The 144179-nt window shown below is 41.0% G+C and overlaps 2 protein-coding genes across 2 annotated transcripts; both read right to left on the bottom strand.

The window, feature by feature from the left end:
• Window positions 1-35599: 35599 nt before the first annotated feature.
• LOC132124767 (receptor-type tyrosine-protein phosphatase beta-like) lies at window positions 35600-87341 on the bottom strand. The gene is made up of 32 exons (XM_059535919.1): window positions 87166-87341; window positions 85598-85999; window positions 79408-80276; window positions 71070-71337; window positions 67681-68016; window positions 67204-67476; window positions 65198-65479; window positions 64854-65120; window positions 62907-63170; window positions 62541-62804; window positions 60894-61157; window positions 60519-60782; window positions 54635-54904; window positions 54282-54545; window positions 53255-53521; window positions 52786-53070; window positions 50083-50361; window positions 49856-49999; window positions 49490-49754; window positions 44029-44120; window positions 43841-43946; window positions 38216-38293; window positions 38103-38120; window positions 37899-37980; window positions 37723-37813; window positions 37551-37627; window positions 37049-37183; window positions 36843-36965; window positions 36601-36764; window positions 36162-36297; window positions 35945-36065; window positions 35600-35856 (listed from the first exon to the last, which is right to left on the bottom strand). Exons 1-32 carry the CDS (start codon window positions 87215-87217, stop codon window positions 35834-35836), a joined length of 6825 nt encoding a protein of 2274 aa, XP_059391902.1. The 5' UTR covers window positions 87218-87341; the 3' UTR covers window positions 35600-35833.
• A 30164-nt stretch (window positions 87342-117505) lies between these two features.
• Window positions 117506-125326, bottom strand: LOC132124764 (charged multivesicular body protein 1a-like). Its single transcript, XM_059535916.1, has 6 exons — window positions 125266-125326; window positions 124920-124939; window positions 124754-124831; window positions 117983-118129; window positions 117772-117900; window positions 117506-117700 (listed from the first exon to the last, which is right to left on the bottom strand). The coding sequence occupies exons 1-6, from the start codon at window positions 125324-125326 to the stop codon at window positions 117506-117508; spliced, it is 630 nt and encodes a 209-aa protein (XP_059391899.1).
• Window positions 125327-144179: the final 18853 nt, after the last annotated feature.

The following is a 144179-nucleotide window of genomic DNA, read 5'->3' as shown; positions in this document are numbered from 1 at the left end:
AGCGGAACAGGTGTCTGTTAGTGCTGACACTAGTGATGTTCTACCGAAGGATCCACCAGGAAATGTACAAATTGTGCAGGGAGAAAGTAATGAAGATAACAAACAGGAGAACGAAGTGTTGGAAAACACAGTGAGTAAAAAAAGAGAACAGCAAGCATGCAGTGATTTGAATGCAGATTTAAATGTGGGTGAAACTGCGACCGGAGTGGCGGAATCTGTGTTGTGTAACGATATTGATGCTATGATTGACAGGGAAGTTGGCAAAATGTCAACTAAAAGGAAAAACCTTTTAAACAAAGCAAATTTGCAACAAGTAACAACAAAAGTGTCAAAGCTAAATGTAATGGGTTCCTCTCAGTCTGAGGATGGTTTAATGGAAACGCAAGAAAGTGAATATGAGGGAAGTAGTGACACGCAGGTGGATATGGATTGTGTTTACCCTTTCTCTAAGATTCGTTCCTTTTTACAAAGCACAAAAGGAATGAGATCTGTTAAAGTTGAGGACTTTTTCCCTGATCTAAAGTTGTTTCTTGATTCTGTCAGACTGCTTATGAAAAACCCTGAACAAAGTGATCAATGCATTTTTACTGATCAAGATATTTACCGTCTAAAAAAATGCTTGTAAAAGTAAGAGCACAATTGAGTGATGCTAAAGAATGATGTTTAAGAGATTTATTTTTATTATTTTCCTTTTTGTTTATTTTCAAGTGTTATTTGAAAGCAGCTTTACTTTCAAAATGTGTGATTTCAAACTGGGCTCTTTAAACATTAATGGTGCTAGGGAGGATGCTAAGAGAGCGTCTCTTTTCAATCTGTTCAAGAGTAAGAGGCTAAATGTAATCTTTTTGCAAGAAACACATAGCACACAGGACAATGAAGCTGTTTGGAGGAAAGAATGGGATGGGGAAATTTTCCTCAGTCACAAGAGTAGTAACAGTGGTGGTGTTGGCATCTTGTTTTCTAGAGATTTTAGACCTATCTCTTGTGATATTGATGAAATAATTGAAGGCCGTTTGTTAAAAATACAAGCTGTGTTTGAAAATGTTAAAATAACTTTCTTCAATGTTTATGCTCCAACTTTAGGCATAGAAAGAGCTATTTTTTTCAACACTCTGAACACTGCTATTAATAACAGTAACAATGATGGTTACTTTTTTCTGGGTGGTGATTTTAATTGCACGGTCAATGCATCCTTAGATAGAAACCATCCAGAACCTCATGGACCTAGTAAGAGAGTTTTAACTAGTTTAATTGAAATGCATGATCTGAGTGATGTTTGGAGAGTTTTTCATCCTACTCAACATCAATATACTTGGACTCATGTCAAAGATAATGTCCTGTCTATGGCTAGGCTTGATAGATTTTATTGTTTCAAGCATCAAATTAATATTCTTAAAAGTTGCTCAATACATCCAGTGGGAATTTCTGATCATTTTCTTGTATAAGTCTCAATTTTCATCAAAGATGTGAAATGTAAGAGCGCTTATTGGCACTTTAATGTAACATTACTTTCTGATAAAGTTTTTAAAGAGGTCTTTAATTTTTTCTGGAACAATTATTCAAAGACAAAGTCTGAGTATACATCTTTACAACAATGGTGGGACATAGGAAAAAGTCAGATTAAACAGCTGTGTATACAGTACTCTCTAAATGTCACAAAGGATATGACTAAATCAATGGAAGCCCTGGAGAATGAAATAGTGATGCTGCAAGATTTGGCAGATTTCACAGGAAATGGAGAACATATTAAAGCTCTCAAAAAGAAAAAAATCAGCTCTGTCAAATCTGTTGTGTTTTTCTGCTAAAGGTGCCCTTGTACGTTCCCGCTTTCAAAACGTGATTAAAATGGATGCACCTTCCCATTTCTTTTTTGGCTTAGAACGCAAAAATGGACAGAAAAGACTTATACACTCTCTGCGGTCCAGCAATGGACAGCTGCTAAAGGAGTCTGAAGAAATCCGTAAGTGCGCAGTGACTTTTTATGAAGAGCTGTTTAAAAAAGAATATCAAGAAAATCCAGAGGTGGCACAGTGCTTTTACGAGAACCTGCCTAAGGTCACGGAGGAAGCCAACGCAGAGCTGAGGGCAAGGATCTCGGCTGAGGAGCTACATACTGCACTACAAAGCCTAGAAAATGGAAAGGCTCCAGGCCTCGATGGCCTTCCTGTGGACTTTTACAAAGTTTTTTGGCCTATCATAGGCAAGGATTTGTTGGTTGTTCTTAGAGACAGTTTAACCAAAGGACACTTACCACTCAGCTGCAGGAGAGGAATTCTTACACTCCTCCCTAAAAAAGGGGACTTACAAGAAATTAAGAACTGGCGACCCGTGGCTCTGCACCGATTACAAACTCTTGTCTAAGGTGTTGGCTATGAGACTTAAAAAAGTGATGGAAGATATTATTCATGTTGATCAAACCTATTGTATACCCAACAGATTGATATCTGATAATATTTTCCTAATTCGGGATATTTTGGACCTCTCCAGTTCATTAGGCTATGAAATTGGTCTGATTTCAATAGACCAAGAAAAGGCTTTCGATAGAGTCGAACACCAATATCTGTGGCAAACACTCAAAGCCTTTGGTTTCGACTCTAATCTTATAGCCATGATCAAGGTTTTATATTGTGACATTGAGAGCTTATTAAAGATCAACGGTGGTTTAAGTGCTCCTTTTAAGGTCCAAAGAGGGATCAGACAAGGTTGTTCACTTTCTGGAATGCTGTACTCTATTGCTATAGAGCCTTTTTTGCATAAATTAAGACAGTCCCTTTCTGGTGTTATTTTTCCTGGTTGTGAGTCTATTTTTAAACTATCGGCTTATGCTGATGATGTCATTTTCATTGTTAATCAACAAAATGATGTTAATTCCCTTAAAAAAGCTATTAATGACTGTTGGTGATAATGGTGTTTTGTCAATGTCAATGTCAATGTCACCTTTATTTATATAGCACTTTAAACAAAATACATTGCGTCAAAGCAACTGAACAACATTCATTAGGAAAACAGTGTCAATAATGCAAAAATGATAGTTAAAGGCAGTTCATCATTGGATTCAGTTATGTCATCTCTGTTCAGTTAAATAGTGTCTGTGCATTTATTTGCAATCAAGTCAACGATATCGCTGTAGATGAAGTGTCCCCAACTAAGCAAACCAGAGGCGACAGCGGCAAGGAACCGAAACTCCATCGGTGACAGAATGGAGAAAAAAACCTTGGGAGAAACCAGGCTCAGTTGGGGGGCCAGTTCTCCTCTGACCAGACGAAACCAGCAGTTCAATTCCAGACTGCAGCAAAGTCAGATTGTGCAGAAGAATCATCTGTTTCCTGTGGTCTTGTCCTGGTGCTCCTCTGAGACAAGGTCTTCACAGGGGATCTGTATCTGGGGCTCTAGTTGTCCTGGTCTCTGCTGTCTTTCAGGCGTGTAGAGGTCCTTTCTAGGTGCTGATCCAGCATCTGGTCTGGATACGTACTGGATCCGGGTGACTGCAGTGACCCTCTGATCTGGATACAGACTGGATCTGGTGGCCACGGTGACCTCTGAACAAGAGAGAAACAGACAAATATTAGCGTAGATGCCATTCTTCTAATGATGTAGCAAGTACATAGGTTGTTATGGGAAGTGTTTCCGGTTCCGGTTTACCTAATTAATGCAGCCTAAAAATCCTTTAACGGATTTGGATAATAAAAGCATATTAGTATGTTATGTGTATGCCAGGTTAAAGAGATGGGTTTTTAATCTAGATTTAAACTGCAAGAGTGTGTCTGCCTCCCGAACAATGTTAGGTAGGTTATTCCAGAGTTTGGGCGCCAAATAGGAAAAGGATCTGCCGCCTGCAGTTGATTTTGATATTCTAGGTATTATCAAATTGCCTGAGTTTTGAGAACGTAGCGGACGTAGAGGATTATAATGTAAAAGGAGCTCATTCAAATACTGAGGTGCTAAACCGTTCAGGGCTTTATAAGTAATAAGCAATATTTTAAAATCTATGCGATGCTTGATAGGGAGCCAGTGCAGTGTTGACAGGACCGGGCTATTATGGTCATACTTCCTGGTTCTAGTAAGAACTCTTGCTGCTGCATTTTGGACTAGCTGTAGTTTGTTTACTAAGCGTGCAGAACAACCACCCAATAAAGCATTACAATAATCTAACCTTGAGGTCATAAATGCATGGATTAACATTTCTGCATTTGACATTGAGAGCATAGGCCGTAATTTAGATATATTTTTGAGATGGAAAAATGCAGTTTTACAAATGCTAGAAACGTGGCTTTCTAAGGAAAGATTGCGATCAAGTAGCACACCTAGGTTCCTAACTGATGATGAAGAATTGACAGAGCAATCATCAAGTCTTAGACAGTGTTCTAGGTTATTACAAGCAGAGTTTTTAGGTCCTATAATTAACACCTCTGTTTTTTCAGAATTTAGCAGTAAGAAATTACTCGTCATCCAGTTTTTTATATCGACTATGCAATCCATTAGTTTTTCAAATTGGTGTGTTTCACCGGGCTGCGAAGAAATATAGAGCTGAGTATCATCAGCATAACAGTGAAAGCTAACAACATGTTTCCTGATGATATCTCCCAAGGGTAACATATAAAGCGTGAAGAGTAGCGGCCCTAGTACGTAGCCTTGAGGTACTCCATACTGCACTTGTGATCGATAGGATACATCTTCATTCACTGCTACGAACTGATGGCGGTCATATAAGTACGATTTAAACCATGCTAATGCACTTCCACTGATGCCAACAAAGTATTCAAGTCTATGCAAAAGAATGTTGTGGTCAATTGTGTCAAACGCAGCACTAAGATCCAATAAAACTAATAGAGAGATACACCCACGATCAGATGATAAGAGCAGATCATTTGTAACTCTAAGAAGAGCAGTCTCAGTACTATGATACGGTCTAAATCCTGACTGGAAATCCTCACATATACCATTTTTCTCTAAGAAGGAATATAATTGTGAGGATACCACCTTTTCTAGTATCTTGGACAGAAAAGGGAGATTCGAGATTGGTCTATAATTAACTAGTTCTTTGGGGTCAAGTTGTGGTTTTTTGATGAGAGGCTTAATAACAGCCAGTTTGAAGGTTTTGGGGACATGTCCTAATGACAATGAGGAATTAATAATAGTCAGAAGAGGATCTATGACTTCTGGAAGCACCTCTTTCAGGAGCTTAGATGGTATAGGGTCTAACATACATGTTGTTTGTCATCAGCAAAAATTAACTGGGGAAAAAGTGAAGCACTAGCCGTGGGTGATGAGCTGAGCAAAGAGCTTGTCTTACCTGGTGGGTTAGTGTGGAAAAAAGATGGTTTAAAATACCTTGGTGTCTATCTTGGTGATGACTCATTTGTATGTAAAAATTGGGAAAATGTATTTGAGAAAGTTGAAGGACGCTTAAGAAAATGGAAATGGCTTTTGCCACACATGTCCTTTAGAGGACGGACTTTAATCATCAACAACTTGGTGGCCTCTATGTTGTGGCACCGTCTGACTTGTGTGGAACCTCCAACACAACTGCTTAGTAAAATACAGTCAGTACTTGTAGACTTCTTCTGGGATCGTCTGCACTGGGTTCCTCAAAGTGTTCTTTTTCTGTCAAAGGAAGATGGAGGGCAAGGTCTTATTCATCTTGCAAGTAGAGGGGCTGCCTTTCGACTCCAGTTTATTCAAAGATTCCTTACTGGACCTGCACACCTTGTTTGGAGACCTTTGGCTCGGACAATACTGAGCCGAGGAGGAGATCTGGGTCTCGCTGAGTCTTTGTTTTTGATGGACTCAAATGCCTCGAAAATAAGAAATCTTCCTAAATTCTACCTTGGACTATTCACAGTGTGGGGGCTGTTTATTAAACAAAGAGCAGAAGACTGTACTTCCCTTTCGTGGCTGCTGAAAGAGCCTATTATATATAGATCCCGCTTTAATGTTGAGCATACAACAGGACATTCTGTGTTACAGCTTTTCCGTTCTGCTGGGGTAGTGACTCTGGGACATGTAGTTAACATATGTGGACCCAATTTAACTGATTCTGATGGTCTGGCTTCTCATGTGAGAGTTAGATCCACCAGGCTTTTGAATCAGATGCTTAAGGCTCTGAAGTGTGAACTCACAGAAACTGAACTCTCTTTATTAAAGAGTCCCTGTAATGATTTTTGTCAATCAAATGTTGAAGACTCTTTTCCTGTTTTGTCACTTTCTCCTGACTTTAAAAACTGTACTGGTCAACTGTTAGAGCTCAGTGAGACTCTCACTAATGAGTTGGATGTTATAGAGGGCAAAACAATGTATAACATACTTGTTAAAATTTTGAACAAAAACAAACTAAATGGTCGAGCTGATACTCCTTGGAGAGCTCATTTAAAGGTTAACAGTGAAATCAGACCTGTGTGGAGAATGATCTATAAACCACCGTTGACAAAAAAGATTGGAGATTTACAGTGGAAAGTACTGCATGGCTGTGTGGCTGTAAATGCTTTTGTTTCTGTTATCAACCCTAATGTTAATGATAATTGTCCCTTTTGCTTAAACAGAGAAACAGTCTTTCATTGCTTTTTGGAGTGTGTTAGATTGTCTTTTTTATTCGAACTGTTACAGCAAATGTTCCAATTGTTTGGAGAAGCTTTTTCAAAACAAGACTTCATTTTTGGCTTTAGGTACAATCAAAAGGGGAGAATGAAATGCCAATTGTTTAACTTTCTCTTTGGACATCAAATGTGGCCATTTACATTAGCCGAAGAAATAAGACAGAGGGGTCTTTAGACTCTGATGCAAACACAATTTTTGTGACAATGTTAAAAGCCAGATTGAAGATTGATTTTGATTTTTACAGCATCACAAATAATGTGGAGGAATTCCTGCACATTTGGGGTTACGAAAATGTCTTGTGCTCGGTGGTGGAAAATGTTTTGTGTTTTGGAAATCTATTGGTTTGAGTATTTTTTGTGTTGTGTATTTTTATATATATATATATATATATATTTATTTTATTTTTGTTTTTTTAGCCTGTGTGGTTTATAATTACCAATAATGGTATTCTTTTGATAAAATAAAGTGATTCAAAATCAAATCTCTGTCTCTCAATTCAATTTCAATTCAATTCAATTCAAATGAGCTTTATTAGCATGACTGTGAAACGCAATGTTGCCAAAGCATCAACATATTATATATAAATAATAAAACAAACAAACAGATCATGTCATATGTAGCATAGTAAATATAAATAAATAGATAAATCCAGTCGGTCTCTCTAGAGAATTAGCTGACTCTGGCGTTGTGAATAGCTAACACATATTTAGCCGCTAGTGCAGCTGTACTATCATCTTCTCCCAGTAAGAAGAACATTTTGTCAGTGTCGCTCAGTTCAGAGAATGATGGAATTAAGATTTCAAACCTGGGCAGAAAGGTTTCTCTTATACTGGTGTATTTAGAGCAGAAGAGCAGAAAGTGTTCCTCATCCTCGATGTGCTGTAGGTCACAGTGTCTACAGATCCTCTGCTCTCTCTCTGTCTTCCTCTCTCTATCTCATGCTCACTTCATCTGTATTTGGAGAGGATTTGTCTTTCTTTAAAATGTTTAATAAATAGATAACTGGCCAATTTAGTGGTTCTATTGAGGGCCGAGTAACATTGCAGTTTATTCTGGAGGGCAAAATGTGCTTTTAGTGCTTGATCATGAGTGACTTTTAGATGTTTGTGGATATGGTTAATAAAAGGTTTGGGGTTGATGGACGAGTTGAAGAGCGAGTGAGTTCAGAGGATGAGGTTCTGCTGAGCTTTCATTGGCGAGGAGGGCTTTATATTGCACTGACTCTGGGTCAGACTGATGGAGGTGATGCCAGAACTGAACACATCTCTTCTGGATCTCCATGTTCAGCGGGTACAGGCCCAGCTCAGCCCTGCAGGCCGCAGTGGACGTCTTTCTGTCAACCCCCAGAATATTTTTGCCAATTTCCAATTGTAATTTTTCTACTGATGTTTTATCCCAATTTTTAAAATTTAGTACTGGTCCCCAAATTTCACATCCATATAAAAGAATTGGTTTTATTATTGAATTATATAATTTTATCCAGGTTTTAATGGGTAATTTTAAGTGTCCACATGCACATGTTTGTGTCCCTGAGATCTGGCTTTCTTCTGGAACACCATGACTCTGGTTTTGTCCAGATTGACGGTCAGGGCCCAGTCGTGACAGTATTGTTCCAGCAGGGACAGGCTCTGCTGAAGGCCCTCAGGTGTGCGGGACAGCAGGACCAGGTCATCTGACCTCTGACCCCTGTAGAGTGAGGCCGGGCGCAGTAGAGCTCTCCAGCGCTGACGCCAGGTCATTGATGTAGATGTTGAATAGAGTTGGGCTCAGACTGCAGCCCTGCCTCACTCCACGGCCCTGCTGGAAGAACACGGTTCTGCGGTTACCCATCTTCACCGCACTTTTGCTGTTGGTTTACAGAGATTTAATAATGTCAAACGTTTTTCCGCCAATGCCAATTTGTAATTTGGCAATTTTGCCAAATTGAATCAAATGCTTTTTTAAAGTCTACAAAACATGCAAATATTTTCCTTTGTTTGTGGTTGATGTTCTTGTTGATTAGAGTGTGGAGAGAGTAGATGTGGTCGGATGTGCGATGTTTTGGTAAAAAGCCAATCTGTGCTTTATTTAAGATGTTGTGTGCTGAGATGTGTGAGACGATGCGTGTGTGTATGATACTGCAGAACAGTTTTCCCAACACACTGCCCACACTTATCCCGCGGTAGTTATTGGGGTCGAATCGATCGCCGCTCTTAAATATGGGGGTGATGAGTCCCTCAGACCAGATCTCAGGGAAGTGTCCGGACCAGAACACCAGATTAAATCATTTGCCTATTGTTTGAATAATGCTGGGACTGCTGAGTTTAAGCATTTCATTATTAATGTGATCTTGTCCACATGCTTTCTTTAATTTAAGATTTTTAATATGTTCTAATATTTCAGATATTGTTATTGATTTATCTAATGGATTTTGATAATTCTTAATAGTTTTTTCCATGTCTTCTAGTGTTTTCTTTATTTTACTCTGAGGTTGGTTGAGGTCGGCCGGTTCAATTTTTTGATACAGATTTTCAAAGTAAGATTTCCAAATTGTGCCATTCTGGAGTGATATCTCTAATTTGGGTTTTTCGAGTTTTTTATATAGGTTCCAGAAAGTGTTTTGATCTATTGAATCATCAATTTCTTCAATTTTAGTTTGAAAATATTTTTCTCTTTTTTTCCACAGAAGTGTTTTGTACTTTTGCAGACAGTCTGAGTAAGAAAGCCGTAATGTCTGGCTGGACGGATCTTTGTGCTTTTTGTTGTAAAGTCTCCAGAGTTCTTTTCTGAGACTGGCACATTCATCATCAAACCAGACATCCTTTTTCTTTCTCTGTCCATTGGATCGATTTGCTGTTTAATATTAGATAGAGTTATCAATGTTATGAATATGTTATTTAAGTTTTTGTTGCTAAATTTATTCCATTAATATCTAAGGTGAAATCAGTGGACATAAAGTCATCTAGCATTTTTAATATAGTCGGATTGTTCATATTTTCTTAGAATTGTTCTGAGTTGGATTGATTCCACTTGAGTTTATGTTTCAGAGGAAACAGTTTTTCAGCTTCAGGTGGAGCAGTTTTGGTTATTTGACATGGGGCTTTCAGATAAAGCACAGTTTGGCAGTGATCGGACATCGGGAGCTGAGGTCTGACTGTGAAGGCATTGATAAAACTTTGATCAATATCTGTTATTGAATAATCAACCACGCTGGCTCCTAATCTGGAGCAGTAAGTGAATCTACCTAATGTATCTCCACGAGTTCTGCCGTTAATGATGTATAATCCTAAACCTTTACAGAGTTTCAAAATTTGTTTTCCACTAATGTTCACTGAAGTATCATAGCTGTTTCTCGGTGTGATATTAGATGAGGGATGAAACGTGGTGTCATTGGGGATGTGGTCGTTATCTACAATATTTACATAATCAATTTCTCTCCCTGTTCTGGCATTTAAGTCTCCGCAGATGAGGATGTTTCCTCTGGACTGAAAGTGTAAGATGTCAGTCTGTAATGTTGGGAAGCTTTGCTCTTCGTAATAGGGAGAGTCATGAGGTGGAATATAGATTGCACCGAGATAAAGATTAGACTGATATATGACGGATTTCACTTCAAGCCAAATGGATGATTTTCCACTTTTAGCGACTTTAATCGAATGTTTTAAATCGTCTTTGTGCTATATAAGTATTCCACCTGAGTCTCGGCCACATTTAATTTGAGAATTTTTTGATGAAGGAACCATAATTTCCTTGTATCCTATTGGACAATGTAAGGTCTCATTACTACGACACCACGTCTCATGAAAGATACAGATGTCCATGTCTGTTACACTGCTGAGTAAGTCTTGGTCTGCAGTCTTATTACCAAAAGTAGAAAAGTGCAGACCTTGTATATTCTAACAACTGATTTTAAATGATTTCATGAATAGGTGTGTGTGTGTGTGTGTGTGTGTGTGTGTGTGCAGAGCTGACTGCTACCAACCACGTCCATCGGTGGCGGATAATGGACATTCCTTCAGATATGAAGGTAAGCTACGAAATAAGCTGGGGGCTCCGTGCGGGGGTCCCCAGACGAATAAGTAGTCGTGGACCAACAGCGGAGGTCTATCAGGTATGGAGGGACTAGTTGAGTGGCATCACTAGATCCGTTGCAAAAACTCCATTTATGCCAATGATATTTCTCGACATGGCGAGTACAGTCCGCCATTAACTAAGACTGCTGCCTCCACTGCTCTGTGGGTAGTCTTCCGTGAGCATTTCGTTTCCTCAAGACAAGGCCGCGTTGGGGACACGCGAGAGGCAGGCTCAACAGACAGAGACCTGGCAGCCCCCTGCAACTCCACCGTCCATCTGGTTGTCTAGAGTTTATCTCCTGCCACTAGATATTGGATTCTGGAGTGAAGCTGTGGAGATAGGGTTTGCGCACCTCTCTCTTCACATTAATCCACTCTCTGCATATGCTATCACTTCACCGTACAAGTCCTGTGACGGTAAATGTGACGGAGGCAGGTCTTGGATCAGACTGGCAGCCTTTAGCATGAGCCCTGCACGGAGGCGGCACAAGAGTGATGGTCGTTGTGTGGATGGGTTGGAACAGCGTCCACCTTCGGTAGCTTCTTGTGTGACTGAGCAGCCCTCTTCAGGGTCCGCACTGCTCACCCCCAATCGGGGGGAGGGTCTAGAAAAGGTGACCCAAACATTGCCTGTTCCCTACACTCCTGGGCGGCCCACCACTGTCGTCAAGGCATCCCATTACGCGGTCGAAATTATAAATCGAAACTATTAATTTTGGCTACATGGAACGTACGCACACTTCTTGATGTGCAGATTGGAACTGACCAACCACGCAAGCGCACTGCCCTGGTTGCGAGCGAGCTTAACAAATACAATATTGACATTGCAGCTTTGAGTGAGACCCGACTCGCAGGAGAGGACTCGCTAATAGAAGTCAGGCAAGGATACACCTTCTTTTGGAAGGGCCTTCCAGAAGATGCCCGCCGTCTATATGGAGTAGGTTTTGCCATTAAAAGCAGACTGCTACAGAACATCCCAGAGTCTCCTGTGGGAATCAGTGAGCGGCTGATGACTTGGCGCATTCCCCTTGCGAAGGGTCGCTATGCAACCTTGATAAGCACTTATGCACCAACTCTGGATGCTGAAGAAAGCATCAAAGATGGCTTTTACGAGTCTCTTGACAGAGCTCTTCACAAAGTTCCTCACACTGATAAACTTATGCTTTTGGGAGACTTCAATGCCAGAGTAGGCAGTTTCAATCGGGAAACATGGTTTAGGTAACATGAACAGGAATGGCCTGCGACTCCTCTCCCTCTGCTCTGAGCATAAACTGGTCATAACCAACACAACTTTCCAAATGAAAAATAAATACAAAGCATCATGGATGCACCCCAGATCAAAACACTGGCACCTACTGGACTACATTATAACCCGGCAACAAGATCTACATGAAATCTCCATCACCCGAGCAATGCGTGGGGCGGAGTGCTGGACAGACCATCGGCTGATCAGATCCAAGATACACCTAAAGGTCGGACCTCAACACGCCAGACAACAACCCTCAAGACGGCTCAACACTCGAGCTTTAAAATATCCTGACATCACTGCATCGTACCGTCGCTGCTTGGCTAGTAACCTTTCCTCCACTATCACTCATCCCCTACGCAATACAGCTGAAAGTGCATGGGCTAACCTTAGCTCAGCTATACAACAAGCCGCTTCCGATACAATTGGTTTCACCTCTAAACGTCACCAGGACTGGTTTGACGACAGCTCCCTTGAAATACTCAACCTCCTGGAGGAGAAGCGTAAAGCCCTCTCTGCCCACCTCTCCAATCCTATGCGGACACCAACACCTCTCAAGCTTTTTACGATGCAATAAAATCACTATATGGACCCCAAAAACGCAGAATCACGCCTATCAGATCTGCAGACGGCACAATTCTGTACAAGGACAAACAAGAAATTCTTGAGCGTTGGGCTGAACATTTTAACACCCTCCTTAACCAATACAATCCGACTGAACCCACTGTCCTGCAGCACCTTCCACAGCTCCCACCTGTGCATGAGCTAGATGACCCTCCCAGATTCTCAGAAGTCCTGGCAGCAGTACGAAGTCTCAAGGACAATAAGTCTGCTGGTCCTGATGGAATCCCTGCAGAGGCTCTAAAGAAAGGCGGGTATCTGCTCACCAAAAATCTCCACCAACTTATCCAGATAATATGGGCACAAAAAGCTGTTCCACAAGGCTGGAAAGACTCTCACATTGTTACTATCCACAAGAAAAAGGGGGACAAGTCCATCTGTGGAAACAGTCGTGGGATATCCCTGCTCTCTGTGGCAGGGAAAGTATTAACAAAGGTCATGCTGTTTCGTCTTACTAAGCACATCACAGAGAGAATCCTTCCTGAGTCACAGTGCGGCTTCAGAAAGGATCGGTCCACCTCCGACATGATCTTTGTTCCACGCCAATTGCAGGAGAAGGCTAGAGAACAGAATAAAGATCTGTTCATTGCCTTCATCGACCTGGCAAAGGCTTTTGACACCATTGACCGCCAAGTTCTTTGGGACATTCTGGAGACGTTTGAAGTGCCTCCAAGGTTTCTGGAAATCCTACAACAGTTTCATGATGGCATGCAGGCTTCTGTGATTGTGGGTACATCTCAATCCCCCTCCTTTCCTGTGCAGGTAGGAGTGAAACAGGGGTGTGTACTGGCTCCAGTGATATTCAATCTCTTCCTGGCAGCAGTCACCCTCCTCTCCCTCAATTCCCTCAGCCCCGACGATGGTGTTTGCCTACAGTTTCGTCTGGACGGGAACCTCTTTAACCTTCGCCGCCTGCAAGCCATCACCAAGACCACCACCACCACAATTCATAAACTGCAATACGCTGATGACTGTGCCCTCCTAGCCCATAGCCCTACTGCACTGCAGCACACACTGGATGTTGTATGCGCAGTCTACCAAGCTTGTGGCCTACGAGTCAACATCAAAAAGACTGAGATCATTGCACAGACCAAGGCCCCCATCCTTACACCTCCTGAATTCTACATCCATGGCATACCAGTAAAGGTTGTTCAGCACTTCTGTTACCTCGGAAGTATCCTAACACCCACCTGTCTCATAGACAATGAGATCCAGGCACGCATAAACCCCGCCTCCTCTGCCTTTGGTAGACTTCGATCTCGAGTCTTTGCTAATAAAGATCTCCGTACCTTCACCAAAGCGGCCGTCTACCAGGCAGTCTGTGTTTCCACCCTGCTGTTCAGTGCGGAAGCTTGGACTCCCTACCGCAGGCATATCCGGTGCTTTGAGGGCTTTCACATCAGATGCCTCCAGCTCATACTAGGTGTCACATGGAAAGACAAAATCCCCCATGCGGACATCCTACAGCGCACTAACTCCAGCAGCATGGAGGCAACCATTGCTAGGCGGCAACTGCGATGGGTTGGACACGTTATCCGCCTACCCCGACAGGTCCTCTATGGGCAGTTATACGCAGCCAACAGGAGACCTGGGGGTCAGAAACGTCGCTACAAGGACCACCTCAAGTCGACCCTGAAAAACTGCAGCATCAACCCTGGAGTCCTGGAAACAACTGCTGCCGACCGCCAGGCATGGAGCTCTGCATGTGGTCTGGGGGCCCAACTGATCGAATCACATCGTACCCAACACAGAACTGTGCTACGTCAGCGCAGACACCAACGCGCCCAGCCACAACTACACCCATCCTCAGATTCAGCATTTACATGCCCCGACTGCGGCAGGACATGTGGCTCTCGGATTGGGCTTTATAGCCACCTTCAATGGCACCGCCGACAGCAGCGGCTGCCTCAACACTCCAACAATGCATCCTAGAAGTGACGTCATCTTCGAAATCGATGGACTGCATAAGAAGAAGAAGAGTGTGCTATGCAGGTTATGTCCTCAGCCTGGAGCAGATGACGTTCAGCAGATGTCGGATCTGGTTGAGTTCAGCGGCTGCAGGGTTCTGTGGTTGTTGAGTGGCCGCTGCATAGCTCTTGTGTTGGGGTGGAGGTCCGGTGGTCCATGTGGGCTCTGCTGGAGGACGAGGGCTTCTCTGTGTTGTGTAGCTCTTGTGTTGGGATGGAGGTCCGGTGGTCCGTCTGGGCTCTGCTGGAGGACGAGGGCTTCCCTGTGTTGTGTAGCTCTTGTGTTGGGATGGAGGTCCGGTGGTCCATGTGGGCTCTGCTGGAGGACGAGGGCTTCTCTGTGTTGTGTAGCTCTTGTGTTGGGGTGGAGGTCCGGTGGTCCGTCTGGGCTCTGCTGGAGGACGAGAGCTTCTCTGTGTTGTGTAGCTCTTGTGTTGGGGTGGAGGTCCGGTGGTCCGTGTGGGCTCTGCTGAAGGACGAGGGCTTCTCTGTGTTGTGTAGCTCTTGTGTTGGGGTGGAGGGCCGGTGGTCCGTCTGGAGTCTGCTGGAGGACGAGGGCTTCCCTGTGTTGTGTAGCTCTTGTGTTGGGGTGGAGGTCCGGTGGTCCGTCTGGGCTCTGCTGGAGGACGAGGGCTTCTTTGTGTTGTGTAGCTCTTGTGTTGGGGTGGAGGTCCGGTGGTCCGTCTGGGCTCTGCTGGAGGACGAGGGCTTCTCTGTGTTGTGTAGCTCTTGTGTTGGGATGGAGGTCGGGTGGTCCGTCTGGGCTCTGCTGGAGGATTAGGGCTTCTCTGTGTTGTGTAGCTCTTGTGTTGGGGTGGAGGTCCGGTGGTCCGTCTGGGCTCTGCTGGAGGACGAGGGCTTCTCTGTGTTGTGTAGCTCTTGTGTTGGGATGGAGGTCCGGTGGTCCGTCTGGGCTCTGCTGGAGGATGAGGGCTTCTCTGTGTTGTGTAGCTCTTGTGTTGGGATGGAGGTCCGGTGGTCCATCTGGGATCTGCTGGAGGACGAGGGCTTCGCCTGTTATCGGAGTTTCTGTTGTTCCTTGCTGTGTTTCCAAGGGCTGGCAAAGACGTTCACTCCTTGCTTATTGAGATGTATGTGGTCATACATATGATGAGGCTGTATGTCTTTGTGATGGGCTAGATGAACATTAGGAATGAGTGCGCAGCTTCTGGAGAGTTCCACATTATTCCCGTGGATGACGTGGAAAGGCACATCGGTGCGTGGCAGCAGTGTGGACAGAGTTACTCTAGCCTCTGGGAAGCGTGTTGTGGCTCTGATCGCCACCTCTCTCATCATAGGAGCCACACGACCCTTCATGTCCCTTAAATCATTCGTCCCTGTGTGGATTACGATGTGCTTGTAGTTTTCATGTTTACTCTCAGACAGGATCTGAAAAGCACTTCTTGTGTTTGGGCACCAGATTTTCTTGGTTCTCATGTTTGGTAGCAGAAGTCTCTCATTGACATATTTCCCGTTAGAGTCCGTCAGGATAAGAGCATGTGTTTCTCCTGGGTCCTGTGCAGAGGAGCTGTGGATCTGGGGTGCAGGATCAGTCGAGCAGTGAGGCTCTTCTTCCACTGGCTGCTGTTCAGGTTGAGGGTTTTCCATGAGCATCTCTGGACGAGTCAAGGGTTTGGCAGAAGACTCTTTAGGTGCTGAAACAGAGTTGAGTCTTTCTTTCAGATCTGTGATGAGTTCATCTTTGGTGTGGAGTACTGACTTCAAGGCCAATAACTCCTCCTGCATTTCTTTTCTAACTTCCGTTAGTTTTCTTCCTAAAGTTGATTTTGCTTCCCTTAGTTCATCTTTGGTTTTCTGAAGTTCTTCTGTCATTTCTTCTCTGTGTCTCTGCAGAGATTCAACTTCTTGTTTTAAGTTCTTTATGTCAATTGTCACTTGTTCCATGTTGTTGTCTTTCAGGTGGGATAGTATTAATTCTTTTATCTCCACGACTTCTACTTCCAGAAGTGAAAAGTTGTCTTTCATTCTTGACATTGGAGATGGAATGGTAGTTGCTGAAGTCACTGTCGTCTTTAGAACTGATTTTTCAGGAGAGGGAACAATGTTCATATTCTTGTCCACTTCATCAGACAGTGCCAGCTTTTTTATTAATTCAAAATCTTCAATGAAGATCTTGAGAGCAGACTCTGATCCCTGGGCCATGACAGTGCCATTTTGATACAAGTTCAGGGTCAAAAATCTTGTTTCATCATTTTTTTCAGCATCTTCAAATGCTAAGATCTGTCTGCCTTTACAGATGCCTCTTTTCTTGGTAAAGGTGAGATGTTGACAGAAGGCAGTGTGCCATAAAGGGCTGTGTTCGGTGTAAAAGAGCAGGTTGTTCATGGTATTATGTTCTTGTAGATCCGCAAACAGTGTGTCGGGCGTCTCCTTCATCTGCTTGTGTCTGAGCATCAGCCTGGAGGTCTCAGAGCTCTTCTGAGCGTAGATGAAGGGGCGTGGCCAGGATGATGCGTTGGCCATCATTGATTTGGAATGTAAACAATCAACTGAAATAACTGCCACTGTTTTGAATTGTTTTTGTTTATCATCTCCCAGTGGAGATATACAACTGGTAAAAATGAGTAAATAAGCCAAAAATGGGGAAAATATGACTTTCACTGATTTCTTTAAAATTCCAGTTGTGTCCAAAATGTACAAGAATGTTTTTTTTGTGCTGTTCTTTCAAACAGGAATCAAGCAAAAGTCCAAAGAGAGATAAATAGCACTGTCTATTCAAAATGTTTTTACCTCTCTTATCCTCCAAGTTTTCTTATAGTGGCCGTTGTTGTTGTTGTTTTGCTTGATGTTATCCTTTTCCAACATGAGTATCCTCTTTTGCAGAGGTTATCCTGTGATCAGCTTCTCTTGAACTTTTCCTCAAATTCAGGTGTGACAGTGTAAAAAAAAAAAACTGTCCAGATTCAACAAAATCTTTGTTTAGATATTGTCTAGATGTTGAATCCTCTTCTTTCATTTACTTGTTAGCTTCTCTCTCTCTCTCTCTCTCTCTCTCTCTCTCTCTGTCTCTCTCTGTCTCTCTGTCTCTCTCTCTCTCTCTCTCTCTCTCTCTCCCTTTCACTTCCGGTGCGAGCGTGAGTGTGCAGAGCGTGTGGGTGAGAGTTCTTCGGTGAGTCTGAGTGAATCTAATTTTTTTTTCTGGTCTTTCGTTTGATTGTTGTTTTTGTGCGGTTTGGGGGGGTTGGTTGTAGTTGTTTTGGGCCGCGTGCCACCTTACCGGGAGCATGACGGCCCCACACGCACGGTGTTGTTTGGGTTCATTGACCCGGCGTCATGTTGTGAAAGTGGCGTCCGCGGTTAGTGTAGAGAAGTGCTGTCTTGCAGTGGGAGAGGTAGTTGGGGATGAAAACTAAATGTCTGCCTCCAGGATGAATAATGCCATTGTAGTATTTGGTATGGAAAACTTGTCTCTCCCATTAAAAAGATCTCTATCGGTGGTGGATCGTCTTTATTGAAGCATGTCGTTTCATTTAGGCGGTTCGTCTACATGGTAGTGAATGATGGATCTGTCTTTGCACTTTTGGGCGGATGATTATGATTACATCATTTACGTTACATCGGGAAACATGAGATGTTTTAGTTGTGGCCAAACTAATTCGTGATTGTCCCGGGAAAAATTCAACCAATGTGTCAGGTGGTGGTGACATCAGAAGCGATGTCATTAGTGCTGAAGCGGAGCCGGTTAACGAGGCACCGGGTGGGTCAGGGACAGGGTTACACGTCTCAGAGGATAGAAGTGATGTTGTTCCTGTGATCGCTGTAACTGAAGAATCTGCGCTTGAAAGTACAGTTTCTGGTGTTACATTAGTTGTGTCTAATATTCAGGCGGGGGGAGCTGTTATTGAGACGGAGAAGCATTTAAACGATGTCAAGTCAAGTCAAGTCACCTTTATTTATATAGCGCTTTAAACAAAATGCATTGCGTCAAAGCAACTGAACAACATTCATTAGGAAAACAGTGTGTCAATAATGCAAAATGATTATTGGGATGCTCTTGATGTTGAGCTGCAGCCTGCTGCTGAGAGCGTAGGTGACGCCATTCCAATGGAAACAGTGCAGGCAGATTTTAAAGTCCCGTTAAAGAGGAGGAAGCCTGGTAGAACTGGGATTGATAGACACGCGAAAAAATCTGATAAAAGTTAGTTGTATGATGACACGGAGAGTGATAGTACATCATCTGATTCAAGTGTTTGTCTTTCTCAGAGTGATTTTTCTGGTCATTATGAGGTTGATGATATTAAACTGTTTCTTAGAGCTACTAAGAATAAGAGGGGTGTGTGCATTGATGATTTTTTTCCTAACACAGAGCAGTTTGTTGAGAATACTAAGGCTTTTATGATGGAGGGATCCTTTACAAATAAAGAGGTCTACAGGTTATAAAAAATTGTGAGGTAACTTAACTCTTAACTCTGTGGACATTGTTTTTCTTTTTTTTCTTTTCATTAAGTATGTGTCACGTTAATGTTGCTACTCTGAATCTGAATGGTGCCAGAGATATGTATAAAAGAGCAGCATTATTTGAAATAATAAAAAATAATTCATCATTGATGTTATGCTGTTACAAGAGACACATACTGATGTCATTAATGCTGCTGATTGGGCAGTGGAATGGAATGGGATTGCTGTTTTAAGTCACAATACCACAATTAGTGGTGGAGTCGCTGTTCTCTTCGCTAAGGGTTTCAGCCCACACTCTTATCAGGTTGAAGAGGTTATTAAAGGTAGACTTTTAAAAGTAAGAGCCTCTTTTGAAAATGTTGTCTTTGTTTTTATTTGTGTGTATATACCAACTTCAGCTGTTGAGAGAAAGTACTTTGTATCTTCTATCTTACAAAATGTTGCTGTTGACGAGTATTTCATTTTGTGTGGTGATTTTAATTGCACAGAGTCTAATCTGGACAGAAATCATGTGGAACCTCATGTACCCTCACGTCAGCGTCTTGTTCAGTTAAAAAAAATGCATGAATTAATTGATATTTAGAGGCAGCTTAATGGAGAACAAAGGCAATACACTTGGTCTCATGTTAGTGGTAACACAATTTCTTTAGCAAGACTGGATAAGATTTATGTTTTTAAACATCATGGCAGTATTGTTTAGAGCTGTTTTATTATTCCATCGGAATCATAGTATGGTGCAGTGTGGTATCTGTTTAAATTCTATCAAGCCAAAGAGTGCCTATTGGCACTTAAATACCACTTTATTGGACGACAAGTGTTTTAGGGAAAGTTTCAAATATTTTTGGAGTATGTTTAAAACTACAAAGATTTCTTTTAGAACACTGCAGCTATGGTGGGACTGGGAAAGTCCAGATAAAGCAACTATGTCAACAATACTCTCAGAACGTCACTAGTCAAGTCAAGTCACCTTTATTTATATAGCGCTTTAAACAAAATACATTGCGTCAAAGCAACTGAACAACATTCATTTGGAAAACAGTGTGTCAATAATGCAAAATGATAGTTAAAGGCAGTTCATCATTGAATTCAGTGATGTCATCTCTGTTCAGTTAAATAGTGTCTGTGCATTTATTTGCAATCAAGTCAACGATATCGCTGTAGATGAAGTGACCCCAACTAAGCAAGCCAGAGGCGACAGCGGCAAGGAACCGAAACTCCATCGGTGACAGAATGGAGAAAAAAACCTTGGGAGAAACCAGGCTCAGTTGGGGGTCCAGTTCTCCTCTGACCAGACGAAACCAGTAGTTCAATTCCAGGCTACAGCAAAGTCAGATTGTGCAGAAGAATCATCTATTTCCTGTGGTCTTGTCCTGGTGGTCCTCTGAGACAAGGTCTTTACAGGGGATCTGTATCTGAGGCTCTAGTTGTCCTGGTCTCGGCTGTCTTTCAGGGCAGTAGAGGTCCTTTCTAGGTGCTGATCCACCATCTGGTCTGGATACGTATACTGGATACGTACGATACAGACTGGATCGGAATAAGAGAGAAACAGACAAATATTAGCGTAGATGCCCTTCTTCTAATGATGTAGCAAGTACATAGGGTGTTATGGGAAGTGTTCCCGGTTCCGGTTTACCTAATTAATGCAGCCTAAAAATCCTTTAATGGATTTGGATATTAAAAGCATATTAGTATGTTATGTGTAAGCCAGGTTAAAGAGATGGGTCTTTAATCTAGATTTAAACTGCAAGAGTGTGTCTGCCTCCCGAACAATGTTAGGTAGGTTATTCAAGAGTTTAGGCGCCATATAGGAAAAGGATCTGCCACCCGCAGTTGATTTTGATATTCTAGGTATTGTCAAATTGCCTGAGTTTTGAGAACATAGCTGACGTGGAGGATTATAATGTAAAAGGAGCTCATTCAAATACTGAGGTGCTAATCCATTCTGGGGCTTTTTAAGTAATAAGCAATATTTTAAAATCTATACGATGTTTGATAGGGAGCCAGTGCAGTGTTGACAGGACCGGGCTATTATGGTCATACTTCCTGGTTCTAGTAAGAACTCTTGCTGCTGCATTTTGGACTAGCTGTAGTTTGTTTACTAAGCGTGCAGAACAACCACCCAATAAAGCATTACAATAATCTAACCTTGAAGTCATAAATGCATGGATTAACATTTCTGCATTTGACATTGAGAGCATAGGCCGTAATTTAGATATATTTTTGAGATGGAAAAATGCAGTTTTACAAATGCCGCGAAGAAATATAGAGCTGAGTATCATCAGCATAACAGTGGAAGCTATCACCATGTTTCCTGATGATATCTCCCAAGGGTAACATATAAAGTGTGAAGAGTAGCAGCCCTAGTACTGAGCCTTGAGGTACTCCAAACTGCACTTGTGATCGATATGATACGTCTTCATTCACTGCCACGAACTGATGGCGGTCATATAAGTACGATTTAAACCATGCTAATGCACTTCCATTAATGCCAACAAAGTGTTCAAATCTATGCAAAAGAATGTTGTGGTCAATTGTGTCAAACGCAGCACTAAGATCTAATAAAACTAATAGAGAGATACACCCACGATCAGATGATAAGAGCAGATCATTTGTAACTCTAAGGAGAGCAGTCTCAGTACTATAATATGGTCTAAATCCTGACAGGAAATCCTCACATATACCATTTTTCTCTAAGAAGGAATATAATTCTGAGGATACCACCTTTTCTAGTATCTTGGACAGAAAAGGGAGATTCGAGATTGGTCTATAATTAACTAGTTCTTTGGGGTCATGTTGTGGTTTTTTGATGAGAGGCTTAATAACAGCCAGTTTGAAGGTTTTGGGGACATATCCTAATGACAATGAGGAATTGATAATAGTCAGAAGAGGATCTATGACTTCTGGAAGCACCTCTTTTAGGAGCTTAGATGGTATAGGGTCTAACATACATGTTGTTGGTTTAGATGATTTAACAAGTTTATACAATTCTTCCTCTCCTATAGTAGAGAATAAGAGGAACTGTTCCTCAGGGGATCTATAGTGCACTGTCTGATGCGATACTGTAGCTGACTGCTGAATGGTTGCAATTTTATCTCTAATAGCATCGATTTTAGAAGTAAAGTAGCTCATAAAGTCATTACTGCTGTGGTGTTGGGGAAATGTCAAAACTTGAGGCTTTATTTTTCGTTAATTTAGCCACTGTATTGAGTAAATACCTGGGGTTATGTTTGTTTTCTTCTAAAAGAGAAGAAAAGTAATCGGATCTAGCAGTTTTGAATGCTTTTCTGTAGGATAGGTTACCTTTCTGCCAAGCAATACGAAATACCTCTAGTTTTGTTTTCCTCCAGCTGCGCTCCATTTTTTCGGGCTGCTCTCTTTAGGGTGAGAGTATGCTCATTATACCATGGTGTCAAACTGTTTTCCTTAACCTTCAAGGAGCAACTGTATTTAAAAGAAAAGAGAGAGTCCATAGTTTTTGTTACTTCATCAAGTTGTTCTGAGGTTTTGGATATGCTAAGGAATTTGGATCAGGAAGATAACTTAAAAAGCAGTCTTTTGTGGTAGAAGTGATGGTTCTTCCATACTTGTAACAAGAAGTAGAATTGACAATTTTGGCTATATGAAGTTTGCACAAAACTAAATAATGATCTGAGATATCATCACTTGCCTGCATAATTTCAACACTATCAACATCAATTCCATGTGACAGTATTAAATCTAGAGTATGATTTTGACAATGAGTAGGTCCTGAAACGTGTTGTCTAAACCCAATAGAGTTCAGAATGTCTATAAATGCTGATCCCAATGCATCTTTTTCATTATCAACATGGATATTAAAATCACCAACTATTAAAACTTTATCTGCAGCCAGAACTAACTCAGATGTAAAATCACCAAACCCTTTATTAAAGTCTGTATGGTGCCCTGGTGGCCTGTATACAGTAGCCAGTACAAACATAACAGGGGATTTAGCATTAACATTTGTTTCTCTGGATAATGTTATATGAAAAGCAACATTACTTCAAACGAGTTATACTTGAAGCCTGCCCTCTGAGAAATCCTGAAAACGTTGTTATAAATTGAAGCAACACCTCCCCCTTTGCCTTTTAGACGCGGCTCATGTTTATAACAGTAATCTTGGGGGGTGGACTCATTTAAAACAATGTAATCATCAGGTTTTAGCCAGGTTTCTGTCAAACAGAGCACATCTATATTATGATCAGTGATCATATTATTTACAAAAAGTGTTTTCGTAGAAATCTATCTGATATTCAATAAGCCAAGATTTAGCATTTGTTTATCCATATTGCATCTGTTTTTTATTTGTTGAACCTCAATTAAATGGTTAATCTTAACTTGGTTTGGATGTTTTTTGTATTTTCTAGTTCGGGGAACAGACACAGTCTCTATAGTGTGATATCTAGGTGAAAGAGTCTCTATGTGCTGAGAATTAACTGACCTCTGTGACGGGAGGCAGCTAGCAGACGGTCGGTTTAGCCAGTCTGTCTGCTTCCTGACCTGGGCCCCAGTTAGTCAAGTATAAACACTAAGACTATTTGCCATATTTCTAGAGAGAAGAGTGGCGCCACCCCAGGAGGGATGAAGAACATCTCTTTTCAACAGGTCAGGTCTGCCCCAAAAGCTCGTCCAATTGTCTATGAAACCTATGTTATTCTGTGGGCACCACTTAGACATCCAGCCATTGAGTGATGACAATCTGCTATGCATCTCGTCACCACGGTAAGCAGGGAGGGGACCAGAGCATATTACAGTGTCTGACATCGTGCTTGCAAGTTCTCACACCTCTTTAGTGTTATTTTTAATGATCTCCGACTGGCGAAGTCCAACATCATTAGCGCCGGCATGAATAACAATCTAACTGTATTTACGTGTAGCATTAGCCAGCACTTTTAAATTTGCCAAGATGTCAGGTGCTCTGGCTCCCGGTAAACATTTGACGGTGGCTGGTGTCTCTACAGTATATTCACGTTCCGTACAATAGAATCACCAATAACTAGAGCACTTTCATCAGGTTTCTCAGTGGGTGCATCACTGAGTGTGGAGAACCTGTTTAATGTTTTGATCGGAACAGAAGAGCGGTGTTTTGACCCACGACTACGCTGCCTCAATGTCACCCAGTTGCCCTGCTGCAGGGGCTCTATTGCCGGAACCGAACAATGTACAGGAATCCCTGAACTAGACGCATCCAAAGCTGTATCTAGAGCCCTAACATTCTTACTGTCCTCAATTAAAGTTTGGATGCGTGTCTCTAATTCTGAAATCTTCTCTGTCAGCCTAACTATTTCCCTGCATTTATCACATGTGAATCCCTCATCTGCGACAGATATAGATAAACTGTACATGTGACAAGAGGTGCAAATAACAATAGCAGGAGAAGCCATTACTCACCGTGCTTGATGAAATATTCTTACTGCGGTTGTTTGATGAACTTGTGAAAAACTGGAGCGAGAGAGAGGAGAAAAGAAAACAGCGATAGGTTCGAATGAAAACGCTAATGACAAGCTTACGAGTGCTAACGCTTTGCAGGTGTACTGAACTCACGGATATATAATAAAAGTGAACAATCAAAGTTAATCTGATAAGATTGATCGATAATATCAGAAATATGGTGTGAATTAAGTTATATTTTATCACTTTAAAAAACAGAGAGTGATAGTAAGATAAAGATTCTAGAGAAAAAAATAAAATACTAAAAACAGCTACACGGAGCTACGATTAGCTGCAGAAGGCCAACAGGAAGTAGAGAAAACACTGTCCAACAGCGACACCCGCAGTCAGGGAGTGGAGTGAGTGAGTTACTAGAGAGGTAACCCTGAGTTTGAGCTCCTTAGAGACTGATATTTTAAAATTGCAAGAATTGGCTCACTTGCCTGAGGTGGAGTCTCTTATAAATAATAATTATAAAATAAGACAACTCCGTTATCTGACCTTTTAGGGCTTAAAACACAGGGTGCTTTGGTCAGGTCACGTTTTCTAAGCATAAATGAAATGGATGTACCATCAAGGTTTTTCTTTAGCTTGGAAAAGAAAAATGGGCAGAATAGAGTTATTCATGCCTTACGTTCTGAATCTGGAGCATTGCTGACTGACCCTAAGGATATCCGTAAGAGAGCAGCTAATTTTTATGAGTCTTTATTTAAAAATGAACTGAGTCCAGATTAAAGGTGTGACAGTGCTTTTTTTAAAATCTTCCTCAAGTGGCAGAGGAAGTCAACGGAAAGCTCTCAGGTGCTGTGACCATGGGGGAACTGGTTAAAGCCCTCCAAGGCATGGCGTTGGGAAAAGCACCAGGGATTGATGGTCTGCCTGTTGACTTTTATAAGTCCCTTTGGTCAGAGATTGGAGAGGATTTGCTAGAGGTACTGAATGAGAGTTTAGCCGGAGGGCTTCTGCCATTGAGTTGCCGCAGAGCGGTCCTGACTCTCCTACCCAAGAAGGGTGATCTGACATCCGGTCTCCCTCCTGTGCGGCGACTACAAGCTGCTCTCTAAGGTCTTAGCAAATCGATTGGCAGAGGTGATGGACCAGGTAATTCATCCTTACCAGACATACTGCGTCCCCAGGGGGTCAATTTTTTAAAATGTTTTTTCTGATTCGTGATCTTCTGGATGTCTCTAAGAGGCTAATGGTATGCTCTATTCTTTGGCCATATAGCCTTTATTACAGCAAATTAGGTTGAAACTTGAAGGTATTTCTTTGCCAACGTGTAATTGCAACTTTTCATTATCAGCGTATGCTGATGATTTAGTAGTAATTATTAGTAAGCAAAGTGATGTGCAGGTTTTATTCGAATTGCTTGGAGATTTTATTTCTGCTAATGTAAATTGGAATAAGAGTGAAGCTCTTCTGATAGGAAGCTGGGAAGGTGGAAAACCACAACTCCCTTTTGGTCCTCACAATTATATTCCTTCTTAGAGAAAAATGGTATATGTGAGGATTTCCAGTCAGGATTTAGACTGTATCATAGTACTGAGACTGCTCTTCTTAGAGTTACAAATGATCTGCTCTTATCATCTGATCGTGGGTGTATCTCTCTATTAGTTTTATTGGATCTTAGTGCTGCGTTTGACACAATTGACCACAACATTCTTTTGCATAGACTTGAATACTTTGTTGGCATCAGTGGAAGTGCATTAGCATGGTTTAAATCGTACTTATATGACCGCCATCAGTTCGTAGCAGTGAATGAAGATGTATCCTATCGATCACAAGTGCAGTATGGAGTACCTCAAGGCTCAGTACTAGGGCCGCTACTCTTCACGCTTTATATGTTACCCTTGGGAGATATCATCAAGAAACATGGTGTTAGCTTTCACTGTTATGCTGATGATACTCAGCTCTATATCTCTTCGCAGCCCGGTGAAACACACCAATTTGAAAAACTAATGGATTGCATAGTCGATATAAAAAACTGGATGACGAGTAATTTCTTACTGCTAAATTCTGAAAAATTCTGTGTTAATTATAGGACCTAAAAACTCTGCTTGTAATAACCTAGAACACTGTCTAAGACTTGATGGTTGCTCTGTCAATTCTTCGTCATCAGTTAGGAACCTAGGTGTGCTATTTGATCGCAATCTTTCCTTAGAAAGCCACGTTTCTAGCATTTGTAAAACTGCATTTTTCCATCTCAAAAATATATCTAAATTACGGCCTATGCTCTCAATGTCAAATGCAGAAATGTTAATCCATGCATTTATGACCTCAAGGTTAGATTATTTTAATGCTTTATTGGGTGGTTGTTCTGCACGCTTAGTAAACAAACTACAGCTAGTCCAAAATGCAGCAGCAAGAGTTCTTACTAGAACCAGGAAGTATGACCATATTAGCCCGGTCCTGTCAACACTGCACTGGCTCCCTATCAAGCATCGCATAGATTTTAAAATATTGCTTATTACTTATAAAGCCCTGAACGGTTTAGCACCTCAGTATTTGAATGAGCTCCTTTTACATTATAATCCTTTACGTCCGCTACGTTCTCAAAACTCAGGCAATTTGATAATACCTAGAATATCAAAATCAACTGCAGGCGGCAGATCCTTTTCCTATTTGGCGCCCAAACTCTGGAATAACCTACCTAACATTGTTCAGGAGGCAGACACACTCTTGCAGTTTAAATCTAGATTAAAGACCCATCTCTTTAACCTGACATACACATAACCAGTGTTGGGAAGGTTACTTTGGAAATGTAATAGGTTACAGATTACAAGTTACCCTATTTAAAATGTAATAGTAGTGTAACTTTTTTAATTACTTTAATAAAGTAATGTAACTAATTACTTTTGAGTACATTTTGATTACTTTTATAAATTTCTAATGAATGTTAATTTGCAACTGTAAATCATCTTCAACCATTTTACACCATGCAGGTTTAACCTTACAGTAGTGCTCAATACTGTCAGACTTTCACCATCCTTCATCACTTAAATTAAGACGATCACATTTGAACACATCCACCACACAATCAAACTTTACTTAGAGATTGATCTGAAGTTCAAAGCAGATTTAAAATCAAAATAAATAGTTTATTGATACTGTTTTTGAAACCAAATCTTTGCATAACTACAGGCATCTAACTGCATCTAACAATGGTTTGGGGAAAAATAGTTAATAAAAAAAATAAAAGCATATACATCAACTCAAATATGGTTATCTAATAAGCATGTGTCCTATTTTGTGTACTAAACTCCTGAAACATTGGTGTCTTTTTGAAACACTGCTGTCTCTTTGTATATGATATGATGATAGTTTCTCAAAATAAGTAAAAAATGCTCATGAAGTGACTATTCTAGAGATTAATTTCCATGAGGGGCGGACTGGGGGAAAAAATAGGCTGGGAAATCTCACACTCATACACCCACAACCCATTCTGAAACATGGACAACCCTATTTTTTTTTTGGACCTGACATCAAAAATATTTGAATCCTTAGGTTGGGGACATGCAACGTAATTAAGAGTTCTCTCCTGAACTGCACCTTCATTTCCATTATCCACCCATCTCTCTCATGACTTTAATACTGAAGATTTTTATTTGACTTTTACCATGTTTTGTAAGTGCAATTTTGTTTTTTTGGCAAATGAATTACCACTTGTATTTATTTTTACTACAAATTCCATAATTAAACCACGGTTAGTGCCATACCATAGGCTATATTAATTTTCCTAAGGGTTGTGTTTTTGTATCCACTAGCTCCCCCTAAACCTATGATAAAATATGATGATTTGTCTGCTAACTTACTACTGTAACATTACAAAAGATAATAATGACGTCGTTTATACAGTATTTTGAGTGATTTCGAGCAATGTGCTGCTGCTGCTTGACTAAGTAAACAAAGACAAAACTACATTAGCATATTTACAGATGAAACTGACCTGCACCTGAAACCCTGAACAGAAGAGTCGCTTCTCTGCTCCAGCTGTGCGCTACAGTTCACTCCGGTCTCTCTCTCTCGCATTGATTACTCGGAGTCTGATCCAAACCGCTCGGCGGAGGCGCGGAGAGCGCGCGAGCCCAACCATTGCCAGTCACGACTAACCGATTCATGATTTATTAGAAATTTAATTATCGAATGGCGGATTCGGAAATAATCGCTTTAGTATATTCGGCCTGCAATTATACAATAACAATATTAAAGTAGAAGGCCAAATCGTCTGCCAGGCCACCGGGAATAGTCCCGGTTCTCCCAATGTCCAGTCAGCGCCTGATTTCCACAGACACGCAGAACGTGTATGATTCATATTCAGTCTTTTTGCGGCTTAATATTCACAGACATCAGTCCATATCGGGCTTTGATTCAAGTGTACTGACCTACTTTTGATTTATTCGTCCAAAATGTGGCATATTGCGTCATTATAGGCTGAATTCCATTTTTATGACTGGATTCTACGAATGTGTTTTCCGCGTCTCGGAGATTATGGGCCATATGTCTTAGTGCAATTTGGGAAAGAAATAAGCTGTATGTGGATGTGTGTAAATATTCAAATGTAATCCTCTTTGTAATCGTTACAATTTTCATAAGTAACTGTAATTTAATTACTCATTTTTTCTTAGTAACTGTAACTGATTACTGTTACATTTATTTTGTAATTAAATTACGTAACGCCGTTACATGTAACTAGTTACTCCCCAACACTGCACATAACATACTAATATGCTTTTAATATCCAAATCCGTTAAAGGATTTTTAGGCTGCATTAATTAGGTAAACCGGAACCGGAAACACTTCCCATAACAACCTATGTACTTGCTACATCATTAGAAGAATGGCATCTACGCTAATATTTGTCTGTTTCTCTCTTGTTCCGAGGTCACCGTGGCCACCAGATCCAGTCTGTATCCAGATCAGAGGGTCACTGCAGTCACCCGGATCCAGTACGTATCCAGACCAGATGGTGGATCAGCACCTAGAAAGGACCTCTACATCCCTGAAAGACAGCGGAGACCAGGACAACTAGAGCCCCAGATACAGATCCCCTGTAAAGACCTTGTCTCAGAGGAGCACCAGGACAAGACCACAGGAAACAGATGATTCTTCTGCACAATCTGACTTTGCTGCAGCCTGGAATTGAACTACTGGTTTCGTCTGGTCAGAGGAGAACTGGCCCCCCAACTGAGCCTGGTTTCTCCCAAAGTTTTTTTCTCCATTCTGTCACCGATGGAGTTTCGGTTCCTTGCCGCTGTCGCCTCTGGCTTGCTTAGTTGGGGACACTTCATCTACAGCGATATCGTTGACTTGATTGCAAATAAATGCACAGACACTATTTAACTGAACAGAGATGACATAACTGAATCCAATGATGAACTGCCTTTAACTATCATTTTTGCATTATTGACACTGTTTTCCTAATGAATGTTGTTCAGTTGCTTTGACGCAATGTATTTTGTTTAAAGCGCTATATAAATAAAGGTGACATTGACATTGTCAGTGCCGGTGTTGCGATCCTTCTCAGCCTGAATATAAAGGGTTACCTGTAAGTGTTGTTGAATTAGTCCCGGGTCGAATGTTGCGGGTTGATGTTACTATTCACGGCTCTAACTTTTCACTTTTTAATATTTATGCTCCCAATAACGGTTCGGAACAAATTAATTTTTTCATAAAACTTATAGTTGCTCTTAGTGACGTTACTCAAGATAAGATGATTGTTTTGGCTGGGGATTTTAATTGTACCACAGATCACACATTAGATACGGACCGTGAGGAGCCCCACCGTCAGTCTGCAGATGTACTTAAAAATTTGATAAATTATCATCACCTTGTGGATACTTGGAGAGAAACTTTCCCCCAAACTTAACAGTATACTTGGGTTAAAGTTCATTCTAATAGGATATCTGGAGCCAGGCTTGATAGAATTTATGTGCAGAAAAATGGCAGAGCTAAATTTTTTAATGGTTGTATTTCTCCTGCTCCCTTATCTGATCACTTTTATATGTCTGTTGAGGTTGCCACTGCACAGAGCACTACTTAGCACTTTATTTGGAAATTTAGTTGCAAACTTTTACAAGATCACAATTTTGTGCACCCTTTTACACTTTTTTTGGGAGAGTTGGAGAGAGAGAAAATTGCAGTATAAGTCTTTAAGTCAGTGGTGGGACATTGGCAAGGTGCAAGTTAAACTTTTTTGTCAGAATTATACTGCCTTCAATAAAAGCATTCTGGGGAGTAAGATGAGACAGTTTGAACATGACTTTCTTCAAACTGATGCTGAGGAGGATCGTGCTGATGCCGCTGAAATGTTGGAACGGAACAAGTTTCTTTTAAGGAATCTTCTAGAAGAAAGGGCCCAAGAGGCCCAAGTTTCTATCTTTTAACAACATGGATGCTCCAACATCTTTATTTTTTAATCTGGAGAAGAAGATTGGAAATAGGAAGAATTTGTGTCATTTGAAACTGCCAGATGGGAGAGAAGTGACTGATGATTGTGGAATTATTTTTATGAAGTTTTAGGAATTATATTTTTATTTTTATCTTTTTCTCTTTCTCTTATTTTGACTCTTTACTTCAGGACTTACCTCGTCTTGCAGATGAGGAGAAACATATGCTTGATCAACCACTGACCTTTGATGAATTTACTGTAGCTGTTAATGAACTTTCTCCAGGCAAAGCTCCGGGACTAGATGGGCTAAGTGCAGAATTCTACAAGCAGTTTTGGCCAGTCATTGGAAAAGTTTTGTTTTTGGTCTTCTTGGAATGTTTGGAAAAGGGAACACTTCCGTTGAGCCTTTTCCTAGGGCTATGATAACCTTATTACCCAAGAAGGGTGACCTTGGAGACAAAAAACTGGCGTCCTGTGTCTTTACTCGGTGTTGACTATAAGATACTTTCTAAAGTTTTAACTAATAGAATTAAATGTTGTATAGCTTCAGTCATCCATGCAGATCAATCCTACTGTGTTCCTGGTTGGTCGATTTTTAATAATCTTTTTTTGATTCGAGATTTGATTTCTTATGCCAAAGTGCATAAAGTTGATTTCTCTGGATAAGGAAAAAGCCTTTGACCGGGTTGATCATGGTTTCCTTTTTAAGTGTTTTGAAGCTTTTGGTTTTGGTTGATCCTTTATTTCTTATGTAAAGTTGTTGTACACTGATGTGTACAGCATGCTGAAAATAAATGGAACACTTACAAGGCCTTTTGTAGCTGGCAGAGGCATAAGGCAAGGTTGTGGCCTTTCAGGTATTTTATATGCCATAGTTATTGAACCACAGCTGGTACATTTGAGAGACGACAGCTAAGTGGGATTTCAACAACTTGCCCTGTATCTAGTGGGGTGGTAACAGTCAGACTCAGTGTTTATGCTGATGATGTCACAGTGGTGATAAGGTCAGATGAAGATTCTAAAGAATTTAATATCATCCCTTGAGGTTTATTAGAAGGCTTCTTCCTCTAGAATAAACTGGCTGAGTGCAACTTTTTTGATGGGTAATTGGGAGGATGGAGGCCCTCCAAAACTTCCCCAGTACTGCTCTTGGAACTTTGAGGGGTTTAAAATGTTGGGATTGTTTCTGGGGGTGGATCATTACATGTTGAAAAATTGGGAAGGTCTATTTGATAAAGTTTCAGGTCGTTTACAGAGGTGGAGGTGGATTCTTCCAAAGCTGTCATACAGAGGAAGAGTGCTTGTAATTAATAACTTAGCTGCATCTATGTTATGGCACCGTTTTAATGTACTTGATCCACCAAACGATTTATTGCAGCAGTTACAAAAAGTTTTTATTGATTTTTTCTGGGATGGTTATCATTGGCTCCCTTCTGCAATACTTTATTTTCCAGTTAAAGAAGGAGGTCAAGGACTAATTGACCTCAAAGCTATAGTTAAATCAATGATATTAAAAGTCAGCTTGGGTTTAGATCAGTAAGGATAGTGGAGCATTTTTTTGATGAGATAAAGGTTGCATTCCCCTCACAGTTGCTCCAGTTGGTTGATTGTTTTCTGTCTGGTGGACCTATACAATGTTCTTTTCCTAAATTATTGGTGTCTCCTTGATTTTGTATTGAAGACGATCAAGAAGGGAAGATTCTGATATTTAAAGGGTTAAAGGAGCTTAATTTTGAGACTTTGGGAAAAAAAGAGTGTTATCAGATATGCATAAAGTCAGATTTTTATAATGATATTAAGCACAGGTGTGATACAAAATGGAGAGTATATCTTGAGATTCCTGATAATGTTGCTCCTTCTTGGAGGCTCTTATACAAGAGTCCCCTTTCAAAACGTTCTGGAGACTTACAGTGGTTTGCATTGTGTGCTGGCCACAAATAAGTTTGTTTCTAAGTTTAATGTGACTGTTTCACCTCTTTGTATGTTCTGCTCTGCATCAGAAACCGTTTTCCATGTTTTTACTTAATGTTCTAGATTAATACCACTGTTTGCTTTATTGGGAAGAGTTCTTGGAAATTTGGGGTTTCTCTTTAATAAGGTATTTTTTACTTATGGATGTAAGTATTCTAAAGAACACAGGGTGAAGTGTACCTGTGTAAGTCAAAGTCTCTCTCTGTCTCTCTCTCTCTCTGTCTGTCTCTCTCTCTCTCTCTCTCTCTGTCACTCTCTCTCTCTCTCTCTCTCTCTCTCTCTCTCTGCCGTTAGAAGCAGAGCGCGCAAACTCAGAGTTAATGCATGTGCACGCACGGTAATAAGTCAAGTCAAGTCTGCTTTATTGTCAATTCTTCCACATGTACAGTACATACATACAGAGAATCGAAATTGCGTTACTCTCAGACCCCCTGGTGCACACAGATAACATTAACATTAAAGCCTAAAAATCTAGATCAAATATACAACTATACAATAAGGGAATGTAAAAAAAAAACATATAATAAAATTAAAAATAAAGTTAAATAATGCTTGCAGACTTGACACACAAATATTTATTATATTTCAAATCAGCAACAAAATCTGAGGAGATGTTTTCTATGATACTCAAATTGCTTAAAAAGATAGCATGCATGTGCAGTCTTGAGCACGTGTCATGTTTCTATGGCAACCAGTGAGGGACAAACAGCGCTTTACATTGTCTCCCATTTTTATAATAATATAAATGAACTGTTTAATCTTAAAGTTTTATTGGTCAGATTCAGACTCGACGCAGAGCAGAGAGCACAGAGATGATAGCAAATAAATAACGTCAAGTCAAGTCACCTTTATTTATATAGCGCTTTAAACAAAATACATTGCGTCAAAGCAACTGAACAACATTCATTAGGAAAACAGTGTAACAATAATGCAAAATGATAGTTAAAGGCAGTTCATCATTGAATTCAGTGATGTCATCTCTGTTCAGTTTAAAGAGTGTGCATTTATCTACAATCAAGTCAACGATATCGCTGTAGATGAAGTGTCCCCAACTAAGCAAGCCAGAGGTGACAGCAGCAAGGAACCGAAACTCCATCGGTGACAGAATGGAGAAAAAAACCTTGGGAGAAACCAGGCTCAGTTGGGGGGCCAGTTCTCCTCTGACCAGACGAAACCAGTAGTTCAATTCCAGGCTGCAGCAAAGTCAGATTGTGCAGAAGAATCATCTGTTTCCTGTGGTCTTGTCCTGGTGCTCCTCTGAGACAAGGTCTTTACAGGGGATCTGTATCTGGGGCTCTAGTTGTCCTGGTCTCCGCTGTCTTTCAGGACTGTAGAGGTCCTTTCTAGGTGCTGATCCACCATCTGGTCTGGATATGTAATTTCTGCCCTGCATAGCCCGTACATGTCAAATGCTTTTTACAGAGTGTTTCCCAAACTAAAACACTGCAGGGTTCAAACAGATGATAGAAATGAATGAACATAGCCTACCTATGCTCTGAGACTTTCACTGTTATTACAACTCATTCGCGCCCGCACTTCAAAACATCCAACACGTTTCAAATCGCGAACTTAATTGCAATTCGAAAATCACACTTAGAATATTACAGTTTGTATTTAATGTTGGTAGGCTATATTGTGCAGCCCTAGTCTGATCATTGAAACGCAAATTTAGCTGCAGCCAAGGGACCATTCTGCCACCCCCAAGGGCACGACCCACAGTTTGATAACCCCTGACCTACACCACAGAGGAGGCCAAATGTCACTGCAGTTCCAGCCCTGTATAAAACCACAAGCACACTGTAACAAACAAGAAGAGGACAGCAATACTGCACAGATGACAAAAGTAAAATAAACAAAATAACACAAACAATGTTTCATACAATCCATGGAACTAGCAGAAATGCATCTAATGCTTCTTAAACATGGCAAGTGCTCGCTCGAGGACAAATACACATGAGTTTTTGGACTTGGCATACCACTTTGGAAAAGGTGGAGGAAGAGCCCACTGTGACCAAGGTTTCTCTTCTTTGGGGGGACCTATGCTGTTCAAGCTTGGGTCTCCGAAGCCAAAACCGGCCTGCATTTTCTCTTCCCATGCCCTTCCAGTAATGGCCATGTTCCTCCCGAGGCGGTGGCCCCCATTCCATTCCCCATTCTAGAGCACGCTCAAGTCCCAGAGTTCAGTCCTGTGTTGGTGCCAGCCCCTGAGCTCTTTGCTTGCCCTGTCCCAACCACAGAGGCCACCCTTGAGCTCCTTGCCTGTCCTGTCATGGCCATGGAGGTCGTCCCTGAACTCTCTGCCTGTCCTGCTACAGCCACAGGGGCTGTTTCTAAACTTTCTGTGCTGTCTGATCCAGTTCTTTCTGATCAACTGGTGGACCTGCACCTAGGAACAACCACGACACAGGCCTTCATGGTCAACAAAGATTTCAACGAGTCCTCAAGAGCCCTCAAGGTTTCAATTTCTGTTACCTGATGGAGTTCGGAGTGGAGTCTTTTATTGTTGGGATCTATGTAATTTGTGAATTGACGGACACTTGACAGACTGATGGATGTGAACAAAACCTGAACTTAATTATGCTGGATGACTGTAGAGCTGTAGAGTTGAATCACACTAATGAGATCCACTGAATCAGTAGCTAAAAAATGACATTGCTTTTTGTAGAACTGTCTATAACTGAACTGAACTCTTTCAGATTGATGGACTTCACAATGTTATTGATCTGAACTGAATGCAACACTGGCTTGTTTAATTGGTATAACTGATTCTGTTGTCTCGTGTTCATCTCTGTCAATCTACTTTGACACAGTCTTTATTGTATAAAGCTTTATAGAAATAAAGGTGGCTTGACTGTATGATGCATTCAGCTATATGGTAAAGGAAAACAGACAATCATTTTGTGATATTTTAATTAATATAAAATAAGCTGTGACATTTAATTGGTGATGCACATTACATTATGCAAGAATTAACATAAACTCTGAATTAATATTGAATGTATGTACATGATATAATTCTGTTACATCTAGGCATACCCATAGCATATTACCTTAAATTCATTTTCAAATAAATTTTTACATGTGTTTGACATTAAAGTGTTTGGTCTCTTTTTTTTTATCCACCTGCACATCAGCGTTTGGAGTAGACCACATCTATATGAAGAAATACAAAATATCAACTAGATATAAGATATTTATGAGACAGACATGCTCATCACACAGACATTAGCTGCACACTAACCTCTGTGGTAATCCAGATGCACATTTTCATAGATGGGATACAAGAGGTTTTCCTGTTCACTGCGCAGTTTTCTCGCACGGAGCACGTCTCGCACGCACTGATAGAGGTATGAGTACTGGCACTGGTGCAACACACATGACAAATAAATTTGATTTTGTGTGTGTGCATTCTCTCGGTTTTTTTTAAGCAGTGGTGTGTTTTACAGATGAGTGCTCACCTCCGTCTGCACCATGTGTGTGCGATGAAGCCTCAGATCAAACACAACACTGTAGATGTCCACCGTGTCTCTAGTGTCCAGCTGCTGAAGGACCCTGTCAAGAGCGATAAAGGTTCCTGTGCGCCCCACTCCAGCACTGTCAGAGATAAAATAGTGCACAGAGATAAACACTCCTCCTTCAGAGGAAGATCTATGTACTAGATTTGCTAAAATTGCTTTGCAGCAAGTGTACCAAATCTCAAGCAGAATGTTCCACTTTGCTTACTTTGAGTTATTTTTGTCAATTACTCTTAGAAAGACAGAAATTTTGCAAGCATTTGGAGAGACATTTCCTTTTGGGACAGTGCCTAAGTTGGGTTGGACTTCAGTCTTGGAGGGATTCACAGACAACACAAGAATATGATCAAAGTGATCTTGTAATAATGACTGGTCTGTCCACCTGCAGTGCACTACAGTGGCTCCAGAGAAGAGCGTCCGGTTGATGTAGTCTCTCACAGTCCGCACGAACTGAATGAGTGACTGCGTGATCTCTGGAACTCCGTGATCCGGCCACACAGTGTAATGAAACTGACGTACGACTCGGGAATAGCTCAGCTGTTCCTCCTGTACAGACATACCACACAGCTCATAAGTGTATTCCTATCAGAATTCACCGGTGAGGAACAGAGACATTATACCCACATTACAGATCTTGAATTCTCGGATTGTCCACTCGGGAAGCACAGACTCGGACTGCATCTGAACGACCAGATCCCCATAATACAGCGGCTCCTGATCAAATGGCCAGTAATGGTCACACTTTACCTGAATAAGAGTGTCAAATTCACTGAGTTGATGCCAAAAGAGCCTCATGACCAGAAGAATCATGTGTGATCATATGCACATACCCTTCCTTTTTCAACACACTGTGTCACCATAACTATGTTGTACACATTCTGCTCCCAGACCATCTTCCAGAAATCATCTTTAGTGCCAGGTAAAGCACCCTGAGTCGCTATATACTCCCGTCTGAAGTTATTACCCTAGAAAAGAAACCATGTGATATGTTTAGTTAAGTGACACTTGTTAGCCTTAGGAAAGAAACAAGTACTCACAGTATATTTTTTACCACTACTGCTCAGATATTTTACGTTCAGTACCATTAAAAATTTTTACACTATATTTGTTGCTATTTATACTGATTAAAAGATCTGTATCTAACACTATTTACCACATTTTTGATGAAATCATATGCCAAATGCTATTAACTGAAATATGTACTACTTAAATACACAACCATGCCTGGCAAACTATAGCCTCACAAAATGCATGCATATTATATTTATTTATTGGTCTGTAATTCAACATCGAATTTTATTATTAATGTATTTCCATGGCCAAAGATCTTACAGGAATATAGCTGGCATTAATATAATCTGAACAGGAGTCATCATCAACATAGGACAGCTTCACCCGTGTAGAATCATCTGTTCAAGGAACATGTAAAAAAAAATGTAGAAAAATTTTATTACAATAATATTACAAATTTGAACAAAGACTAGACTAGTATGACTAGACATACAAGGCAGTATATTGTTGTAGCGATTTTTGCCCCTGTTTTCAGGCAATAACGCCGCATCTTGAGGTTGGTTGCGACCAACATCCTTTAGGTCCTGAAAGTAGGACAAAGAATTAATGTGTTCATTCTGAAACATTTCAAATATCATATTATGGAATATGAAGGATACTGTATTTTACCTCGTATTCCTCAGAAAGGAGGTAGTTGGAGTCTGCTCGAAGTTTAGCTAAATGTGACTCAAAATGTGTGATGCTGATGGGACTGTAGTTGGAAAAGACAACACTATCTTACAATAGATAACAGAAAGAAATCAAGTTCATTCAAAGAACACAGTATACTGAAAAAAAAAAAAAAATATCCTGCTCTGGGATGTATTACAGCACCTTGAGACGCGACGGTTCCTAAAAAGGGGAGAAAATAACATTGTAATAAGAATTTATGCTACTGTTTAACTGCCATTATAGCCTAATGCTGATATAAATGCAGTCACTCTTACCCTCTAACAATGACGTGACTTCCCGAAAGTTGTCTTTCTCTTCTCAAACTCATTCTGACCACAGGCTCTTGTGCACTCCTGGAAAAGACAAAGACCTGCCATCACTAACTGCTTGAGACTTGTCATCCTCAGTAGCTAATTAGATATTGCTATGTTCCTCAGTTAACAAATCACTCTGGGTCACTCTGCTGACCCACGACTGCACACCATCACACAACTCCAACCTCTTTATTAAGTTTGTGGATGACACGACTCTGGTGGGTCTCATTAGCAGCAGAGATGAGACAAACTACAGGAGTGCAGTGCCATCAATCTCTCTCTGAACATGGAGAAGATGAAGGAGATTGTTGTTGACTTTAGCAGAGCACACACTCAGCACGTTCCTCTGACCATCAGTGGTGCGACTGTGGAGAGAGTAATATGTAATATGCTCTGGTCCCCTCCCTGCTTACCGTGGTGACGAGATGCATAGCAGATTGTCATCACTCAATGGCTGGATGTCTAAGTGGTGCCCACAGAATAACATAGGTTTCATAGACAATTGGACGAGCTTTTGGGGCAGACCTGACCTGTTGAAAAGAGATGGTCTTCATCCCTCCTGGGGTGGCGCCACTCTTCTCTCTAGAAATATGGCAAATAGTCTTAGTGTTTATACTTGACTAACTGGGGCCCAGGTCAGGAAGCAGACAGACTGGCTAAACCGACCGTCTGCTAGCTGCCTCCCGTCACAGAGGTCAGTTAATTCTCAGCACATAGAGACTCTTTCACCTAGATATCACACTATAGAGACTGTGTCTGTTCCCCAAACTAGAAAAAACAAAAAATGTCCAAACCAAGTTAAGATTAACAATTTAATTGAGGTTCAACAAACAAAAAACAGATGCAATATGGATAAACAAATGATTAAGCTTGGCTTATTGAATATCAGATCCCTTTCTACAAAAACACTTTTTGTAAATAATATGATCACTGATCCTAATCTAGATGTGCTCTGTTTGACAGAAACCTGGCTAAAACCTGATGATTACATTATTTTAAACGAGTCCACCCCCCAAGATTACTGTTATAAACATGAGCCACGTCTAAAAGGCAAAGGGGGAGGTGTTGCTTCAATTTAAAACAATGTTTTCAGGATTTCACAGAGGGTAGGCTACAAGTATAACTCGTTTGAAGTAATGGTGCTTCATATAACATTATCCAGAGAAACAAATGTTAATGATAAATCCCCTGTGATGTTTGTACTGGCTACTGTATACAGGCCACCAGGGCACCATACTTTATTAAAGAGTTTGGTGATTTTACATCCGAGTTAGTTCTGGCTGCAGATAAAGTTTTAATAGTTGGAGATTTTAATATCCATGTTGATAATGAATAAGATGCATTGGGATCAGCATTTATAGACATTCTGAACTCTATTTGGGTTAGACAACATGTCCCAGGACCTACTCATTGTCGAAATAATACTCTAGAGTTAATACTGTCACATGGAATTGATGTTGATAGTGTTGAAATTATGCAGCCAAGTGATGATATCTCAGATCATTATTTAGTTTTGTGCAAACTTCATATAGCCAAAATTGTAAATTCTACTTTTTGTTACAAGTATGGAAGAACCATCACTTCTAACACAAAAGACTGCTTTTTAAGTTATCTTCCTGATGTATCCAAATTCCTTAGCATATCCAAAACCTCAGAACAACTTGATGATGTAACAGAAACTATGGACTCGGGAAAGTAACCTATCCTACAGAAAAGCATTAAAAACTGCTTGATCCAATTACTTTTCTTCTCTTTTAGGAGAACACAAACATAACCCCAGGTATTTATTCAATACAGTGGCTAAATTAACGAAAAATAAAGCCTCAACAAGTGTTGACATTTACCAACATCACAGCAGTAATGACTTTATGAACTACTTTACTTCTAAAATCGATACTATTAGAGATAAAATTGTAACAATTCAGCCATCAGCTACAGTATCACATCAGACAGTGCACTATAGACCCCCTGAGGAATAGTTCCACTCATTCTCTACTATAGGAGAGGAAGAATTGTATAAACTTGTTAAATCATCTAAACCAACAACATGTATGTTAGACCCTATACCATCTAAGCTCCTAAAAGAGGTGCTTCCAGAAGTCATAGATCCTCTTCTGACTATTATTAATTCCTCATTGTCGTTAGGATATGTCCCCAAAACCTTCAAACTGGCTGTTATTAAGCCTCTCATCAAAAAACCACAACTTGACCCCAAAGAACTAGTTAATTATAGACCAATCTCGAATCTCCCTTTTCTGTCCAAGATACTAGAAAAGGTGGTATCCTCACAATTATATTCCTTCTTAGAGAATAATTGTATATGTGAGGGTTTCCAGTCAGGATTTAGACCGTATCATAGTACTGAGACTGCTTTCCTTAGAGTTACAAATGACCTGCTCTTATCATCTGATCGTGATTGTATCTGCCTATTAGTTCTATTGGATCTTAGTGCTGCGTTTGACACCTTTGACCACAACATTCTTTTGCATAGACTTGAACACTTTGTTGGCATTAATGGAAGTGCATTAGCATGGTTTAAATCGTACTTATATGACGGCCATCAGTTCGTAGCAGTGAATGAAGATGTATCATATCAATCACAAGTGCAGTATAGAGTACCTCTTCACGCTTTATATGTTACCCTTGGGAGATATCATCAGGAAACATGGTGTTAGCTTTCACTGTTATGCTGATGATACTCAGCTCTATATTTCTTCTAAAAACCTGGATGAGGAGTAATTTTGGTAACATTTGAAGCCCATATTTATACTACATTACAAGGATATTCTTAAGGCACTATAATGAATGCATAAAGCATTATAAAAACTTTATAATATGTTGTATCATCTCATGAATATTCATAAGAACAGTTTTAATGTATTATATTTACTTATGTGTGGTTATAGCTTTTAAGAGTGTGATGATTTATAACACTGAACACGTTGCATTTTACAACTTATCATACTTATCAGTGTTAATGTATTACAAGTTTCTTATCTTGCCATTTTTCAGATGCTACTTAAGTGGTTAAAGACCACTTATAAGTAGTAGTAGTAATAATAATAATAATAATAATAACTTTGTTTTCTCTCAAACAGCCATAAGATCAGATATCAGATCAGTTGAATGTGTTATATGAAACATTTGCCTTTAACTATTTTTATTGTAATATTAGTTTGATTATTTTTATGGTACCCTTTAGAAAGCTGCTGATAAGTAACTCTGAAACTTCATATCAACTAGGGGTCATTAGAGTATTAGTATGTCTGCTACTGTAAATATATGCTAACACTTAATTTTGATGGTCAACCAACAGATAGACTGACTATAAGTGTCTTTTCAAGAACGTCAGCTTATTCTACCATACTAGATTCTACCATTCTTAGCATACTAATACTCTAATGAGAGTAAGTTGGCATGTAGTTGCAAAATTGCTTATAGTCGATTGATTAAATGGACCATCAAAATAAAATGTAACCATATCCATCCATCCATCCATCCATCCATCTTCTTCTGCTTATCCGGGGCCGGGTCACATGGGCAGCAGTCTAAGCAGAGATGCCCACACTTCCCTCTCCCTAGACTCTTCTTCCAGCTCTTCCAGGGGGATACCGAGGCGTTCCCAGGCCAGCTAGAGACATAGTGTCCTCAGTTTTCCCCGGGGCCTCCTCCCGGTGGAACGTGCCCAGAACACCTTCCCAGGAAGGCGTCCAGGAGGCATCCGGAACAGATGCCTGAGCCACCTCAGCTGGCTCCTCTCGATGTAGAGGAGCAGCGGCTCTACTCTGAGCTCTTCCCGAGTGGCAGAGCTCCTCACCCTATCTCTAAGGGAGCGCCCAGTCACCCTGCGGAGAAAGCTCATTTCGGCCGCCTGTATCCGGGATCTTGTCCCACAGCTCATGACCATAGGTGAGAGTAGAAATGTAGATTGACTGGTAAATCAAGAGCTTCGCCTTGCAGCTCAGCTCCTTCTTTACCACGAAAAACAGGTACATTGACCGCATTACTGCAGAAGCTGCACCTATCCACTCGGACTCAATGTCTCCAGCCTCTGTCGGAATCCTGTCAAAGCTCTGCCGGAGGAGGGAATTGAAAATCTCTCTGACAGGGGGCTCAGCCAAACGTTCCCACCAGACCTTCACAATACGTTTGGGTCCACCAGGTCTTTCCAGCTTCCTCCCCCGCCATCAGATCCAACTCACCACCAGGTGGTGATCAGCTCCGCCCCTCTCTTTACCCGAGTGTCCAAGACATACTGCCGGAGGTCAGAGGAAATGACCACAAAGTCAATCAATGACCTCCTGCCTAGGGTGTCCTGGTGCACTGATGGACACCCTTATGCTTGAACATGGTGTTCGTTATGGACAAACTGACTTGTACAGAAGTCCAATAACAGAACACCACTCGGGTTCAGATCAAGGGGGCCATTCCTCCCAATCTCGTCCCTCCAGGTATCACTATCGCTGCCCACGTGAGCGTTGAATTTATATGGTTACATCTCCTCCTTGAACCGCATCCTTATTGTGGTGGAGGAGTCTGAGTACCCAAATGATCCTAGGAGCTATGTTGTCCAGCGCTATATGCCCCAGTAGGGTCTCCCAAGGCAAACAGGTCCTAGGTGACAGGTCAGACTAATAGTGGTTCAATAGCCCTTTATGAAAAATTTTAAAACAAGAACCGTGACGTCGCCCGGCATGGCGCAGATAGGCTTAGCCCGAGAAAGCAACATGGGGCCGACCTCCCGTGGACCCACCACCTGCGGGAGGAATCATAAGGGGCTGGTGCAATGTGGATCGGGCAGCGGTCGAAGGCAGGGGCCCCGACGACCTGATCTCTGGAAACGGAAACTGGCCTGAGGGACGTGGAATGTCACCTCACTGGCGGGGAAGAAGCCTGAGATTGTGCAGGAGGTTGAGAGGTACCAACTTGAGATAGTCGGGCTCACCTTCACGCACAGCTTGGGTTCTGGAACCACCCCCCTTGAGATAGGCTGGATTCTCTACTACTCTGGACCATATAAAACATTGAATTGTTTTTTCAGTTGGAGTATTAAGCTCACATCAGTTTATCAACATTAGCTCCACAGGAAACAAAATAAACCTGTATCAAACCTGTATCAACATATCTTTCAACATTAATCAGTCGCTATCAATTTTTCCTGGCTAACCTGTGATTACTACACCACCGTCAATGACTGTCACCACCACAAACTAGCAGGGTTGCAATATGCAAGATTTCTATAGATACTCTGAACACTGATATTGTAAATTCTCTTATTCAAGCCCTACCACAAATTGTTATCATCACTATTTATTTATCATCACTGCGTTATTGACACACTTTTTTCTAATGAATGTTGTTCAGTTGCTTTGACGCAATGTATTTTGTTTAAAGCGCTATATAAATAAAGGTGACTTGACTTGACTATCAATACCTATGTAGAAATTCATCATCAGCAACACCTCAACTCTTGCCGTTTGGTAAGGGGTCTATGATGTTTAGGACAGGACATGTATTTGAGTTTTAGGTTTGATGTTCTAAATATTGACTTTTGATGACTTTAGTAAATTGTAAAGCAGGACTCACATTTTGTGGACTTTCTGTCTGCAGATCAGCAGAACAATTAAACCCACCATGGTGGCGATGAGGAAGAGTCCAGCGCTGACCCCTGCAATGACTCCATTCAGTGGCTCTGAACACACACACAAATATGAACAATTAACCAGGCACATCTTACCAAATGGCCTTTAATATACTCAAGCCACGTGTGATACCTGCATCTGTCATGAAGGGCTTGGACAGGTATGTATCAGTATAGAGCGCAGAGAGATCCCCACTGAGTTTGGTAAAGGCTCGAATACTGAGTCTAAGAAACACAAGACAAACAGTTGAAGAGATCACCAACAATCACCTGACTGCTGACTTAAATATTAGTATACACTTTTTGTAAATAATATGATCACTGATCATAATATGGATGTTCTCTGTTTGACAGAAACCTGGCTAAAACCTGATGATTACATTATTTTAAATGAGTCCACCCCCCAAGATTACTGTTATAAACATGAGCCGCGTCTAAAAGGCAAAGGGGGAGGTGTTGCTTCAATTTATAACAAAGTTTTCAGGATAAAAGTAATGGTGCTTCATATAACATTATCCAGAGAAAAAAATGTTAATGATAAATCCCAGTTATGTTTGTACTGGCTACTGTATACAGGCCACCAGGGCACCATACAGACTTTATTAAAGAGTTTGGGTATTTTACATCCGAGTTAGTTCTGGCTGCAGATAAAGTTTTAATAGTTGGTGATTTTAATATCCATGTTGATAATGAAAAAGATGCATTGGGATCAGCATTTATAGACATTCTGAACTCTATTGGTGTTAGACAACACGTTTCAGGACCTACTCATTGTCGAAATCATACTCTAGATTTAATACTGTCACATGGAATTGATGTTGATAGTGTTGAAATTATGCAGCCAAGTGATGATATCTCAGATCATTATTTAGTTTTGTGCAAACTTCATATAGCCAAAATTGTAAATTCTACTTCTTGTTACAAGTATGGAAGAACCATCACTTCTACCAAAAAAGACTGCTTTTTAAGTTATCTTCCTGATGTATCCAAATTCCTTAGCATATCCAAAACCTCAGAACAACTTGATGATGTAACAGAAACTATGGACACTCTCTCTTTTCTAGCACTTTAAATACAGTTGCTCCTTTACACTTAAGGAAGGTTAAGGAAAACAGTTTGACACCATGGTATAATGAGCATACTCTCACCCTAAAGAGAGCAGCCCGAAAAATGGAGCGCAGCTGGAGGAAAACAAAACTAGAAGTATTTCGTATTGCTTGGCGGGAAAGTAACCTATCCTACAGAAAAACATTAAAAACTGCTAGATCCGATTACTTTTCTTCTCTTTTAGAAGAAAACAAACATAACCCCAGGTATTTATTCAATACAGTGGCTAAATTAATGAAAAATAAAGCCTCAACAAGTGTTGACATTTCCCAACACCACAGCAGTGATGACTTTATGAACTACTTTACTTCTAAAATTGATACTATTAGAGATAAAATTGCAACCATTCAGCCGTCAGCTACAGTATCACATCAGACAGTGCACTATAGACCCCCTGAGGAACAGTTCCACTCATTCTCTACTATAGGCGAGGAAGAACTGTATAAACTTGTTAAATCATCTAAACCAACAACATGTATGTTAGACCCTATACCATCTAAGCTCCTAAAAGAGGTGCTTCCAGAAGTCTGACTATTATTAATTCCTCATTGTCATTAGGATATGTCCCCAAAACCTTCAAACTGGTTGTTATTAAGCCTCTCATCAAAAAACCACAACTTGACCCCAAAGAACTAGTTAATTATAGACCAATCTCGAATCTCCCTTTTCTGTCCAAGATACTAGAAAAGGTGGTATCCTCACAATTATATTCCTTCTTAGAGAAAAATGGTATATGTGAGGATTTCTAGTCAGGATTTAGACCGTATCATAGTACTGAGACTGCTCTCCTTAGAGTTACAAATGATCTGCTCTTATCATCTGATCGTGGGTGTATTTCTCTATTAGTTTTATTGGATCTTAGCAAAGAGTATAGAAGCCCAAGAGGCGAAACTCTGTTGTGTTATGGGTAACAGTCTGTAGATGGCGCTGCGGAGGCGTGGCTGCCATTATGGACTGGAAGCTGCTGAAATCGTTAGCGCCAGTTTGAGTGTAGAGGTTTTGCTGTTCGTTTTTAGAAATCTATACAAAACTTGAACTGGCTAGTAGTACACTAGTTTCCGAAAGATGGTCAGAGTTCTTTTTTGTTCATGTGTGCATTTGCTAGATTATACACCTTTTTGACTAATGCTTCCATTCTATGTCAATGCCTCTTCTCTCACAAAAAGAAAAAAAATACAAACAAACTTATCATACACAAATACACACAATAGATGGTGGTGTCTGATTAATTACTGAGATCTTATGGCACCACTTCCATTTTAGTACTGTTTATAGTTCATATGTGCACTTGCTAGATTGCACATCTTTTTTTGTACCTTTCCGCCTGTAATAGGACATTCACCGATTGTTTTTGTTCTTGCCATTGAAACGTTCACTGTGTGCACTTTCACTGAAGATGTTGAAAAACAAGTTGTTAATATTTTTGTGATATTCTTGTTAAAGGTGACCTGTCTTTAGAAATGCCCATTTATAATTTTATTTATTTATTTATTTTTCCAAATCATATATATGGTGATGGTGATGTTCACTAATGTCAACATCAACATTTGAATAAATCTTATTACTGTGTGTCTGCCTATATATATTATTTCATGAATTTCTGTTATTCATATAACAAGGAAAATGCATAATAGAACATAAATATTGATAGATTAAAGGTTTGCAATAATTTTATAATTGTATCTTTGCAAACCGTAAGTGGTAGGCTAATGAAGCCGATTCGGTGGGGGACATACCCTTACAAAAAAGTGCTATAGGAATATTATATTATATAGGAATCAAAATATTATAGTAATCTTATAGGAATACTAGGCCTATAGTAATCTGGGACATACTACAGAAGTACAATAAGACTACTATAGAAATACTATAGCAGCTTCAAAATATTATATAGGTATTACAGAACATCACAGAAGTATGTTATGTTCTGTAATACCTCTATAATATCCTAGAGCCGCTATAGTATTTCTATAGTAGTCTTATAGTACTTCCATAGTAATATTTTGTCCCAAAATACTATTTTCCTAAGGGTAATTAGGCCATGCATAACCAACACATAGACGTATATTTTCTGTCATTTAACGTCATTTAACGTCGGTCATCCTCATTAATGTATTTTAAATTGTTTTAATATTTAGACATGATGACCAGAAAAAATTAAGTTCTGTTAAGTTTTTGTTATGTTAAGTTTTTCAGTGCCATAGACTCCCATTTTTTCTCGGCGTTTTCCTTCAGTTTTCAGTCCATAATGGCGGCTGCGCCATTACGTCATGGGGGCAACTGTTGCTATGGAGCGTTCTATTGAGTTTCGCCTCTTGGGCTTCTATACTCTTTGATCTTAGTGCTGTGTTTGACCCAACTGACCACAACATTCTTTTGCATAGACTTGAACACTTTGTTGGCATTAATGGAAGTGCATTAGCATGGTTTAAATCGTACTTATATGACCGCCATCAGTTCGTAGCAGTGAATGAAGATGTATCATATCGATCACAAGTGCAGTATGGAGTACCTCAAGGCTCAGTACTAGGGCTGCTACTCTTCACGCTTTATATGTTACCCTTGGGAGATATCATCAGGAAAACATGGTGTTAGCTTTCACTGTTATGCTGATGATACTCAGCTCTATATTTCTTCGCGGCCCGGTGAAACACACCAATTTGAAAAACTAATGGAATGCATAGTCGATATAAAAAACTGGATGACGAGTAATTTCTTACTGCTAAATTCTGAAAAAACAGGTGTTAATTATAGGACCTAAAAACTCTGCTTGTAATAACCTAGAACACTGTCTAAGACTTGATGGTTGCTCTGTCAATTCTTCGTCATCAGTTAGGAACCTAGGTGTGCTATTTGATCGCAATCTTTCCTTAGAAAGCCACGTTTCTAGCATTTGTAAAACTGCATTTTTCCATCTCAAAAATATATCTAAATTACGGCCTATGCTCTCAATGTCACATGCAGAAATGTTAATCCATGCATTTATGACTTCAAGGTTAGATTATTGTAATGCTTTATTGGGTGGTTGTTCTGCACGCTTAGTAAACAAACTACAGCTAGTCCAAAATGCAGCAGCAAGAGTTCTTACTAGAACCAGGAAGTATGACCATATTAGCCCGGTCCTGTCAACACTGCACTGGCTCCCTATCAAAGATCGTATAGATTTTAAAATATTGCTTAATAATTACTTATAAAGCCCTGAATGGTTTAGCACCACAGTATTTGAATGAGCTCCTTTTACATTATAATCCTCTACGTCCGCTACGTTCTCAAAACTAAATTTTTTAATAATTTGATAATACCTAGAATATCAAAATCAACTGCGGGCGGCAGATCCTTTTCCTATTTGGCGCCTAAACTCTGGAATAACCTACCTAACATTGTTCGGGAGGCAGACACACTCTTGCAGTTTAAATCTAGATTAAAGACACATGTCTTTAACCTGGCTTACACATAACATACTAATATGCTTTTAATATCCAAATCCGTTTAAGGATTTTTAGGCTGCATTAATTAGGTAAACCGGAACCGGAAACACTTCCCATAACACCCTATGTACTTGCTACATCATTAGAAGAATGGCATCTACGCTATTATTTGTCTGTTTCTCTCTTATTCCGAGGTCACCGTAGCCACCAGATCCAGTCTGTATCCAGATCAGAGGGTCACTGCAGTCACCCGGATCCAGTACGTATCCAGACCAGATGGTGGATCAGCACCTAGAAAGGACCTCTACATCCCTGAAAGACAGCGGAGACCAGGACAACTAGAGCCCCAGATACAGATCCCCTGTAAAGACCTTGTCTCAGATGACCACCAGGACAAGACCACAAGAAACAGATGATTCTTCTGCACAATCTGACTTTGCTGCAGTCTGGAATTGAACTACTGGTTTCGTCTGGTCAGAGGAGAACTGGCCCCCCAACTGAGCCTGGTTTCTCCCAAGGTTTTTTTCTCCATTCTGTCACCGATGGAGTTTCGGTTCCTTGCCGCTGTCGCCTCTGGTTTGCTTAGTTGGGGTCACTTCATCTAGAGCGATATCGTTGACTTGATTGCAAATAAATGCACAGACACTATTTAACTGAACAGAGATGACATAACTGAATCCAATGATGAACTGCCTTTAACTATCATTTTGCATTATTGACATACTGTTTTCCTAATGAATGTTGTTCAGTTACTTTGATGCAATGTATTTTGTTTAAAGCGCTATATAAATAAAGGTGACATGACATGACATGACATTAGGGACAGACAGCACACCATTTGACCTCCACATGTTTTTTAACAATGACATGGATGTGGATTTGAGCATCCTAGAAATGTGTCCAAGGGCTAAATGTGAGGTTAAGGATTTCACCCTTTAAACTAACATGATCCATTTACTGAGAGATTGGTTAAGTTTTGGACACACTGGTCATGTTGGAACACCCCATTAGCAACAAACAGCACAGGCTGTTGTCTGACTGTAGCATCAGATTCATCACCTGTATGCTGTCTTGGGTTTCAGTGGCCCATCACAGAAGATGGCCTGTTGTTGAGACGCATCAGCCGATGGTTTAGGATCACATCGTCCTCCCAGACACTCCATGCCCGACCCCAGGTAAATCTCAAACTCCTGCACTGTGTTCAGTCTCTTGTCGCAGTGGCTGGAGAAGTATTTGGTCTGATAAGCTTTAACCGAGCTGTTGGATCTGTAGACCAGGTATGAGGGAAGAGGATGTTTCTGGTATGGCTGCTGGTTTTCACTGTCTGAATCCAACCAAAGAAAGGGATCATTGCATTAATTTCATCTTGTAAGGAAAAAAGAGGATCACTGTGTAAAAAAGAAAGAGGAAATAATGTCTTCCAACCATCAGATTCAGTTACGATGATGCTGAAGTATTTCACAGCACCGTTGATGTCACTGAACCAGCTGCAGTTGAACTGGAAGAATATGGTTGACTTGGTAACCTGAACTGTATTCTCATCGATGTGAATTGAGGGCAGAGGTGGACCTGAGAAAGCATAAATCATCAGAAAACTTTTTGACAGTAACGTTTACTGAATAGTTTATATCAAACACAAAGCCCTAACTCACGGTCTATCATTGTGACCACATTTTCCATGACTGCCTCACTGGTCATGCTGTCAGAGATGACTTTTACAGAGACGATGTACTGCTTATGAGGCTCTAGATCTTTGATCAGATAGACGGTGTTCTCTTTGACTGTGCGCTGTGAGTATACCATTCTCTGAGAGCCCTTTCTCAAGCACTCAATGATGTACGAGTCAAAGTCAGCTTCGGGGGGACTCCAGGAACAGGAAATGGCTGTAGAGTTCTGAGGACGGCAGTGCAGACTCTGAACACGCTCAGGCTCTAAAGACAGGAAAAAACACACATTCCACTAGTGCTACACCTACAGATAATGCCATATGTTATTGCAGTTGAGTGGTTTATTGCTCTGCCATTAAGCAATAGAGCAGGGGGCTTATCTTATTAACTATATGTCTCAGTGTTACCGTCAGGGCAGAACTATTGTTCCAGCCACCCAAGACAGTTTCTCAAATAACTTGCCTGATTTATCTCAACTGATATGTGTACCCAAAAATACACATGAATTAGACAAAATGACTGGCAACATGGACACTATTTTCTCTAATACATTAGAAGCTGTTGCCCCCATCAAATTGAAAAAGGTTAGAGAAAAACTTACTGTGCCATGGTATAACAGTAATACTCACTCTCTCAAGAAAGTAACTCATTGTCTTGAACGCAAATGAAGAAAAACTAACTTGGAAGTTTTTAAAATTGCATGGAAAAACAGTATGTCCAGCTATAGACAGGCTCTAAAAACTGCTAGGGCAGAGCATATCCACAAACTCATTGAAAATAACCAATGATTACTGATTCAAATATTCCACCAACGTTAAATAGTAATGACTTTATGAATTTCTTCACTGATAAAATAGATAACATTAGAAATACAATAGCGAATGTAGATTCTACAGCGTCTAACACTTCAGTTTCATCCATCGCACCCAAAGATAAACTGCAGTGCTTTACAAATATAGGACAGGAAGAACTAAATAAACTTATCACTGTATCTAAACCAACAACATGTTTATTAGATCCTGTACCCACTAAATTACTAAAAGAGCTGTTACCTGTAGCCGAAGAACCGCTTCTCAATATCATTAACTCGTCGTTATCTTAAGGTCACGTCCCAAAACCATTCAAGCTGGCGGTTATCAAGCCTCTTATTAAGAAACCAAAACTAGATCCTAGTGAACTGGCAAATTATAGGTCTATTTCAAATTTATGTCTAAAATTTTAGTTGTGTCTTCTCAATTGAGCACCTTCCTGCACAAAAATGATCTGTATGAAGAATTAATAAGGTTTCAGGCCCCACCATAGCACAGAAACTGCACTTGTTAAAATTACAAATGACCTGCTTCTTGCGTCAGATCAAGGCTGCATCTCATTTCTAGTCTTACTTGATCTTAGTGCTGCGTTCGACACCATAGATCATGACATACTCATAGATCGATTACAAAACTATACAGGTATTCAAGGGCAGGCTGGTTGCGTTCCCTCAATTTAATATTGCGTTCCCTCATGGGAATGAATTAGTAAATCGTGTGCACAATTTATAAATCGAGTGAACGAAATAGTAAATCGAGGGAATGCAATAGTAATCGTGTGCACGTTTTAGTACAGTGAGGGAACGAATTAGTAAATCGTGCACACGATTTAGCCTACAATTTTTTCCTGCATGTCATGTGCGGGGCTCCGTAAAGGTGAACATCTTTTAGCTATATTTAGTGGAAACAGATAGGCCTATATTAATTGCAGGGTAAGTACAATGGTGTGAATTGATGCATCACCAACAAAGTATTTTAAAAAGGAAACATATAAATCTTACAGTTTTCCTTAAGTTGTATCCTTCAAATACAGTGGTATTTTTCATCATGTTTTGGAGATGTCTTCACATGACACCAACAGTATTATAATTGGACAGTGCCCGCCATAAGTGTACTTTATTGTTCTTGCTAAACATTTATATTTTCTTATAACCTGAGATCTGCAGTTTAGTTTAAAGATGTATTATAGTGCACCTATAGCAGTCCTTACTGTCATTAGAACAGCCACGGGAAAAGTGAGCAAGCTTATTCACTAGAAATGTGTCTAACTTCATATTATTTTTAACTTCTGTGAAATGACTATGTAATTTCAGTGCTTCTGAATCTCCATTAATGAAAGTGAATATGTATATCGAAATGAAAACAGAGTTGAAAATCCTTGTTTAATTCATTACTTTTCTCACTCCAGGAAAAAGATTACAGTACGGTGCACACATATTTAAGTTTTTTTTTTTTTTTTATAAATCCAGACACATTCATGGAAACATCGTACACACATTTCTACTGCCATTTTGTGCACGTGTAATTTTTATATTTGCTGCAGAGTTTAGCTCCCAAGATCTATCACACTTTAACAAGCTAATCTAGGTTTCAGGATCTTTACTAGAAAGTTATAAGCAGGTGAGTTCAATCAAGATTGGAATTAAACTCTGGAGGAAAGTCACGCCAGAGTTGAGAACCCCTGTAATACATACTCATACAAGTCTGTAGAGAGAGAGATGGCTGTAAAACTACTAAACTACGATCTTGCCCAAACTGAGATGATTCTGGTCACCAGTAGTCTCTCTGGTGAAATGATTAAAAAGCCTGGTTTGGACATACTGTTTCCTGCAGACTGATAAACTGATTGTTATACATGTGTGTCTGGTGCTCCACTGACTTGTCCTGATGCTCCTGTGGACCGAAGAGCTGTAGGTAGGGTTGTTGGTTCCAGCACCGCTGACTGTACGCAGGCTGATGTTGTACTGACGGCCAGGGTACATGCCTTTCAGAATACGGTTTCCAGATGTGGGGCTGTGGTAGGGGTTGAACACAGACAGATGGTCCCTGGGGCTCCACTGAAGGTCAAAGTCATCATAATCAGTGTTTTCTGGACTGCTCCAGGTGATCTCCAGTGAGGTGTTAGTGATTTCTCCGAAGGAAAACAAGACAGGCGGCCTAGGGACTACAATTCATCAAAACCATTAAGGAAAAGAGTCCAACATATAAAATCAGTACTGCAATTAAGTACTGATTCTAAAGTTAAACTCAAGGAAACTGTGAGCCATATTAAGGCTATTGAAATCAATTCAACACATCAAGCTCATGTTGTCATGTATTATTTCTTACGACTTACAGGACACACTTACCTGTCCTGCCGGTAGTGGTTGCCATGTTGGTCAGATCTCCACTGTGTGTAAGGACAACAGCCTGGTAAAGTCGTCCAGCCACCAGCCTTTGAAACGTGTAACTTCTGCTCTCCGGGCCCAAACTCTGCTCCGCATGTTGAGTCCCATCAGGATTGTAGATCAGGAGGGTGTAGCTGCTCACTTCACCCCCGGCCTGTTTCCAGCTCAACCACAGACTCTCAGAGCTTGTTCTACTCTCAGCATGCAAGAGCGTCACAGCTGCAGGAGCTACAGAAAACACATTTAACTAAAAAATTACTCTTATGATAATCCAGATATGGAAATTTTGGCCGATAATTTTTTATTTTTGAAAGATGATAACCAATGTGTTGGCCAATAAATCTAAATCCAAATTTTATATTTATATATTATATAATGGAAGAGCTGAATGGACACTGTTAAACTGAAGCACTGTTAATGGGTTAAACAGGTGATATAAATAAAAATATAAACATAATATTAAAACTATATAAAATATAAGCACAAAAAGATGCAAATTCTGTTGTCAAGACTCCTGTTGTGAATGCGCTCTTTGCTCTTCCGGTAACAATGCGCTAAAACACTGGTGCGCAAAGATTACAAAGACACAACATTATTTTACAGTGATGTTCTTAATATAATTTTATGTAGCTTTTGTGACAGACTTGCCCTGCACATTTTGCACTTCACTGTATTTTCCTTTTCAAAGTGATTCCAAACACATTTCAAGCAAGGCAAAGCCACCATGGTTTTAATATATTGCCCAAATTTATAAATTCACATTTATCGTCTAATACCGATATCGTGGCCAGTATATTGTACATCCCTAAATGTTTCACCCTTACCTCAGTGAACAAATGTGGCCAAAACAGTACAACTGTGATGAATATATGATCGTGTTTGCTGTTAAACTGCTTTGATTGGGCCTGACAATGAACTTTATCATAACAATCAAATGATACAATCAGAAAAGTACATTTTGGTTACTGACAAATTGGTGTTTGTTCACCTGTCCTGGCCCAGATGGACGTGTCATTGGTCTGATCCCCGCTGCGGGTCATAACGACCACCTTGTACTGAGTCCCAGGTTGAAGGTTTTGAAAAGAACAGTCTTGCATGTTCATCATTCCTGTTTTCTGATCTTGCAAGCTTTCATCTCCAGTAAACAGAGAAACATCAAATCCATCAAACTCCCCGTCTGGCAGATCCCAGTGGAACGACAGGCTTGTGGTTGTGTTGCTTAAGACAGACAGGTTATTAACAGTTGCTGGACCTAAAACACACATTTTTAGACACTGTAACAGTTCAGTTCATCTCCTGTATGATCAAGTTAAGACTGAGAAAAAGGCATCATCTACATACAGGTTCTGCCCTCAGCAAAGACAGCTTTGCTGCTGATTCCTCCGCTGATGGTTAGCATCACAACGCGATACTTTTTTCCTGGAGTGAGCTGTCTGAAGTACTGCTGGCTGGCTTCTGCGGTCTGAGAGCTGTTAGTCACCAGAGACCCTCGCTCATCCAGCAGCTGCAGCCGATAGCCGTCATACACCCCTCGACCTGCCTGCCATGACACCAGCAGACTGGATGTGCTGCGCTGGTCCTCCACCTGTAGAGCGCTCACGGAGGAGGGCACTGCAGAGGAAAGAAGCAATACAGCAACCCATGACTGGATCATGTCAATCTGAATAGGGATTAGTAGGTTAAATATTTAGATTGACAGAATAATTAAAACCACAGTACAGTATCTGTGCATCTTTTAACCCTCAAGCGTCCTTTAATTGGTCCTTAGTAGACAAATTTGGACACAGATGTCTCAGGTGTGGTCCCTTTTTTTTCTTCTTTTTTTATAAATGTCAAATCACTATCTTTGATAATATAAAAAATATTTATGTCATTTGTTTTGTGATTTTTGGTGTTTTGTATTTATTTACCACCAAAAGTGTCATATTTTTATGTAAAATATGCTTATTGTTATGTTATATTTACTTCTGTTAAAAAAAAAAAAGATCCAATAGGCTCAGACAGAGAGAGAAATAGCAGGAACCTTTGAGGTGACCAAATCAACAGTTTGGTACATTCTGAAAGAAAAAAAGAAATGCACTGGTGAGCTCAGAAACATAAGACCTGGACGTCAGCAGTGCTGGATCATCATAGGATCCTCTCCATGGTAAAGAAAAACCCTTTCACAACATCAGCCAAGAAAAGAACACTCTCCAGGAGGCAGATGTGTCTCTGTCAAAGTCTACAATCAAGAGAAGACTTCACCAGAGCAAACACAGAGGCTTCATCACAAGCTGCAAACAGGGCCAGTTTAGACTTTGCCAAAAAACATCTTAAAAATCACTTCTGGAAAAGAATTCTTTGGATGGATGAAATTACGATCAACCTGTAGCAGAATGACGACAAAAGTCGTCATCAGATTGGTTGAATTCTACAGGATTTCTGGGAGACGTGTGTGACATGTTCTTTAACGTTCAGCCTGGAAACAAAAATGCTGTGGCACAAAAACCCCTAACCCTAGGTTCGAATGAAAACGCTAATGACAAGCTAACGAGTGCTAACGCTTTGCAGGTGTACTGCACCCACGGATATAAAACAAAAGTGAACGATCAAAATTAATCTGATAAGATTGATCGATAATATCAGAAATATGGTGTGAATTAAGTTTTATATTATCACTTAAAAAAACAGAGAGTGATAGTAAGATAAAGATTCTAGAGAAAAAAATAAATAACAATAAAAACAGCTACACGGAGCTACGATTAGCTACAGAAGGCCAACAGGAAGTAGAGAAAACTGTCCGACAGCGACACCCGCAGTCAGGGAGTGGAAGAGAAGACAATGCTGAATAAAGTCGTAAGTTTCTAACTGGCCCTCTGATGTCACATGGACTACTTTGATGTATTTATTATCTTTCTGGACATGGACAGTATACCGTACACACAGCTTCAATGGAGGAACAGAAGTGATGTGACATTCAGCCAAGTATGGTGACCCATACTCAGAATTCGTGCTCTGCATTTAACCCATCCGAAGTACACACACACCGTGAACAAACACACAGATCAGAGGGCAGCCATTTATGCTGTGGCACCCGGGGAGCCATTGGGCTTCGATGCCTTGCTCTAACCAAAGTCATGGCTTTGCCGGCCCAAGATTTGAACCCACAACCCTAGGGTTAGGAGCCAAACTCTCTAACCACTAGGCCACGACTTCCCCAGGCTCTTGGACTATATCTAAAATATCTTAAACTGTGTTCTGAAGATGAACGGAGGTCTTAAGGGTTTGGAACGACATGAGGGTGAGTCATTAATGACATAATTTTTATATTTGGTTGAACTAACCCTTTAAGGCAACCATTGCCTGCCAAAGATTCTCAACAGAATATAAAAAATTAACATTTTATTCATGATTACATTTATTTGTCCCTGAAAATGGGGGTCTGTGAATGGTTGCAATTCCTCAGCATTTTATGTTGTGTTTTTGATCAACCCCTCCCATTAAAGCTTAAAGTCTGCACTTAAATTTAATCTTGATTGTTTTATTTTTAATTCTGTTCTGATGGCATACAGAGCTGAAATGATCAAAACTGTGTCAGTGTCCAAATATATATGGACCTGACTGTATTTAAAAAACATCACATTTCAATAGCTCAAACAGGTAAGAATTAACTAACCTACAGAGTTGCATAACTACAAAATATATCACAGGGCTACAGAACTATGGTAAACTACAGTACATAGCTACAGTGCAACTGAATGCTACATTACAGAGCTACAGAACTGTGGTAAACTACAGTACATAGCTACATAATTACAGTTAACTAATCTACAGAGTTACAAAACTACAGAACTTATACCACAGAGCTACAGAACTGTGGTAAACTACAGTACAGAGCTACAGAATTACAGTAAACTAATCTACAGAGTAACATAACTACAGAACTTATACCACAGAGCTACAGAACTGTGGTAAACTACAGTACATAGCTACATAATTACAGTTAACTAATCTACAGAGTTACATAACTACAGAACTTATACCACAGAGCTACAGAACTGTGGTAAACTACAGTACAGAGCTACAGAATTACAGTTAACTAATCTACAGAGTAACATAACTACAGAACTTATACCACAGAGCTACAGAACTGTGGTAAACTACAGTACAGAGCTACAGAATTACAGTTAACTAATCTACAGAGTTACAAAACTACAGAACTTATACCACAGAGCTACAGAACTGTGGTAAACTACAGTACAGAGCTACAGAATTACAGTAAACTAATCTACAGAGTAACATAACTACAGAACTTATACCACAGAGCTACAGAACTGTGGTAAACTACAGTACATAGCTACATAATTACAGTTAACTAATCTACAGAGTTACATAACTACAGAACTTATACCACAGAGCTACAGAACTGTGGTAAACTACAGTACAGAGCTACATAATTACAGTTAACTAACCTAAAGAGTTACAAAACTATGTCAAACTACAGAACAACAGAAAACTAAGAGCAACTGTGAACTCATCCACAGACCTAAAGAGCAAGAGGAGCTACAGTAAACCAAAATCACGGAGCCACAGAACAATACAACTCTGAACTACAGTGCAACAGAAACACATTAAATTATAAAGCCATATAATTGAAGCAAACTAAATCAGCAAGCTATACACTGTAGCAACTACAGAACTACAGTTAAATTAACAACAGAGCTCTCAAAATAAAACAGCCCAGGCATACTCACATGTCCTTCCATGAATTGAAACAGACCTGACTGTATTTAAAAAACATCACATTTCTATAACTCACAGGTAAGAATAAACAGTAAACCTAACAAGTAGCGTGGTTTAGTTTTTTGTTTAGAATCAACTCATTTGAAGTGTGTGTGTGTCTGTGTGGGTACTGTTGCTGATTGACATATTCTAAATAAAAAAATCAATCATTGGCTCATTTAAGTCTCGGTTTTAGTATGTTTGAGTGACTTTGATTGACTTTATGTGTTTTTATTCAACATAAAAAGCACTGTTATGGGCTCATTCAATGCTTTGTTTTCATGTGTGTGTGTGCGTGTGTGTGTGTCTGCCACATTAAGAATGTTTTATGGGCTCACCCCTTCATATGTGTGTAATGTATGACCTGCATTGTGTTGGATTTATCCATTTTTATTGGACAAATATAAATAATGCTCTGAATTTTATTATTTCCTATTCATTTCCTTTGGTTCCCTACTTAACTTTGTTGAATCAAGTCATTTTTGTGTATTCAGATGTCAAACTTAGGAAAAGTAGCCAAGTCTAGTACTGCTCAGATTAAAGAAACTAAAAGATTAAAAAAAAAAAAAGAATAAAAAAAAAAGATTTTGCCCAAATTTGAGATGCTTGAGAGTTAAGCGTGCCACCGCAGGCTGTGCAGTACACTGGTATGACCGTGATGTTTCAGGCATACAGGCATACAGGCCCCATCTTGACCAAATTATTAATCATAACAAAAACAACAGAAAAACACACACATATTATATATATATATATATATATATATATATATACAACCCGAATTCCGGAAAAGTTGGGACGTTTTTTAAATTGTAATAAAATGAAAACTAAAGGAATTTCAAATCACATGAGCCAATATTTTATTCACAATAGAACATAGATAACGTAGCAAATGTTTAAACTGAGAAATTTTACACTTTTATCCACTTAATTAGCTCATTTAAAATTTAATGCCTGCTACAGGTCTCAAAAAAGTTGGCACGGGGGCAACAAATGGCTAAAAAAGCAAGCAGTTTTGAAAAGATTCAGCTGGGAGAACATCTAGTGATTAATTAAGTTAATTGATATCAGGTCTGTAACATGATTAGCTATAAAAGCTTTGTCTTAGAGAAGCAGAGTCTCTCAGAAGTAAAGATGGGCAGAGGCTCTCCAATCTGTGAAAGACTGCGTAAAAAAATTGTGGAAAACTTTAAAAACAATGTTCCTCAACGTCAAATTGCAAAGGCTTTGCAAATCTCATCATCTACAGTGCATAACATCATCAAAAGATTCAGAGAAACTGGAGAAATCTCTGTGCGTAAGGGACAAGGCCGGAGACCTTTATTGGATGCCCGTGGTCTTCGGGCTCTCAGACGACACTGCATCACTCATCGGCATGATTGTGTCAATGACATTACTAAATGGGCCCAGGAATACTTTCAGAAACCACTGTCGGTAAACACAATCCGCCGTGCCATCAGCAGATGCCAACTAAAGCTCTATCATGCAAAAAGGAAGCCATATGTGAACATGGTCCAGAAGCGCCGTCGTGTCCTGTGGGCCAAGGCTCATTTAAAATGGACTATTTCAAAGTGGAATAGTGTTTTATGGTCAGACGAGTCCAAATTTGACATTCTTGTTGGAAATCACGGACGCCGTGTCCTCCGGGCTAAAGAGGAGGGAGACCTTCCAGCATGTTATCAGCGTTCAGTTCAAAAGCCAGCATCTCTGATGGTATGGGGGTGCATAAGTGCATACGGTATGGGCAGCTTGCATGTTTTGGAAGGCTCTGTGAATGCTGAAAGGTATATAAAGGTTTTAGAGCAACATATGCTTCCCTCCAAACAACGTCTATTTCAGGGAAGGCCTTGTTTATTTCAGCAGGACAATGCAAAACCACATACTGCAGCTATAACAACAGCATGGCTTCGTCGTAGAAGAGTCTGGGTGCTAACCTGGCCTGCCTGCAGTCCAGATCTTTCACCTATAGAGAACATTTGGCGCATCATTAAACGAAAAATACGTCAAAGACGACCACGAACTCTTCAGCAGCTGGAAATCTATATAAGGCAAGAATGGGACCAAATTCCAACAGCAAAACTCCAGCAACTCATAGCCTCAATGCCCAGACGTCTTCTAACTGTTTTGAAAAGAAAAGGAGATGCTACACCATGGTAAACATGCCCCGTCCCAACTATTTTGAGACCTGTAGCAGAAATCAAAATTGAAATGAGCTCATTTTGTGCATAAAATTGTAAACTTTCTCAGTTTAAACATTTGCTATGTTATCTATGTTCTATTGTGAATAAAATATTGGCTCATGTGATTTGAAAGTCTTTTAGTTTTCATTTTATTAAAATTTAAAAAACGTCCCAACTTTTCCGGAATTTGGGTTGTATATATATATATATATATATATATATATATATATATATATATATATATATATATATTTTTTTTTTTTTTTTTAAGTGTGTTACATTACCCGTTCGTCCTGTTGCAGTGCTGTTATTAATCAGAGATCCGCAGACTGATGTAACAGTTATCATGTACTGTTGTCCTGGCAGTAGACCCTGAAAACTGATCTCATTCACATGTTTCGGGACTGATCTCTCCTCAGCCTGTCTGCCCGTCTGGGACAGTGACACAGCGTAGCGGTCCACATCGCCCTGTCCCGGCGTCCAGTTCACTCTAAGACTGCTGCTCTGACCAGCATTACTGATATGAATGTTCTTCACTTTACTAGGAACTGAAATAAATCGAAAACACACAACCTTTAACAATCTGCAAGATAACTGCACTGAAAAATATGTTAAACCACTATATTTGTCAGATATCCACAGTCAACAGTAAGATGTACCTGTTCTGCCTTTGATAGACTGTGCACTTAGATTTGGCCCACTAAAGGTGGACACTACAATTTTATAGAGTCTTCCAGGAGTGAGTGACGAGAGCAGGTATCTGTTGGTGCTGCTGGTTAGTGTAATCGGAGGAAACACCTTCATGTCGTTAAAGAGCAGCTGAACCTCATAATGATCCACATCTCCAGGAGCAGAAATCCATGTCACCAGCAGGTCCTCTGTGCCGCTGTCAGCCAGCGTCAGGTTCTGCACTCCTGCTGGCACTGACAGAGAACAGGTTAATAGTCAACTACAAGACAGACAGAGCCATGCAAGCTAAAATAAATAAATACTCTAAACTAAACTACAGAGCCAAATAACTAAACCAAAATACACAATAACAGTAAGTGACGAATTATGTGGTTTAGTTTACTGTAGAACTGTTGTAAACAAAACTATAAAGCAACAGCATTAGAGTTAACTAACCTACAGAGTTACATAACTACAGAAACTATACCACAGAGCTACAGAACTGTGGTAAACTACAGTACAGAGCTACAGAATTACAGTTAACTAATCTACAGAGTAACATAACTACAGAACTTATACCACAGAGCTACAGAACTGTGGTAAACTACAGTACAGAGCTACAGAATTACAGTTAACTAATCTACAGAGTTACATAACTACAGAACTTATACCACAGAGCTACAGAACTGTGGTAAACTACAGTACAGAGCTACAGAATTACAGTTAACTAATCTACAGAGTAACATAACTACAGAACTTATACCACAGAGCTACAGAACTGTGGTAAACTACAGTACAGAGCTACAGAATTACAGTTAACTAATCTACAGAGTTACATAACTACAGAACTTATACCACAGAGCTACAGAACTGTGGTAAACTACAGTACAGAGCTACAGAATTACAGTTAACTAATCTACAGAGTTACATAACTACAGAACTTATACCACAGAGCTACAGAACTGTGGTAAACTACAGTACAGAGCTACAGAATTACAGTTAACTAATCTACAGAGTTACATAACTACAGAACTTATACCACAGAGCTACAGAACTGTGGTAAACTACAGTACAGAGCTACAGAATTACAGTTAACTAATCTACAGAGTAACATAACTACAGAACTTATACCACAGAGCTACAGAACTGTGGTAAACTACAGTACAGAGCTACAGAATTACAGTTAACTAATCTACAGAGTTACATAACTACAGAACTTATACCACAGAGCTACAGAACTGTGGTAAACTACAGTACAGAGCTACAGAATTACAGTTAACTAATCTACAGAGTTACATAACTACAGAACTTATACCACAGAGCTACAGAACTGTGGTAAACTACAGTACAGAGCTACAGAATTACAGTTAACTAATCTACAGAGTTACAAAACTATGTCAAACTACAGAACAACAGAAAACTAAGAGCAACTGTGAACTCATCCACAGACCTAAAGAGCAGGAAGAACTACAGTAAACCAAAATCACGGAGCCACAGAACAATACAACTCTGAACTACAGTGCAACAGAAACAGAATTGAAGCAAACTAAATCAGCAAGCTATACACTGTAGCAACTACAGAACTACAGTAAAATGAACAACAGAGCTCTGAAAGTAAAACAGGCAGGCATACTCACATGTCCTTCCATGAGTTGAGACGCTGGACTCATATTTCCCGCTCCACGTGCTGACGATCACAGTGTAGAGCCGGCCTGGCACCAGCTCACTGAACACACATTCATTCTGAGACTTGGGCACCGTCTTGTTCTGCTGGAAGATGTTGTTGTGTTTGATGGAGACATGATAGTAGTCAAAGTCTCCAGCGGCGTGGCGCCAGTACACCTTCAGACGGTCGTCACGAGCCATGTGTGTGGCTGTAGGGTTCAACGCTGTGGCAGGTTCTGGAGCAGAGAAGTACAGAATAATGTGAACAATCAGACCGTACACAGCAGCATCAACATCTCCATCACTGTATCATCAACACATCTGCTGAGTGATCTTACGTGTGCGCTCCTGAACCACGGTGTGGTTCTCATACTCTCCACTACGGGTGCTGATGGAGATGTTGTAGAGGCGTCCAGACACCAGAGACTTGAAGACACACTCGGTAGTGAGCCTGGATACAGTGAGGGTGTGAAGGGTTCTCTCCCGATCTCTCAGAGTGACGGAGTAACTGTCCACATCTCCTTCAGCTGCTCTCCAGGACACGCTCAGGAAGTCCATGCGGCCGTTGTTGCTCACCGTCACGTCTCTCACTGCGGCTGGGCCTGATCAACACACCACACAAGCCAAAAACACAGTACAGAGCTGCACACTGTTCAATAAAGACCAACAGAATCAGGATCAAACACATTATGGATCGCAAACTGCGTGATAATGCCGGGTGATGACCAACTTTTTCAGTCTTGCATTTTTAAGGCAATCATTACTGCAAAAATCATCAGTTATATACTTTAATAATGATTTAAACAATTTAATTAAATATAACATTACAATATATAAAATATTATTTGCCGTTCATTATTTATAACCATTATTATATATACATAGTATACAGTGGCAGGAATAAGCTTGTGAACCCTGACTTTCTGAATTGATTACTCATAAAATTTGGTCTGATCTTCGTCTTGGTCTGGTCTCGATTTAAAACAAATATAATCTTACTAAACTAATATCAGTTGTAAATTTTATCCCAGGTAATCAAACCCACAACCTTGCGTTGCCACTTGAGCCACAGGAACACTTGTTTTTAAAACCGTATTGAAGACATGAGTGATCATCGACAGAGCAGGCTGTGAAGTGAAACTGTGTGTTAAGAGTAAGTATAGTGTGTCTCTTGTTTGGCCATAATCAATGCTGCTTTGCTGCCTCTCGACCTGGACATTTCATTCTTTGATGGAACAATGAATTAAAAGGGTATCAAATGATTTTACAGGAGAATGTCAGTTCTTGACTTATGAATAATATTGAAATGTATTGTTCAGAATATGAGTGTCTAAATTTATGATGAAAGACTCTGAAGACAAACTGCTTGTTACTATGTTATTATGTTAACAATAATAAAATGTTGAGTTAAAGCATGATTGTTCGCGCAGACAAAGAACAACTTCCTGCCTCCACAACAACACTCCCTGCAGGAAGTCGCACAAATGACCTTGACATATTCAAGGCTTCCTGAAAATTCCAGGAGCATTCCTGCAGCTCCAGATAAGAGTGTGTGTGGGGTTCAGTGTACCTGTGTCAGCCTTCAAGATAATCTGAAGAAACCATTCTGATTAAACAGGTTACACAGACACCGTGGTTTACAGGTTTTAACATAACGTACCATCAATTCATGTCCTGTCTTGTGCAAGCAAAAAAGCCGAGTGTTTTAATACATTTGAGATGTTTTAACCTCAAACCGTTGCTTCTGGCTAAAATACATAATCCATGTGTCCATAATCCATAATAGTGCTTCCTTCAGTGAAAGAGTGGTCCGATCAGAATCAAGAGAGACATCTGCACAGATCAGGCACTGTTTACAAGCCAAAACAGCTCTAAACTAATATGAGGGTGATTTTGATGTGAGAGACAACAGGAGATGCACTTTTCCTCTGGAGGAAGTGTTATTATGGATTATAGACTCGTATTTTAGTTAAAAACATCTGAATGGATTTTGTCTTCTCCAGATGTTAACTGATGGACTGGAGTGCTGTGGCTTTTTGTGATGTTTTTATCAGCTGATTGGACTTTAAATCTGACGGCACCCATTCACAGCAGAGCATCCATTGATGAGACATTTCTCCAAATCTGATGAAGAAACAAACTCATCCTGATCTGGGATGGCCTGAGGGTGAACACATTTTCAGCAAATTTTTTCTTTAAGTGTGCAGACATGACACTCTTATTTAATAAGTAACCTGCATGTATTAGAATAACATGCACCAGGTGTTCTGCTGTTGGTGTATTACCTGTGCGCCCATCAGCCACCGTCTGGCGCGAGAGATCACCCTTGTGCACTGTGGTCAGCACGGTCCTGTACAGAGCACCAGATCTCAGGCCCTGGAAGTGGTAGGAGGTGATATTGGGCGGCACACTCTCGTTCTTCATGACCACGCTGTCGTGGATGAGGAGCAGGCGGTACAGATCCACCGCCCCGGCCGCCCCGTCCCAGCGCACCTGTAGAGTGTCTGAGCTGCCCTGATTACTGACCCGCAGCTGGGGGACCTGCGCAGGGACTGACCACACACAGCATTACTCAGTCAGATCAACTGAATGGACACTTAGCACTTCACTGGACATCTGCATGACCCACCGGTTCTTCCTGTGACGTGGGCCGAACTACTCCGATCTCCACTATTGGTCCTCACGGTGATCGTATAGGTGTGTGCAGGCATCAGCTTATGAAAACTGCACTCCTGCACACCATGGGCTAATGTCTGTGTGTCCACAGTGGCGTCTCGGTCCTTCAGCTGGACGGTGTAGTTGTCCCACTCGCCGACGGGACGGCTCCACACAACGCCCAGCGAGGTCTCGGTGCTGTGACGGACACTCAGCCTCTGAACGGACCCGGGAGCTGATGGACAGAGCAGAAAAACTGAGAACGGTGTCTATCAGGGTGCCCTTGTCCAGCTCCAGCCCTAGCTAAACCAGGCTGGGACTCAACTTTGATTTTAATTACACATGAATACAAAGAAATGTCGTCCAAGTGTGCTCTCTTTACGGTAAGTAATACTTAAAATGATGCCATGATTTACTCAACCTCAAGCCATCCTAAATGTATATGACGTCCTTCTTTCTGATGAATACAATCAGAGTTATAATTAAAAAAAAACAACAGGCTCTTCCAACCTTTATAATGGCAGTGAATGGCTGTTATATAAGTCCCAAAAGTTCAATAAAGTGCATCCATTCATAATAAAAAGTGCAACTACGCCTGGCATAGATGATGCTCATTCCCCCACAGTAACAGCTGAGACTGCAATGGCTACAGCTACTCATATAAAACTGAACGAGACATTATTACAAGTGAAGCCACCACACTGTGATTTCATCGAGTAAACATGTCCTAACAAGTCTGCACTTTTATATCTGAAGTCTCTCTGCACGTGCCCATGACAGATCTCTTCAAACAAACATAAAATTGAAGGCGACAGGTTAATTGAAATATAATAAATGTAGTACAATGCTTCTCTCTAGAGTTATTTTTTTCTAGCTGACAATCCAGTGATGACAATGAATGTCTTTCCTGAGGTAAATGTGACTTTATGTGTTTACTGACATCTTTCTGTGGCTGAAACCCCATATTTATAGTTTGTATTTTTTTATTAAATTGACAGATTTTGAAAGCTGATAATTTATTTCTGACTAAAAGTGACAAAGCACAAAACTTACTGCGATTATTGGATGGCAGGCATGCTACAAATAAAGAATGCAATTAAAGACGTGAAATATTGCCAAGCATTTATACTGTCCTTCCGAGCAAGATATCAAATGGTAGTTTCCTTTAATAATCCCAGATACATGCTGCATAGAGATAAATGATTTATCAGGTCACTTACTGTTGAGCATCACAATTGATTTCACTTATCCTCAGTGTTGGGGAAAGTTTCTTTTAAAAGTAATGTATTACAGTATTGCTTTACTCCCTAAAAAAGCAACTAATTATGTTACTTAGTTACTTTTTATTGTCATTACTTTTGCGTTAATTTTTAAATATGAGCAGGGCATGATTGTTTATAATTTAAGTTTTTTTTAAAGCAAATGTAAAAGCCCTTTCACACCAAAAAGTGTAATGAATAAACCTCAGGCTGAAGCAAAAGTAAATTCAGGTCTGTACAGTAGAACACAGGAGCAATAAAAAACAATCAAGCATAACTGATAGTTTATCGAAAGTCATTTTTGCTTATTAGTATGGTTGAACTAGATTTAGTAACTCATGTTACTTACACTTCACTGCTGGTCATATGATCTCCATATCACCATGTATGTGACAAATACAAATCTTGAATCTTGAATCTAACTTGTAATGTGTTACCCACCAACACTGCTTATCCTCCCCGAAAAGACCATAAACGTTACATTAAACTATAACTGCACCTGGATTCGTCTGAAAGTAGAAAGTCATACACATCCAGGATGGCTTGAGGGTGAGTAAATCATGGACTAATTAATAAATTAATAAATTAATGGTGTTATATATCTGCAAGCACAGTTAAATAACAAAAAGAAAAAGATTAGAAGTACACTAAAAGTGCACACACAATACAGTTAAGCAGACTTGTCTTCCCTTTGTGTGTTGAGTGCTGATCAGTAACACACCTATTCTCTGGTGGCAGTCGGCGGTCGAGCTCAGATATCCGCTCTCCACGCTCACCACAGCTCTGTACAGACGGCCTGGAATCAGAGTCCAGCCGCTGAAGCTGAAGCTGAACTCCAGCAGACTCCTGTCCACCGTCCGGTTCATCAGCACAGACGAGCCGTTGAACAGCAGCACACGGTAGAAATCCCAGTCTCCAGGAGGAGGAGACCAGGACAGCTGCAGGGTCCTCTCATCGAGAGCCTCCAGCCGGAGATGAGCCACCCATCCTGGAGCTGATGAGCAGCAGACACAACAAGAACTCACAAAGACATCTCACTCATTTCTATCCAGGCACTGGATCACTTCTTACTCATATGTCATAGTGTATATAGGGAAGTTTATAATGGCAACTGGTTATAAATGGTTTCTAGCTAACTGAAGCTCATTTTTGAATGATCTATTAAAGGTATCTATTAAAAAGGTACCAATACTGTATCAGGTAATAGCTGTTAAGGTACCATTTAGGGGTAAATAAGGTAGGAAGATGCCAGATGTGTCATAGTTCTTGCCTGTTCTCCCTGTGGTCCTGGTCTCAGCCGTTAGTTCCCCAATCTTTGTCTTCACCAACACTTGATAAGCTTTTCCAGGTGTCAAGCCACTAAAACCCCACTGGGTAGTGTTCGGAGGCAGAGTAAGGTCCTGTTGTGAAGAGGTGGAGGGCGACAGAGAGAGCTGGTAGGACTCCACGTGTCCGACAGCAGGAATCCAGGAGGCTTTGAGAGCGTCCTGACTGCCGTTGCTCTTGAGAGTCAGTGAAGTGACGGGAGCAGGAGCTGCAGGAACGACAAACATGTCTTTTAGTGCACTTCATCTTACAATAGATTAATTTTGTGTTTTGGACTTAATTTCATGTAGGTTTGAAATAACATAAGGGCGAGAAAATAATGACAGAAAGTATTCTCCATCATCTTCTCAGCATTAGTGTTTCCTGAAGAGTATGTGACAATACTTGTTTGTGTTTGTGTGTGTGTGTGTGTGTGTGCATCATGGGTTAAGGGCAGTAAAAGACAGGATATGTAGGCGGGTAGTCTGCTAAAGCAGGAAGGGAGGAGGCAAGCTGAAAATATCCTGGAAATAATGATAAAAAGCTGCTGGCCTTTGGTTAGGAGTCAAACCTGCGGCTGGTTAGAGGTGTTTCTGTGTCCTGTGGAACATGATGACTGAACCAGTGTAAAATCAGCTCATGAGTAAACCCATACTGTGACTCTCTGATTCAAAGCAGGACCTGATCACCATCCCCAGACATGTTTTCTGTCAGACAATACTGCTCTGATGGTTTAACCCAGACAAACAAACCACAACAACAACACACTTCATGTTAATGGCACATGACCCTGAAACACAACAACACTACATATTACACAATGAACATTGAAGCAACGACTATTTGGGGAACTGCTATTATTGTATGTTACAGTGTGTAAAATGAGAAAAAACATGGCTGCAGGATACAGGAAGGAGGCTCAGAACACAGCACTGTTTCATCAAGGTCCTGACCCTCATCTGAACCTATCTGAAACAGATACAGGAGCTCAGCATCTTTAAAATGAGAGGAAACCAAATTCACTTCAGGAAACTCAGTGTGTCACTGAGGGATCTGTGTGGATATCTGGCAGCAGTCAATGTGAATGTGCTCCAGTCAACCATTAGAAACTCCACAAATCTGGTCCAAGGAAGAAGCTTCTGGTAGCGGTTTGGCCACAGTTCCAAACACTACAGTGGTTGCTGGCATAAAGCCAACTGAGAACTCCATATTAAACAAAAACACATGAGCAGACAGTGAAGGCATCTGTTAAAAAGCTAAGGATGAACTAGCAGATCCATAAACAATTATTTAGAAGAAAGAGATGAAGGTCTCTGGAATGGCCAAGTCAAAGTCCAGTTGAAATGCTGTGGGACTGAAAGTGGAAAAAGTGAAAGTCGTGACATGTGCCAAGTATGGTAACCCATACTCAGAATTGGTGCTTAAATCACACACACAGCGTTGAGTAGGGAACACACACACACACCAGGAGTAGTGGGACGCTATAGATCCAGCGCTCTCGGAGTAACTGGGGGTTCAGTCTCTTGCTCAAGGGCACTTCAGTCATGGGTATTGAGGGAGGAAGAGGGCTCTGTTCATTCACTCTCTCCACCTACAACTCCTGCCAGCACTGAGACTCAAACCTGCAACCTTCGGGTTACAAGTCCAGTTCTCTAACCATCTGGCCCCTCTATGTACATGAAACCCCTCCAAAAACCACAGTTAAAGAAATTCTGCTCAGAGGAATGATCTTCGTCAATGTAAGACATTGACAGACAACTATAAGAAATGCCTACATGAAGAATTCTGAAATGCTGTCGAAAAACCAACAAATTTTGAGAATGGACCCATTATTAATTTACTTATACTATAATACACCATCATTTATTTGCAAGGAATTATGAGAACAATTTGATATCTATTCTTGTTTTATATGTTTTAAAGTACTGAGTATTGAAAACTGAGTTCAGAGGAGTTATAATAGCAATTAGGAACTGATTACTTTTTTGAGTAACTTAGACCAGAGGATCTCTAACTTCTCAGGCCCAGGAAACCCTTACATGGGAAACATTTCCCCAGGCCCCCTCATCATCTGAACTGTGATTAAGCACTTACTACCCTTTGTACTCTTGGATGCCATTGGAACTTCTGGATAACCATTCGTCTGGATTCTTTTTATTTGTTTGTGGATAGCTACTTTTTCCCATTTAAATGTTTTTGGACAAACAAATTAACAGCAGTTTATTAAATGTTTTTGGATCATATGAAATCTGTTTGTTTGTTTTTTTCTCAAATTTCCTCATAATGTTTTATTGTTCTGAAATGAAACATTTTCTGGATTCCATTATAATAGTTTAAAAATTTTAATAATCTATAAGCATGTCTGAATGAAAACTTTAACAACTCATTGTATTGTTAATGTATTAATTTGTTTTACAATATATAGGCATATAATTTTCTTAGTTTTTCAGAAATTCTGTGTTATCTGTTGTATTTGTTTCTGAATTTATAATTAGATATAAAATGTATATTATAAATGAATTATTAAAATGCTGGTAATCAAAAAAAGGTAGAAAGAAGTTTTTAAATCAAATCTAATCAAATGTAAATTTAAGAATTATTTTTTTTATTTTTGTGCTGTACAGTGGACCTTTACTGTAAAAATGAAAACACAGCGTGTGATTATTCCTTTTAAAATTAAAGTTTTAATATTATTATTAGTATTGCTGTTGTTATTATTACTTTGATCTACTGTACAATAGTGATATATTTCTGTCACAATTTCAAGTTAACCCGAACTCTTCTTTTGACAGGTTAAGGTTAGGTCATGAAGAGCATTGTGTTTTTGAAGCCAACACTTAACATTGACAAAGAACATAATAATATCTGTTGAATGACTCCACAAGTCTCACAGGAGAGAAAAAGGTTTGTTCATATTATCTGGTATTTGCAGCCCAAAGATGTGATGAAACGAGAGTTAGAGAGGGTCAGCGATGGCTCCTATGAACACACTGTTCAGCGCAGCTGCCAAGTCTTCCGTCAAAAACACTTACATATGGCACGTCTACAGCCGTTCACAATCACATCCTCTGGAATCTGTGTGAATGCAGGTGCTTTATCAAATCTGTCAGAACAATGTGTTGAGCAATAAAAAACAACCACAAATCACTGCATGCTATTGTGGAATCAGGTTTAAAGCACTTGAAACAGAGAACATGAGGACCCTCCTCTGGTTCATGACACTTCTGTCCACGGGTTCAGGTTCAGAAAACTAAAGCTATGACAGAATGTAAGAGGACTTACTGGTTTGAACTGTAATGTTGAAGTGTGCAGCATCTGTCTCAGAAATGATCGCAAACCGATAGGTATCGCCGGGAGTCAAACCCATCATCAGGCATGTGTGATGGCTGGGACGCTTCATGTCTTCAGAGCACCTTGTGAAGTGAGAAGCATCAGTCATGACGAAGCTGCAGGATTTTCCAGGTGTTGTGAAATTCAGCACACAATAATCCATATGAATACTGGCTGCAGTCATGTTCAGCAGACACCTGAGCGCCTCTGTCGTCACAAGCTACACACAAGACATGGAAACAATGGAAGGTTAAAGAGAGACAGATACTGACCAGTACTATTAAAAATCAACAGAAATCTGTTGTGCTCATAAACACACTGGACACTCTAATGATTTGCAACACCCCCAGTATTTGCAGGTACAGGTAATCTCAAGAAAATCTCAAGGGTTTCTACCGTCTGTTACTAATTACAAATTATATAATAAAAACTGTCTGTGATGTAATTAGATTACTCACTTTTGGATTACTTTTGATCTAACTTGTATATAGACTGAAATAGGATTATTGTTATAAGGCAAAAAAGAGAAAATAATCAAATTTTACCATTAACCTACATCAGAGAACATGAAAATGTGTTGTTAAATTATTTGAAAATTACATTGAAATCTCAGAGGTTTGACTGACAAAAAGTTGGGAAATTCCTGCATCACATGAACAATCATTAATAAACTCAAAAACATGGACAAAGTCTTGTTCGAGAGGTGCTTTTTGTCCCAAAATTCAGATGCATGGATCACAAAGGGGAAGTCGTGGCCTAATGGTTAGAGAGTCGGACTTGAAATCGAAGGGTTGTGAGTTCGAGTCCCGGGCCGGCAGGAATTGTGGGTGGGGTGAGTGCATTTACAGTTCTCTCTCCACCCTCAATACCACGACTGAGGTGCCCTTGAGCAAGGCACCGAACCCCCAACTGCTCCCTGGGCGCCGCAGCATAAATGATGCCCACTGGTGTGTGTGCAGAGCACAAATTCTGAGTATGGGTCACCATACTTGGCTGTATGTCACTTTCACTCACTTTTTAAATGAATACAGCCATATTGGGCCAGAACGCCCTTAACCCACCAGCTTACTGGTGGAGAGGAGACAGTGATGAAACCAATCAGTATATATGGGGATTGTTAGGAGGCCATGATGATCAGAGGCCAATGGGGGCTGAGGTCACATCTCTACTCTTTTCAAAGGACATCCTGGGATTTTTAATGACGAAGAAAGTCAAGACCTTGGTTTAACGTCTCAATTTAAGCTGATCTTCCAGATTCCAAACCTACCCGAAACCTTGTGTGGCAAGAAGTGGTCAGGTAGGGGAGGGGACCCACCAAAAATGGATATACACAGACTACGCCACGAATGTGGCGACCCGGAGGTGCATTGCAAAGGATAATTTGCCAACTACGCCACTCAGGGAGTTACACCCAGAGAATTTAGTGTCTCTAAAAGGACACGCAAGTTCGTTCATCAATAATCGCTCAGAGACATGGGTGAAACTCCCTGAGTGGCGTAGTTGGCAAATTATCCTTTGCAATGCACCTCCGGGTCGCCACATTCGTGGCGTAGTCGGTGTATATCCATTTTTGGTGGGTCCCCTCCCCTACCTGACCACTTCTTGCCACATTTGGCGTAGTCGGCAGGATTTCATCTTAATATTTTGGCAGAGACATGGGTACATTTTGAGGTTTGATCTAGTTTGTTCATAGTTTTTTTTAGTTGTCTGTGACTTTTTGCATTTGAACAGGGCAGTAGTGTTTCCGTGGGTGGGTTATCCTCCTTTGTAATATTCCTGTGAGATAGCTCTTGTCTTTGGTAAGTTCGTTTTATCTCTTTTGATAAGATGGAGGCCGAATTGCAGGAATTGAGAGAACTGGTGGCTCAACTGAAAGCTGATAATGTGAGGTTGCAGCAGGCTCAGGTGGCAGTTGAGCTGCCTGATGCTGCTGCTGCAGTACCACCAGTAATCCCTCAGTTATCTGTTGCCAGCACCTCTGCACCCGAAAGGTTTGTTTTCGTACCCCAAGACCGTAGATGTCCAAAATTTAACGGTAAAACCGGTATGGGTATTGACGAGTGGGTAGAGGAGGCAAAGGCCTGTATGAGGATACGCCATTTGTCTAATGCAGATCAAGCCTTTTTTTTATTTGACCATCTAGAGGGAGAGGCTCGTGAGGAAGTCTGTTATCGTCCTGAGATTGAGCGTGGGGACCCTGATAAAATTATTTTAGCCTTGCGTAAACTATATGGCTGCTCTCAGTCTTACGTGGCTTTACAGGAAGCCTTTTTCTCCAGAAGGCAACTCGAAGGGGAAACCCTATTAGAGTTTTCCCTTGCTTTGAGGGGCCTTCTGGAAAGGGTCAAAAGTCGCTCCCCTAATGTAATTTCCAATGGTGAGATTTTGTTGCGAGACCAATTTGTAGAATATGTGACTGATAGTTCATTGCGGCGTGAACTTAAACAGCTGGTCCGTCGTCAACCCACCGCTACATTGCTTGAAGTTAGAGGTGAGGCGATTAGGTGGGAACGAGAAGGAATGCCTGGCGGGGCGAGAGGGCGTAGTCATTCTATGCCATTAGCTTATGGCATTCAGTATGGTGTGCGGGGTGGGCCTGCTGCGGGGCCTGAGAGTTCACCACAGCAGTCAGAGCTGGGTGAGCTGCGGGATTTATTAAAACAACAACAGCGGCAGTTAGACCAGCTTACCCAAAGTTTCGCCCGTTTTCAGACCCCTTATGTACGGGGTCGATCTCCTCGTTCCGGTCCTGTGATCTGTAGACGTTGTCAACGACCCGGACATTTTGCAAGGGATTGTGATGGGGAACGACTTTCTCCGCGTCCTATGTCACCCGTCAACGGGCGCCAATACGACTGGAAATGGGCAGTCTCGTAATTTACAATTGTCGGGAAACTAGTCCCCGCCGGGCTGTCAAGTCACAACCCGGTTGGGAAGTAATTGGCTCAAGTAATTTAGCTTTTCCCCGCTCATTGTCTCATCTAATGCCATCTTGTCCACATCTTGTTGTTTGTATGGGAGGAGTATCAGTACCGTGTTTAGTGGATACCGGTTCCATGGTATCCACAATTACTGAAAGTTGCTTTTTGCAGCATTTCGAACCTTGGGGTCAGGATCGCCTTAAATCTTGTCAATGGTTACAGCTTAGGGCAGCTAATGGGCTTACGATCCCATACGTTGGTTACCTGGAGCTTGACGTCAAGCTTTGTGACCGGGTAGTTTCAGGATGTGGTGTGTTGGTTGTCCGAGACCCTCCCGGGGGTATGTGTAGAGATGTTCCTGGGGTGCTGGGGATGAACATACTAGGCCGTTGTTATCAGGATATGTTTGGACAGCATGGCATTTCCCTTTTTGAATTACCTATCGTTGTGCAGTCTCCGAGTGTTTTACAAGCATTACAACATTGTCAACGAGTGAGTACTAAGAGTTGTTCGGATCTTGCAGGAACTGTACGGGTACGGGGACGTCAGGCGTGTCGAATCCCTGGGGGCACCATGAAGTTAGTTACTGCCACCTGTTCTTCCCAGTATTCTGGCTCTACAGTCCTGTTTGAGCCCCTTGAGTCAGGCTTGCCGGCTGGGCTCTTGGCATCCCCTGCACTAGTCAGAGTGACCCATGGTACAGTTTGGGTTCCTATCGTAAATGTGGGCACTGTGAATGTGGTATTGTATCCAACAACTGTGATTGGTAGTTTGAGGGAGGCTTATGTCATCAGTTTACCTACAGGAGTTGTGGAAGTTGACCCGGTCGTTGCTACAGTTCAGTCTCTTTCTTTGGAGACAGCCTCTCCGCTGGCTCAGCAGATTGAGTCTGTTGATTGGTCTGTTTTGTCAAAAGAGGAGCAAGTGCAGGTAAGGGCGCTGCTTCAGAAATATCAAGTGGTATTTTCAGCTCACGAGGGAGATTTGGGCTGCACCAGTCTCATTTCTCACGATATCCCGTTACGGATACCGCCGTCAGATTATGAAGTGGTTAAGACCCACATTAATCAGCTCCTGGAGACACAGGTCATAAGAGAGAGTAGTAGCCCTTATGCATCCCCCATAGTGTTGGTTAAGAAGAAGGATGGTAGTCTACGCATGTGCGTAGACTACCATCACCTGAACGCAAAGACCAGAAAGGATGCATTTCCATTGCCGCGTATAGAGGAGTCCTTGGATTCATTGACGGGGGCTCGGTGGTTTTCAACATTAGATCTTGCCAGTGGGTATAATCAAGTCCCTGTCACGGAACAAGACAAGTCTAAAACTGCTTTCTGTACTCCATTTGGGTTATTTGAATGGAACAGGATGCCCTTTGGTCTTTGCAATGCGCCCAGCACGTTTCAGAGACTCATGGAGAGGATGTTTGGTGACCAACAGCGACAATCCTTGCTACTCTATCTCGATGACATAATTGTGTACTCTTCTTCAATAGCTCAACACTTGGAGCGATTGGAGGTGGTTCTGGGCCGCTTGAAACAGGAGGGCCTTAAAGCAAAACTTGAAAAGTGTGCGTTCTTCAGACAAAAAGTAAGATACTTGGGGCATGTCATCTCAGCTGAAGGGGTGGAAACTGACCCAAGTAAGATTGAGGCTGTGGCGCACTGGCGGTGCCCTACCAGTGTGTCTGAGTTACGGACGTTTTTGGGTTTTGCCAGTTACTACAGGCGCTTTGTGGAGGGGTTTGCTAAGTTGGCTTCCCCCCTGAATAAGTTGGTAGCTAAGGTGACTGGTGGTAAGTCAGGGAGAGGGAAGGGACAGAGTCTGGCTCAAATGTGGACTGATCAGTGTCAGGAAGCATTTGAGGGTTTGAAGGGCAGGTTAACCATGGCTCCAGTACTGGCTTATGCTGATTTTTCTCGGCCTTTTATACTGGAAGTGGATGCCAGTTACGGAGGTTTGGGAGCGGTGCTCTCTCAAGAACATCAAGGTCAAGTGCGTCCCATAGCATACGCCAGCCGCAGCCTAAGGCCCACTGAGCGCAATATGTCCAATTATAGCTCCATGAAATTGGAGTTTCTTGCACGCAAGTGGGCCATGGCTGAGAAATTTAGAGAGTACCTTCTTGGCCATAAGTGTCTGGTATACACTGACAACAATCCCCTCAGTCATTTGGCTACTGCCAAGCTAGGGGCCACAGAACAACGGTGGGCAACTGAATTGGCAGCATTTGACTTTGAGGTAAGGTACAGGTCAGGAAAGAGCAATCGTAATGCGGATGCTCTTTCCCGACAGGATCCGACTGGTGGGGGCATTCCAGAGGGTCTGGTGGGCGGTAGTGCTGTTCCAGCGTCATTGCATCAGGCCATTAGTATGGGGCGGGTAGCACAGGCAGTGGTGTCAACAGTGAGTGTTTTGCCTGGCTATTCTTTGCCAGATATATGTTCCCTGCAGGAAGCTGACCCAGTCATCGGAGTTGTGGGGCAGTTTTGGGAACAAGGAAAGCGTCTAGGGCCTGAGGAGCGTAAAAAATTTACCAAGCCAGTCTTGACCTTACTCCAACAGTGGGATCGCTTGGTACTGAAAGAGGGCGTACTATATCGCAGGATTTCTCGTCCTGATGGAGGTGAGGATATTTTCCAGATGATTTTACCGGATGTGCTCAGACGGGAAGTTCTGACGCAGTTGCACCAACAGCATGGACATCAGGGGATCGAGCGAACTGGTGAACTGATACGGCAGAGATGCTATTGGCCGGGTATGTCGGCTGACATTACTCGTTGGTGCCAAGAGTGTGACCGTTGTGAACTTGCGAAGGATACTCGATCAGCAGTTCGTGGCTTTATGGGCCACCTGCTGAGTTCTAGACCCAACGAAATCCTCGCGATTGATTTTACGGTGCTAGAACCTTCCTCTTCGGGACAGGAAAAAGTTTTGGTAATGACCGACGTATTTAGCAAGTTTACAATGGCTGTGCCAACGCGTGATCAGCGAGCTGAGACTGTTGCCCGGGTGTTGGTTGATGAGTGGTTCTATAAGTTTGGAATTCCGGGACGCATTCACTCGGACCAAGGCCGTAGTTTTGAGTCTGCTCTTATTCGCCAGTTGTGTGAGTTTTACCAGGTGAAGAAGTCGCGTACAACCCCCTATCACCCTGCCGGTAACGGTCAGTGCGAAAGATTTAATCGAACCCTGCATAACTTGTTGCGGACGTTGCCGAGATCTAGAAAGAGGGAGTGGACCGCTTGCCTGTTGCAAGTGATCTTTTGTTATAACACCACTCCCCACCAGGCAACTGGAGAATCCCCTTATTTTTTAATGTTTGGTCAAGAGCCTCGGCTACCTGTGGATTTCTTGCTCGGTAGGGTAACAGAGCCCTGTGCGGGTAATGTGCACAACTGGATTGTGGAACACCAGATGCGACTACAGGTCACTTTCGAGGGAGCGCGTGAACGTCTGAAAGCTGCTGCAGATTATCGCAAGTCAAAACATGACCAGCATGTCCGTGATTTTCCCCTAAAAGAGGGTCAGTTGGTCTACCTCCATGATCACAGTGTAAGAGGCCGCCACAAGATCCAGGATTTGTGGAGTCCCATAGTTTATCAGGTAGTGAGGGCACCAAAGGAGGGAGGCGTTGTTTACACAATTGCACCAGTTGAGGATTTGGGTAAGGTACGATGTGTTCACCGTTCACTGTTGAAGAACCGTATTCGGAGAGAATCCATGCAAGTGGATCAGTTCACGGGTCTAGTGAGTGGACCAGGGGTTTCCAGGCCGTCGCCATGGGGATATAAAGTGCGATAGACCTGTGCTTTAGGTCAACGTCATTTTTTGACGTCACCGACGCACCGCAAACACTTTACTGTGGCTGCTTCCGGCATCAGGTGTGGACAGTAGAGAGGTAGGAACGCTTGGTGACTTAATGAGATTGGTTTTAACTTTCTTGCACCTTAGTAAGTTCCTCATTGCCATTTCCTCTCGTAAAGTGCGAGTCAGCTGTTCCGTTTCTCGTGCAGACGCATTATTGCTGAGACTACCGTTGTTGGGTGTGTGTTTACTAATTATGCACGCACCATATTCATCATTGGTAGGTCTAACCGGCGTTTACTAAGTTCGGGTGAGGCTCTATAACAGTAATATTAAATGGTGATATTCTATTTCATTCCAGGTGCTCGCCCGGAAATGTTGGAGAGCGTAAGCTGATTGCTTGATTGCCATTCCCTCTCGTATGATTCATATCAATGGATTCGTTTCTCCTGCAGATCTTGCATTGCTGCTGCGACTGCTAGTTGGGCGCGTTTCACGTCCTGCCCAAGGATAATATTGCTGTTTTGTTTTGTGTTGATTTTTGTTTTACCTTTTCTATTTCTTTTTTTTATTTTTCTAGGTTGTATTTTTTTTTTGCCGCTTAGTTAATTATTGTAACTTGATTGAGATCGGTTTGGTTTATTTTTCTGTAAACTGTTAACATTGTCTTGCTTTTGCATCTCTTTAATCTTTTGTTTAATTTAGTAGTTTGATTTGTAATTTGGGGCAAATAGGCCTGGTACACTTCTTTTCCAATTTTGTTAAATCTTATTTTGGGTTTTGTGGTTTAATTTGAAGCAATATAGGGGAATTGAGCGCCTTAGTTATTCTGTGTGCCTTTTAGTGACTCGTAGTAAGATTTCTCTGTTCTTGTGTCACAGGATCTGGGTGCCAAAGGCAGGGAGGCCGGCTCTATTCCCTTCTAAGTGGTGGTGGTGTGTGGCTCACAGTGTGCCGTGTCCATCCGTGGAGTGTGGTGTGAGTGTGTGTGTTTGCGTGCACTGGTGAAAGGAATGATTTCTTTGGTATAGACAGCCTAATCTCTGATAGCCTGACCCTGCTGGTAAGCCCCAGTTAGCTAGTGTCTCTGTGACCCTTTTCAGTGCCAAACCCTTATGATGAGCTGTGATTGGCTGAGGCCGGATATATTTTAATGAGTGTTTTAAAGTGTGTAACTTAATAAAGTCAGCTGTTTTGTATCGTCACCCATGTCTCTGAGCGATTATTGATGAACGAACTTGCGTGTCCTTTTAGAGACACTAAATTCTCTGGGTGTAACTCCCTGAGTGGCGTAGTCGGCAAATTATCCTTTGCAATGCACCTCCAGGTCGCCACATTCGTGGCGTAGTCGGTGTATATCCATTTTTGGTCGGTCCCCTCCCCTACCTGACCACTTCTTGCCACACTTGCAATATCTGTACTTTTTGTCATCTAGTGAACACACCACTAGCTGTTGTATCTGCATGAATCCTTCAAGATTCAGATTCTTTACAGCAGAGATACCATAGCTACAGCAGAGATACCATAGCAAATCTTCTACCAGAGAGAATATGATTGCTGACCTGTGCTGTGGAAGCCGTGGTCGATGGTGGAGGTGAGGTTCCAGTGTTCAGAGCAGCAGTGCTGGGGATGGTGCTGGTGGTTCCTGTAGTTGTAACTGGAGCCACAGTAGTTGTGAATGTTGCTGATGTGAATGCGTCTGTGTCCGGGGCAGCTGTAGATGTGTACAGGGCTGCAGAGCTGGTTGTTGCAGGTGCTCTAGTTTCAGCAGAACTGGTATCTGTTTCGGGAGTAGCTCTAGTATCTGTACTGGGAAGATCTTCAGTAATGGCTCGGCTCGTTCTTGTTTTAAATGGCGACATGGTCTGAACATCTTTGATGATCTTTGCGTTTCTGATCATGGTATTTGTCCATGCCCCATCTGTGTTTGACACTGGGACACTTCTGGTTGAGCTCTCGGTCAGTGTAGGATCTGCATCAGTGCTGTGATCTTCAGGCGGTCCTGTATGAAAGTCAGACGAACCCGAAGGCTCTGCGTCTGTCGTGGAGATAGTTAACTCTGTCTGAGAAGTCAGAGGGTTGTAGGTCTGCTCCATAACGTCTGAGGTGGTCTCTGTCACGTCAGCTCCATTCTGGGTGAAGTTCTGAGGTGCACCAGGAGTTCTGGTGAGCATCAGAGCGGTGGAGGACACATCTGTAGCATCACTCGTCTCGTAGGATGAATCTGTCTCGGGCGTTTGAGTCTCGTTCTCCTGAAAGTCTGTTTTGGCAGTGAATGTCCTCGGATCAGCTAGACCAGTGGTAGCGGTGCGTTTGGTTCTGCTTCTGACTGTGTTACTGTGGTGGGTCACCGCTCTGCTCTGAGTAATGACAGGGACTGTCAGAGTGGTCAGTTCCCCTGTGGAGTGCATTGTTGAAACTGTGGATGGGCCTGTTGAAAAAAGACTGATGTTAGTTTTATGCAGCTTGATGTGTTTTCACTATAAGTGCATTTTTTAAGGAGATTATTTTTATCTCTCGCATATCAACTAGTGATGCAAAGTCTGATTCATTTCTGTGAACTGGTTATTTTCGGACAGATCGGCTCATTGAACCGGTTTAAAAAGCTGATTCATCAGTTCCTGACGTCAAGCAGTAACTTCTCTATGCATTTCTTTTCTAACGACTCAATGCCATGTTCTATCAATTAAAAATTCAAATAAGTCATTTGTGTCATTACATATCGTAAACATTGAAAAAATGAAGTTATTTGTGTAAAAGCATATTGCTTATAATTACCATATAATTGCATAAAGTTTATGGTGTTTGTGGCCATAGTTTCATTCGCGAATCCTTTGTATCAGATATGACTCACTGACCAATATTGATTAGCCTACAACCTGGATAAGATCCCTAATATTTTCACACCTACAGCACAAATTACAGACATTGATGCACAAATGCAGATTATGTTCTACATGTATACAGTACATATATAGTCTTATAAACAACTTGATTTCACTCAAAAATAATATGCATGCACAATAAACTATGGTAAAATGTATTTACATCACTCATTAGTCATGTAAAATGCAAAAGTAATGTAACTGATCACTTTTGATTTATTTTTGATTACTTTTCTAAATTTCTAATGAATATTTATTTGCAACTGTTAATCATTTATGCAGGGTTTTATGTCAATCCTTCATCAGCCTGAATTAAGATGAGTATAATTAAACCCACCCACCACAAAATCAGACTTTAGTACTGCCTTTTACTTTGAGATTGTTCTGAAGTTCTATGCAGATATAAAATCATAAGAAATTGTTTACTTATACTTCTTTTGAAACCAAATCATTGCATAACTACAGGAAACACTGCATCTAACAATAGTTTGAAAAAAAAAAATAAATAAGTAAAAGCATATACATCAAATCAAGTATGGTTATCAAGTCAAGTCACCTTTATATAGCACTTTAAACAAAATACATTGCGTCAAAGCAACTGAACAACATTCATTAGGAAAACAGTGTCAATAATGCAAAAATGATAGTTAAAGGCAGTTCATCATTGGATTCAGTTATGTCATCTCTGTTCAGTTAAATAGTGTCTGTGCATTTATTTGCAATCAAGTCAACAATATCGCTGTAGATGAAGTGGCCCCAACTAAGCAAGCCAGAGGCGACAGCGGCAAGGAACCGAAACTCCATCGGTGACAGAATGGAGAAAAAAACCTTGGGAGAAACCAGGCTCAGTTGGGGGGCCAGTTCTCCTCTGACCAGACGAAACCAGCAGTTCAATTCCAGACTGCAGCAAAGTCAGATTGTGCAGAAGAATCATCTGTTTCCTGTGGTCTTGTCCTGGTGCTCCTCTGAGACAAGGTCTTTACAGGGGATCTGTATCTGGGGCTCTAGTTGTCCTGGTCTCCGCTGTCTTTCAGGGATGTAGAGGTCCTTTCTAGGTGCTGATCCAGCATCTGGTCTGGATACGTACTGGATCCGGGTGACTGCAGTGACCCTCTGATCTGGACACAGACTGGATCTGGTGGCCACGGTGACCTCGGAATAACAGAGAAGCCGACTAATATTAGCGTAGATGCCATTCTTCTAATGATGTAGCAAGTACATCGGGTGTTATAGGAAGTGTTCCCGGTTCCGGTTTACCTAATTAATGCAGCCTAAAAATCCTTTAACGGATTTGGATAATAAAAGCATATTAGTATGTTATGTGTATGCCAGGTTAAAGAGATGGGTCTTTAATCTAGATTTAAACTGCAAGAGTGTGTCTGCCTCCCGAACAATGTTAGGTAGGTTATTCCAGAGTTTGGGCGCCAAATAGGAAAAGGATCTGCCGCCTGCAGTTGATTTTGATATTCTAGGTATTATCAAATTGCCTGAGTTTTGAGAACGTAGCGGACGTAGAGGATTATAATGTAAAAGGAGCTCATTCAAATACTGAGGTGCTAAACCATTCAGGGCTTTATAAGTAATAAGCAATATTTTAAAATCTATACAATGTTTGACAGGGAGCCAGTGCAGTGTTGACCGGACCGGGCTAATATGGTCATACTTCCTGGTTCTTATCTAATATCCAATTCTTTGTACTAAACTCCTGAAAGCAGTTCTTTTTGAAACACTGCTGTCTCTTTGTATATATGATGATAGTTTTCTCAAAATAAGTCAAATGGTCATGAAGTGACTCAGTACTAGCAGTTCTAGAGATTATGTTTATGTGTTCATGTACTCATATATTGAGGTGGCAGAGGCTGAAAACACTGCAAACTTAAGTAGGTCTATGTGTAGTACAAACCCGATTCCAAAAGAGTTGGGACACTGTTCAAATTGTGAATAAAAACAGAATGCAATGATGTGGAAGTTTCAAATGTCAATATTTTATTCAGAATACAACATAGATGACATATCAAATGTTTAAACTGAGAAAATGTATCATTTTAAGGGAAAAATAAGTTGATTTTAAATTTCATGGCATCAACACATCTCAAAAAAGTTGGGACAAGGCCATGTTTCCCACTGTGTGGCTTCCCCTCTTCTTTTTATAACAGTCTGCAAATGTCTGGGGACTGAGGAGATTGAGGAGAGTGAACGATCTGGACTGCAGGCTGACCATTTCAGTACCCAGATCCTTCTTCTACTGAGCCATGATGCTGTAATTGATGCAGGTCTTCCCTGAAAGAGACGACGTCTGGATGGGAGCATATGTTGTTCTAGGACTTGAATATACCTTTCAGCATTGATGGTGTCTTTCCAGATGTGTAAGCTGCCCATGCCACACACACTCATGCAACCCCATACCATCAGAGATGCAGGCTTCTGAACTGAGCGCTGATAACAACTTGGGTTGTCTTTGTCCTCTTTAGTCCGGATAACATGGTGTCCCAGTTTTCCAAAACAGAACTTGTCTGACCACAGAACAGTTTTCCACTTTGCCACAGTCCATTTTAAATGAGCCTTGGCTCAGAGAAAATGCCTGCACTTCTTGTGCATGTTCTTGCACATGTTTAGATATGGCTTCTTTTTTAGTTTTAGTCGGTGACGGTGAATGGCACGGTGGATTGTGTTCACCGACAATGTTTTCTGGAAGTATTCCTGAGCCCATGTTGTGATCTCCATTACAGTATCATTCCTGTATGTAATGCACTGCGTCTAAGAGCTGAAGATCACAGGCATCCAGTATGGTTTTCCGGCCTTGACCCTTACACATATAGATTTTTCCAGATTCTCTGAATTTTTGGATGATATTATGCACGGTAGATGAGGATAACTTCAAACTATATGCAATTTTTCTCTGAGAAACTCCTTTCTGATATTGCTCCACTATTTTTCGCCGCAGCATTGGGGGAATTGGTGATCCTCTGCCCATCTTGACTTCTGAGAGACACTGCCACTCTGAGAGGCTCTTTTTATACCCAATCATGTTCCCAATTGACCTAATAAGTTGAAAATTGGTCCTCCAGCTGTTCCTTATATGTACATTTAACTTTTCCGGCCTCTTATTGCTACCTGTCCCAACTTTTTTGTAATGTGCAGCTCTCATGAAATCCAAAATGAGCCAATATTTGGCATGACATTTCAAAATGTCTCACTTTCAACATTTGATATGTTATCTATATTCTATTGTGAATAAAATATAAGTTTATGAGATTTGTAAATTATTCCATTTCTTTTTTACTCTTTTTTGGAATCGGGTTTGTAAATTAAATGTCTGCACCATTAATTTCATACACCCACAACACATTCTGAAACATGGACAACCCTATTTTTTTTTATATGGACCTGACATAAATCTTTAGGTTGGGGACATGCAAAATAATTAAACGTTCTCTCCTGAAGTGCACCAACACTTCCATTTTTATTTTCATTCTCATTATTTTGCCCTGATATCCATCTCTTTCATGACTTTAATACTCAAGATTTAACAAAACTATACTTTCTAAATTGCCTACAGTACATGTCAACATTAGTACATCACTACAATATCTTTATAGAAAAATCCTAATACTGAACATGAGTCATGTTTTTTCCTTACAGAAATTTTTGGGCAAATTCATTACCATTTGTATTTATTTTTACTACAAAATCCATGGTCAAACTATGAATTAAGATTTTTCTGCTAAATTACTACTGTAACATTACAATAGATAATAATGATCTCCTTTATACAGTATTTTGGGGGATGATGAGCAATGGGCTGCTGCTGCTTAACTAAGTAAACAAATATATATATATTAGAAGTATATATTAGAAGTGAAAAGAACAGAGCATCAATTTACATTTAGTAGACACTTTTTTCCAAAGCAACTTACATACAGTGCATTCAGGCTATAAATTTTTTTTTCTACCAGTATGTGTGTTCCTTGGGAATTGAACTCACAACCTGACTGGGAGACCTGGGTTCGAGACCCACCTCAGACACATCATGCCAGTCCAGCATGACAGATATAAATACATTCATGAAAGGATATTTTGAGAGTTCGGTTTTTCCTCTTTTTTCTCTGGGTACCAACTGGCCTAACATCAAGGAAGGAGATATAGTTCTATGAAGGAACCTCAAGTCAAGATAAATGACTGTCCAATAGCTCTTGTCACTAAGGTATTCACAGGCATTGATGATAAGGTCAGGCATATTGAAAACAAGGTTACAAAGGATGGAAATTGTAGAATGTATGTAAGGCCTGTGTCCTAAGTGATTCTACTTCTGTCACCAGGAGAACAGAAGGTTAAAACTCTTTCAGACATTACAATGTTACTTACTGTCAGTGTCGGGGAGTAACTAGTTACATGTAACAGAATTGTGCAATTTAATTATGAAATAAATGGGTAACACTTTATCTAAAGGTTTCTTTGTTGCAGTGTAATTATACATTTAAGTACTGAGTCATATTAATTGACAACATGTATTTACTATATGGTTAGGTTTAGGATTATAGTTTGGTTTAGGGTTACTTGCATATAATTATGCATATTCATTGTTATTATATCAGTAAGTACATGTAAAGAGTCACAAGGACACCTTGTTACCAATAAATGTAGTTACTGAGAAAAAAATATGTAGTTAAATTACAGTCAAAAAAGTTGACAGAGAAAGTTGACATGCTTTTCTACTAGTTTTTTTTTAAATCATGACAGATAACCCACAGTATAATAGTCTAATGTTACTTTACTGTATTGTACACACTGTAGCATTCCAATAGCAATTGAATCAACTCAAATGTTAATTGTGAAGACATGTGTGAGCAGATCTATGAGTGCTGACCTGTGGATGGACACAGAGAGGTGGACACCTGTCCCCCCTCAGAGTCCACCGTCATCATGGACCAGTTTGAGTACCTCTGCCCAAAGCGGACAACAACCCGCTCGCCCTGCTTCTTCAGGAACATGGGCGTTTCTGCCAGTCCAAAGACTCTCCGCTGGTCATAGCAGGTCCAGGCCGGGGCAGTGTGGCAGGTGCTGAGCTTGACCAGGCGAGCGTGAAGTGGGATGTCACTGCTCTGATCGGCCCACAGACATCTGGACACGAGCGTGTGTTGGAGTCTGCTGCCGCTGGTCCAGACCCACTGCTGAGACGGGCTGGTCCCGTCACACTTCCTCAGGACCACCACACTCCTGTGTGTGCTCAGACACAAGCCTGTGTCAGCGTGTGCCACCAGAAAACCACCTAGCGGAGAGAAACGCGTGTTTAGTGCTAGTCGTCTGATAACAGCACACAGATCAGAGAGTACAGTCAGGGTCACTGAAGAACAACACGGTGGGACTGGCACAGCTTCTCATGGACTTGTGCAGATAGTTTGGTAGTAATCATACCTGTATACTCAAACCAACATTTATTCAGACACTGTAACATTTCTTATACTATCACAGTTTATAGTTTAGAAAATGGTTACAAAATATGACAAGTTCTCAGAGTTAAAATGTGCCAAAACAAATTCATCTTGACAATGTCAGATAACTTTGATAGAAAGGTATGTAATGAAGTAGACTGAATAGCTAGCTGTTAAATTTAAGAACACAATTAGATAATGCCAATTTATCGCAACCTATTACCACGCAATGTTTCATTTGTTTCAGTGGTGTGAAAAGATCGCATAAGCAATTAAAGAAAAAACTATTAAGCAAAACTTTGTCAGGTCAAAATGTCTGCATCATTTTTGCTCCTAGATTTAACTGGGTTTTTGGGTATAATTTGTCACAGTTTCTTTTATTTTGCTATCCTCATAAAAAAGAATAATGATAAAGAAAGTCTTTTGTGATGATAATTTCACTGGACCTGAGCTGGAACTCATTGTTTCTGGAGTTTTCAGCATATTAACATTAGAAATGAATGTTATTACGGATGAACGAGATCTGTTTCACAAGCAGGAGAAGACAGAAAGTCTTCAGTTAGACCTCATCTTGAGGCTCTCTCACATTTACATGCCATTTTACTTTCTATTGCAAATGACAATTAGTGTTAGCTATTCGTATTAATCAGTGAAATCTGTTTTATAATCACTGCATAAAGGAAGCTTCTTTGTGTTGAAAGTTAAAGTTTAAAATAACCATTTATCCTACTCTACATAATGTAAATGGATTAGTAATGAGCACTAGATAATGAATATGAAAATATCCAAAAGAAAGAAATATGAATGTCACTATACATAACAAAAATGAATTAAATGCTGTTATAATTATGTCATTAATAAAAGGTACTGTAAATGGCGATGAACACACATTTGATCCATCTGCTATGTAGCTCAGTAACAGTTAATGTAACTCAGATTGTCACTAACCATCAATTCAACAAAGACAGCAAAGCCAGTGAATAATGCTAGTATAAATACTCACTCAATGCAGAAAAGCGCTCCAGGGTTATTAGGATGAGAAGCAGCGTTCCCATGCTTCTGCTTTGTGAGTGTCTGAGCTGGAATGAGAGTTTGAGCGCTCAGGAGGAAGCTCTGGTTCAGGGGAAGGAGAAGTCACTTCCTTCTATTCAGTCGTGTGAGGCGAGTGGTCAGTCTCAGACCACAGCTACAGGCCTTGACAGTGTTTCTTGAAATGACTGGTGTTCCTGTGAATTGTGGTGGTGTCCGTGTGTTGAGCATGTTTGAAACTCTACACAAGATAAAGGAAGTTCAGTACAATTCAGCAGGGGGTAACCTATGCTGTAATTTATAAATAAAAATATTTGAACTCTTTCCTTTAGCAGATCAAGGGCTTCATTGTTTTGATGTTTGCATGAAATGCTATGTATGACAGACGTGTGTGTGCTGTCTAGGATATTAACAAATGTCTAATAATAATGTTTCTATGATTGAGCCACGTCTAAAAGGCTGCTTCAATTTATAACAACGTTTTCAGGATTTCTCAGAGGGCAGGCTACAAGTATAACTCGTTTGAAGTAATGGTACTTCATATAACATTATCCAAAGAAACAAATGTTAATGATAAATACCCTGTTATGTTTGTACTGGCTACTGTATACAGGCCACCAGGGCACCATACAGACTTTATTAAAGAGTTTGGTGATTTTACATCTGAGTTAGTTCTGGCTGCAGATAAAGTTTTAAATAGTTGGTGATTTTAATATCCATGTTGATAAAGAAAACGATGCATTGGGATCAGCATTTATAGACATTCTGAACTCTATTGGTGTTAGACAACACGTTTCAGGACCTACTCATTGTCGAAATCATACTCTAGATTTAATACTGTCACATGGAATTGATGTTGATAGTGTTGAAATTATTCAGCCAAGTGATGATATCTCAGATCATTATTTAGTTTTGTGCAAACTTCATATAGCCAAAATTGTAAATTCTACTTCTTGTTACAAGTATGGAAGAACCATCACTTCTAACACAAAAGACTGCTTTTTAAGTTATCTTCCTGATGTAACCAAATTCCTTAGCATGTCCAAAACCTCAGAACAACTTGATGATGTAACAGAAACTATGGACTCTCTCTTTTCTAGCACTTTAAATAAAGTTGCTCCTTTACGCTTAAGGAAGGTTAAGGAAAACAGTTTGACACCATGGTATAATGAGCACACTCGCACCCTAAAGAGAGCAGCCCGAAAAATGGAGCGCAGCTGGAGGAAAACAAAACTAGGAGCGCAGCTGGAGGAAAACAAAACTAGAGGTATTTCGTATTGCTTGGCGGGAAAGTAACATATCCTACAGAAAAGCATTAAAAACTGCTAGATCCGATAACTTTTCTTCTCTTTTAGAAGAAAACAAACATAACCCCAGGTATTTATTCAATACAGTGGCTAAATTAACGAAAAATAAAGCCTCAACAAGTGTTGACATTTCCCAACACCACAGCAGTAATGACTTTATGAACTACTTTACTTCTAAAATCGATACTATTTGAGATAAAATTGCAACCATTCAGCCGTCAGCTACAGTATCACATCAGACAGTGCACTATAGACCCCCTGAGGAACAGTTCCACTCATTCTCTACCATAGGAGAGGAAGAATTGTATAAACTTGTTAAATCATCTAAACCAACAACATGTATGTTAGACCCTATACCATCTAAGCTCCTGAAAGAGGTGCTTCCAGAAGTCATAGATCCTCTTCTGACTATTATTAATTCCTCATTGTCATTAGGACATGTCCCCAAAACCTTCAAACTGGCTGTTATTAAGCCTCTCATCAAAAAACCACAACTTGACCCCAAAGAACTAGTTAATTATAGACCAATCTCGAATCTCCCTTTTCTGTCCAAGATACTAGAAAAGGTTGTATCCACACAATTATATTCCTTCTTAGAGAAAAATGGTATATGTGAGGATTTCCAGTCAGGATTTAGACCGTATCATAGTACTGAGACTGCTCTTCTTAGAGTTACAAATGATCTGCTCTTATCATCTGATCGTGGGTGTATCTCTCTATTAGTTTTATTGGATCTTAGTGCTGCGTTTGACACAATTGACCACAACATTCTTTTGCATAGACTTGAATACTTTGTTGGCATCAGTGGAAGTGCATTAGCATGGTTTAAATTGTACTTATATGACCGCCATCAGTTCGTAGCAGTGAATGAAGATGTATCCTATCGATCACAAGTGCAGTATGGAGTACCTCAAGGCTCAGTACTAGGGCCGCTACTCTTCACGCTTTATATGTTACCCTTGGGAGATATCATCAGGAAACATGTTGTTAGCTTTCACTGTTATGCTGATGATACTCAGCTCTATATTTCTTCGCAGCCCGGTGAAACACACCAATTTGAAAAACTAATGGATTGCATAGTCGATATAAAAAACTGGATGACGAGTAATTTCTTACTGCTAAATTCTGAAAAAACAGAGGTGTTAATTATAGGACCTAAAAACTCTGCTTGTAATAACCTAGAACACTGTCTAAGACTTGATGGTTGCTCTGTCAATTCTTCGTCATCAGTTAGGAACCTAGGTGTGCTATTTGATCGCAATCTTTCCTTAGAAAGCCACGTTTCTAGCATTTGTAAAACTGCATTTTTCCATCTCAAAAATACATCTAAATTATGACCTATGCTCTCAATGTCAAATGCAGAAATGTTAATCCATGCATTTATGACCTCAAGGTTAGATTATTGTAATGCTTTATTGGGTGGTTGTTCTGCACGCTTAGTAAACAAACTACAGCTAGTCCAAAATGCAGCAGCAAGAGTTCTTACTAGAACCAGGAAGTATGACCATATTAGCCCGGTCCTGTCAATACTGCACTGGCTCCCTATCAAGCATCGCATAGATTTTAAAATATTGCTTATTACTTATAAAGCCCTGAATGGTTTAGCACCTCAGTATTTGAATGAGCTCCTTTTACATTATAATCCTCTACGTCCGCTACGTTCTCAAAACTCAGGCAATTTGATAATACCTAGAATATCAAAATCAACTGCAGGCGGCAGATCCTTTTCCTATTTGGCGCCCAAACTCTGGAATAACCTACCTAACATTGTTCGGGAGGCAGACACACTCTTGCAGTTTAAATCTAGATTAAAGACCCATCTCTTTAACCTGGCATACACATAACATACTAATATGCTTTTATTATCCAAATCCGTTAAAGGATTTTTAGGCTGCATTAATTAGGTAAACCGGAACCGGAAACACTTCCCATAACAACCTATGTACTTGCTACATCATTAGAAGAATGGCATCTACGCTAATATTTGTCTGTTTCTCTCTTGTTCCGAGGTCACCGTGGCCACCAGATCCAGTCTGTATCCAGATCAGAGGGTCACTGCAGTCACCCGGATCCAGTACGTATCCAGACCAGATGCTGGATCAGCACCTAGAAAGGACCTCTACATCCCTGAAAGACAGCGGAGATCAGGACAACTAGAGCCCCAGATACAGATCCCCTGTAAAGACCTTGTCTCAGAGGAGCACCAGGACAAGACCACAGGAAACAGGTGATTCTTCTGCACAATCTGACTTTGCTGCAGCCTGGAATTGAACTACTGGTTTCGTCTGGTCAGAGGAGAACTGGCCCCCCAACTGAGCCTGGTTTCTCCCAAGGTTTTTTTCTCCATTCTGTCACCGATGGAGTTTCGGTTCCTTGCCGCTGTCGCCTCTGGCTTGCTTAGTTGGGGACACTTCATCTACAGCGATATCGTTGACTTGATTGCAAATAAATGCACAGACACTATTTAACTGAACAGAGATGACATAACTGAATCCAATGATGAACTGCCTTTAACTCTCATTTTTGCATTATTGACACTGTTTTCCTAATGAATGTTGTTCAGTTGCTTTGACGCAATGTATTTTGTTTAAAGCGCTATATAAATAAAGGTGACATTGATATTCCCATCCTCTGCAACATTGTTAAGGGGCATGTTATTCACAGAATTTCAAATAAAGATTGATTTTGAATAAAGAACACATCTACCAGATTCTTCAACATGGCTACCAAGTAAGCAGATCTTTGTTTCTCCTGTTAAAAAATATTCTGGTTTACTGGATAAAAATCAGTTATTATTACCGATATAGGTATGTTTCCACATTTAGAAAAAAACATTTGATTTAAAAGTTTCAATAAAAATATACTTTGATACAATTAGTATAAATGTGCTTGGACTCCTCATCAAGGCTCCTCATCCTCCACAACACAGTTCTCACTTATCGCTACAGTTGAACTTCTGTTGTGGTAATGAGAATTAAGCCATACAGACTATTTTTATTATATTTATTAGGAATAAATTATTTATATTTTATGAACTAACTGTTGATACATTTTGCTTGTTTCATTGTAGACAGTCAATGTGTGACAAAAAGAAAGCTTTAGCACAGGCCAGTCTGACAAAATTCAGTGAATACTCTTCCCAGAACTGCTGGAAGAGTACAGAAGAGAGAAATATCTGAGATTGTGCACATACTCACACACACACACACACACACACACACACACACAGACGGTGGCAGGGAAACTCATATAAGAAACAGGGCTGCTGTGGACATAAAACTAACAAATCTTCCTAGATGATTGTCATGAACACTTTACAATTCAACCAATTATTATTATTATTTTAGTTTTTTATGGGTTTTTTATAGCTAGGACAGTAGAGAGAGATGACAGGAAAGCACTGGGAGGAGAGAGGGAGCGGGGTTGTCAAAGGACCTCGAAGGAATCGATGTGAGAACAGCAGCACAGTAGATCCACACACTAACCACGAGGATACTGGCGCTGACCAGTTCAATCCATTTTGGACCAGCCAACAAAAAGACACAGATAAAGAAACATGCAAACACTGGCCTGAGGAAGATAAAGATGAACCAGATCGGGGTCACAGACACATCACCTCCATTAAACGCATTAAACAGTGGGAGGAGTGGCTCACCAAACCTGAAACAGATTAAACAGATGATTCCAGTAGGACTCTCAAACATCTGATGGAGATAGATCCTGGCCTGGTTTCTTCCTCTGAGCAGCTGCACCTCAAATCACCAGTGAGGCTCTTCACACAAATGTTGCTCTAGCTGAGCTTTGAGCATCATTACTATGTTTTTCTTAGCTGACCAAATCATGCCTTATCCACACCTGAGAGGCTGCCTGTGGATGCTTTAGTCCAAATCTGAGAAAGCCCCATCAGATATCAGATACCCAGATATTTCTCAGAAAACATGAGTTATAATAATGGAATGAAGGATAAATGATTTGCAGTCCTGGAAAAGTAACTTTTTCAATATACACAGTGTGACGAGTGAGGCGGGGCAGAGAGCCGTGAGAACGGGTCGAGGACGGTGGAGTAATTGGAAATGAGCGACACCTGCAGCACTCACCGGTCTTGAGTCCCATGGAGGAGCTCCGGAAGGATAAAAGAGGAGCTATGACAGTCAAGGACGAGAGAGGACCAGGCCTGGGTTTTATTTTGTGTTTTGGTTTTGTTTGTGCGCAGAATTTGTCCAAGAGAGGTTGTCACGCTGTTTTGTGTTTATTTTGTAATTAAAGTTTCATTTGAATGTTCGCCGGTTCCCGCCTCCTTCTTCCTGTGACTAAGGAGGATTTTTATTGCTACACACAGTAAAATAAGAGCTGAATTTGTCAGCTAGTGATCAGCATGCACTTTCATGTCAGAGATCAAATGCGTCACCCTAACTAAACATATATCTGGACTCCACTTTGAACAAACAAACTATCTCGTTTTATTCTGACCAAAGGATCATGGGAATAAATAGTCACACCAGAGAGTGAGAGAGTTAACTTTCCTGAAGAAAGATGTATAGGTTGCTAGTGATCCTCCTTGTGAGTGAGGATCGTTCCCTGATCCAAAAACCAGAGGGAAATGATGGTTTGATCAAATTTAATTATGAAAAATCTTTAATCGAAGCATTCTAAATTTGCAAAAAACATTCTTGAATTTGAATCAAAACCCTATGAATCATGAATTTAACCGATTGGACAAAGATTCACCACCCTACAAGAAAGCCTGTGAATAGATTCTCAGATGTGATTGGTCGACAGGATTGTTAATCATGACCCACTGAGCAAAGCATAAGAAGCGTGTGAGCTCTGTGAGGAGGCAAAAGCAGATTTGAAGTGTGGAGCTGTAACAACACTTCTGTGATGGAGGAAGCTACACCCAGCACAGGAGGAAGAGATGGAGCGTGACCTTCTGCCTGCACCCACAGCATGTGAAGACACAACTGTGACATGCTTATGTTTGTCAGGTCATTGGATGCAGTGCATGATGTTTAATGGCTATCGTGTATTCTGAAGTAGCCAATCCCATGAAATCAAATAGATTGCTGCTTACATAATTCTATTGTTCGGAGTCTGTGAAACATCTCCTCATGTCCTCAAACTCTCACTCGGATAGGAAACACTTCCTGCACCGCAATCAGTGATTTCCTGCAACTGAGAGACCTTGAGAGCTACAGGACATAATAACACTCAGTCTCTCGTAGTGTCTTACACCATCAAATGGTTAGATATGGAGTTATTTGCAGTAGTATGCATGCAACACAATACACATTCTGGGTAATTAACAGTTTTTGTTTGAGCTTTACCTCAAATGTACTCTGTATTTCAAGTCACGTGCCCTTTATATAGCGCTTTAAACAAAACAGATTGTGTCAAAGCAACTAAACAACATTTAATTAGGAAAACAGTGACAGTGCAAAATGACAGTTAAAGGCAGTTCATCATTGAATTCAGTGATGTCATCATTCAGCTCAGATCAGTTTAAATAGTATCTATGCAATCATTTGCAACCAAATCAACGATATTGATATCCACCTTACATTATAATCCTCTACATTATAATATAGCGCTTTAAACTAAATACATTGCGTCAAAGCATCTGAACAACATTCATTAGGAAAAAAGTGTGTCAATAATGCAAAATGATAGTTAAAGACAGTTCATCATTGAATTCAGTCATCTCTGTTCAGTTAAATAGTGTCTGTGCATTTATTTGCAATCAAGTCAACGATATCGCTGTAGATGAAGTGTCCCCAACTAAGCAAGCCAGAGGCGACAGCGGCAAGGAACCGAAACTCCATCGGTGACAGAATGGAGAAAAAACCCTTGGGAGAAACCAGGCTCAGTTGGGGGGCCAGTTCTCCTCTGACCAGACGAAACCAGTAGTTCAATTCCAGACTGCAGCAAAGTCAGATTGTGCAGAAGAATCATCTGTTTCCTGTGGTCTTGTCCTGGTGCTCCTCTGAGACAAGGTCTTTACAGGGGATCTGTATGTGGGGCTCTAGTTGTCCTGGTCTCCACTGTCTTTCAGGGATGTAGAGGTCCTTTCTAGGTGCTGATCCACCATCTGGTCTGGATACGTACTGGATCCGGGTGACTGCAGTGACCCTCTGATCTGGATACAGACTGGATCTGGTGGCTATGGTGACCTCGGAACAAGAGAGAAACAGACAAATATTAGCGTAGATGCCATTCTTCTAATGATGTAGCAAGTACATAGGGTGTTATGGGAAGTGTTCCAGGTTCCGGTTTACCTAATTAATGCATTTTAAAAAAACCTTTAACGGATTTGGATATTAAAAGCATATTAGTATGTTATGTGTATGCCAGGTTAAAGAGATGGGTCTTTAATCTAGATTTAAACTGCAAGAGTGTGTCTGCCTCCCGAACAATGTTAGGTAGGTTATTCCAGAGTTTGGGCGCCAAATAGGAAAAGGATCTGCCGCCTGCAGTTGATTTTGATATTCTAGGTATTATCAAATTGCCTGAGTTTTGAGAACGTAGCGGTTGTAGAGGATTATAATGTAAAAGGAGCTCATTCAAATACTGAGGTTCTAAACCATTCAGGGCTTTATAAGTAATAAGCAATATTTTAAAATCTATACGATGCAGGGAAATAGTTAGGCTGACAGAGAAGATTTCAGAATTAGAGACACGCATCCAAACTTTAATTGAGGACAGTAAGAATGTTAGGGCTCTAGATACGACTTTGGATACTAATTAGATACTAGCTCAGGGATTCCTGTACATTGTTCGGTTCCGGCAACAGAGCCCCTGCAGCAGGGCAACTGGGTGACAGTGAGGCAGCATAGTCGTGGGTCAAAACACCACTCTTCTGTTCCGATCAAAACATTAAACAGGTTCTCCCCACTCAGTGATGCACCCACTGAGAAACCTGATGAAAGTGCTCTAGTTATTGGTGATTCTATTGTACGGAACGTGAATATAGAGACACCAGCCACCATAGTCAAATGTTTACCGGGAGCCAGAGCGCCTGACATCTTGGCAAATTTAAAAGTGCTGGCTAATGCTAAACGTAAATACCGTAAGATTGTTACTCATGCCGGCGCTAATGATGTTCAACTTCGCCAGCCGGAGATCACAAAAAATAACATTAAAGAGGTGTGTGAACTTGAAAGCACGATGTCAGACACTGTAATATGCTCTGGTCCCCTCCCTGCTTACCGTGGTGACGAGATGCATAGCAGATTGTCATCACTCAATGGCTGGATGTCTAAGTGGTGCTCACAGAATAACATAGGTTTCATAGACAATTGGACGAGCTTTTGGGGCAGACCTGACCTGTTGAAAAGAGATGGTCTTCATCCCTCCTGGGGTTGAGCTACTCTTCTCTCTAGAAATATGGCAAATAGTCTTAGTGTTTATACTTGACTAACTGGGGCCCAGGTCAGGAAGCAGACAGACTGGCTAAACCGACCGTCTGCTAGCTGCCTCCCGTCACAGAGGTCAGTTAATTCTCAGCACATAGAGACTCTTTCACCTAGATATCACACTATAGAGACTGTGTCTGTTCCCCAAACTAGAAAATACAAAAAACCTCCAAACCAAGTTAAGATTAACAATTTAATTGAGGTTCAACAAATAAAAAACAGAAGCAATATGGATAAACAAATGATAAAGCTTGGCTTATTGAATATCAGATCCCTTTCTACGAAAACACTTTTTGTAAATAATATTATCACTGATCATAATATAGATGTACTCTGTTTGACATAAACCTTGCTAAAACCTGATGATTACATTATTTTAAATGAGTCCACCCCCCAAGATTACTGTTATATCATGAGCCGCATCTAAAAGGCAAAGGGGGAGGTGTTGCTTCAATTTATAACAACGTTTTCAGGATTTCCCAGAGGGCAGGCTACAAGTATAACTCGTTTGAAGTAATGGTGCTTCATATAACATTATCCAGAGAAACAAATGTTAATGATAAATCCCCTGTTATGTTTGTACTGGCTACTGTATACAGGCCACCAGGGCACCATACAGACTTTATTAAAGAGTTTGGTGATTTTACATCCGAGTTAGTTCTGGCTGCAGATAAAGTTTTAATAGTTGGAGATTTTAATATCCATGTTGATAATGAAAAAGATGCATTGGGATCAGCATTTATAGACATTCTGAACTCTATTGGGGTTAGACAACACATTTCAGGACCTACTCATTGTCTAAATCATACTCTAGATTTAATACTGTCACATGGAATTGATGTTGATAGTGTTGAAATTATTCAGCCAAGTGATGATATCTCAGATCATTATTTAGTTCTGTGCAAACTTCATTTAGCCAAAATTGTAAATTCTACTTCTTGTTACAAGTATGGAAGAACCATCACTTCTAACACAAAAGACTGCTTTTTAAGTTATCTTCCTGATGTATCCAAATTCCTTAGCATATCCAAAACCTCAGAACAACTTGATGATGTAACAGAAACTATGGATTCTCTCTTTTCTAGCACTTTAAATAAAGTTGTTCCTTTACGCTTAAGGAAGGTTAAGGAAAACAGTCTGACACCCTGGTATAATGAGCATACTCGCACCCTAAAGAGAGCAGTCCAAAAAATGAAAACAGAAAACAGAAAAGCATTCAAAACTGCTAGATCCGATTACTTTTCTTCTCTTTTATAAGAAAACAAACATAACCCCAGGTATTTATTCAATACAGTGGCTAAATTAACGAAAAATAAAGCCTCAACAAGTGTTGACATTTCCCAACACCACAGCAGTAATGACTTTATGAACTACTTTACTTCTAAAATCGATACTATTAGAGATAAAATTGCAACCATTCAGCCGTCAGCTACAGTATCACATCAGACAGTGCACTATAGACCCCCTGAGGAATAGTTCCACTCATTCTCTACCATAGGAGAGGAAGAATTATATAAACTTGTTAAATCATCTAAACCAACAACATGTATGTTAGACCCTATACCATCTAAGCTCCTAAAAGAGGTGCTTCCAGAAGTCATAGATCCTCTTCTGACTATTATTAATTCCTCATTGTCATTAGGATATGTCCCCAAAACCTTCAAACTGGCTGTTATTAAGCCTCTCATCAAAAAAACACAACTTGACCCCAAATAACTAGTTAATTATAGACCAATCTCGAATCTCCCTTTTCTGTCCAAGATACTAGAAAAGGTGGTATCCTCACAATTATATTCCTTCTTAGAGAAAAATGGTATATGTGAGGATTTCCAGTCAGGATTTAGACCGTATCATAGTACTGAGACTGCTCTCCTTAGAGTCACAAATGATCTGCTTTTATCATCTGATCGTGGGTGTATCTCTCTATTAGTTTTATTGGATCTTAGTGCTGCGTTTGACACAATTGACCACAACATTCTTTTGCATAGACTTGAACACTTTGTTGGCATCAGTGGAAGTGCATTAGCATGGTTTAAATCGTACTTATATGACCGCCATCAGTTCGTAGCATTGAATGGATCATATTGATCACAAGTGCAGTGTGGAGTACCTCAAGGCTCAGTACTAGGGCCACTACTCTTCACGCTTTATTTGTTACCCTTGGGAGATATCATCATCTGATGATACTCAGCTCTATATTTCTTCGCGGCCCGGTGAAACACACCAATTTGAAAAACTAATGGAATGCATAGTCGATATAAAAAACTGGATGACGAGTAATTTCTTACTGCTAAATTCTGAAAAAACAGAGGTGTTAATTATAGGACCTAAAAACTCTGCTTGTAATAACCTAGAACACTGTCTAAGACTTGATGGTTGCTCTGTCAATTCTTCGTCATCAGTTAGGAACCTAGGTGTGCTATTTGATCGCAATCTTTCCTTAGAAAGCCACGTTTCTAGCATTTGTAAAACTGCATTTTTCCATCTCAAAAATATATCTAAATTACGGCCTATGCTCTCAATGTCAAATGCAGAAATGTTAATCCATGCATTTATGACCTCAAGGTTAGATTATTTTAATGCTTTATTGTGAGGTTGTTTTGCACGCTTAGTAAACAAACTACAGCTAGTCCAAAATGCAGCAGCAAGAGTTCTTACTAGAACCAGGAAGTATGACCATATTAGCCCGGTCCTGTCAACACTGCACTGGCTCCCTATCAAACGTTGTATAGATTTTAAAATATTGCTTATTACTTATAAAGCCCTGTATGGTTTAGCACCTCAGTATTTGAATGAGCTCCTTTTACATTATAATCCTCTAAGTCCGCTATGTTCTCAAAACTCAGGCAATTTGATAATACCTAGAATATCAAAATCAACTGCGGGCGGCAGATCCTTTTCCTATTTGGCGCCTAAACTCTGGAATAACCTACCTAACATTGTTCGGGAGGCAGACACACTCTTGCAGTTTAAATCTAGATTAAAGACCCATCTCTTTAACCTGTCTTACACATAACATACTAATATGCTTTTAATATCCAAATCCGTTAAAGGATTTTTAGGCTGCATTAATTAGGTAAATCGGAACCGGAAACACTTCCCATAACACCCTATGTACTTGCTACATCATTAGAAGAATGGCATCTACGCTAATATTTGTCTGTTTCTCTCTTATTCCGAGGTCACCGTAGCCAGGGCACCATACAGACTTTATTAAAGAGTTTGGTGATTTTACATCCGAATTAGTTCTGGCTGCAGATAAAGTTTTAATAGTTGGTGATTTTAATATCCATGTTGATAGTGAAAAAGATGCATTGGGATCAGCATTTATAGACATTCTGAACTCTATTGGTGTTAGACAACACGTTTCAGGACCTACTCATTGTCTAAATCATACTCTAGATTTAATACTGTCACATGGAATTGATGTTGATAGTGTTGAAATTATTCAGCCAAGTGATGATATCTCAGATCATTATTTAGTTCTGTGCAAACTTCATATAGCCAAAATTGTTAATTCTACTTCTTGTTACAAGTATGGAAGAACCATCACTTCTACCACAAAATACTGCTTTTTTTTAGTTATCTTCCTGATGTATCCAAATTCCTTAGCATATCCAAAACCTCAGAACAACTTGATGATGCAACAAAAACTATGGACTCTCTCTTTTCTAGCACTTTAAATACAGTTGCTCCTTTACGCTTAAGGAAGGTTAAGGAAAACAGTTTGACACCATGGTATAATGAGCATACTCGCACCCTAAAGAGAGCAGCCCGAAAAATGGAGCGCGGCTGGAGGAAAACAAAACTAGAGGTATTTCGTATTGCTTGGCGGGAAAGTAACCTATCCTACAGAAAAGCATTAAAAACTGCTAGATCCGATTACTTTTCTTCTCTTTTATAAGAAAACAAACATAACCCCAGGTATTTATTCAATACAGTGGCTAAATTAACGAAAAATAAAGCCTCAACAAGTGTTGACATTTCCCAACACCACAGCAGTAATGACTTTATGAACTACTTTACTTCTAAAATCGATACTATTAGAGATAAAATTGTAACCATTCAGCCGTCAGCTACAGTTTCGCATCAGACAAGTGCACTATACAGACCCTCCAGGATTTCACAATGTTGCGATTTGCAACATCAAAGCAAATTCAACCAATCCGGGGCGGTGTTGCAATTTTAACCAATCATCGCAACCTTCCCGCAAATTTGACCAATCATTGGCGTCGTCTGGAGCTGACGTTGACAAATTACCTTCCGCGTTACTTCCGTGTTAAGAAAAGCAGCATGTGCGCGTCAAACGTTTCACACTTGCCGAGCAAAATAACAGCAATAGATCGCCAAAAGCAGTACCCTGGCATTCTGCATGAAAGCGGGGAGAAATTATTTTGCACTGCATGCAACATTGTGGTAGAACACAAAGAAAATCATCGATTGACAAGCATTTTGCCACCACAAAGCATAACATGAGATGTGCAGAAATGCAGGCAGGACGTCAGACGACGAGACAGATCACAATGACGCAGGCTGTTGCATCCAGGTCAATTGCAAGCTAATTCTGAAAGAATTAGGGTGAGTTATTTTAAATTTGCATGCATCGTTAATGTTAAAGTTGGTATATATTATCATGTAATTGCGCTGATGTGCTTTCTCGTTTGCATATCAATAGCCCTCTCCCTGCCTCTCCCCCTATCTTTAAAGAGAGAAAACTGAAAATTTTGTTCTATTATAAGCAGGACTAAACTAATGGAAATGATAGTCAGTATATTAATGGTTGTCTCTGTACAGTATGTGTTTGATTTATATATATATATATATATATATATATATATATATATATATATATGAGAGATAGAGAGATGGATGTAGATACATACATACACCTACAATACCATCCCAGAATGTGGCTGATGTATTGATGTTTTTATTATTTTCTGTTTAGATTTGTTAAGATTGGGTAGCCACATGTACAGCTGTAAATATTCCACTCTCAAAGAGTGACCACCCTGTTTTGAGGAAGTTCCTCAAAGAGAAGGTTGTCAATGGTGGAGCGATTCCTGGGAGCCACCAGCTCCAAGAGAAATACTTGGGTGATATCTACCTGCAGGAGAAAGAATCTCTCAAGACTAATTTAACCAAAAAGTCTGTTGCAGTCATTTGTGACGAAACTCCAGATGTAGAGGGCAGATGTGTACTGAACATCCTAATTGCACCACTAGAGAAGTGTGAAGTGAAGTGAAGTGAGTGAAAAGTGAAGTGACATTCAGCCAAGTATGGTGACCCATACTCAGAATTTGTGCTCTGCGTTTAACCCATCCGAAATGCACACACACAGAGCAGTGAACACACACACACACACACACTGTGAGCATACACCCGGAGCAGTGGGCAGCCATTTATGCTGCGGCGCCCGGGGAGCAGTTGGGGGTTCGATGCCTTGCTCAAGGGCACCTAAGTCGTGGTATTGAAGGTGGAGAGAGAACTGTACATGCACTGCCCCCACCCACAATTCCTGCCCGCCCGGGACTCGAACTCACAACCTTTCGATTGGGAGTCCGACTCTCTAACTATTAGGCCACGACTTCCCACGTCCTATAGAAGGATGAGTCTGGAAGAATTTTGGCGTATTCAATTCAATTCAGTTTTATTTATACAGCGCCATATTACAAAAAAAAAATGTCTCAATTGCGCCTTACAGGCAAATATACATTTCAGTTCCACCAAAGACATACATACAACACATACACAGAATAATACACAAACTGTCCAAAATGATGAATGAAATACTATGTGTTTTTGTGATTGATTGCCTGAACATAATTTTGACTTTTGACTTGATTTGTTTTTTTCTATTCAAAGACCTGTGGAAAAACCACACCCCAGTCAGTAAAGAGACTCCATGAAAAGCTCCAGGATCCAAATATGGCTGAAAGTCTACAGGTCCAGATCAGCATCATGGCAGATAAGTGCAGAGTGTTAATTGGACTTCTGGACATCTTCCAGAGCAGACGTCCTATAGTCACCAAAGCTTTTGACTACCTGGAGGGTCGCATATGAAGTTAGAGGCCAACAAATAGCTCAGCTATGAAACATGCACAGAATACTTTGAGGGACTTGATCTATCTTTTGCTATCAAAATGCAGATCCTGAACAAAGTGGAATAGGCATACATCAATGCAGAGGACAAATTGAGCAAGTACATTTCTGATGGGTTTCCTGAAAGAGGTCAGGGTCTTTGATCCTCGTCACATTGCATTTATGACTGATAGTGTGTCCAGCTACGAATCCAACCCAGGCTTCAGTCATGTGCCTAAAGATGAACTGAATGCCTACTTCACACGCCTTGGTCCAGCTGCAGTCCATGCTGCAGCATGTGGAGTTGTAGATCTAGATATATTCTGTGATTTAAATTACGGCCTATGCTCTCAATGTCAAATGCAGGAATGTTAATCCATGCTTTTATGACCTCAAGATTAGATTATTGTAATGCTTTATTGGGTGGTTGTTCTGCACGCTTAGTAAACAAACTACAGCTAGTCCAAAATGCAGCAGCAAGAGTTCTTACTAGAACCAGGAAGTATGACCATATTAGCCCGGTCCTGTCAACACTGCACTGGCTCCCTATTAGGGATGGGACGGTATGAAAATTTAATATCACGATTATAGTGACTAAAATTATCACGATTATCAATATTATCACGGTTTTGTTGAAACGAGATGAAAGTGTTCAAAAATAGTTGATGCTCACACTGAAAACATTTCAGCAAGTTTTATATTTAATAATCAACAAACAACTAATAAAACAAGCACTCTATGCACTTAATTTAAAGAAAGATTAAATTCTGTGGCATTTCCTTCCTTACAATGAAAAGTGTAGAAGCATAGAAAAGCATAGAAAAGTCACTGACTTTCGCCATTCCTTCTCGAAAAAAAACAAAAAAAACATTGTGCGCTGCGCTTGCGTCAGACTGTTGCTGGCTGGACATGATTTAATAGTGAGTTATTAAAACCGTGATAATCAAACACGGTTTTAATGATAATTCATTTTTAAACGATATTACTAACCTTCAGCACATTTTATCACGGTTATCAATAAAACCGGTTATCGTCCCATCCCTACTCCCTATCAAACATCGTATAGATTTTAAAATATTGCTTATTACTTATAAAGCCCTGAATGGTTTAGCACCTCAGTATTTGAATGAGCTCCTCTTACATTATAATCCTCTACGTCCGCTACGTTCTCAAAACTCAGGCAATTTGATAATACCTAGAATATCAAAATCAACTGCAGGCGGCAGATCCTTTTCCTATTTGGCACCCAAACTCTGGAATAACCTACCTAACATTGTTCGGGAGGCAGACACACTCTTGCAGTTTAAATCTAGATTAAAGACCCATCTCTTTAACCTGGCATACACATAACATACTAATATGCTTTTATTATCCAAATCCGTTAAAGGATTTTTAGGCTGCATTAATTAGGTAAACCGGAACCGGAAACACTTCCCATAACACCCGATGTACTTGCTACATCATTAGAAGAATGGCATCTACGCTAATATTAGTCTGTTTCTCTCTTATTCCGAGGTCACCGTAGCCACCAGATCCAGTCTGTGTCCAGATCAGAGGGTCACTGCAGTCACCCGGATCCAGTACGTATCCAGACCAGATGCTGGATCAGCACCTAGAAAGGACCTCTACATCCCTGAAAGACAGCGGAGACCAGGACAACTAGAGCCCCAGATACTTTGAGCACTGTTACAGCGTGCGTCGGTCTGCACGCTTGCTGCTACTTAGCCATGATGAGAAGAAACACCACCTAGTCTTGTCAAACTTTACTTCTGTTTTTTTACTTTAGTTTCTTTTCTTTTCCGTTAACTTTTCTGAGTTAAGTTTTGTAACGCCGTGTCTCCGAGTCTGACCTCGAGTGCCCGTTCAACTTCAACCAGCCACACAACTCCGCGTCTTCAGCCAACGCCCAACCACGAGCTTCCCAAGACGTCACTTCAGTGACTACTGAACTTCCAGCCATCAGCAACCTCGTGAAACCCCCTTATCATCAAAGACAAAGGGGACCCCCTTTACACAGGCAACTTGAGTAACATGCCTTCACTCTAACATCTGTACTGGTGTATCTAATATAATTTTAACCTCATTAAGGAAATCAATGCGATGGTTAATTAAGTGACCGATGGTTGTTCATGTCTATGCAGTTTCAGGTATTGGTGTAAACTTGGGATTCCACATTTTCATTCACTTAAACTCATCTTTCCCTAACTTTCGTTCTTCCTGCAACTTGTGTGAATGTGTGAGTGCGTGCGTTTATGTGTTAGATTAGTTTATATGTCTTAGATTTATCTAATAAAGCCTTATTCATATTGAAAAGAGAAGTATCTTGTGTTTTGTGCTTACAAGTTAATGTCTTAAACTGCTTTCACTATAGTTTGGATATTAATATCCAGCACAGATTTGATGTTAAACGGCTCGTTCAGTGAATCGCAGGGCGTCTCAGTGATCAGCCGTGAAACAGTGATTCTGTTCAAATTCCCTTTAAAATCTTAAATGATTCCCTTTGAGCTAAATTGACCTGTTTCCCATATACTTGCATAAATCTGGTATAACTGAGCCTGTGAATTTCATAATTTGTGTAGAATAGGATTTATGCACCTGCAATGAAGATTTTGAGAAGGTTTTGTTGTGTTTGTGAGAAAGAAACAAAATACAAGCTTGCAACTCCAAAAACATTTTCTTGATGATTTATTTAAATATTCTCTACAAATACAAATTCCAATGTCACAAGTGCTCAGTTTCGTTACAATAATGTAGAAAGTGTCTCGAATGTACAATAGATGTAATGTATGCAAATATAACAAAGGAACTTTAACAACTGAATATTCAGGGGATGCAAACTTATCACCTTTAAGTAAAAATTGTCACTTTGAATCCAAAAATAATTTTTATATGTTTTGTGTAGATCCAAAGAGTTTGTAAAGGTTCATTAGTTAAATAGCACAAGGCATTTTTTTACATTATTTATGTATTAAAAAGATAAGAATACTTGTTTTATATCAAATGTTGCCATATTATATGAAAATACACAAAAGATAATATTGAGACACAATAAAAAATTACCCCCCAACTGTCGAGAAATTTAATCATGGAGTGATAGGACATACAAAAAACAACTAAAAATGAACTTATTGTCTAATCGTGGCCTACATCATCAAATCTGACCTGATTAGTTCACATCCCTGATATTACAAACAACTCAAGTTTTGATTGCAAATGAAAACCGATTGATCTGCTATGTACCTCTGGCTTCTTTATAAATCATCTCACCCATATGTCTTTTATTTTGTGGAACACAAAAGCAAAGAGTGACAGCCTCAGTCACCATTATTTCTTTTTATATGTATATATTTTTAGAAAAGTAACGATAGTGAACCGTGACTGCGGCTGTCAGTCTGTTAATGTTCTTCCTCGCATCTCCTTTTGTGCCCCACTAAAAATACAAGTCAAACACATTTGGTACTAACATTTTTATTCAGTGAATATAGCTTTTAATGTTACTTGACACAATTTATATGAGCCTATAATATATTGTATACCTCTTTGTGTGTGTATTTGTGAGTTAATGCATTTTCTTTGCTAGACTTAGAAGGGCTGTGATCTATACATGGATTTGTTACTGTGTATTGTTAACTGTTAAAAATACAGCTGCACATCACAGAAATACATTACACTTTAACACAGATTCACACAGAAAACAGCTGTTTTACATTAGAATAATATTTCACAAATTTATAAATACTGTATTTTGTTTGAATAAATAAAGCCTTCGGTGAGCAGAAGAGACTTCTTAAAAAAAAACATTTTAAAAAGCAGAGTTTTATTAAGTGATAAGAACAAATACAAAGATTCAGATGAAAGATCAGAAAATGTTTTATGTACTTACATTCATTTAACATACAGTAACAGTAATAAAGCATGTAAGTGTAGTGGAAAATTAATAACATCTAGCATTTAACTAGATGCAAGAATAACTAGAAGAGGCATATCCCAAATACTGCAGCAGAAGCCACACAAGATTCTCCATTACACTAAAGTGTGTGTGTGTGTGTGTTCATAGACTCCTGTAGTCTGATGGAGGCACTGAACACGTGTGCTCGGCCGTATGCCAAACACATGCGCTGTACACACACTACACTACGAACTCATCAGCCTTAAACGCAGTGTGAGTCAAGGAGATGAGCAACACACACCAGTCCCTGCAGAGAGAAGAAACTGTCCAGAGGTAAAGAGGGGAAATGATTTGTGTCTCTCCACAGACAGTCACGTTTGATGATAGACAGAGAAATAAAGAGTGCTTGTGTGGGAGATAATGTGCATGAATGGACCCGGTTATAAAAATCAGCACTTTGATAAAATCCTCCATGCAGGAAAAGTTTGAACACCATCAGTTACGTAAAGCTGCCAACCTGCAACACAACATCAGCATCCGTCAGTCAGTCAATCACGACTCTCCACAGCTTCAGAGCAATATGGACAAATACATATCTCCATGTATTCTGGGATTCTATCCATAACCATAACCAGTGGATCCTCTGCGGAGTGTGTTATTGGCAGATGGGAGTTTCACTTACTCAAACATGTTCTGAGGGCAGAAAGGAAAATGATTGGTTTACAGATTCAACCAATGAAATTGAAGCAGAGGCGGAGTCAGGAAATTTGAACGTGTGGAAGGAATACTTCAGACAGATACGTTACTGACGCTTCTTGGGAGGCATTTATTGCAAGGTAAGTTCATTTACCATGTATTCTCATGAAAGAATTAAAATCTCTAACATTTTGAAAGATAATTAGCGAACAAAGATACACAGAACAAATAATCATGCATTTTCACTTGACTGCTTCATCAGATGATTACACCAAAGCTGGTTATGAGGTAACTGGAGTAAAACATGCTTTTCCAATGCTTCCACACTTCTGTGAAACGGATATGAGTGAAAAAGTACTCATTCATATCTCCTTGACATTACATCAGTCTGTTAGCATTAGCACTGCTCTCAGGGCAGGAGTACTCGCTATTACTGTTATTTTTAATGAACTGTGTGCTGCTCTCAGGGCAGAAAAGCTCCATATACATATTACTATTATTTTACTAAACTGTGTGCTGCTCTCAGGGCAGAAGTACTATAACCAATCACACAAGATTCTGTTGAGCTTTTGAATGCAATGGCCTCGCTCACTGACTGAATACCTCTTTCTGGTGAATTCTCTCGTCAGAAACAACAAAGTGCAGATGTGTGTACGAATCTGTAAATAAGATACAGTGTTAACAGTTTCAGTGATTTTTAATGGGAGTTTCTGAGAGTGATTGAACTCTAGACTGTCAGTGAAAATGATCTTTAATAATGTAAATGTTATTTGCTCTCTTTCTGAACAATGAAAGATTAGTAGAAATTTTTATATCACATTAACTTTCAAAGTCAGTCATATTAAAAATATGTTATGGCATGACATTATATCTGTTACTAAAGTAAACAGACAGGGTTTTATAATAAATCACATAATTTAGCTACTTTGACCATCCCATATTATCATTATTAACATTCTATGAAATGTGAGAATCGAGATATTTCATTATATAGTTCATGAATCTGGGAATGTTTCTAATAAAAATGAATAATATAATGAATAAAAAATGCTTAATAATAATTTGCCAATATGCTGTTGTGGCTGCTGTGTGTCACATGATGACCCCCATATGCCTAGCCGCAATTAATTATGATATTTTCTCAATATTTACTCTTGCAGAAATATACTTCTGTGTGCAGACAGAAGAAGATCCGTCAATGTGCATTTGGTTCGTTATGTAAAGATGTTTGGTAACTTAGCGGTAATGTGAGGAATTTTCTCTCTTTTCTGTGTCAGAGGTTATTTATACATATATAATACATACTTTAAAATATAATTTATTTTGTGATGCAAATCCGAATTTTCATCAGCTGTTACTCCAGTTTTCAGAGTCATGATCCTTTAAAATATAAATTTACATTTACATTTAATCATTTAGCAGACGCTTTTATCCAAAGCGACTTACAAATGAGAACAATAGAAGCAGTCAGGTCAACAAGAGAACAACAACAGTATACAAGTGCCATGACAAGTCTCAGTTAGTCTAGTATAGAACGCATAGCTGCTTTTTTTTTTTTTTTTTTTTATAAATGAAAAGACAAGAAAAGGAAAAAGTGCTAGTATTAGTTGGTTAAGTGCATGCAAAAAAGTATAAATCTAATATATTGATTTATTACCAGTGCTGGAAACAGTTTTGCTGCTTAATGTTTTTTTGGAATGTATGACATTTTGTTTAGGATTATTTGATGTATAGAAAGAAAAAAAGAACATCATTGATAGTAAATCAACATATTGCAATGATTTTTGAAGGATTATGTGACATTAAAGACTGGAGTCAAGGCTGATGAAATATATACATTTATACACGCACACATACATTACATACATTTTATCTATATATCTAAATAAACATAGGCTCAGTATATATGACCCAAAGTAACTAGTAACTAACTACTTGAGTAGATTTTTTATCCGATACTTTTTTACTCTTACTCAAGTAACTATTCAGACTAGTACTTTTACTTTTACTTGTGTACAGTTTTTGGGTACTCTACCCACCTCTGCTCAATATTAATTTTAGTTATTTTTTACTGATCTCAGGGCAGGAGTACTCAATATTCATATTACAGTTATTTTTATTGTTCTATGAGCTGCTCTCCGTGTAGGAGTACTCTATACTCATACTACTGTTATTTTTAGTGTATTATATGCTGCTCTGGGGCAGAAGTCCTCAATATTCATATTACTGTTATTTTTATTGTTCTATGAGCTGCTCTCCGTGTAGGAGTACTCTATATTCATACTACTGTTATTTTTAGTGTATTATATGCTGCTCTGGGGCAGAAGTCCTCAATATTCATATTACTGTTATTTTTATTGTTCTATGAGCTGCTCTCCGTGTAGGAGTACTCTATACTCATACTACTGTTATTTTTAGTGTATTATATGCTGCTCTGGGGCAGAAGTCCTCAATATTCATATTACTGTTATTTTTACTGAACTATGAGCTGCTCTCAGTTAGGGTTAGGTAATAAAATTACTTCTATTTTACTAAACTATGTGCAGCTCTCAGTTATTCTGCAAAGAGAAGAAAAACTACATGAAACAGTCACTGCTGTAATAAAAACAAATGTATGGGCCCTGAGAGCAGCACATAGTTTAGTAAAAAAATAGTAATAAGAATATTAAACAATCCCGGCCTGAGAGCAGCATATAATACACTAAAAATAACAGTAATATGAATATTGAGTACTCCTGCCCTGAGAGCAGTGCATAGATTATTAAAATAATAGTAATATAAATATTGAGTATTCCTGCCCTGAGAGCAGGGCATAGATTATTCAAATAACAGTAATGTGAATATCAAGTATTCCTGCCCTGAAATCAGCACATTGTTTAGTAAAATAAAAGTAATATGAATATTAAGTACCCCTGCCCTGAGAGCAGCGCATAGATTTTTTAAAATACTAGTAATATAAATATTCAGTATTCCTGCCCTGAGAGTAGGACATAGATTATTCAAATAACAGTAATGTGAATATTGAGTACTCCTGCCCTGAGAAAGCAGCGCATAGATTATTAAAATAATAGTAATATAAATATTCAGTATTTCTGCCCTGAGAGCAGGACATAGATTATTCAAATAACAGTAATGTGAATATTGAGTACTCCTGCCCTGAGAGCAGCGCATAGATTATTAAAATAATAGTAATATAAATATCGAGTATTCCTGCCCTGAGAGCAGGACATAGATTATTCAAATAACAGTAATGTGAATATTGAGTACTTCTGCCCTGAGAATAGCACATAGTTTAGTAAAATAACAGTAATATGAATATGGAGTACTCCTGCCCTGAGAGCAGCACATAATACAATAATAATAACAGTAATGTGACTATTGAATACTCCTGCCCTGAGAGCAGCTCATAGTTTAGTAAAATAATAGTAATATGAATATTGAGTACTTCTGCCCTGAGAGCAGCACATAGTTTAGTAAAATAACAGTAATGTGAATATTGAGTACTACTACCCTGAGAGTAGCGCATGGATTATTAAAGTAATAGTAATATGAATATTGAGTACTCCTGCCCTGAGAGCAGCTCATAGTTTAGTAAAATAATATTAATAATAATGTTGAGTACATCTGCCCTGAGAGCAGCACATAGTTTAGTAAAATAACAGTAATATGAATATGGAGTACTTCTGCCCTGAGAGCAGCACACAGTTCATTAAAAATAGCATATATTTAAATATTGAATACTCATGCCCTTTAAGAAGCACACAGTTAATTAAAAATAACAGTAATATCAATATTGAGTACTCCTGCCCTGAGAGCAGTGCTACTGCTAATGCTAACGCTAACTGACTGATGTAATGTCAAGGAAAGTTCTTTTTTCACTCATATCCGTTTCACAGAAGTGTGGAAGCATTGGAAAAGCATGTTTTACTCCAGTTACCTCATAACCAGCTTTGGTGTAATCAAGTGATGAAGCAGTCAAGTAAAAATGCATGCTATATAATATTTAGTCCATGATTACTTGTTCTGTGCATTTTTGTTTGCTAATTATCTTATTAAATGTTAGAGATGTAAAATAATGTTCATGAAAATACATGGTAAATGAACTTATCTTGCAATAAACGCCTCCCAATAAGCGTCAGTAACGTATCTGTCTGAAGTATTCCTTTCACACGTTCAAATTTCCTGACTCTGCCTCTGCTTCAATTTCATTGGTTGAATCTGTAAACCAATCATTTTCCTTTCTGCCCTCAGAACATGTTTGAGTAAGTAAAACTCCCATCTGCGTGTTATTGTGCTGGTCTCTTAAAGGTCCCGTTCTTTGTGATCCCATGTTTTAAACTTTAGTTAGTGTGTAATGTTATTGTTAGAGTATAAATAATATCTGTAAAATTCTAAAGCTCAAAGTTCAATGCCAAGCGAGATATTTTATTTAACAGAATTCGCCTACAACGAACGACCTGTTTGGACTACATCCCTCTAGTTCCTGCAGTAATGACGTCACTAAAACAGTTTTTTAACTAACCTCCGCCCACATGAATACACAAAAAGGGGGCGTGGTCTTGTTGCGCTCTTACGGAGAAGAGGAAGAGTTGCGTTTATGTTTGTCGCCATGTCGTTGAAACGCTGTTATTTTCATCTCGGAGTCCAATCATCTTTGTTTGGCCTTTCCAGGGACGCTGTACTTGGAGATTAATGGTTACAATTTATGTTTAACTTGGTTCCCGAAAATTATAATCCACATGTAAAACTATGTGCAGCACATTTTGCTGAGGACAGCTTCCTCAATCTCAATCAGTTTAATGCCGGATTCGCACAAAGATTATTCCTGAAAGATGAAGCCGTTCCCTCTTTGTCTGGAGAAGGCGTTGTTTATGGACCACAACCGGTAAGTGTATTTTATTATTTAAGTTGGTGCGTTTAACAGTTTCTGTAACTTACTACACAAATGGCAACGCTGTTTAGCTTTGTTAACTAGATGTTAGGGCTGTGCAAAAAAATGTGATTTTCATGCGCATTTCATCATTAAAAACACTCCTGTGATTATAAGTACATTTCCAGCACATGCTCCTGCCCACTTGCTTCTCAAAACTAGTCCAATCGCGTTTCCAGGAGGGAAGCGTGCGCTAAGCTGCTGTCGAATCACAACACAACACATGTTCACAAATGTGATATTGATTTTATGGATCAATTTAATAAACAGAAGGTTAATATTAAGAGACTGATGTTTTAGACCCCATATTGTCTTTTTTCGCACTATTTCGCCAATAAAAATATTTCCAAACACAGCACTGTTCTTTGTCTCCGAACAACATGACTGTTTTTATCCTGAATGAATCAAGCATTAAAATGATTCGGTTCAGTTGCAGTGAATCTCTTAGAGTAATTATTTGAATCATTAGAATCATTTCAAATATCAGTTATGTTTAAAAGATGACGTACATTTTTAGAAAGAAATGGCTTTATTTTCACTGTCATAAAAACGGGCTGATGACTTCCTTGTTCTATAAAGTCCCTCCTTCAGAAATACGTTACGAGTTCTGATTGACCCTCCCTCTCGTTGTGTGGGTGCGCGTTACGGTCGACCCTCTCTCTCGTTCTGCGGGTGCGCGTTACGGTCGACCCTCTCTCTCGTTCTGCGGGTGCGTGTTACGGTCGATCCTCCCTCTCTATCTGCGGGTGCCTGTTACGGTCGACCCTCTCTCTCGTTCTGCGGGTGCGCGTTACGGTCGACCCTCCCTCGCGTTTTGTTGGTGCGCGTTACGGTCGACCCTCCCTCTCTTTCTGTGGGTGCACGTTACGGTCGACCCTCCCTCTCTTTCTGTGGGTGCACGTTACGGTCGACCCTCCCTCTCTATCTGTGGGTGCGCGTTACGGTCGACCCTCCCTCTCTATCTGTGGGTGCGCGTTACCGTCGATCCTTCCTCTCGTTCTGCGGGTGCGAGTTACGGTCGACCCTCCCTCCCGTTCTGTGGGTGCGTGTTACTGTCGATCCCTCCTCTCGTTCTGCGGGTGCACGTTACGGTCGACCCTCCCTCTCTATCTGTGGGTGCGCGTTACGGTCGATCCCTCCTCTCGTTCTGCGGGTGCACGTTACGGTCGACCCTCCCTCTCTATCTGTGGGTGCGCGTTACCGTCGATCCCTCCTCTCGTTCTGCGGGTGCGCGTTACAGTCGACCCTCCCTCCCGTTCTGCGGGTGCGTGTTACAGTCGACCCTCCCTCTCTATCTGTGGGTGCGCGTTACTGTCGACCCTCCCTCTCGTTCTGCGGGTGCGCGTTACGGTCGATCCCTCCTCTCTATCTGTGGGTGCGCGTTACCGTCGATCCTTCCTCTCGTTCTGTTGGTGCGCGTTACGGTCGACCCTCCCTCTCTATCTGTGGGTGCGCGTTACCGTCGATCCTTCCTCTCGTTCTGTTGGTGCGCGTTACGGTCGACCCTCCCTCTCTATCTGTGGGTGCGCGTTACGGTCGACCCTCCCTCTCTATCTGTGGGTGCGCGTTACGGTCGACCCTCCCTCTCTATCTGTGGGTGCGCGTTACCGTCGATCCTTCCTCTCGTTCTGCGGGTGCGCGTTACGGTCGACCCTCCCTCCCGTTCTGTGGGTGCGTGTTACTGTCGATCCCTCCTCTCGTTCTGCGGGTGCACGTTACGGTCGACCCTCCCTCTCTATCTGTGGGTGCACGTTACGGTCGACCCTCCCTCTCTATCTGTGGGTGCGTGTTACTGTCGACCCTCCCTCTCGTTCTGCGGGTGCGCGTTACGGTCGATCCCTCCTCTCGTTCTGCGGGTGCACGTTACGGTCGACCCTCCCTCTCTATCTGTGGGTGCGCGTTACCGTCGATCCCTCCTCTCGTTCTGCGGGTGCGCGTTACAGTCGACCCTCCCTCTCTATCTGTGGGTGCGCGTTACTGTCGACCCTCCCTCTCGTTCTGCGGGTGCGCGTTACGGTCGATCCCTCCTCTCTATCTGCGGGTGCGCGTTACGGTCGACCCTCCCTCTTTATCTGCGGGTGCGTGTTACGGTCGACCCTCCCTCTCGTTCTGCGGGTGCGCGTTACGTTCGACCCTCCCTCTCGTTCTGCGGGTGCGCGTTGCGGTCGACCCTCCCTCTCTATCTGTGGGTGCGCGTTACGGTCGACCCTCCCTCTCGTTCTGCGGGTGCGCGTTACGGTCGACCCTCCCTCTCTATCTGTGGGTGCGCGTTACGGTCGACCCTCCCTCTCGTTCTGCGGGTGCGCGTTGCGGTCGACCCTCCCTCTCTATCTGTGGGTGCGCGTTACGGTCGACCCTCCCTCTCTATCTGTGGGTGCGCGTTACGGTCGACCCTCCCTCTCGTTCTGTGGGTGCGCATTATGGTCGACCCTCCCTCTCTATCTGTGGGTGCGCGTTACTGTCGACCCTCTCTCTCTATCTGCGGGTGCACGTTACGGTCGACCCTCCCTCTCTATCTGCGGGTGCGCCTTACGGTCGACCCTCTCTCTCGTTTTGCGGGTGCACGTTACGGTCGACCCTCACTCTCTATCTGCGGGTGCGCCTTACGGTCGACCCTCTCTCTCGTTTTGCGGGTGCACGTTACAGTCGACCCTCACTCTCTATCTGCGGGTGCGCGTTACGGTCAACCCTCCCTCTCTATCTGCGGGTGCGCGTTACGGTCAACCCTCCCTCTCTATCTGCGGGTGCGCGTTACGGTCGACCCTCCCTCTCGTTCTGTGGGTGCGCGCTACTGTCAACCCTCCCTCTCGTTCTGTGGGTGCGCGCTACTGTCAACCCTCCCTCTCTATCTGCGGGTGCGTGTTACGGTCGACCCTCCCTCTCGTTCTGTGGGTGCGCGCTACTGTCAACCCTCCCTCTCGTTCTGTGGGTGCGCGCTACTGTCAACCCTCCCTCTCGTTCTGCGGGTGCCCGTTACGGTCGACCCTCCCTCTCTATCTGTGGGTGCGCGCTACTGTCAACCCTCCCTCTCGTTCTGTGGGTGCGCGCTACTGTCAACCCTCCCTCTCTATCTGCGGGTGCGTGTTACGGTCGACCCTCCCTCTCGTTCTGTGGGTGCGCGCTACTGTCAACCCTCCCTCTCGTTCTGTGGGTGCGCGCTACTGTCAACCCTCCCTCTCGTTCTGCGGGTGCCCGTTACGGTCGACCCTCCCTCTCTATCTGCGGGTGCGTGTTACGGTCGACCCTCCCTCTCGTTCTGTGGGTGCGCGCTACTGTCAACCCTCCCTCTCGTTCTGTGGGTGCGCGCTACTGTCAACCCTCCCTCTCGTTCTGCGGGTGCCCGTTACGGTCGACCCTCCCTCTCGTTCTGTGGGTGCGCGTTACGGTCGACCCTCCCTCTCGTTCTGCGGGTGCGCGTTACGGTCGACCCTCCCTCTCTATCTGTGGGTGCGCGTTACGGTCGACCCTCCCTCTCGTTCTGCGGGTGCGCGTTGCGGTCGACCCTCCCTCTCTATCTGTGGGTGCGCGTTACGGTCGACCCTCCCTCTCTATCTGTGGGTGCGCGTTACGGTCGACCCTCCCTCTCGTTCTGTGGGTGCGCATTATGGTCGACCCTCCCTCTCTATCTGTGGGTGCGCGTTACTGTCGACCCTCTCTCTCTATCTGCGGGTGCACGTTACGGTCGACCCTCCCTCTCTATCTGCGGGTGCGCCTTACGGTCGACCCTCTCTCTCGTTTTGCGGGTGCACGTTACGGTCGACCCTCCCTCTCTATCTGCGGGTGCGCCTTACGGTCGACCCTCTCTCTCGTTTTGCGGGTGCACGTTACAGTCGACCCTCACTCTCTATCTGCGGGTGCGCGTTACGGTCAACCCTCCCTCTCTATCTGCGGGTGCGCGTTACGGTCAACCCTCCCTCTCTATCTGCGGGTGCGCGTTACGGTCGACCCTCCCTCTCGTTCTGTGGGTGCGCGCTACTGTCAACCCTCCCTCTCGTTCTGTGGGTGCGCGCTACTGTCAACCCTCCCTCTCTATCTGCGGGTGCGTGTTACGGTCGACCCTCCCTCTCGTTCTGTGGGTGCGCGCTACTGTCAACCCTCCCTCTCGTTCTGTGGGTGCGCGCTACTGTCAACCCTCCCTCTCGTTCTGCGGGTGCCCGTTACGGTCGACCCTCCCTCTCTATCTGTGGGTGCGCGTTACGGTCGACCCTCCCTCTCTATCTGCGGGTGCGCGTTACGGTCGACCCTCCCTCTCTATCTGCGGGTGCGCGTTACGGTCGACCCTCCCTCTCTATCTGCGGGTGCGCGTTACGGTCGACCCTCCCTCTCTATCTGCGGGTGCGCGTTACGGTCGACCCTCCCACTCTATCTGTGGGTGCGCGTTACGGTCGACCCTCCCTCTCTATCTGTGGGTGCGCGTTACGGTCGACCCTCCCTCTCGTTCTGTGGGTGCGCGTTACGGTCGACCCTCCCTCTCTATCTGCGGGTGCGCGTTACGGTTGACCCTCTCTCTCGTACTGCAGGTGCACGTTACTGTCGAGCCTCCCTCTCGTTTTGCGGGTGCGCGTTACGGTCGACCCTCCCTCTCGTTCTGCGGGTGCGCGTTACGGTCGACCCTCTCTCTCGTTCTGCGGGTGGCGTTACGGTCGACCCTCTCTCTCGTTCTGCGGGTGGCGTTACGGTCGACCCTCACTCTCGCTCTGTGGGTGGCGTTACGGTCGACCCTCCCTCTCTATCTGTGGGTGCGCATTACGGTTGACCCTCGCTCTCTGTCTGCGGGTGGCGTTACGGTCGACCCTCCCTCTCTATCTGTGGGTGCGCGTTACGGTCGACCCTCCCACTCTATCTGTGGGTGCGCGTTACGGTCGACCCTCCCTCTCTATCTGTGGGTGCGTGTTACGGTCGACCCTCCCTCTCTATCTGCGGGTGCACGTTACGGTCGACCCTCCCTCTCTATCTGTGGGTGCGCGTTACGGTCGACCCTCACTCTCTATCTGCGGGTGCGCGTTTAGGTCGACCCTCTCTCTCGTTCTGCGGGTGCGCATTACGGTCGACCCTCCCTCTCTATCTGTGGGTGCGCGTTACGGTCGACCCTCACTCTCTATCTGCGGGTGCGCGTTTAGGTCGACCCTCTCTCTCGTTTTGCGGGTGCGCGTTACAGTCGACCCTCACTCTCTATCTGCGGGTGCACGTTACGGTTGACCCTCCCTCTCTATCTGCGGGTGCGCGTTACAGTCGACCCTCCCTCTCTATCTGTGGGTGCGCGTTACGGTCGACCCTCCCTCTCTATCTGCGGGTGCGCGTTACGGTCGACCCTCCCACTCTATCTGTGGGTGCGCGTTACAGTCGACCCTCCCTCTCTATCTGTGGGTGCACGTTACGGTCGACCCTCCCTCTCTATCTGCGGGTGCGCATTACGGTTGACCCTCCCTCTCTATCTGTGGGTGCGCGTTACGGTCGACCCTCCCTCTCTATCTGCGGGTGCGCGTTACGGTCAACCCTCCCTCTCTATCTGTGGGTGCGCGTTACGGTCGACCCTCCCTCTCTATCTGCGGGTGCGCGTTACAGTCGACCCTCCCTCTCTATCTGTGGGTGCGCATTACGGTTGACCCTCCCTCTCTATCTGTGGGTGCGGGGTACAGTCGACCCTCCCTCTCTATCTGTGGGTGCGCGTTACGGTCAACCCTCCCTCTCTATCTGCGGGTGCACGTTACGGTCGACCCTCCCTCTCGTTCTGTGGGTGCGCGTTACGGTCGACCCTCCCTCTCTATCTGTGGGTGCGCGTTACGGTCGACCCTCCCTCTCGTTCTGTGGGTGCGCGTTACGGTCTACCCTCCCTCTCTATCTGTGGGTGCGCGTTACGGTCTACCCTCCCTCTCTATCTGTGGGTGCGCGTTACGGTCTACCCTCCCTCTCTATCTGTGGGTGCGCGTTACGGTCTACCCTCCCTCTCGTTCTGCGGGTGCACGTTACGGTCGACCCTCTCACTCTGTAGGTGTGTGTTATTACCGACTGGAGAGCTGGTCCTCCTTCTGAGAGTGCATGGCCGTCTCTCCCAGCGAGGAGGCTCCGGCGGGCAGCTGACTGAGCTGGTCCTGCACCTGCAGGCCACTCTCCTCGGCAATCTGCAGGATCAGATGGTCCACCTGCTCCTGCGGTGTGCTCAGCGTGGTGGCAGAGCTCATGGAGTCCTCCATCACCTGCACACAGCAGCGGCTCTCAGAAAAAACTCACGCACCAGAACAAGGCTGTGGAGGATGTCAGCACTCACCGAGGTGTGCACATCTAGATTCTGCACCTGCGTCTCAAACTTGTCCATTACGGCCGACACCTTCTGCAGGTCCATGGAGCTCAGCGCCTTGTCCAGAGCCTTCGTCACCGCTGACATATTCTTCGCCACCTTCAGAGATAAAGCAGGATTAAGACTCTGATCAGTCCATGGGGATGCAGATCACAGCGATCGGACGCAGTCGTCGTCTCACCCCCTTCATCGTCACAGCCATCTGGACCTTGGAGGCCACGGCGTCAACACGAGACGCCATCCGCAGCCAGTTCAGACCCTCGTTCTTCTTACGGATGGCATTCTCTGCGTACACACGCGCACACTCCACGTTCTTCTGCTGGAGCGCCTGCAGAGTAACACAACACACACAACACACACACAGACACCAGTTAAACAATCAAAGTGATTTTACAGCACTGGCCAAAATGAGTTATGTCTATGTTTTGCTGTAGTGTGTCAGTAGGAGATATCAGTTTCCATTTCCAAACATTGATTTGTCCATTAATTGTAATAAAGCAGTGAGATTCAGACAGAGATGTGGTCTGATCATCATCAGTCTGTCTGGAGTGATGAAGAAACGGAGACTCTGGACAGAAGAACTGTGTCTCCAAGACGCTTCAGGAGACCTCCTGCAAAGCTACAGTGCTGTGAAACATTTTACACACTTGATGCTGTCAAAAATAATGCCATAGATAGATTTTCTTCATCAGTTAACTTCTATTAACTAAATGAAATCATTTGGTGTGAGCATCCTCTGTGTTTACAGTTACATTTAGTCATTTAGCATAGAATTTTATTCAAAGCGACTTGCAAATGAGAACAATGGAAGCAATCAAAAACAAAAAGAGCAATGATATATAAGTGCTATAACAAGTCTCAGTTAACTTAGTACATGTAGTAAGGGCTTTTAAATAATATAATAAAAAGAAAACATAGAATAGAAAAAGAATAGAGAAAACTAGTCTTAGAGGTCTTTGTTTTATATAATTGTATGATAAATGAAAAGAAAATAGAATCCAAAAAGATTAGAAAGTTAGATTTCTTTTTAAGAATAGAATTAGAATAGTGAGTGTTAAAGTTAGAGGGTCAAATAAAGACGGAAGAGATGTGTTTTAATCCGATTCTTGAAGATGGCTAAGGACTCAGCTGCTGGGATTGAGTTGGGGGGGGTCATTCCATCAGGAGGAACATTTAATTTAAAAGTCTGTAAAAGTGACTTTGTGTTTCTTTGGGATGAACAATCAAGCGACGTTCACTTGCAGAACGCAAGCTTCTAGAGGGCACATAAGTCTGAAGTAATACATTTAGGTAAATGGGTGCAGAGCCAGTGGTAGTTTTGTAGGCAAACATTAATGCCTTGAATTTTATACGAGCAGCTATTGGTAGTCAGTGCAAACTGATAAACAGAGATGTGACGTGTATTCTATTTGGCTCATTAAAAATGTATCTTGCTGCCACGTTCTGAATTAATTGTAAAGGTTTGATAGAACTGGCTGGAAGACCTGCCAAGAGAGCATTGCAATAGTCCAGCCTGGACAGAACAAGAGCTTGAACAAGGAGTTGTGCTGCATGTTCAGAAAGAAAGGGCTTGATCTTCTTGATGTTGAATAAAGCAAATCTGCAGGATCGGACAGTTTTAGCAATGTGGTCTGAGAAAGTCAGCTGATCATCAATCATAACTCCAAGGCTTCTGGTTGTTTTTGAAGGAGTTATGGTTGATGTGCCTAACTTGATGGTGAAATTGTGATGAAACGATGGGTTTGCTGGAATCACAAGCAGTTCTGTCTTGGCAAGGTTGAGTTGAAGGTGATGGTCCATCATCCAGGAAGAAATGTGAATAGCTACCGTCGGATCATCAGGATGGAATGAGAGGTAGAGTTGAGTGTCATCAGCATAGCAGTGGTATGAAAAGCCAGTCTCAGGGCTTCAACAACGGAGAGCAAGGCAACTGTTTAAAGCAGATTATGTCCTCGGTGCACTTGAGCAGAGTTTCTCAGGAGCTTTCCTGAAGCGTCTCGGAGACACAGTATTTGTAATGCGCCTTTCTTAATAGTCGAAGCGCTACAACATGTACAAACAAAATAAGTTGAGAAAAATTACAATATCAAAAATAAAATCAACAATAGTCATATTAAAGCTTCAGTAAAAAGGTACTTCTTTAGAAGTTTCTTAAAACAATCCAGTGAAGCAGCATTCCTAATAAACACAGGTAATGCATTCCTTAACTCAGTTTGTTCTGCTTCTTCATACTGATGAGTATCAGACCACATCTCTGTCGGAATCTCACTGCATTATTACAATTAATGGACAAATCAATGTTTGGAAATGGAAACTGATATTTCCTACTGACACACTACAGCAAAACATAGAAATAACTGACTTCAAACCATTTTTAGCTGCTGATAATACTAGTGTTCTACTCATTTTGGCCAGAGCTATATGAAGACGTGTGTAACAAAGTTCATAGTTACGTGAAGGAGGAGACAGGAACCGGAGAACAATCAAATAAAACTATAATAAAAATATAAACTAGGGCTAGTAATTTAATGCGTTAGATTAATTAAGGAGAAAAATAATGCGTTAAAATTAGCACATTTAATGCACTTGCCCTGCCCCAGGCCTATGTGGATCATCTTCCATTTCATACAGTTGACTGATGACTAATATGAGGCAGAGCAACAACTTACTGTGTGATGGAGCCTAGAGTATATCCTTAAAATTCAAGATATGGGACAAAATGCCCGTTTGAAATGGTCTCATATTTACATTACATAATTAAGAAATATGGCACAAGCTGTAGGCTAAGTGCAATATCACACGAGTGCAAATACTCATCTTAAACAACAGTTTATTTAATATTACAGTTAATATTGTGTTATTTTAGACACAATGTTGTCCGTTTTGCTCAATTTTGCCACCCAAAATATAAAGCCAAATCACTGTTCATCCCCGAGTTACACACAGTGACATTTGAACGAATTTGGTGAACCATTTGGCGCGCTCAACCATTGGCCACAGTCGCGTTGGCTTTGAAGTGGCGCTGCACAGACCGATCGGTGTATGACATCAAAGTACCGCGAGAGCGATTCAGAAGCTCAAGGAGTCGTCTGCTCTCTAAAGCTCTTTCGGTTCTTTGACGTCACACATTGATCGTTCTGATGGTGATGACCCGCTTCAAGTCGAACAAGCCTAATGATTCAATGAACCATTCATAAAGAACCATTTACTTCAGTCCTGAATGAATCAGCCATTTGAACGAATCAAACGAATGAACAAATGACTCGATTACTTTATAATCATTAAGACATTCCCCACCACCTACTGGCAGTATTAGTTTATTATTTAGAGTATCATTTAATTAAATAATCTAAAATGTTCATAGTAATAATAATATTATTAAGAAAATAAATTATTAAAGTTATAGTTCACCCAACCAAAAATTACAATTGTCAACAAAAATGACTTTAAATTATATTAGAGTAATTTCTCCAAATTTGATGATTGATTAATCACCACATTATGTAATTAATTTGATTTAAAAAAAAAAATGTAATCGCTTACCAGCCCTAAAATAAACACAAAAGAGCGTGACAGCCTTTCACGTACAGCTGTCGCACACACATAGAACCAAAACATGAAATAAGACCCAGGCCTGGTCCTCTCTCCTCCTTCCAGAGCTTCTCCATAGGACTCGAGACCAGTGAGAGAAGGAGTCGCTCATTATCACCAGAGACATGCCACTTCCTCAATACAACTATATAAGGCCATCCTTAAAAATATTCTTGTTTGCCGTAACCCGACCGACCCTGTCAATTTAGCACAGACTCAATTTTTTTTGTTTTTTTGCTTTTAGTCCGACCGACTTGCCGATTGTAAATTTGCGTTAAGACCGACCAATTATTTTGTTACTCTTCAAACAACTAATGCAAACGCAATAAAATACTATTAATTATATTTAAGTAAGTATTGTAAATATATAAATTGCCTTGGCCTACATACAATTGAAGGCTATCTTCTTTAATTAAAAAACCCTTGACGTCATCTGTGTTTACGGATGTCACACTGTGTCCTGTGCGTTCGCTTCGTCTCAGACTCTCACTCACTGTCAGAGTCAGCGGTTCGCGCTTGGTAATGATGGCTGCGGCTGCAGTAAACTAAATGTTTGCGGTCACTGTTCAAAGTCATACGGGTTCGGGCACCATAATACATCTAAAACATTCATTAAAACAGCTCGACACCGCTTTAACTTGGCACGAGGTTCTGGAAAAACTGTGCCCAGATCTTTTCCCATCCCTTCTCCTCTCTAGTCTAAAACTGTGACCGTGTATCGCCTAGGGCTGTCAGAATAGCTGAAAAACTAAATTCGAAATTTTTACTTAAATGTGATCAAAATTAGAGTTGTATCCAAATTTTAAATGCATAATTTGAGTTAGGGTGAAGAAAAGCTTTTTGCTTCTCTTCTGAGGCTCAAGATAGCGCATCGAGCAAAATATTACTGCATGTTTATTCAAAGCATTAGAATACATGACTGTGAAAAAAACATATTTAAAATAATGTTTATGAACCAATTATTATTAATTAAGTTGCTTAAAGAACTATAAACAAAACAGCATCATGTATGCATGCATTGTTAAATAAATAAAAAGGGCGGAAAACCAGTCACACAGGATACATTTTTTCATTTAAAAACATGAGATGCGCGAAATATGCGTTCTGTGTGAACGGCTTGGTTTCAGTTTTGATGTAAACAAGATCTTCTCCGCATTGATTTTTTTTTTAAGTGGCTTCAACTGGATAGGCTAACATAACCTTATAATGCAATGACACATATATTGTCATCGCATCTGGTGCGCGTACACGAGGTGAAAGATGATACAGCAGATACTGCGTGTCGAGCTCGTCCGCCTTTGAGAGTTGTGTAGACACAGCTGTGCGCGCGGCGAGATGGACTGGAACACGGACCGGGATCATAAGGCAGCTTCCTTAATGCACACCTAAAATTCATATGCGCATTCGAATGTGGATTTTTATTTTAAATTCGACGAATATTCGAAAAAAAAAATTTGATAGCCTAAGAAAATCCCCTATGCGATTTTTTTGTTGTTGAAATGTAATGGTAAACACAGCCATGTTGAAGCCTGCAGTAAATGTTTTGCATTATGGCAGTCCACTCTGCTTATTGTTTTTCGAAAATGTTGCACTTCTGTTTGTCATTTCGCACGTAACTTCACGCCAATAAATCATCAGAAATATTGGTCTTTACCAATATATTGAATCTTTACTTTCCTCCTGCCTGTTGTCCGTGGATTTACCTATATTTGGTGTTATTTGCCGTATAAAACTTTAGACATGCAAAATCGATTTTACAATCGATTCAATGAACACTCGTCACTCAAATCAAATCAAATCAAAAATTTTCACAAAAGTGACAACCCAAGAAAGCAGCGGTGGATGCAAGTAAAACAGTACCTCATTTTTTTTCTCACCTGAAATTCATGCAATAAACATGTTTTTGACAAAGATTTCAATTTGTTTGTGGTCTATATAGCCTGCATCAAAATGAGGTTTGCAATGATGCGCCCGAAGGCACGGGTTGAAGACCCAGTCAGTGACGTCACAATATGCTAATTTGTTTAAATTCATACCGACGTCATCACCATCACAAAAAAATACTTTTTTTTTTACATTGAAACTTGAAAAAAAAAATATAGACCGACCTACCGACCCTTTTTTTTTTTAAATTACTGTTACTGCAAACCAAAATATTTTTAAGGATGGCCTAAGGAAAACCCGTAACGGCAAAGATGGCGGTTGTATGCACATGTCCCGCCCCTCTCGCTGGAAAGCCAATCATCTGCTTCTAACAGTCAAGCCGAGAAACATTTAAGCCTATCATCTGGTTCCACTGACGCATGCGCACAGTTGAGGTTTTGCGACAATGGAGATGATTTAACAATTAAAAATAATTCAAAATACTGTACTGTACACTGAAAAAACAAATAACATTGAACATTTGTTTAAGTGCTTGGCACAACACTGGCATTCTGGATAGAGACGTAAATGAAGAAAAATGCATTTTAAACCTTATTTTGGGGCAAATTAATCAAACTTTTTCAGCGATTTTTATCATATTTTACTGCTGTTTCTATACATGCAGTTTTTATGTCCCGGTGACCAGTGAAAGTGCAGTTCTGACTCTCTGCCCATTCATTTAGATAGGAAGCTGAGCTTGGTAGTCTGAAATAGCTGCCCGGAGGCATTACCAAGATGGCAGCCGAGTGGCACGACTTGCCTAAAAGGACTCAATTATGCTCTCGGCCCCGCCCTCACAGCTCTCAGCACCACCCACACAGCTCAGGACCCCACCCCCACAGCTCTCAGCTCCGCCCCCACCACTCAGGACCCCACCCCCACAGCTCTCAGCTCCGCCCCCACCACAGTTTCTCAAGAGGGACTGCAGGAGTGCTGATGACGACACAGCTGTTTCACGATTGGCCAGATTCACCACATGACAACGATCACGTGTTTCAGGTTATTTCGGAACCTTTTCAGTTCCAATGATGGCCACAAATCTGTGTTTTTATAACGGTAAAGCCTTTTTTAATGTAGTCACACTGTTGTATCGAGTAACGTTTATCATACAACACAGGTAAAAACATATATACCCCACTGTATTAGTATTTAAACAGTATATGATTATGTTGAACTTTTATTCTTGAAAAATATGGCGCTGTATTAAGCAGTATATAAAAAGTGTTTCTGTTGCTAATGAAACCGTTTCTGAAACGTCTGTGTATTTGACAAATACTGCATTTTATTTACTTCATCTGTGATAAAGTATGCAAACCGCGTGATTGTCACTAAACATGTCTGTTTTCAGCTCCGTCCCCGACTGCAGGCGGCTGCTCTCGTTGATCAAACACAAACTGTTGACAGCAGGGGCGTGTCGGATGTCACATGACTGCCCTACCTTCTTCACTTTAGCTTGCTCGGCTCTGGAGTCCTTCTCTGTCTTTGTGGCCAGTCGCTGCAGCTGCTTCGACGTGAACTGGCGAGAAAGACAAGATTTGAGACAAGGGTCAAAGGTCAGAGGAGACTGCCATCACGAGTGAGGGAAAGACAGTTAAATATATCACCTTGAGCTGGAAGAGTGTGTCTGTGTGAGAGAAACACACCAGTAATCAATCATGCAGAACGCTACAGTCTTACAGGACACATGTTTATATTCACAGCACGACAATAACGAAGTTATTATACTACACCAGTTTCTCAACAGAGACACGTGATTAATTTCTGAAAAAACTGATCAAACGACATCCATAATGAAGTCAGTGGTGTGTTTGAGACGCATCCTACCGTCCATGTTAATGTCCACAGCGCTTTTAGACGCTCTTCTGGCTTAACTCGATGGTTTTCTGCTCGATTTGTTTGTTTATGTGTCTCCGCTCGAGCTTTTCCCTCTTTCCGGGTTCAGCTGCGCACCGAAGTCACGTCCTGCTTCTTCTTCTTCTTCTTCTTCTTCTTCTTTCGTTTTTTGGCGCATTGCATTCTCAGTGCATACCGCCACCTACCTTTGCTGTTATGCAGTCATGATTTCTTATGATCAGTTTTTCCTTTTTTTTCTTCTTTCTTCTTTTTTTTCTTTTCTTTTTCTTTTTTCATTCTCACTTGCCTCTCCCTCACATATTAATCCTTATATATAATTATTTGATGCTCCATCTCATTCCATCTCCCATATCCGATCTGGCGCTGCGTGTTCAGCTCCTCCAGACCGGCCTATGAAATCTGGAATAGACCAAAGCATATTTATATTAAATCCTTTCACTTAAACCTGTAGTATATATGTATTCTATTAACATTCTGTATCCTACTTTATCTCCATTAAAATCATAACCTAACAAATATGCCAAATCCTTATTAATCTTCCCTCATTCATTTAAATATGATATCAGCTCCTTCCTTTCCCTATCATACCTTTTACAATCGTATATCACATGTTCTACTCTTTCTTGTGTCTTGAGTGTCCAAGTCTCATCCTAGTCATTATAACCTCTTCTTTCCTATTTCTACCATTTATACACTTCTTACCTACCATTCTTTTAATATTATATAAATGCCGCCCCTTACTATCTGTATTCCAGTTTTCCTGCCACTCTTTAATAATATTTTCCTTAATAATAGATTTGATTTCGCATTTACTTAATGAAACATTAAAATCAATTTCTTCCCTTTTTAAAGCATTTTTTGCTAATTCATCAGCAGATTCATTACCAGCTACTCCTGCATGCGCTGGCACCCAGCAGAATCCAACTTCTATTCCTATCCTTTGTATTCTCCATAATAATGAAAATATTTCACACATCAAATCTTCTCTAGCAGTACAATTAGTAAACAGTGATGTTAAGACAGAAGCAGAGTCAGAGCATATGACTACTCTGTCCGGTTTTACCTCCTCTACCCATGTTAATCCTATTATAATAGCGACCATTTCCACAGTATATATTGACAATTTAGATGTTAATCGTTTAGATATTGATATTTTAAACTCTGGAATATAGACTCCTATTCCTGTAATCCCTGTTCTTGGATCTTTAGATCCATCAGTATAGATGTGCATACTTGCATAGAATCTTTCCTGTATGTACTTATTAACATGGTACTTAATCATACCCATTTCCTCCCATTCTCGTTTCTTATCTAATATTCCTAAATCAATTTTAACCTCAGAAACAATCCATTTCGGAACCTCTCCCCATACAGGTGACACACTACATTCCATATTAGCAATCTGATATTTCTCTGCTAACTGCTTTATCTTCCATCCATATCCTCTCTCGTTACTTAAGTATTCCCAACAATTATTTAAAACTTCTTTAGCTATACTTTCTCCAGTGTAACTCTTTAAAGATGTCCAAAATACCAAAGACAATTTAACCCTCCATAATTTCAATGGCATTTCATTCGCTTCTACTAATAATGCATTGACTGGAGTTGTTTTAACTGCTCCTAAGCATATTCTAATAGCTCTATATTGAATTCTATCTAGCTTTTTTTAACAATGATTCTGACGCTGACCCATAAATCATGCATCCATAATCAACTGTCGATCTTATCAAGGCTTGATAAATTATTATCATTGAGTCTCTTTCTGCTCCCCATTCTTTCCCAGCTATTGCCCTCATCACATTTAAAACCCTCCTGCATTTTTTATCTATTTCCTCAATATGTTTTTTCCAGGTATATCTCCCATCTAACCACATTCCTAAATATTTAAAACTTTTAACTTGTTCTAAAGGCTTTCCATATAATAATAATTGAATATCGTTAAAATGTTCCTTTTTCCTACTGAATATCATATAACTTTATTTACTAGTTGACATTTTAAAACTCCATTCTATACTCCATTCTTCCACCTTTTTAATAGCTGTTTGCATACCTGAAATCACTTGCTTTGTATTTCGCCCTCTCTTCCAAATAGCCCCGTCATCAGCATATAATGCACATCCCACACCAAATCCTACATTGTCAAAGATATCATTAATCATAATATTAAAAATAATGGGACTTATAACACTCCCTTGCGGAATACCATTTTCTGCCTTATAAATTAATGACTGACACATTCCCACTTGAACTACAAATGTTCTTGTTGAACTACAAAATGTTCATTTCCATCTATTCCTAACCGTGATGCTTTGATTAATAGCCCTTCTCTCCATACCGTGTCATATGCTTTTTCTATATCAAAATACACTACTGCCATGATTTCTTTATTGTCTTCTCTACTTCATTACTAACCTTGATTAATGCATCCATAGTTGATCTTTTACCTCTAAATCCACACTGATACTTACTAAATTTACCTTTTTCTCTAGTTCATATGTTAACCTCTGAACTATAATCTTTTCCATTAATTTCCATAAATTTAAAGTCAGAGCAATTGGTCGATAACTTCCTGGGTTTGTTGATTTTTTTCCTGGCTTTACAATAGGGATTACTACAGCTTTCTTCCATATTTTTTGCATAATTCCTTCCATCCATATTTTATTATATAACTCAAGTATCTTTAACAATATACTACCTGACAAATGCTTTATCATTTTAAAACTTACCCTATCCACCCCAGGAGCGGTATTGGCACATTTTTGTAATGCAACCTTCAGTTCTGTAAGTGTAAACTCTATATCCATACAGCTAATATTGCTATTTCTTTTCTTCATTATATCTGGATTTTTGCCTAAAATATCCTTTTTCCTTAGCTCATATTCTTCTCCCAATTCTATTTTATGTGCTCTTTCTAAAACCTTACCTAACATGTTTGCTTTATCTATATGTCAATGTCACCTTTATTTATATAGCGCTTTAAACAAAATACATTGCGTCAAAGCAACTGAACAACATTCATTAGGAAAACAGTGTCAATAATGCAAAAATGAGAGTTAAAGGCAGTTCATCATTGGATTCAGTTATGTCATCTCTGTTCAGTTAAATAGTGTCTGTGCATTTATTTGCAATCAAGTCAACGATATCGCTGTAGATGAAGTGTCCCCAACTAAGCAAGCCAGAGGCGACAGCGGCAAGGAACCGAAACTCCATCGGTGACAGAATGGAGAAAAAAACCTTGGGAGAAAACAGGCTCAGTTGGGGGGCCAGTTCTCCTCTGACCAGACGAAACCAGTAGTTCAATTCCAGGCTGCAGCAAAGTCAGATTGTGCAGAAGAATCATCTGTTTCCTGTGGTCTTGTCCTGGTGCTCCTTTGAGACAAGGTCTTTAGAGGGGATCTGTATCTGGGGCTCTAGTTGTCCTGGTCTCCGCTGTCTTTCAGGGATGTAGAGGTCCTTTCTAGGTGCTGATCCAGCATCTGGTCTGGATACGTACTGGATCCGGGTGACTGCAGTGACCCTCTGATCTGGATACAGACTGGATCTGGTGGCCACGGTGACCTCGGAACAAGAGAGAAACAGACAAATATTAGCGTAGATGCCATTCTTCTAATGATGTAGCAAGTACATAGGTTGTTATGGGAAGTGTTTCCGGTTCCGGTTTACCTAATTAATGCAGCCTAAAAATCCTTTAACGGATTTGGATAATAAAAGCATATTAGTATGTTATGTGTATGCCAGGTTAAAGAGATGGGTCTTTAATCTAGATTTAAACTGCAAGAGTGTGTCTGCCTCCCGAACAATGTTAGGTAGGTTATTCCAGAGTTTGGGCGCCAAATAGGAAAAGGATCTGCCGCCTGCAGTTGATTTTGATATTCTAGGTATTATCAAATTGCCTGAGTTTTGAGAACGTAGCGGACGTAGAGGATTATAATGTAAAAGGAGCTCATTCAAATACTGAGGTGCTAAACCATTCAGGGCTTTATAAGTAATAAGCAATATTTTAAAATCTATGCGATGCTTGATAGGGAGCCAGTGCAGTGTTGACAGGACCGGGCTAATATGGTCATACTTCCTGGTTCTAGTAAGAACTCTTGCTGCTGCATTTTGGACTAGCTGTAGTTTGTTTACTAAGCGTGCAGAACAACCACCCAATAAAGCATTACAATAATCTAACCTTGAGGTCATAAATGCATGGATTAACATTTCTGCATTTGACATTGAGAGCATAGGCCGTAATTTAGATATATTTTTGAGATGGAAAAATGCAGTTTTACAAATGCTAGAAACGTGGCTTTCTAAGGAAAGATTGCGATCAAGTAGCACACCTAGGTTCCTAACTGATGACGAAGAATTGACAGAGCAACCATCAAGTCTTAGACAGTGTTCTAGGTTATTACAAGCAGAGTTTTTAGGTCCTATAATTAACACCTCTGTTTTTTCAGAATTTAGCAGTAAGAAATTACTCGTCATCCAGTTTTTTATATCGACTATGCAATCCATTAGTTTTTCAAATTGGTGTGTTTCACCGGGCTGCGAAGAAATATAGAGCTGAGTATCATCAGAATAACAGTGAAAGCTAACACCATGTTTCCTGATGATATCTCCCAAGGGTAACATATAAAGCGTGAAGAGTAGCGGCCCTAGTACTGAGCCTTGAGGTACTCCATACTGCACTTGTGATCGATAGGATACATCTTCATTCACTGCTACGAACTGATGGCGGTCATATAAGTACGATTTAAACCATGCTAATGCACTTCCACTGATGCCAACAAAGTGTTCAAGTCTATGAAAAAGAATGTTGTGGTCAATTGTGTCAAACGCAGCACTAAGATCCAATAAAACTAATAGAGAGATACACCCACGATCAGATGATAAGAGCAGATCATTTGTAACTCTAAGAAGAGCAGTCTCAGTACTATGATACGGTCTAAATCCTGACTGGAAATCCTCACATATACCATTTTTCTCTAAGAAGGAATATAATTGTGTGGATACCACCTTTTCTAGTATCTTGGAGAGAAAAGGGAGATTCGAGATTGGTCTATAATTAACTAGTTCTTTGGGGTCAAGTTGTGGTTTTTTGATGAGAGGCTTAATAACAGCAAGTTTGAAGGTTTTGGGGACATATCCTAATGACAATGAGGAATTAATAATAGTCAGAAGAGGATCTATGACTTCTGGAAGCACCTCTTTCAGGAGCTTAGATGGTATAGGGTCTAACATACATGTTGTTGGTTTAGATGATTTAACAAGTTTATACAATTCTTCCCCTCCTATGGTAGAGAATGAGTGGAACTGTTCCTCAGGGGGTCTATAGTGCACTGTCTGATGTGATACTGTAGCTGACGGCTGAATGGTTGCAATTTTATCTCTAATAGTATCAATTTTAGAAGTAAAGTAGTTCATAAACTCATTACTGCTGTGGTGTTGGGAAATGTCAACACTTGTTGAGGCTTTATTTTTCGTTAATGTAGCCACTGTATTGAATAAATACCTGGGGTTATGTTTGTTTTCTTCTAAAAGAGAAGAAAAGTAATCGGATCTAGCAGTTTTTAATGCTTTTCTGTAGGATATGTTACTTTCCCGCCAAGCAATACGAAATACCTCTAGTTTTGTTTTCCTCCAGCTGCGCTCCATTTTTCGGGCTGCTCTCTTTAGGGTGCGAGTGTGCTCATTATACCATGGTGTCAAACTGTTTTCCTTAACCTTCCTTAAGCGTAAAGGAGCAACTTTATTTAAAGTGCTAGAAAAGAGAGAGTCCATAGTTTCTGTTACATCATCAAGTTGTTCTGAGGTTTTGGATATGCTAAGGAATTTGGATACATCAGGAAGATAACTTAAAAAGCAGTCTTTTGTGTTAGAAGTGATGGTTCTTCCATACTTGTAACAAGAAGTAGAATTTACAATTTTGGCTATATGAATTTTGCAAAGAACTAAATAATGATCTGAGATATCATCACTTGGCTGAATAATTTCAACACCATCAACATCAATTCCATGTGACAGTATTAAATCTAGAGTATGATTTCGACAATGAGTAGGTCCTGAAACGTGTTGTCTAACACCAATAGAGTTCAGAATGTCTATAAATGCTGATCCCAATGCATCGTTTTCATTATCAACATGGATATTAAAATCACCAACTATTAAAACTTTATCTGCAGCCAGAACTAACTCAGATGTAAAATCACCAAACTCTTTAATAAAGTCTCTATGGTGCCCTGGTGGCCTGTATACAGTAGCCAGTACAAACATAACAGAGGATTTATCATTAACATTTGTTTCTCTGGATAATGTTATATAAAGTACCATTACTTCAAACGAGTTATACTTGTAGCCTGCCCTCTGAGAAATCCTGAAAACGTTGTTATAAATTGAAGCAACACCTCCACCTTTGCCTTTTAGACGTGGCTCATGTTTATAACAGTAATCTTGGGGGGTGGACTCATTTAAAATAATGTAATCATCAGGTTTTAGCCAGGTTTCTGTCAAACAGAGCACATCTATATTATGATCAGCGATCATATTATTTACAAAAAGTGTTTTCGTAGAAAGGGATCTGATATTCAATAAGCCAAGCTTTATCATTTGTTTATCCATATTGCTTCTGTTTTTTATTTGTTGAACCTCAATTAAATTGTTAATCTTAACTTGGTTTGGACGTTTTTTGTTTTTTCTAGTTCGGGGAACAGACACAGTCTCTATAGTGTGATATCTAGGTGAAAAAGTCTCTATGTGCTGAGAATTAACTGACCTCTGTGACGGGAGGCAGCTAGCAGACGGTCGGTTTAGCCAGTCTGTCTGCTTCCTGACCTGGGCCCCAGTTAGTCAAGTATAAACACTAAGACTATTTGCCATATTTCTAGAGAGAAGAGTGGCGCCACCCCAGGAGGGATGAAGACCATCTCTTTTAAACAGGTCAGGTCTGCCCCAAAAGCTTGTCCAATTGTCTATGAAACCTATGTTATTCTGTGGGCACCACTTAGACATCCAGCCATTGAGTGATGACAATCTGCTATGCATCTCATCACCACGGTAAGCAGGGAGGGGACCAGAGCATATTACAGTGTCTGACATCGTGCTTGCAAGTTCACACACCTCTTTAATGTTATTTTTAGTGATCTCCGACTGGCGAAGTCGAACATCATTAGCGCCGGCATGAATAACAATCTTACTGTATTTACGTTTAGCATTAGCCAGCACTTTTAAATTTGCCAAGATGTCAGGCGCTCTGGCTCCCGGTAAACATTTGACTATGGTGGCTGGTGTCTCTATATTCACGTTCCGTACAATAGAATCACCAATAACTAGAGCACTTTCATCAGGTTTCTCAGTGGGTGCATCACTGAGTGGGGAGAACCTGTTTAATGTTTTGATCGGAACAGAAGAGCGGTGTTTTGACCCACGACTACGCTGCCTCACCGTCACCCAGTTGCCCTGCTGCTGGGGCTCTGTTTCCGGAACCGAACAATGTACAGGAATCTCTGAGCTAGACACATCCAAAACCGTATCTAGAGCCCTAACATTCTTACTGTCCTCAATTAAAGTTTGGATGCGTGTCTCTAATTCTGAAATCTTCTCTGTCAGCCTAACTATTTCCCTGCATTTATCACATGTGAATCCCTCATCAGCGACAGAGATAGATAAACTGTACATGTGGCAAGAGGTGCAAGAAACAATGATAGGAGAAGCCATTACTCACCGTGCTTGATGAAAATTCTTACTGCGGTTGTTTGATGAACTTGTGAAAAACTGGAGCGAGGGAGAGGAGAAAAGAAAACAGCGATAGGTTCGAATGAAGACGCTAATGACAAGCTAACGATTGCTAACGCTTTGCAGGTGTACTGCACTCACGGAAATAAAATAAAAGTGAACGATCAAAGTTAATCTGATAAGATTGATCGATAATATCAGGATATATCTCTGTTCAGTTAAATAGTGTCTGTGCATTTATTTGCAATCAAGTCAACGATATCGCTGTAGATGAAGTGTCCCCAACTAAGCAAGCCAGAGGCGACAGCGGCAAGGAACCAAAACTCCATCGGTGACAGAATGGAGAAAAAAACCTTGGGAGAAACCAGGCTCAGTTGGGGGGCCAGTTCTCCTCTGACCAGACGAAACCAGTAGTTCAATTCCAGGCTGCAGCAAAGTCAGATTGTGCAGATGAATCATCTGTTTCCTGTGGTCTTGTCCTGGTGCTCCTCTGAGACAAGGTCTTTACAGGGGATCTGTATCTGGGGCTCTAGTTGTCCTGGTCTCCGCTGTCTTTCAGGGATGTAGAGGTCCTTTCTAGGTGCTGATCCACCATCTGGTCTGGATACGTACTGGATCCGGGTGACTGCAGTGACCCTTTGATCTGGACACAGACTGGATCTGGTGGCCATGGTGACCTCGGAATAAGAGAGAAACAGACAAATATTAGCGTAGATGCCATTCTTCTAATGATGTAGCAAGTACATAGGGTGTTATAGGAAGTGTTTCCGGTTCCGGTTTACCTAATTAATGCAACCTAAACATCCTTTAACGGATTTGGATAATAAAAGCATATTAGTATGTTATGTGTATGCCAGGTTAAAGAGATGGGTCTTTAATCTAGATTTAAACTGCAAGGGGGTGTCTGCCTCCCGAACAATGTTAGGTAGGTTATTCCAGAGTTTGGGAGCCAAATAGGAAAAGGATCTGCCGCCTGCAGTTGATTTTGATATTCTAGGTATTATCAAATTGCCTGAGTTTTGAGAACGTAGCGGACGTAGAGGATTATAATGTAAAAGGAGCTCATTCAAATACTGAGGTGCTAAACCATTCAGGGCTTTATAAGTAATAAGCAATATTTTAAAATCTATACGATGTTTGATAGGGAGCCAGTGCAGTATTGACAGGACCGGGCTAATATGGTCATACTTCCTGGTTCTAGTAAGAACTCTTGCTGCTGCATTTTGGACTAGCTGTAGTTTGTTTACTAAGTGTGCAGAACAACCACCCAATAAAGCATTACAATAATCTAACCTTGAGGTCATAAATGCATGGATTAACATTTCTGCATTTGACATTGAGAGCATAGGCCGTAATTTGGAAGATGGAAAAATGCAGTTTTACAAATGCTAGAAACGTGGCTTTCTAAGGAAAGATTGCGATCAAATAGCACACTTAGGTTCCTAACTGATGACGAAGAATTGACAGAGCATCCATCAAGTCTTAGACAGTGTTCTAGGTTATTACAAGCAGAGTTTTTAGGTCCTATAATTAACACCTCTGTTTTTTCAGAATTTAGCAGTAAGAAATTACTCGTCATCCAGTTTTTTATATCGACTATGCAATCCATTAGTTTTTCAAATTGGTGTGTTTCACCGGGCTGCGAAGAAATATAGAGCTGAGTATCATCAGCATAACAGTGAAAGCTAACAACATGTTTCCTGATGATATCTCCCAAGGGTAACATATAAAGCGTGAAGAGTAGCGGCCCTAGTACTGAGCCTTGAGGTACTCCATACTGGACTTGTGATCAATATGATACATCTTCATTCACTGCTACGAACTGATGGTGGTCATATAAGTACGATTTAAACCATGCTAATGCACTTCCACTGATGCCAACAAAGTGTTCAAGTCTATGCAAAAGAATGTTGTGGTCAATTGTGTCAAACGCAGCACCAAGATCCAATAAAACTAATAGAGAGATACACCCACGATCAGATGATAAGAGCAGATCATTTGTAACTCTAAGGAGAGCAGTCTCAGTACTATGATACGGTCTAAATCCTGACTGGAAATCCTCACATATACCATTTTTCTCTAAGAAGGAATATAATTGTGTGGATACCACCTTTTCTAGTATCTTGGACAGAAAAGGGAGATTCGAGATTGGTCTATAATTAACTAGTTCTTTGGGGTCAAGTTGTGGTTTTTTGATGAGAGGCTTAATAACAGCCAGTTTGAAGGTTTTGGGGACATATCCTAATGACAATGAGGAATTAATAATAGTCAGAAGAGGATCTATGACTTCTGGAAGCACCTCTTTTAGGAGCTTAGATGGTATAGGGTCTAACATACATGTTGTTGGTTTAGATGATTTAACAAGTTTATACAATTCTTCCTCTCCTATAGTAGAGAATGAGTGGAACTGTTCCTCAGGGGGTCTATAGTGCACTGTCTGATGTGATACTGTAGCTGACGGCTGATTGGTTGCAATTTTATCTCTAATAGTATCGATTTTAGAAGTAAAGTAGTTCATAAAGTCATTACTGCTGTGGTGTTGGGAAATGTCAACACTTGTTGAGGCTTTATTTTTCGTTAATTTAGCCACTGTATTGAATAAATAACTGGGGTTATGTTCGTTTTCTTCTAAAAGAGAAGAAAAGTAATCGGATCTAGCAGTTTTTAATGCTTTTCTGTAGGATGTTACTTTCCCGCCAAGCAATACGAAATACCTCTAGTTTTGTTTTCCTCCAGCTGCGCTCCATTTTTCGGGCTGCTCTCTTTAGGGTGCGAGTATGCTCATTATACCATGGTGTCAAACTGTTTTCCTTAACCTTCCTTAAGCGTAAAGGAGCAACTGTATTTAAAAGAAAAGAGAGAGTCCATAGTTTCTGTTACATCATCAAGTTGTTCTGAGGTTTTGGATATGCTAAGGAATTTGGATACATCAGGAAGATAACTTAAAAAGCAGTCTTTTGTGTTAGAAGTGATGGTTCTTCCATACTTGTAACAAGAAGTAGAATTTACAATTTTGGCTATATGAAGTTTGCAAAGAACTAAATAATGATCTATATCTATTAGTGCAACTTTATCTTCTTCAATTAAAACTGGTATTAGAGCCGACTTCTTTCCTTTCCCACTCATATTCGTTAACATATTCCATATTTTATCTATAGGAGTATCTTTTCCTATGGTAGAACAAAATTCTCTCCATCCTTCTCTCTTCGCATTCTTAATTATTTCTTCTTGTTTTAGCTCTTGCTTTCTTATATTCTACCAAAATTTCATACTCATATTTTCCCTGAGTTGTTTTTAATGCTTTATTTCTTTCTTTAATTGCATTACTGCATTCTTCCTTCCACCATGGAATATTTCTGTTTTTCTGACCTGCTATTCTTTGTGGTATAAATAATGTTGCAGCTTCCATTATTAGATTTGTAACTGAATCACAAAAAGTTTCTACTGTATCTTCAGCCACTGAGTCTTCACAATGCTTACTAAAGGAATTCCAATCTGCCTTCTCATACAACCATTTCTTTTGTAGTAAACTTTCTGGATTATTATTTACATCTTTAATGTAAAGCTTTAATGGTTGGTGATTTTAATATCCATGTTGATAATGAAAAAGATGCATTGGGATCAGCATTTATAAACATTCTGAACTCTATTGGGGTTAGACAACACGTTTCAGGACCTACTCATTGTCGAAATCATACTCTAGATTTAATACTGTCACATGGAATTGATGTTGATGGTGTTGAAATTATTCAGCCAAGTGATGATATCTCAGATCATTATTTAGTTCTGTGCAAACTTCATATAGCCAAAATTGTAAATTCTACTTCTTGTTATAAGTATGGAAGAACCATCACTTCTACCACAAAACCTCAGAACAACTTGATGATGTAACAGAAACTATGGACTCTCTCTTTTCTAGCACTTTAAATAAAGTTGCTCCTTTACGTTTAAGGAAGGTTAAGGAAAACAGTTTGACACCATGGTATAATGAGCATATTCGCACCCTAAAGAGAGCAGCCTGAAAAATGGAGCGCAGCTGGAGGAAATCAAAACTAGAGGTATTTCGTATTGCTTGGCGGGAAAGTAACATATCCTACAGAAAAGCATTAAAAACTGCTAGATCCGATTACTTTTCTTCTCTTTTAGAAGAAAACAAACATAACCCCAGGTGTTTATTCAATACAGTGGCTAAATTAACGAAAAATAAAGCCTCAACAAGTGTTGACATTTCCCAACACCACAGCAGTAATGACTTTATGAACTACTTTACTTCTAAAATCGATACTATTAGAGATAAAATTGCAACCATTCAGCCGTCAGCTACAGTATCACATCAGGCAGTGCACTATAGACCCCCTGAGGAACAGTTCCACTCATTCTCTACCATAGGAGAGGAAGAATTGTATAAACTTGTTAAATCATCTAAACCAACAACATGTTAGACCCTATACCATCTAAGCTCCTAAAAGAGGTGCTTCCAGAAGTCATAGATCCTCTTCTGACTATTATTAATTCCTCATTGTCATTAGGATATGTCCCCAAAACCTTCTAACTGGCTGTTATTAAGCCTCTCATCAAAAAACCACAACTTGACCCCAAAGAACTAGTTAATTATAGACCAATCTCGAATCTCCCTTTTCTGTCCAAGATACTAGAAAAGGTGGTATCCTCACAATTATATTCCTTCTTAGAGAAAAATGGTATATGTGAGGATTTCTAGTCAGGATTTAGACCGTATCATAGTACCGAGACTGCTCTCCTTAGAGTTACAAATGATCTGCTCTTATCATCTGATCGTGGGTGTATCTCTCTATTAGTTTTATTGGATCTTAGTGCTGCGTTTGACACAATTGACCACAACATTCTTTTGCATAGACTTGAACACTTTGTTGGCATCAGTGGAAGTGCATTAGCATGGTTTAAATCGTACTTATATGACCGCCATCAGTTCGTAGCAGTGAATGAAGAGGTATCATATCGATCACAAGTGCAGTATGGAGTACCTCAAGCCTCAGTACTAGGGCCGCTACTCTTCACGCTTTAAATGTTATCCTTGGGAGATATCATCAGGAAACATGGTGTTAGCTTTCACTGTTATGCTGATGATACTCAGCTCTATATTTCTTCGCAGCCCGGTGAAACACACCAATTTGAAAAACTAATGGATTGCATAGTCGATATAAAAAACTGGATGACGAGTGATTTCTTACTGCTAAATTCTGAAAAAACAGAGGTGTTAATTATAGGACCTAAAAACTCTGCTTGTAATAACCTAGAACACTGTCTAAGACTTGATGGTTGCTCTGTCAATTCTTCGTCATCAGTTAGGAACCTAGGTGTGCTATTTGATCGCAATCTTTCCTTAGAAAGCCAAGTTCTAGCATTTGTAAAACTGCATTTTTCCATCTCAAAAATATATCTAAATTACGGCCTATGCTCTCAATGTCAAATGCAGAAATGTTAATCCATGCATTTATGACCTCAAGGTTAGATTATTGTAATGCTTTATTGGGTGGTTGTTCTGCACGCTTAGTAAACAAGCTAAAGCTAGTCCAAAATGCAGCAGCAAGAGTTCTTACTAGAACCAGGAAGTATGACCATATTAGCCCGGTCCTGTCAACACTGCACTGGCTCCCTATCAAACATCGTATAGATTTTAAAATATTGCTTATTACTTATAAAGCCCTGAATGGTTTAGCACCTCAGTATTTGAATGGGCTCCTTTTACATTATAATCCTCTACGTCCGCTACGTTCTCAAAACTCAGGCAATTTGATTATACCTAGAATATCAAAATCAACTGCGGGCGGCAGATCCTTTTCCTATTTGGCGCCTAAACTCTGCAATAACCTACCTAACATTGTTCGGGAGGCAGACACACTCTTGCAGTTTAAATCTAGATTAAAGACCCATCTCTTTAACCTGGCATACACATAACATACTAATATGCTTTTAATATCCAAATCCGTTAAAGGATTTTTAGGCTGCATTAATTTGGTAAACCGGAACCGGAAACACTTCCCATAACACCCTATGTACTTGCTACATCATTAGAAGAATGGCATCTACACTAATATTTGTCTGTTTCTCTCTTGTTCCGAGGTCACCGTGGCCACCAGATCCAGTCTGTGTCCAGATCAGAGGGTCACTGCAGTCACCCGGATCCAGTACGTATCCAGACCAGAGGAGCACCAGGACAAGACCACAGGAAACAGATGATTCTTCTGCACAATCTGACTTTGCTGCAGCCTGGAATTGAACTACTGGTTTCATCTGGTCAGAGGAGAACTGGTCCCCCAACTGAGCCTGTTTTCTCCCAAGGTTTTTTTTCTCCATTCTGTCACCGATGGAGTTTCGGTTCCTTGCCGCTGTCGCCTCTGGCTTGCTTAGTTGGGGACACTTCATCTACAGCGATATCGTTGACTTGATTGCAAATAAATACACAGACACTATTTAACTGAACAGACACTATTTAACTGAACAGAGATGACATCACTGAACTCAATAATGAACTGCCTTTAACTATCATTTTTGCATTATTGACACTGTTTTCCTAATGAATGTTGTTCAGTTGCTTTGACGCAATGTATTTTGTTTAAAGCGCTATATAAATAAATAAAGGTTAAAAAATTCTGTACTAGACTAACTGAGACTTGTCATGGCACTTGTATACTGTTGTTGTTCTCTTGTTGGTCTGATTGCTTCTGTTGTTCGCATTTGTAAGTCGTTTTGGATAAAATATTAAATGTAAATGTAAACATACATGTTGTTGGTTTAGATTATTTAAAAGTTTATACAGTTCTTCCTCTCCTATAGTAGAGAATGAGTGGAACTGTTCCTCAGGGGGTCTATAGTGTACTGTCTGATGCGATACTGTAGCTTATGACTGTATGGTTACAATTTTATCTCTAATAGTATCGATTTTAGAAGTAAAGTAGTTCATAAAGTCGTTACTGTTACAAAAGAAGCTCCCGAGCTGTCTCCTTCCCACAACCAGAGGGAACTCTCACCTGAATATTGACTGCACCCATTGAACTCCAATTCCAATCCTGCCGCATTCCATGGACTAATTACACACACACCTGCAAATAATATACACACACACATATAAGCAGCTCACTCACTCCTACTCACCGCGAAGTCTTGATTTGCCCCGGCTGTCACTTCTGAGCGTTTGTATCCATTTATTCTGCCTTCTTGTTTTGACCTGGACTGTTTAACGTTTATCGATTGTTCTCTGCCTGCCCTGATTCGGATTGACCTGTTCCTGTGATTGTTTGCTTGTTACCCTGATCTTGTGCCTGTATCTGGTTCTGTCTCAGCCCTTCCTTCTCCATTGTATCCACTGGTGATTGACCCTGTCTTGTCTGACTATCGAAATAAAGCTGCAAATGGATCCCGCCTCTGCTGATGCTTCGCAACAGAAGACTTCGCCACAAAGCGATCCAGCAGCATTAATGCAATTCTCCACTGAGCTATCTGCACAGGGGACCCAGCTCGCCCTGCATCATCACCAACTAAATCGGCTCACCACCCTCACCGATGAGTTAGTGAAGGCACTGCAGGGGTTACAACTAACACCAGCCGCGGCCGCAAACGCCGCCCCCAAAGCCCCAGCTTCAAATCCCACCACGTCCTCCCTAACTTCACCAGTAAGCCCACGATTGGCATTCCCGGAGAAATTTGACGGAAATCCTGCCCGATGCAAGGGGTTCTTGCTTCAGTGCTCGCTGTTCGTTAATCAGCAACCCTCACTATACCCCACAGACTCTAGCCGCATTGCCTTTGTGTGCTCACTACTTACCGGGAGAGCGCTGGACTGGGCCACCGCAGTTTGGGGAACGGACGGCTCCTCATTTTCCACCTTCACGACTTTCCATCAACAGTTTCGAGAGGTCTACGAACATCCTGCGGAGGGGAAAAGTGCAGGGGATCAATTGTTAACACTGGCACAAGGAAGGAGTACGGCGGCTGAATATGCTCTCTCGTTCCGAACTCTCGCCGCCCAGACAGTTTGGGTAGAGGACACACTGAAACTTCTGTTCCGAAGGGGATTGAACTCAGACCTCCAGTCCGAGCTGGCTTGCCGAGATGAGGGGAGAAACCTGAGTGAATTCATTGATCTCACTATCCAGATTGACAATTTAATCCGCTCACGACGTCCTTCCCGAGCCCTGTCTCTACTCTCGCCGTCCACCAGCACGGCAGCAGAGCCGATGCAACTCGGATTTACTCATCTCACTCCCGAGGAAAGGGAACGCCGTATGCAGAACCAACTATGCCTTTACTGCGGCCAGGCGGGACACAGGATCTCCTCTTGCTCGATTCGCCCATCATCTAAACCCTGCACGGTGAGTGTCAGTACCCACGTCACTCCCTCTTCCTCGAGCATAAGGTTGCCAGTTATCATAACTATTAATGATTATGCTATTCCCACTACTGCACTATTAGATTCTGGGGCAGCTGGTAACTTTGTGTCACATGGATTTGCCCTGCAACATAAGATCAAACTGACCCCTTGTGATCTTCCTTTGGCAGTGGAGGCGCTAGATGGCCGACCCATCGGAGAGGGGAGAGTTTATCTGTCACAGAGGAGGTAAAACTCCAAATAGGAACCCTTCATTCGGAGCACATCACGTTCTACGTCATCCCTTCACCCAATCACACTGTCATTCTGGGACTACCCTGGCTGCGCAAACACAATCCACACATCTCCTGGAGGGAGGGGCAAATCACTCAATGGGACCCTACCTGTCAGAATCACTGCCTAGCGAGGATCACACGGACGCCCCTTCTTGACTCTTCTCTACCTGTTCAGAACACGGAGAGAGTAAGTCTGCCCACCGAATATGCAGACCTAGCAGAGGCCTTCAGTACGAGGAAAGCATCACAGCTCCCCGCTCACCGATCAGTTGATTGCACCATCGATCTGATGCCCGGCGCCACTCCTCCTAAGGGGAGGATCTTCCCATTATCGCAACCAGAATCAGAGGCTATGAAAACTTACATCGAAGAAGAACTGGCCAAAGGGTTCATTAGACCCTCGACGTCTCCTGCCTCGGCCGGGTTCTTCTTTGTAAAGAAAAAAGACGGAGGACTGAGGCCGTGCATCGATTACCGCGGCCTTAATGACATCACTGTGAAATTCCGTTATCCCTTGCCATTGGTTCCAGCAGCCCTAGAACAACTCCGCCAGGCTAAGTACTACACTAAATTGGATCTGCACAATGCTTACAACCTGATTCGCATCCGAAAGGGGGACGAATGGAAAACTGCATTCTCAACCACTAGTGGGCACTATGAATATTTGGTTATGCCCTTCGGCCTAGCTAACAGTCCATCTTTCTTTCAATCCTTCATGAAAGATATGTTTCGGGATATGCTCAACAGGGGAGTAATCGTGTACATCGATGACATTCTGGTGTACTCAAATTCCCTCGAGGAACACATTCGTCAGGTCAGAGCGGTGTTACAACGCCTAATTCAGCATCAACTCTACGCAAAGGCAGAGAAATGTGAGTTCCATCAAACAAGCACCACTTTCTTGGGGTATGTGATCAGCGAGGAGGGGGTAGCAATGGATGAGAGGAAGGTAAAGGCAGTCCTGGAATGGCCGCTCCCTCGGACGGTCAAAGAGTTGCAGCGCTTCCTAGGATTCGCAAACTTCTACCGGGGATTCATTAGAGACTTTAGTTCTATTGCCGCTCCTCTGACTGCCATGACTAAACGTCAATCCACCAAATTAACCTGGTCTTCAGAATCGCAACAGGCCTTCGATGCACTAAGGACTCGGTTCACTTCAGCGCCCATCCTCCGACATCCGGATCCAGGCCACCCCTTCATTGTCGAGGTTGACGCTTCTAACACTGGGGTAGGCGCTATACTTTCTCAACGCCATGGATCACCAGCGAAGTTATATCCCTGTGCCTTCTTTTCTCGCAAATTAACGGCAGCAGAAAGGAACTACGATGTGGGTAATCGTGAACTTCTGGCCATGAAATTAGCATTAGAGGAATGGCGCCACTGGCTGGAGGGAGCATCACACCCATTTGTAGTTCTCACCGACCACAAGAATCTTGAATATCTCCGCTCGGCCAAACGACTAAACCCCAGACAAGCAAGGTGGGCGTTGTTCTTCACAAGATTTCAGTTTACTGTAACGTATAGACCTGGTTCAAAGAATACCAAGGCTGACGCCCTCTCTCGTCAAACTGAGGAAATGCTCAATCTGCTCAATCGCCAATGACAGTATTCTTCCCGCGAAACTTCTCCTTGCCCCTGTGCAGTGGGACATCATGACTGAAATTAACAGCCTGAATCGTCAGAACCCGCCACCTCCTGAATGTCCCGCAGATCTCACCTATGTTCCAGAATCCCTACGAGAACGCCTATTAACCCAGGTACATGTGTCACCCAGTTCAGGTCACCCCGGTATCACTGCCACAGCGCATCTGCTCAAGAACCAATTCTGGTGGCCCACTCTGTTAATTGATACCACCAAATTCGTCCAGAACTGCACCATCTGCAGCATGTCTAAAACCCCCAGACAACTACCAGCAGGACTGTTACAACCACTGCCCACACCACAACGCCCATGGTCTCACATCGCCATCGACTTCATCACTGATCTTCCCAACTCCCAAGGTAATACTACTATCCTCACTATTATCGATCGATTTTCCAAAGCCTGCCGTCTAATTCCCCTGCCAAAACTTCCCACCTCCTTTGAAACAGCTGAACTAATGTGCAATTGTGTATTTCATTTCTACGGTTTACCGGAGGACATTGTCTCGGACCGGTGTCCTCAATTCACCTCAAGAGTATGGACTGCCTTTTTCAAACATCTGAATGTGAACATTAGCCTCACATCTGGCTATCATCCTCAGTCCAATGGACAGAATTCAGCCTGAATCAGGAAATTATTCGGTTCCTTCGATCCTATTGTCAACGACGACAGACGGACTGGAGCAGGTACTTGTTTTGGGCGGAGTATGCACAGAATTCTCTCATGAAGCCAGCCACGGGGGAGACCCCCTTCAAATGCGTGCTAGGTTTCCAACCACCCTTGTTCCCCTGGGCTGGCGAGCCCACCAACCTCCCCTCAGTCACCGATTGGTTGCAACGCAGTGAGGAGGTCTGGGACCGAGCTCATACCCATCTACTTCATGCAGTAAGAAGACAGGAACAGCAGGCTAACCAACACCGATGCCTCAGCCCCGCATACCTTCCAGGACAGTGGGTCTGGCTCTCCACTAAAGACCTACGTCTCAGACTCCCATGCAAAAAACTCAGTC

Source organism: Carassius carassius, chromosome 43, assembly GCF_963082965.1.
Source record: "Carassius carassius chromosome 43, fCarCar2.1, whole genome shotgun sequence".
Classification (NCBI taxonomy): Eukaryota; Metazoa; Chordata; class Actinopteri; order Cypriniformes; family Cyprinidae; genus Carassius; species Carassius carassius.
The sequence above is the reverse complement of the archived record's forward strand: the minus strand, read 5'-3'. Positions and strand labels throughout refer to the sequence as shown.

What these genes read in the sequence shown, in the direction of transcription:
- LOC132124767 (XM_059535919.1), bottom strand. Translation starts at nt 87,217, where the DNA reads ATGGGAACGCTGCTTCTCATCCTAATAACCCTGGAGCGCTTTTCTGCA. An exon ending in GTCCATCTGGGCCAGGACAG is followed by an intron (nt 53,522 to 54,281) that starts GTGAACAAACAC and finishes TGTTTTCTGTAG; the next exon opens with CTCCTGCAGCTGTGACGCTC. An exon ending in AGTGTGTTGAAAAAGGAAGG is followed by an intron (nt 36,966 to 37,048) that starts GTATGTGCATAT and finishes ACTCTTATTCAG; the next exon opens with GTAAAGTGTGACCATTACTG.
- LOC132124764 (XM_059535916.1), bottom strand. Translation starts at nt 125,326, where the DNA reads ATGCGCCAAAAAACGAAAGAAGAAGAAGAAGAAGAAGAAGAAGAAGCA. An exon ending in AGCAAGCTAAAGTGAAGAAG is followed by an intron (nt 118,130 to 124,753) that starts GTAGGGCAGTCA and finishes GTTACTCTGCAG; the next exon opens with GCGCTCCAGCAGAAGAACGT. An exon ending in TGGCTGTGACGATGAAGGGG is followed by an intron (nt 117,901 to 117,982) that starts GTGAGACGACGA and finishes TTATCTCTGAAG; the next exon opens with GTGGCGAAGAATATGTCAGC.